Here is a 144179-nt window from a genome sequence, read left to right as displayed (position 1 = left end):
TGCATTTTTGTAGTAATTTATGTCGTTGACATGGACACATGTCATTATCGTGTTATAAAACTCATGATATACTGTCTATGGATAAAACTACGGTCTACGGTTTCGGCCATAAACTGTAAAATAAGGCTTTGACAGTTCTTAACTCCGCCCATCTAAAATGCGTCAAACTCCCCACACTAGCTAAGTACAATCAGATCGGAAAATTTGTTTATATAATGTGCCATTGTTAAAGATGAATGAACATTTCCTGAAAAATACATTTATCAGATTGATATTTCAGGCATTATGTTTACAATTTCTCATTGGTGCTTTGCTTTACTCAAAAAAACGTTGGAATATGTGTCAGTATGTGGGTTTTATTTTGATATTGTAACCGGATATATTACTGTTAATTTTGGTGAAATGTTACTTGACGTGTCTCTCTACACCCTCCACTGTTGGCTTCCGCTCGGCCGTATCAAATGATCCGTACTTTCTTCCATCGACAAAACGCTGAACGATAATAACTCGACCTTATCCACCACGTCCATGGAAGTGATATTTTTCTCTTCTAGTAACCCCACCACTCTTTAAAAATTCCGCCTAAAAAGAAAAAGCGTTATGTCCCCTCTTTTCGGATTTCAGCAGACGTAAGTAACATTAACCTAGCTAGCTAACGTTAAACGCGCTGTTAGCTTGCTAATTAGTATGTTGTTAAATTAACCGGGTAACTTAGCGTTAGTTTGCAAACAAGCCATACATGTTAGCTATAAGAGGTTAAATATAACGTAATAGTTAGTAGCATTATTACTGAAAAATTAGTAACATTGTTTGATAAACAATAAGTAACGTTTTATCGTATGTTGCCATATGGCATGTTGCTATGTAGCTAGCTAGCTAACGCCATAGATATAATGTATACTGAAGCTTTGTATATAATATGTTTTATGTCTATGGCTAACTCTAAAACCCTATTCTACTGTTACTGATTAATGCAAAATGACCTGCTAACAAGAACAAGCTAGGTAGTTCACTGTTAGTCAGAAATGTTAAATGTGGTTTTTAATTGGTAGCAGGCCGCTTGCTATTTGGCCAGTCACGCCGGGCATTAGTATAAAAATACTGTTTTGAGTTAGTTTTTTTTAAATTGGAAACTGCTACCAAACTTCAGGCATGATTAAATAATTTCAGTTTCCTTTATTACGTACCATGGCCCAAACCAGCAAATGGTAACAGTTTAAACATTAACTAACAATTACAGAAAGTATGCATCCCATGTAGTACACCGTGATCATACCAATGTGTAACTCCCATGCTATTTTTTCCATTGCCTTACATTCAACATTTTGCCTGCTCACTAATGTTTCCTCTACCACTTTACAGATTTTTTAAAACACTGCAGAAATGTTAAGGTAGACTGGAGCATCTGTCAGTGGGGGAACAGTTGCTCTCCTGGTTAGAGTTTATTTTTCTTCTGTCAGTGACTGATTCCTGTTCATATGTGCTTTTGCAGGTGTACAACAACTATCCAGAGGATCTAGGGTCAGCTCTATACCGAGAGTCATTTGACTTCAACGCCGAGCCACCTTGGGATCCTAGCTGATAGTGGACGAGTTCATCCCAGGTGTCATCCATGTGAGTAAAATCGGTGTACATTGAAGAATGAATGCATCCTAGTTGAATGTTTGACTGAGTATATTTTCATAGTAGAAACATATGAAACATAAAACATGTTTGCTTCTGGATTTATGTATGTGTGTCTGTTTTGAATGGATACGTATCAATTTGGATTAATGCATTGTGAGAAATTGTTTGACTGAAACTCTTTACAGAAGGAATAAAAAGATGTATTAACATGCTGCGTGTCCCAGATAAATCACAAACAGGCTATAGTTATTTTAGATTTTGCATTTCAGATCTATTTTCAGCACTTCTATAACAGGACAGTGTTCTGGACTGCTTTCATCTGCAGTAGATTTTATCTTGTCCGAATTTAGTTGTAATAACTGAAAACCATTTATTTGGTTAAATATATTAATCCTGCTAACAGTGACTACAATTTTAATGTAGTTCTTTCTGCAGCGTATTGTAAATAAATGTTTTAACTGTACTAACTCTAGGACCTTATTAACGTCATCCTTTTTTAAAAGGAAAAGTTATGAGTGACCTAGTTAAGCATGGTCTCAGTTACATAAAGGCTTGGTTGATTTTTTTTTTTTTTTTTTTTTTTTTTTTATAAGAAATTTTAGCGTTGAGCCATCTCCCAACCTTTTGTAACTTGTGTTCTGCAGAGGACTCAATCATTTAAACCTCCACTTTTTTGTAGAATTGCAAAAAAGTTTAAACAAATGTGTGTGTCGTAAACAGAGGCAGAGGTTGCAAACCTCACCTTGGCCATCTAACCCATGTCCAAAATGGAGAGATGTCTTCTGGAATTTAGTTCAATTGGGCAAGTTTTATTGTTCTTTCATGCCAGCTAGTATTGGCCATGTTTGATGCTGTCCGAAGTGGTACAGAGGAAACAGCTGATCAGCCATGCTAGTAAAATGTTTGCCACGTCAGACCTTATTCAGCAAAGGCCTTTCCATATCCCATTTATTGCATCAATTCTTTTTGACAAAGGCCAATCTACAATCCACCTCAAGTGAGCGTAAAAACTTCTTCACAGAATTAATGAACTTTTATCAAATTTAGCCATTTCCATACAGTTTTTCTAATGCAGTACTTCAAAATGCGCATAAAAATATGTTAATGGAAACACGGCTACAGTGGTCAGCAAAACGACAGGCTGTCTAATCACAAGGTTTGTCTCGCTATTTGACCTCCCAAAGCTATAGCTGTGTCACATCTGGTCCAGTCCAGACTGGTGTGCCTCTGTGATGTATTGTGCAACATTATTGAAAGTAAAGTTGTGATCTCAACGCCGCCAGTATTGTACCTTTTTTAATGCCATCAAAAAGAACTTTCACGGGTCACCAGCTCAGGGATTAATGGTGATTGTTGGGAGTAATTGATGGTAAAGTAAATGAACTCTGTGCCCCAGACTCTGTTTTCACAGCGGCTCTTTAGAAGAATAGGCCTCTTCCACAAAGCTATCGTGTAACGTGGAGCCCAGACTGTGCTCTGATTGGATGCTCCCTGAAAATGACTTGTTTGATTGGGATCTCATCAGACAGGTTTAGGTTGCAGCTACCGAATAAACTATAAACGATTTGGACAACATTAATTTATATGCATTATCCAAATATGATGGGCTTGTTTTGCTTCTCAAAATGCGTGTCTTATGTTGGCTTTTCTGATGTATTTGTACAGTTTGTTGCATAAGTCTAGGACCCCAGGGGCTCGAGAGGGTGAGAGCAAGACCATTTTGGACTAGCCACGTTCTTTATGCCTGACGGATTAGAAGAAAAGGGTTGAGAGGATGAAAGGAATCACTGATGAACCACAGTATTCTGTTGGCCTACTGGAGGGAGGCACAGCCCTCTGTGACGTGATTGACAATCACATTTATGAACAAACTCTGGTAAGGGGTCTCACTGCAACATGTAATTTAGCACATACTTATAAACCTGAATTTCTTACTGTATTAGAATTTTAAAACGTGTTATTGTATTGCCTTGTTTACTACATGTGGTAAAGTCACATAGAGACACGCTTTTGCAAAGTCTTGCACTGTGTATTTTAATTTTTTTCTGATTAATCCACATGTATTTATCCTTTTTCCTCAGTCTGAGAAGAATGCATTCTTTGTAGCAGACCTGGGAATTATAATGAGGCAATATGTTTGCTGGCGAACCCACATGGCCCAAATTCGACCCTACTATGCTGTCAGATGCAACAGCAGTCCAGCTGTTATTGAAGTTCTTGCTGCCCTCGGCACTGGATTCATTTGTACCAACAAGGTACTCTCTCACAAACTTGTTATGTCACTGTTAGTTCAAGTTTCTCCACAAAATATAATCAAGAGTTGCAGTATGCACTGTTTAGGCTCAGTCTTGCATATTGAGCAGAAAAAGGGTTGAAACTACTTATTTTTCATGGTAACCCATTTGCTCCAGTAATGTACCATGTCTTTCTCTACCAGAGCAAGTACTAGTACTTAACAACATAACATTTATTATTAATTATATTGCACATATCTTGGTCCACAATCTGTAGAATAGACATAGTCACCAGTAAGTGGTCAGTGTACATCAGTGCCTTTTTACTCATGTTTATTATATATATATTTTCCATAGTAATCCATGCCGGATGGACATGGTATGATGAAATGTCTTTTGACTAGCCCACAGCACACAGTATATTAATGGTATTTTGTTCTGTTTTGTTTCTTTTTATTTCAGTCTGAGCTTGAGCTGGTCCAGAGCCATGGTATTTCCTCTGAGGATATCATCTACAGCGGTGTTTGCAAACAAGTCTCCCAGATTAAATACGCTGCTAAGAATGGCATTGACCTCCTGGTTTGTGATAATGAAGCAGAGCTTCTCGCTGCCACCCCAATGCCAAGTAAGTGCTTCATAAGTATTGTGCTATTTCAACATTAGCACAAGCTAAAAGTAAATTGGTTATATAAAATCATCTTTATAAAATAATTTGGTCTCAGCTGCAGATAGTTTGTCAATTAATGTGCTAGCTTGTCAACTCATTCTAGTTGTCTACTACTTTTATTTAACTCATGTGGTTTCTTTTTCTTAGCAAACCAGTAACACAGACCCTTTATTTAATTCAGGCTGCTGCTACAGGTTTCAACAGAAGCATCTAGCCAGGACAATGACTTGAGCATGACATTTGGCTGTTCCCTCAAGGACTGCAGGCATCTGTTGGAGAGGGCTAAGGAGTTGGGTGTGCAGGTGGTTGGGGTCAGGTGAGGCCTTCAAAAATGCACTGTTTCTGGTTACAAAGCAATTTGAAGGTACACAGGTATTTATAAAACAGGTCGCTCAAATCAAGCAATCTGATTGGTTCATACTAGGGATGCACCGAAATGAAAATTCTTGGCCGAAAACCGAAAAAGAGGAAACCAAGACCGAAAACCGAAACACCAAAAGAAATTATGCAAATTATTAGTACCATTGCATTTATGGCTATGACTGTGTACTAACTTTACTAAAATCAAGGCATTGCAATTGTATAAATTAATATTAAAGTTTAATTTAAAAATATATCTAGCAGAAATATGGGTACAATCTGATAGTCACATACAGTATATAGTAGCCTAAGAACAGAATAGCTTACCTGTTGTTGTTGTTGTTGTTGTTGTTGTTGTTGTTGTTGTTGTTGTTGTTGTTATTATTATTATTATTATTATTATTATTATTTGAGGCACTTTCTTGCAGGATTTCACTGAACATATCAGACAACGAGGGTGCATGCCCCTCATCTGGTGCAGAGACCAGTCTTTTTTTCTGCGCTTTGATCTCCTCCTGCGCTGGGCGCTGCTCCGTCTCCACGCGGGTTCTCCGCATCCATCGCGGCCTGGATCATTTCTCGTGCGCCCTGCTTTATTTCCGCATCCAAGTAATGGTCTTTATAACGCGGTTTAAGTACAGTCACGATGAAGTGCAGAGGATCCGAATAGATCTCACTGAAACGTGTGCTGACAGACTCTAAGAGTACTTTTCATTGTTTTCACTGCGTGGTCCGTCTCAACCTCGTTGCTTAGGAGACACTTTGCAGGTGGAACGGATCTGGTACTGACACACGTGCAGGTTGCGGTTTCTGTTTGCGTCATCACAACATTTCGGCCGTATTGTTTCGGTGATAAAAGTATTTTGGTCGAAAACCGAAAATGCCAAGATTTTTGGTGGCCGAATATTCGGTGCATCCCTAGTTCATACCCGTGATATAATGGCAACACACAACGGCTATGACATCTAATTCCTTTGAAAAATAAGTACCACTCCGTGTCTTGGAAAAAAAGTTACCTAGCAAATTGGAAACATTAAGGTCAACTTCAACCCCCTTGGTGGCCTAACTATGGAGTAGTAGGCTGAGCAGGACCCATCTCTGAGGACGGAGCGGAGAAGCAGACATCTGCAGAGATCCGCCAACACCGCTAATCTGCACACACTGCCATGAAACAGCTGGTTTAAGTATCTCTTTTGAGTGCACTCTAAATTTAGAATATTTTTACCGCTTTACCTTGCCATCAGACAGCCCTTTCCGATGGGGAACTGAAGCCATTATTAATGCTTTCTTCAAAGCCACCAGACTCCATTGACCCAAACAGTCATTTTACCTCACAAAACACGGGAGTTGTTGTTCTACCGCTGCCTCCATCAGTTAGTTTGTTCGGGTTATTGTGTGACTTTGGTGAACCCGAACTAAACCTTTAGCGTAAATAAAAAAAAATAGCCTATGCTAGCTTCTAGTGCAGGCTTACATTTCATATGCTCCATAGCAACTCCCTTGTTATGTGCTGGCCAGGAGTCCTATTTTATTGTGAATTTTATTATAATTATTATTAATAATAATAATAATAATAATGTGTTAAAATGGGAATGTGACTATAACTTTCATATTGCCATAGTTGATGACCGTTAAATAAAAACAATAGCTCAAGCTTCAAGCCTTGACATGTTGTGATTATATCATAGTTTAAGGGCGCTGCACAACCTACCACGGCCTGTCGAGAGCTTAAGTAGAAGGACCACAGCAGCTCTCTTTACCTCAGCTTTCTTTTGAACAAATTATGTAGTCCAACCTGCTACAGGATACAAGTGTACCTCCAAAGTGTCAAAGTTTGACCATTAACGTCTCCTTTTTCCTCCCCACAGGTCTCACATTTCCAGCTCCTGTGAGGATGACCAGCTGTATGTTCATGCCATATCTGATGCCCGTTGTGTCTTTGACATGGCAGTAAGTATTGTTAAATATTGTTGCTAGTTGCGCTGTTCAGTTCTGTGACTAGCATTTCCATTGGTTTCTATCACAAACCGTTAATGTTTTGGACACTGGTGACAGCTTGAGAAACACTTTAGTACTCACTTGTGTTTTGGTTGCACATTTACAAGCCTTTGTCTGCCTCAGGAGGAAATGGGCTTCAACATGAAAATCCTGGACATTGGAGGTGGCTTCAGTGGCTCTGAGACTCAGCTGGAACAGGTCAGTATCTTATCTGCTTTTTACATGATACTAATTAAGGACACACTTGGCAGTATAACAATACTGGCACAATAAAGGTGCACTGCAAGCATCACCAGTATGTCACATGTACTGTATTTAAATTGCATTCTTTTGAAATAGTGATGAGAAAAGATATGTTATGTTTTTCGTTTATCAACTCAGTGAACGGCATGTCATCTGTTTGCTTAGTGGGCATTCACACGGCTTGCGTTGGCCCTCAGACGGTGCGGCAAAAACACAGGTCTTTCATTTTGAATGGGGACTCGCAAAAAACCCCGCAGTGGGCCTGCGGCAAAATGTTGAGAACGACTCAACTTTTGGAGAAACGCAACCCTACGTCACGCTGCAGTGGCCAATCATGTAACCGGCAATCAGACTTGTTCTTGAGGTGGTGTGAGAGTCCCGTACAGTAAACGGCAAGCATCACTGCCTCTATCGCTGCCACAAGAAAGTTTTAAAACACGAAACACGGGAGTTTGTGTAACAGCTGGATGTTTGCTAAACAACAAAGAACAGTTGATCTGTCTCGCTTGTCTCTTTGCTTTCTCTCTTTCTCCGTAAATGAAGCTGCCTTCAAGTGCGGTCTGAAATGTTGAGATCTATAAACGATGTGACAGAAACCAGTAGTTGTGAAATAATAAAGTCCACATGCTACATTGGTGGGTTAAAGAACACAACAGATGTCACACAAATGGGCCGTTTTTATCAACACTCCCCCTGCAACACAACCCTGCAGCAAATCACCGGATCGTTGTTTCCCTGTCTGAACGCAGCCTTATTCAGCCAATCATTAATACTGGCCCTCCCCCAGTATGGTGGTCCACTCGTATGATTACAATAGTATGAAAAACAATGGATCATTATCATCCAATATTCAAAATGTACGGTGGTGGAAATAATACATCATGCCGCCCAGTCTTAGGACACTGTAGTCAGTGCTATTTCCAGTAGTGAGAGGCCTGATTTTAAACAACTCTTCAAAGGTCGACAACTCTATTAGATATAAAAACACTTACATGTGATTTTATTTTTTTTAAAGTTCTACCCATTTTGGTTCCTAATTTTTACCACTGCCATCTATCTTGCAGATCAATAGTGCAGTCATGTCTATGGTGGACCTATACTTCCCTCCTTCTACTGGAGTTTTTATCATTGCTGAGCCTGGAAGCTTCTTTGTGTCCTCTGCTTTCACGCTGGCTGTGAACGTCATCTCCAAGGAGGTGGTGGCCCGTGATCGCCAGGACCAGGCACATGGTCAGTGGCATTATGTTCACTTGAGGGTATACAGTATATTAATGAAGATATTAAAGCTTTTATTATTTTTTTAAGATTATTTTTGGGGCATTTTAGGCCTTTTATTTGTATAGGACAGCTTAGTCTTGAAAGGGGAGCGAGAAGGGGAAAGACATGCAGCAAAGGTCGGCGTCAAATCCGCGGCCGCTGTGTCGAGGAGTAAGCCTCTATAAATGGGCGCCCTCTACCAGGTGAGCTAACCAGGCGCCCATTAAAGCTTATTTTAAAAGACTGTGTCTAAAATGTTAAACTCTAAGCCTGATGGTGCATTTTGCTCGCCTCAACAGTCTAATACAGTATACTGTAGGACCATGAGGACTGCAATTTGGAATGTCAATGAATTGGCAACATTACAATTGTATGTCATGCAACTGTTGTATGAAAGATGTATCATGTAAAGTTAACAGTCAAAGAGAACTATGCAAATTTGTGATTTAACAATAGTAATAGTATAAGAAAATATAAACAGCCAGTTTAAAAATGAATCTATTACACCAGAGATGGGGATTCGAACTCGAGACGCCCTTAAGTCGAACACACAGTGCCTTCAGACTTGACTTTAGACTTGTGCTCAAAACACTTGAGACTTGACTCTGACTCAATACACTTGACTCATGAACAATCTTTATTTTTTTGGAAACGTCTGATGAGCTGAATGTAATTCCCCTCCGTGTGTAACCTATAACCTTCCCACGTAACTCGTATCTGCTTCACGCGGCCACGTGAGAGAGGACGACAAGCATGTCAACTGCACCAGCAGCTGCTGTGCCATTCATCAGAAGCTTTGGTTTAAATCTTCAGATAAGAAAATAAATGCTGAATGCAAAATATGTGGTATCAAGATAAATCATTCTGGCTCGACCACATCTCAGTATTTAATCAGGCACCTGAGAACACACCCTGATAGGTGTGGCAGTAGCTCAGTCTGTAGGGAGTGGGGTTGGGAACCATGGTCACATGGTCCCTAAGTCCCCATGCAGACCAAAGAGTGGTGGTGGACTGGTAGCTGGAGAAGTGCCAGTTGGGTACTGCCAAGGTGCTCTTGAGCAAGGCACCAAAAACCCCAACTGCTCGGAGCGCCTGTCCATTGACAGCTGCAGACCCCCTCACTCTGACATCTCTACATTAGTGCATGTATAGGTACTGAGCATGTGTGTGTAATTAAGTATTACGAATCCCACTATGGCCACGCCAAGACCCGCCCTTCAATAGCATTTATTGGTCAGGCGTCCATGCTTACGCAAAGTAACGTAACCCCATTTGTACAGGTCCTATCCCATGACCATTTGGCTATCCTAACTTTAACCACTCCAGGTCAAATGCCTAACCCCAACCAATCGAGCTGCTTCGTAGGACGGGTCTTGGCGTGGCCATAGTGGGATTTGTAATTTCGCATCCAGGCCTGTGTATAATAACAGTAGAGTGAAAACATGTAATTTGTCTTGGGGGATTAATAAAGTATAAATTATTATTATTATTTATTATTATAGGTTAGCATTTGCCATCTAACGTTCCTGCTGTAGCTAGGAGCTTAGGGAGGTTAACTCATTCGCTAGATGTTGTGAAAAGACGAGTGAGCGTTTGCTTGTTTGCCAAACTTGTGGTAGTAGATTTACGTAATAATTTACGTCCCGCTGGCTGCAATGCTTTTTAAATAGCTATGCAGCGTTCTAAGCATCATGGATGGAACACAGCAGGTGATACAGCGCTCATTATAACCACAAGAGACTTGGACTCGAGCTCAAAGACTTGAGACTTGACTTGGACTCGAGCTCAGAGACTTGTGAGCATCTCTGCATTACACTGTAAAAGGTTTTTGTCTACCATCTCTCTGACCAGATGATCCATCTCCCAACGATGAGCCGGAGTTCCAGTACTACATGAAGGAGGGAGTGTATGGATCGTTTGCCAGCAAACTCTCTGAAACACTGATTCCTGCTCCATCTGTTCATAAGGTGAGTCTCAAAGATTCTCAATGTTCAACATGTAACCGCAAAACCTCTTTTTTCTGTTTTTCTCAATATTTATTCACTCAACTTTTATTAAATACATATTTGTTAGTCATACATCACATCCTAAAAAATAATCATCTATACTTATTTAGTGAATGGAGAAGACTCATTTTAATAGGCTAATACACTTTTCATTATAATGGATCAGATATTTCTAGTCGTACGTCATTTTATTGTTGTGCTAATATTGCATTTAACCTGAGGAGTGTACTGGTGATGGAATACCAAACACACAAGGGTAAAGGTTGGGAGTCGGGACTGTTGAGAGCTTGTAGAATAAAATCAAAATGTTTTTTTAATTTGATGGGATTTATGTATTGAGTTGTGCAGCTTATAATAAAGCCATTCCATCCACAATACTACTTGCATTAAGAATGTACATATCTGACTAATATGCCTTGTACAATATTACAGAGATGTGTGATCCTGAATGACTTGAAAGCTAATCATTTATTATTGGTAGAAGTTTAGTTAAGATGTTTACACAGAAGTTTGTCTAATTATAAATCGAGGAACCTCTGTGCGTGTGTGTGTGTGTGTGTTCGGCATGCACGTTACACGGCTCATTGATTGCGCTTCACCGGCTCTGCTACCCATGTCTTCACAGTGCGCTACCGGTGTTGTGCCAAAAAGTCATTGCTGTTTACTAGGGGTGGGAATCTCTTGACACCTCACGATTCGATTCAGAGGCCAACGATTCGATTCTAAACTGATTTATCGATGCAACACATTTTTTTTATGTACATTTTCATGCATGATTTTTAAAAATATACATATAAATCTGAGTTTGCTACTCAGTTTGCTAATCACTTCTAGACAAAGCAGCTAGACAAAGCTTAGATTTTTACAGTATTTGTCACACACCAGTTTTAATGAAATGTTTAGTCTACTGAGGTTTTTGTTTTGTAGTCCTTCCATGCTTAAGCCTTAAACCTGATTGTGAAAGTCCCCTTCTCTCCCAGTAATCTCCCATGTGTTGAGGTGAATAGGCCAGGGTTTTCATTAGCGTAGGATGATGTGTCCTTCTTAACTTGCTAGGTTAACTAAATCTGGCAACCCAAACCCAGTCCTGTTGAATAAGTAAAGTTATGAACAAAGCTCTCATCTCCAGTTTGTTGAAGATTGTGGTGTGTTGGATCACTAAATACATGTAATGAATAAATAAACCATAAATGGCTGCTCTGTGTGTTATTAGAACACATCCCTGGATGCTCAAGTGTTCAGCAGCAGCCTGTGGGGTCCCTCTGGGGATGACCTGGACCTGGTAGTGGAGCACTGTCTGTTGCCTGAGCTCAACATCGGAGACTGGCTCATGTTCTCTCAAGCCGGGGCCTATAGTATGGGTCAGCCACTCTGCACCACCACGGACTCCCCACCACCCCCTGTATACTATGTCATCTCCTCTAGAGACTGGTGAGGAACTCAGTGGTGAAGGATTTTCAAATTTGGAGTGTGTTGCAAAATCCACAGATTGAAAGAAACCGTAAGAATGTTTTCTGTGCAAAAATGTGCAGATTTTGTCCTTGACTACCGTTCGTTTCCCTCCACCAGGTTTGAGTTGCAGGACACCGGTGTCACCCATGAGGCTACACTGAAAAACTTCTCTTTAGTCCCTTATTTCCTTAATTCCTGCCAAACGGAGGCTGCTCGGTCTGTCCCAGCTTAGCAATCATCTGACTTGGAAGACTTGCAACTTTCCTTTACTGGTTGCTGCTGCTGCTGCTATCTTCCTCTGGTCTACATTCCACTAGGAGGACCTGAACTGACAGATAATAGCTTGAAATAGCTGGGACCAGACCTAATTTGTTTTAAATTGAATTTTACAAACCCCAGTATACAGTAAAGTAAATTATTATTATTATAAGATGTTAATTATTATGCAACAAAATGGATGACTCCTTTTTAAGAGATGCTTCCCTCCCTTTGCATTGGGCATCCCATGGAACTACAGTTTACACTCATACAGTAGACATTTAATAATTTGAAATTATATTTGACAAATGTATTCTCTATGTCTTCATTGCTGTTGCCAGTCTTGTAAAGTAAGATATGTATCCCTGAGTGAAAGTGTATTTAAATGGAAACAGATATTGTAGGGTGCTTTGCCACAAGATGTGTATTTATGATTTTAATTGGTTGTATAGTTTATTTTGTGTGATAACAGCTTGATTTCTAACTGGTCCTTTTTGTTTTGATATGGAGGCTTGCATATGAAGGTGTGTTTACTCATCTGTTTGATGATGTAAATAAAGCCAGTGGGATCAATGTGCAGTGTCACCATGAAATCCACTCCTGGAAAAATAAAGATTAGTGCAGTCTGCTCTGGTGTGGTTGACAATAGAGTGCGCATCGGCCGCATTTTTCTGTCCGAACCGACAGCCCAGTAACCGAACCCGACCCAGTTAAAATCTCGGTTTTTTTTCCTCATACTAATGACACATACGTTTGTTTGTATGGAAAGCTTTTATTAAGCAGCTGTAGGAAGGCATTCGGAAATGTCAACAGATGAGGTCATCAGCGCACACGGGCAACAAGCGCACGTTAACACAGGCGCCGCACCTACATAATAAGCTTTTTTAAATTTAAAATGTTCAATACGTTATCGCGCTGATGTGACCGACCCCGACCCCAACATAATTTCTAAATATCTGTCCGAACCCGGCCCGGCCCGTCGGGTCCCGACGGGCTCGGTTCGGGTATCCATCCTCTAGTTGAGAAGCTAATGGCTCAGTCTTCACCAGTAAAGTGCTGAGTCTTTTGCTCCCATACTAATGAAGGGCCTGAAGTGCTCTGGCACAACATAGCAAAGCAGGTTTATTAAACAGCATGTGCTGCAGATGGTAGAGGGAAGTGTTGATGGATTATAAATCAGCTGACATAGTTTGGGGTCTTCTTTTTTTAAGGAATATTTAAAATGCTAGAACCCATTTATTTTGCTAGTTCTATCGTTATTTCTGTTGAATTTTAAAATATTTTTTCAAAGTCTTGGACTGTGTTGAAAGAATAGTTTTTCCCGATTGCAAGTAAAATTGAAAATTGTGTACAATATCTGTTAATTTGTCTCCCAATTTGTGTTCAAGGCATGATGAATTATCAGGTATTTGCCTGATAACTTCTGTATCTGTGCTTGTCAACATGAAAAGTAATAAACACCTCATTGACTGGACTGTGAATCCCTGTTTTTTTTACCATTAATATTTTTTAAATTTAATATATATTGCACAGACATACCTAAATAATTGATAATCATTTTTCAAAAACTGTTTCATCTCATGATTTAATCCAAATCTCATCTTGAATAATGTGATCAAAAGGCTAACGGATTTGTTTTGAGAAGCTAAATCTCTCGAGTCAAAACCATCTAGGAACTTCTGAACAAGAGTTGTGCCAAGTCTTCGTCACTACGTGCAAAATAGGCAGGACAACACGGAAATCTGGACACATTGGGAGGGAAAAAAACAAGAAAATACATGTGTTCAGGTTTAATAAAGAAATAAGTGTGCAAAATAGTTTTATAACATAGATTCTTGCATGGCACAAAGGAACAATATTCAAAAAGGTTTGGTCAAATGGCACTGCAAAGTGAATATGTTTAGCATTAAAGTGTTCCAAAATTTGGGAAGCCCTGGTAGCTCAACTGGATGAGCGTTTGCCCCATGTACAAAGGCTCAGTCTAGCGGCCGCTAGTCTGATTCCGACCTGCGGCCCTTTGCGGCGTGTCATTCCCTCTCTCCCCTTTCCTGTCGTAAGCTGTCCATTCAAAATAAAAGGACTAAAATGCCAAAACAAATCATCTTAAAGAATTAAATCTTTTAATAATTGAGTCACATAATGGTGGCTATTTTCAGTGAAACGGTCTCATGAACTTGTTCAGATTCGACTATAATTATTAAGGAATAACAAAGCAGCAACGACTTGCAACCTAATCTAGTTTTCAGTTCTGCGTCGTTCAACTGTTATGAGCTGACTACTGACAATGAAAACTAGTGCACTGTTGGAGGCTCACCAAGCCTCACATTCATTTTCACCCTTTGGTGTCTCATCAGGATGTCTCCGAGGGAGTTTGCTGAAGACAGACTGAATGTTGTGGAAGCAGTGAGGTCAGCAGACCGGGTGTCCAGCGGGGCGTCTTCCTCTCTGCTAGGTGTCGCCGGGCGTGCTTGGCGAGGTGGTCGCTACGCATGAAGCGGCTGAGGCACACGGGACAGGCAAACCTTTTCTCTCCCGTGTGGGTACGCCGGTGGCGAGACAGCTCGTCGGAGCGAGCGAATCGCCTCTCGCAGCCCTCCCACTTGCACTTGAAGGGCTTCTCACCTGTTGGAAAACATTTGGAATTTAGTCCTACGAGGGTGATAAAGGAACCGTTGTTTGTTTTTATCACACTTTGTGTCATCTTTTTGCATATGACGCTGACCTTCGGCTGCTTTGTAAAATGTCTTTCAGTATCTAGAAAAGTGCACTTTAAAGGGTAACTTTGTTTTTGTATTTCAACCTGGACCTAGTCTCGCATTGCCAGACCTTCCTTCACAGCGCTGTGGAGGAAGGATGGCTAGTCCACACAACATTAGTGAATAGAAGAAAACCGTGCTCTGGTTTATTGGCATTTCTTTAAACCAATCACAATAGTCATGGTCGACGGACGCAGCAACTCTGCAAAATAACCTCAGGAAGGAACTTGTTTTGGTGGAACGTGTGCACTTAGGGAGGCGAGCTCTGGAATTAAGATGGCTGTCGAGTGTGTGATGAGAATTTTACTCAACATTTTTTTTGTTTTGGTTGTCGGTTCTCATAGCTTGGCCAACACAAAGAAAGCAAAAGGCGAGGGACATCCGGTGGAACCTCATATTTACTAACTAACATATAGACTAACCTCTGGGCTATTTCACAAAACTTAGATAGCGGATTAAGCTGGGATTTCCCAGTTATCCTGGCTCAATTTAGCCTTCGACTCAGTTTCACAAAAGCAGAGGCAGCTAAGTTACCATGGAGATTTATTCTGTACAGCTAGCCTGCTCCTGACCAGGCTAACAGCCAGGCTAACAGCTAGCCTGCTCCTGACCAGGCTAACAGCCAGGATTTATTAATCCTGGAGCCTTTTCTGATCACTCAGCAGTGTTTTTTACCTTATTATTATTATTATTATTATTATTATTATTATTATTATTATTATTATCATCATCATCAGCCTGTATGAAAATACAACAGATGTATATTGATGTTCAGTTAAGTACTGTTATTAATTAAAGTTGTGACCATTATTTTTTATAATTATTCATGTGACATGATATGTCATTATTACTGTTATATTGCTGTATGAAGACTGCTGTTCATATTGTTGTTAGAAGTTTGATGGATATATTAATTACAGCAGTTGTTGAGATAATTAGTAAAGGCTAATGAAGTCTGTTACTAAGGGCAATATATAGAGTGCTGTACATGTGTGTTTCTATAATGGAACAATGCACCAAGAATTATTTTAGTTAATACATTTTTTTGTATTCTTTAACAGTAAAGGATCATGTTTGTTCCTCTTCCATGTAAATTGTATTTGGCATTCTTAGCACACAATGTGTGTTTTCCAGTAAACTGGGACTATAATTTGGGAGAATTTTACAATTTTAAGAACCTAATTGTACAATCCTCCCAAATTATAGTCTTAGTTCACTGGACCAGTAACTATCTAGTGATGTAGGCTTCATGTAACAACAGGGAGAGGACACCTCAGTGGCTTTTCACCTTATATTTAGCTGGGGGGAAATAACTGATGAATATACTCTGTTACATTCATGTTTACAGTGTGCATGGAATTTATCACTTAGTTTTCTTTATAGTTTCTAGAATTTAGAGTGAAATTTCTTCAGTGTCTTTCTTTTCTGTCCATATATACAAGGGAGCCAAGCATGTAATATGTAGAGAAGGAAACTTGTCCTATAAAAAACAAAAATGTGAGAAAAAGCGTGGCAGATAATAGCGGACCACTGAATGATAGCCTAAAAATATACATTTATGAACTACTGCTCTTAACTGAAACCATTCAATGAGCCACTTGTCATTTGCAAAAACGAACAGTTGTACACTTTGCATTAAAAGCGAGCAGTGGAAGTTAATATGACTTAGGAAATTTATATTTTAGCCCATGAGAGAGAGGGAGGAACAGAGTGCAAGAGATATTTAGGTATCATATTCTAGCGTTGTAGAAAATGGATCTTCATTGTAAATTTCCTGAGTAACATTATCTTCTGCTCACTTTTAAGGCAAAGAGTACAACTGTTAATTTGTGCAAATGATTAGTAGCCTAATCCTTGAATGGAATGATTATGACAGTTTCAGTTCAGAGCAGAGGTCAGTTAATATATTTAGGCTGCTTACACATTCAGTCGGTCCGTGATCGTCTGCCACGCCTTCTCTCGCTGTTTTTTTTTTTTTTTACAAATACTGTGTTTCACGTCATCATACTTCCACAAGAAGCTGCTGCTCACTCTGTATTAAGTATGAACAATGCGTGTTCTCCATTGTAACATCGGTAAATCTGTGATCGACCTCGCGGTCTGTTAAAGAAAGCCGTGGACGCGCATCTATCTGAATTACTTCAACCTGGCTCGACCTAGTCGCTCCTCCTCAGCCTGGCTTGGCCTTCTTGAAACGCACCAAGCCAGGCTGCACAGATTAGACTAGGTCAAGCCTTGCTTTATCAGTTATCCTGGATTTATAAATTCTGCTGTTGTGAAACAGCCCCCTGGACCTTATTTCCCTCTGTTTTTGTGTCTAAGTGACTGACAGGAACAACAATCTTTGAAATTGGTCCAGTATTAAGGAAAAAAATGAAATGTAGTGTTAATGGGCAATTGCGCACCTTCAGTTTACGTCCACAAAAGTGCTTGTTTTTGCCGCTGACAGGCTCAGATTATTATTCTAAGTGTCTGACAACATTATGGAAAGAATCCCTGCAAAATGCATATACTTTTTTTAGGTGTCCTATATTTTCTATATTAAAATCCTTCATCTCTTACCTGTGTGTGTCCTCATGTGGGCTTTGAGGTGGGAGCTCTTGAAGTAGGTTTTGCAGCAGTCCTCATGAGGACAAACATGACTGCGTACACGGGACACTTCTGGCTGCGGAGGCTTTTGTCTTTGCTCCAACATGGCACGACCGGGCGCGGGGGCGATGGCTGCTAGTTTGGTGCCACCAGGGGTCACCAGTGCTGGCTGGACGTAGAGTGTAGGAACAGCCGGCCGAGGGACGAGGAGCATTACGGGGCCTTTTGGCCCCTGACCCCCCAGGAGGATGACATGGGCAGGAGAAGCTGCTTGTGTTTGTGCCTGTTGTAGTGCAGTGGTGGCTGCTGATGGGACAGGTTTTAGGTGTTGCTTCTGGCTGTGAGAGGCTGGGACAGTGGAGGAAGGACAAGAGACAGGAAGAATCTGGCAGTAGACAGGCGCAGGAGAGACCCCGGATCCAGTAGCCCGGACAGAGGAGACAGCCTGAGACGTATTGGATTTATCATCCAGGCCTAAAAGACTCATCTTGGTCCGACTGGCGTCAAGCACATTTGGCACAGTCACGGTAAAAGATTCCTGTGGCATGGCTGCATTAGAGTCCGACTGTATTCCAGAGCTCCCCTCGGACTCTCTACTGTTTAGTCCATATTCAGAGCTCAATTCTCTTTTAAAGTCTTTTGTGGGAACTTGAGTAAGTCTGTCTTCCCTGGAGACAGGATGGACATGGACATCAGGATGGCCATCTGATGTGTGACGAATGACACTGGTGCAGTGGAACCGTTGCTGAGAAGCAGCAGTGTGTGTGTGCAGATGAGTCTCTTCTATTGGCTGCCAGCTTGGACTTCCAGCTGCTGCAGGTTGATGGAAGGTTGCCCCTGAGGGCGGATGGGTGGCCTCAAAGGTGGGTGGACTGTATGGCGGTGTCATACACTGAGAGCAAAGACGGGTTATTAATTTTTTTATTGACAAACTCAGTCTGGCAAAATAGGAATCTCTTTTAAATCACTGCTAAAAGCCCCACTCTTATTATATGGCCTTCTTTTAATTAGTGTTTTAAGTTGTGTGCATGTGTATCTATATATATTGTATAACTGTGTGTATATTTTTGTGTATGCAGATTTTGGATTTGGATTCAGTCGGAGCCGCATGGAGGAAGTACAGCGTGGCTGTCAACAATAAATGTTGTTTTCAGGAATAAACCTGCCTCCTGCGTGAACTATCCCTAGCTGAATAGGGTAGGCCTATGCTACTCTATTTCAACGTGGGGCATAATGGTGGTACGTAGAGAGCCTAATACTTCCTGAAGTGGTACGCGGTGTAAAACGTTCTGTCCTAGACAACCCTTTCAAAGTAATCTTGGGCCTAATGCCATATTCTAGGCCGGATTTTTTTAAACAGTTGTTCAATGCAGGTTTGCTTAAAAAAATACTTAATATGAAAAATATATGAATATGAAAACTCTCAGCCCATATGGATCCCTTACCAAAGGAGAGTCCAGTAGCACAGCAGACCCAAAGGGGACGGAGTCATCCTCTGAGCAGTCTGAGGACGGAGTCAAGGGTCTGAAGTCTCTGAGCCTGAAGCTCCTGGTCCAGTGCTTAGTCATGGACATCAGAGCCTGCACAGCCTCCATGTCACCTGCACCCAAAGGAGCAGGCTGTGATTCGCCCTGGATGTCTGAGTGGAGCTCCTCAACTTCCATGTTGCAACTCTGAGTGATAAAAGTGCAAAAAGACATAAGACATATAAGACAACACACTATGGACTGTTACTTTCATTTGATTTTGATCATAAACGTTCAATATGACACCCTGTGGTCTTTTCGTGAACTTGTACTTGGAACATAAAATGACATAAACCATAACCACAGATTGTGTACATTTGGTGAGCAGACATACACAGTCCACTCCATGTCCCAGCGTGTTCAATCAAGGTTCTTAAAGCTTGCATGGTTTTGCCATGCATCAACAGAATATGTAAAGGAACATGTGAAGTGAGCATGATCAGCTGCTGCTCTTCAGCACTAGGGCCCTTTCACCTACTTTCCCTGGGGGACAAAAGCACCAACTGTGCTGCTTACACAAACCGTCACATAACACTTAACAACCCCTCCCCTCCATCCCTACCCCCACCCACCCACACACACACATTACAGACATCATAACCTGAATAACCATCAGTGGTGAAGCTGCTAGTGTGAATGAACTATGACCTAAATAGGCTATATGTTGGTCCTATAAGGCTTGACAACCATCATTAGACATAAACCAAAATAAATAACAATAATAGACTATTATTTGGATTATTTTTCCAGAAACATCATGTCATATAATTTAAATAAATCCCTTCTAGTTATAGAAAATGGAATAGGTCTACATGACATTGTGATAAATGTATTTACTTACATCTTATGTGGGTCTGTGTGACGTGTTCTGGAGCCCGGTTTACCTGCTGAGTAGGCTCTACTCGTCCTTCCGTCTCGTGTGAACACTTGAGACCAAATGGGATGTTTGTGTCCCAGTTACCTCCGCAGCCTCGTTGCCATTCATCGTTTCAAACGCGGTGGGGAAAAGATAGGCCTGGCTTAACGTCTCGCCCAATAGGACGCAAAGGTGTGTTATATGCCGACCAATGGGAGACAGACTCGGTGCGTGATCGGGGGCTGACTGCCCCGTGGAGGCAGCATGGTACACAACAGCATGGGCGTGTGAAATAAAACCCATTCCTGACTACACTTCCCTTCACCCCACCCACTAATAGCCTACACACACACACACACACACACACACACACACACACACACACACACACACACACACACACACACACACACACACACACACACACACACACACACACACAAACAACCCCATCACAATGCATGTGTTTTTAGCATTAGGATTAAGTTTGAATACTTAACAGTTTTCCCAGGAATGTATTTACATTACTATAGGCTACTATCTATAATCTAATCTATGAAATAGGCCTATGGGGTGCAGGCTGAACAAACCTCCTCATGTTTGGTGTGTAATTGACTAAATAGAGATGAATTGTCACTAGTCATTACCAGAACATGTCTCCAGAAATATGATATCTTGTTTGGAAGTTTTAGCTTAGATAATATGTGCTGTGGGTGATGATAGATGATGGCTCACATCTGCTTTGATATTGTTCAGCCTCTTTTTTCTCATGTTAAACAGCTTATTTTGTATATATTTGTTTCTGTATTGATTGTTTATTTCATATTAATGTTTAGTATGTTTGTTTATGTATGCACCAACACCAAGTTTTACTTACTTGGCAATAAATCCGTTTCTGATTCTGATAGCAGGCCATTGCTTCAGAGAGATGAAACTCCTCTGAGAATATACTGTCTGTCAATAATATCTTAGCAATAAACTTCATTTATTTGGCAATTTCACAGAATTCACAAAAACAACCAAATGAAAGCAGACTAATGAAAAACAATAAACCAAGTCAAAACACTACTGTAAGACAAAAAAAGAACAAACGTAACATAATAGCAAAATGAATAAATATTTTAGCCTAAAACCTTTTTATTTGTTGCAATGAGAGGGTGGCTTGGACATTTCACTCTTATAATTTGTACACATTTTTAACTAAACCCTAATAAACACTTCTTGTGAATCTGAAAGTTTTTTTTTTTTTTAAGAATTTCCTCTGAAAATCCACTTCCAATTTGGTAAAATGGAAGAGGCATCATCTAGCTCCAAGTAACAAATTTCAAGTTGAACGAGTTTAATGTCACTTTTTTTCTTCCTGTTTTAAGTTGATTAGCTGTTTCCATGGCTTCGTGTCCTTTGTGGGTACGCCAGCCAACAGGAGATGGCCTCAGGCAGCCCTGTGGATTAGGTAAGTGTCAGCTGTCTAGACCTTCTTGCATAGCACAGAGAACCGGAACAATAGACCGTCTGTAGACACACAATGAAGAAATACACTCACACACTTTGAATGAGAGTCTGGCACTGTGGGATGTTCCTCAAAAGCATATCCAGGAATGTGATGCTGGAAGAGAACAGAGTACTGAGTACAAGTGAAATAACTCTGTTTATTTTTATTTAGTTATTTTAACAATCCATATCTCTTTAAATATTTAATTTAACATCTTGACATCCTGATTCCTGCTTACAGCGACCTAAGTTTAAACTGAAACCATTGTTTGCACTTGTGTTCTGCTTTCTTGAGGAAGTGCCACTCATCACAATGAGTAGACAATTTACCCACTTTTCAATGTGTACCTATAGTGTGTAGTACAGAGAATTGTGCAGAAAGATGATATTTTTAAATGAAATGTGTGCTTTAATCATTTTTTTCACTCCAACAACATAAACAATAAACCAAATAATACAAGATAAATGTTTTTTTTTGGAAAATTGTTGCACTTAAAATGTTTCTGAATGGAAGATAACCCAATTCAGAATATTTTATAATAGATCAGCTAAAAGTTCACAGTTCAAAACAGGAACAATAATACTATCGTGAATTCATATGTTAAATTGAATTGTCTTTTACAACGTAATGCTTTATTTTCACTTAATTAACTGACACTCAAAGAATTTCACATTTTTATATATATACTGAAAACCTTTTGAGTCTAATGTTTCTTTATTGTACAGTTAATTATATTCATAAACATTCATTTTTAAATAGTTTATGCAATAAGAAAACATAGCAAATTACTTTTTCTATTTCCTTAACTTCTTTTTCTTTTTTTTTCCCCTTCATCTTTATAAAGCTGCAATCAACGCTTATATCCCTGTACGTCACATGTTTGAGTTTTTAATATGAGTCATACATGATTACAGTACATTATCTTTGTTTTGTTAGCAATTAAAAAAGCACTCCACCAATTTCTAACATACAAGTCAGTTTCCTCATCATGGAGGTTATAAGTGTGCTCTACTGGGAGCTTTCTAAAGTCTGAGAAAAAACCCTGATCATGTCATCACCTCAGAGCCAGCATTTTTGAAGCTTGACTCATACTAAGGCCTAACTAGCCCCTGCTACACTGATTCTGACCATTATTTAGGCAAAAGTCCCCCAACCTTACGGAAGTGCAACACTGCTGTAGAGCTCCTTTAACTGAAGTACGTTAATGATGGAACTTATTAAAATAACTTATGGCTTTGGCTCTATGAAGAAAAAACTTCACCAAAAGCTCACACTTAAAGTGCTCATATTGTGCTTTTTGGCTTTTCCCCTTTCCTTTATTGTGTTATATATCTCTTTTGTGCATGTTATAGGTTTACAAAGTGAAAAAGCCCAAAGTCCCCCCCAAAGGGACTTACCATCTCCAACAGAAAACACTGTTCACAAACTGCTCCAAACAGCTCTATTGTAGTCCAGCCTTTACTTCAGAGACTAACGTGGTCACTTTGGAACACACGTTATAATGCTCGCCTAGCTGCTAGCGTGGCACTCCCTCATGTGAAATTACGAATCCCACTATGGCCACGCCAAGACCCGCCCCTACGAAGCAGCTCGATTGGTTGGGGTTAGGCATTTGACCTGGAGTGGTTAAGGTTAGGATAGCCGATTGGTCAGGGGATAGGACCTGTACAAATGGGGTTACGTTACCTTGCGTAAGCATGGACGCCTGACCAATAAATGCTATTGAAGGGCGGGTCTTAGCGTGGCCATAGTGGGATTCATAAATTTGCCGCCCTCATACTCTGCTTCTGACTGGCTAGTAGTCCTTACCTAGGTACTGTCAGGGCACGCCCTCATACTCTGCTTCTGACTGGCTAGTAGTCATTACCTAGGTACTGTCAGGGCACGCCCTCATACTCTGCTTCTGACTGGCTAGTAGTCCTTACCTAGGTACTGAGCATGTGCGACTCCCAACAAAGATGGAACAGAAGTGAGATGTCTCACTCTGTAGCTAAAACAGAGAGCTCAACACACAGGGTGAAAAGAGGAGCTGCAGCTATGTGGAATAAAAATATGGTGTTTTTTGAAAATTAAACCACGTAAACCTATTCTGGTACAACCTCTAAATACAATTATGAACCTGAAAATGGGCATAATATGAGCACTTTAAAGATTTTCTTTGGTCACTTGGTGGCAGCAGAACAACCTTATAATTACATAAGTTGCACCCAATTGCTGTTTGACACTTCTGGCAGAGACAAGGCAACATTAGCATTTATTTGGAGTCATGTTTCTGGCAACCTGACATATTCAAACCAAGACAATGATCCAAAATAGACTAAAAGGCTTTGCTCTTTTGAGTTGGGTGATTAGTCCATGTGCATTAGTCACTAATAGCAACGCTTTTCACGTTACACAAAGTCCTGTAATCTATTGTCATTGTAAAAATGTTGATTTGTGCAGCATTAAACAAACAATAATTATATACTGCATGTCTTTTATAGATAATGTGTTGTGTCAAAACAATATATATGATGACCTCTGCGATAACAATTGTGGTCTAGCATGGTTCAGTTTTGTATTTGTATTGATAGGGTTATCAAGCTCCTAACATTGCAGAGTGAGCGGTCATGGCACAAAAGAACAGATTTTTCGTGTGTGTCTATTACTTGCCTTTGGCCAATCAGGTTGCCCTAGTTTTATAAGCATGATGCATTGGAGACCCAGATTCTTGGCTGGTGTTCACTAGTTACAATAGCCATGCTCTTTTGAGCAGAACTTCAATTCAATTCAATTTTATTTATAGTATCAAATCATAACAAGAGTTATCTCAAGACACTTTACAGAAAGAGTAGGTCTAGGCCACACCAAAGAGTTTAGAAGTAACAAGAGGCAAAACTCAATAGAACGTTGTGTTGCGTTCAGTCCAAGATGGCGGAGCTGCACTCAATAGAACGTTCCATTGCAACAAACGCACCCATGACCGAGCTGCAGCTTGCAACGGAACGTTCAATTGAGCGCAGCTCCGCCATCTTGGACTGAACGCTACACAACATTCTATTGAGTTTCGCCTCTTGTTACTTCTATACTCTTTGACCACACACTATAATTTACCCAAAAGACCCAACAATTCCAGTAATCCCCTTTACAACATCCCCCCTGGTATTGTGCAATGGACAAATGGATTTTGTTAGAATCTAGTAGCAGCATTGCCCCAGACATTATGGCTTCCTATACAATATCTGCCAACATTCAAGTGTTGAATGGCAAGTGAGACCAGACCAACAAGGACTCGCTTTTCTCTTGTGCTGTTCCAAAAATGGACTTCCGTCTCTCTCCAAAAAAGTAAAGGCCTCTAAGATGACAGCAGCCAGGAACAGCTCATTACAGGCCAGCATAATGCCCTTTAAGCTGTGCAGCATCTGTGACTGGCTGTTTGGAGCAGAGGGTTTGTATCTCAGGCCTGGACTGACCTGGTGTTAACAGGCTGAGTTACCCCCTCATGGTCAGTCCTGCCCTGGACCTGTAATGATATGTCACAGCCAGCACTAACAGGAGTTATTTAAAAGTCTTACTCTTCATCCAGTGATCGTGTTACCTCACTGGGAGTAACCTATGCTTCTGGTTGTGACCTGCCTGACTGACAGGAGCTGGTGCTGGTCCACTCATCTAATATATGTGGAAGATGGTTATGGTTTAATAAGTTATCAGTGGTGATGGTTCAGCTCTGGGTCTGTCTTAGTCTTTCAGTGGTCGGGGAATGTAACACACTGAATTACATTTCATAACAACTCAAACACTTTGCAAATCACCTTTGAAGTAGAATCTATGTGTCTTTTATCCAGTGGTGGAATAAATATTCACATAATTTACAGAAGTAAAAGTACTGATACCACACTGTAAAAATACTATGTTACAAGTAAAAAAGTCCTGCATTGAAAATGTTACTTAAGTGAAAGTATGTAAGTATCATCAGGAAAATGTACTTTAAGTATTAAAATTAAAAGTACTCAATGCAGAAAAAATCCTTCCATTTTAGAAACCGGAATTGATCCAAACAGTTCTGTCAATCAACTAAGTCTTCAATCAGCTGATCATTTCAGGTGGACTCGTAGGCCGTTTTATTGTTGAGTAGTTCAATTCATAATAAAACATCAGATTTTATAAACTACATGTGTTTTCTGTCCAAAAATCTTAACTTGTAAAGTAACTAGTAACTAAAGCTGTAACAAATGAATGTAGTGGAATAAAAAGTACAATATTTCTCTCTAAAATGTAGACTCAAGTAAAGTACAAGTACCCTCAAATCTGTGCTTAAGTACAGTATTTGAGTAAATGTACTTAGTTACATTCCACCACTGCTTTTATCCATGTTGATCCATTTTCTAAAGCTGCAAACCTACTAACCTGGCTCTGATGATAGTGCAGAGTCCTGACTCGGACTCTTTGTACCCATATTTAACAACACCAAAGGTCATTTGATAACCCAGTGCCCAGGTACCTTAAAATAGCTCTGGAGATTTCTGGGTACTTGTTTGACTTCACTCTTGAAAAAGATTAGAGGGGGTTTTGCAGGACAGGGGAACTGGTTTCATTTACCTCTGTGTTAAACTCAGTAAACAGAGACAAATTCCTAAACTTTTGTGTCTGCTGGTTACATGACACATGGCATTTGTAACAAGGCCAAATGAGCTGCACAGTTTCATTTCAAATAATCTGCAGTAATCAGTATTACCCACCTGTCATTGATGCCGTTAGATATCCAAAGAATGTTGCTCAAATAATTACAAATACATTGTTTAATACAAATCTATTAATGTCCTGCAGCTTATGGCATGTGTGTCTTGTTATATTCTAGATGTTCACCTGATACTTTACTAAACGTCTATTCAGGGAAAGTCCCGACAATGTGAACTGCAGGCCAGACTGGACAAAAGAATACTTCTTAGATCAGTCATTTCGGTTAGAATAGGTACATTTGTCTTTGCTTTTGGCAAAGTGGGAACTGCAGATGACAGATAAATGAGGAACCTGACCTGGGCAGTCAAAAATGTTCTTTCTGTGTCATGCTTTGTTTCATACTATCTTGACATCTCCTTTGGTAAAAAAAAATAAAACAACAACCTCTCAGTTGCAGTTCCAGTTGTTGAGGGCATTTCTTTAATAGTCTATTTCAATACAGAAATATTTGACAAATCCTGGACAATTGTAGAGGTCTACAGCTAGATACATATAGTACATACCTCTATATATCCATATGTGCACACACATGCTGAGGAGCAGAGCAGAAAAGAGATAAATACTCAGATCCTATTGTAAAGAGAACCCTGCCATCTGCTGGTGTGAAACAGACAAAAGCTTTTATTGGATTAGGCTGTAGATTAAAAAACAATATTATGTAAAAGTCTATTGTACAAAGAAAAAAGACTTGTTTCATGTATTTGGCGCAAGAAATACAACTACAATACAATATAATTTATTCTGGATTGTCAATTTATTTGAGCAATCGCATGTCATACTTTGATCAATGCTGTCCTATTCTACGTGTTATACCAAAACAAAATCTTTCTTTCTTGTGTAGCATAAAGGGACTAATTCGCATTTCGTTTTGCAACCCTGTGTTGTAGAATTTCAATAAAAGGACCTTTTAACCATGTGATGATTTCATCTGCCCCCTTCTCTTCCTTATGTCTGCCAGAGGCTAGTTGCTCCTCTTACATCCAGTGTGTGGGACCAGAATCAAGCACCACTAAAAGTAGACTTTTCTTATGTCAGTTTTACACAAGGTTAACTTCGAGCCTATACTTTTCCTATGTCTGAGCCAGGGGAGCATGCTTGCACCACTGCTGCTTGAATCATCTCCGTAAGTGCATATGATTTAGATGATGTGGAAACATTAAATACAGTTTTTAATGGGAGGGAGCCCAGCATGAAGAGACTTCTAATTATCTCCCCTTTATAGAGGTCAGATCTGAGTTGGTTCATTAATAAATATATTTCCAGTGTAGGAATAGCAACATTATTTTGAGAGTCCCGCATGAATTTGTTTCCATTCCCAGAGCAATGCTGACAACATGCCAAGTATAACCACGTTGTTCCCTTAAAATTTGGTGACATAATATTAAGTCTCGGTTGGTCAGAAGGGTGGTTATTGTTATTATATTATACTCCTTTTAACAAGAAACATACACTTCTTGACATTGACTTTTATTTTTTATTTTGGTTTAAAAATTAATTTAAAATCCATAAAGGTCTGTTTTTTTAAATGTCTTACTACTATAAGTGAACCTCATGGTTCCTCCATAAAATAGCATGTGGAATTAGTTACTGCACCGGTTTGTAACTGCACAAAGAGCACACTTATTCGCGTTTTTCTTTAGTGTTGAAAAGCCTAAATGATCATACTTGTATTTGATTGTCTTAGTTGTCTTAGATTTTTGTATTGCATTGTCTTAGCTTTTAAAGAATTACAGCAATCGCCTACTTTACCCTTTTTTGGCCTTTATAGTACAGTATCGGACCTGAAAATGACTGCTTAAAATGCAAATAAACACGGATACATTGGGTGAAAACAAAGACTTTGGAGTGTGAAAATTTAGTATTTTTGATTACAGTATTCTTGCCTTTCTTCTTGAGGCCAATCCCGTCCAATTTAACACATTTCCTGTTTGTGCTCGGGGTCCAACCAGCGGAGTGGTTGCATGTGCACTAATCAACACACTGAGAAGAAGCTTGGTAGAGTTAAGATGGCGGCATGTGGGTGAGGAGGCTGGGATCTAAACTCGAGGTTTTTCGCCATTAAACGATTCATATGAATCCACGTATATACAGTAATCGAAAGAAGAACAATTTCCACATCTTTCACACGCCAGTGTGTGATTTTGGATTGACCCCATGACATCTATACACTTCGTGGTTCACCCGTTGCCCGGGACTGAGGATCAGCTCAATGACAGGTATTTTGTAGCGGCCCGTGGAAAAGAATAATTTAAATCAATATTTACGTGCGGGGTATGATATATAGTATTTGAGATTGTAATTACGAATGATGTTGACATTGTCATGCGCGTTAAGTCGGGTTTAAATTATTTAAATGACCCCCCAGGGTTGAAACAAGGCCCGGCATCTTGAACAATCCTCGTTAGCCTGCTAACGTTACTACCTAGCTAAACAGTCGGTCCAGTGCTAGCTAGATGCTAGCCCGTTAACTGGCTATAGTACGCTAATAGCTAACACTAGCAGGCTGTTTCCTTGATTCTCTGGAAGGATTGGCTCACAGTCAAAGTTGAGATAGACAATGCGGGTTGGGGGATGGGGAAAAGAGAGGGAAATAAGGGTCGTAAAACGCTACGTTATCGAAAAGATACGAATTTTCTTTTATAAATTATAGATACACTCTTTTGACATGTGTCAGTGTTTGTTTTGTGGGCGTCTCGTTGATTATCATGATCAATGAAGTAGCCATCGTTAGCTAACGTATAGCTAGCTGCTAATGCTAGCAAGCTAATTCGCTACCACGCTCTTGACAAAGCCAAATATTTGTGTTCCAGTGTCTTTTTTTGTCGGGGTGTTTTTGAAAGCTTTAATGGCACAATTTACTTGCTAACGTCGTCGGAAATAATGATTTAATTTGTCAGTTTTTTTTTAAACATTGCGCACCAAGATAAATATCTAAAATATGCAGGGAAGCACAGTTAGCAACATTGCATTTACATTAATCCTGTTATCTACTTTTAGTAAGGGGACTAGCCAAGGTTTATAAAGTGTGTATGAAAGATGCTGGATTATTCAGTGTTCACGTGATCATACACTTTATTTCTTTTCACTGTAACACAAATACCTACAGCATACTTGGGACAGTTATTTCAATTGCACACACTATTGTTAATAGTGGGATGCTGCAGGCGTGCACATCACTGTGTTAAATGGGGTTTCTTTATAGGTTTTCGAAACAGAAGAGATCATGAGACCGTAGTAGTTGCAAGAAAGGTCCAGGAAATTTCGTGTGACCTGTATTTTGGCTGAATGTGATTTATGATAAACCTATTTATATCATCCATTGAGATTGAACTGATTAATGAGCTGTTCTACTTAAAGACAAAGAGGTTGAGACGTGTTTTTAGAATGACCTTGAGTTTAAGAACTGGTATAGGCTCAGAGTATTTGAACGCCTTTTGCAGGTTGGTATACTACCTAACTCTGGGGGACCAGCTTCGGTCTAACTGACAGGAAAGCTCAGTTACTCCCCTGGTTACACTTGTTATTGAGAAAGCCACCCAAACATCTTGGTGGTATGGACCATTGGTTAGCTTAAGAGGTCATGGCTGTTACATCCCCAGGCATGCATGCCATTGCATGCTACAGTCACCATGTGCTGCTGGGAGGCCCCCTCCTCTTATCCCCATGAAGGAACTTGCAGTTGTCTAAGCAGATAAGTGCCTCTATCTGAAGTAAAAAGGCTTGGTCCGGCTTGGCTTTTTTGAAGTGCCTGCCTGGCATGAACATCCGGTCAGATTCCCTTAACCAAATGCCACTGGCTTGCTTGACCTAACTGATGTCTGCTTAGACACATTAGTTTAGCACAGTGGAATGGCAAATACCATTCTTTGTTCATAGTGAGTTGGATGTTTAATATGTTTTGGCTGTGCTTTAGTGAAACTGTTTTATTTATTTTAGTTATGTATGTGCTAGGGTTTGTTTGATGGGTAGGTTAGTGAATGACTGACCGATCTTGATGCTGTGAGTAATTTTCACCTCCCTTCCTGTAGTGTTTGGGCTGCTGCATGGGCTTCTAAATGTGCTTCTGCATTGTGAGGATATTTCTACTTTTTTACTACTTGTATCTTGCTCAATTTCTTGAGATTGTTTGGTTTGTTTGTGTGAGGGCATATTTTATCAACCAGTGAATTACACGGACAATGGAAAATGAACAAATGGCACATATACATTCTATTTGTATGCCTAAGTGGCCATGACATTTTCATTGCTTGTCTTTTGTTTTTGTGCAATCATGAGCAAGATGTATAATATGTTTAGGTTTACACCTGGTATTAACATTTAAAGTGTTTTAAATAGGCTACCTGATCCGTAACTGCAGTGCATTTATGTTTACCACCGAGGATGAGTTTTCTTCTTCTTGCTTTCCATCCAAAATGCCAATTGGCATTTGTTGATGTATAAGTAAGGTCATTCATCACAACAGGTGCCCCTGTTTTTCTGTACCAGGTGTGGAAGAAACGATTTGCAAAACTATATATTCAAGGTGACAGCATAGGCCAAATAGTTTCTTGAAAAGACACTAGACAAGTATCGTCATACAATCTCAGACATCGTGGTTAAGCGTGTTCGGATAAATGCAATTCCTTAATACGGATTGTCCGTCTGTATTGTTGGGCTGTGCAATTAATCAAATTATAATCGTGATTTTTGAAGAAGGTAATTAGAACATGACCTGCAATGGCCAACAACAGGCAATTAAATAAGGCGTTGGCTTTAAAAAGTGGTAGAGCTGATTATGTTCTAAGTTCACAGCAATCCATGAATGTATAGTTTTCGACATTATGTTGCAGTAGCATGCTTGACACTTGCTTTGCACTATACAGGGCTCTTAACGTTTTTCATACCATACCAAAATTAATGCAGATCTTTACCAATTTAAAATCTTTGTTTTCTACATTATCATAAGTGGGAATAATTGAAAGTGACCTTTTAACATAAATAAAACATCCTACAAATTATTAGATTTTCAATCAACCGTTTTATTTGAGTTGCCCCCCAAAAGCTAGACGATGGCCGTGCTAGTTGGTGTGTTTAAAAGTTGGAGGAGGTGCTGGACAAGATGCACCTCATGGGAAGAGGCACAGCATGTTGGCAAGGAAAAAATGCAAGGAGAGATCTCATTTCAGCCTTATGTCCCATAAGGCAGGGGTCTTCAACTTTTTTTTAAACCAAGGACATCTTAACTGAAAGAGAGATGGACCCCTACTACTAATATTGTATAAAATTTAAGTTGCATTTTAAACTGGGCCTACAATGACGTGTGGGCAGCCTAAAGACTTTATAAATTTTTTTAGTGCATAGAATACTAAGCTATTAAAACAATAATTGTTGGCACGATTTTATAAATATTTTAATTCTCAACATAAATGTGGCACAGTGAATCCTTTGGCATGAACTGTATCTGTGGATGGATACCTTAGTGACTACCTTACATATAGGCTAGTAAGCCTATCATCAGTGGGGATTTATATTTGGTAATATTAGTATGTACAGACTTTTTAATTTTTGAAAAAACTTTCAAAATTAACTATGTTTTGGAGGCCCCCCCTGCAGTGACTCTGAGGACCCCCTAGGGGTCCCGGACCCCCTGTTGAAGATCTCATGCCATAAGGGATAAAGTGGAGTAAATAAGTTAAGTGGTTAAAGTTAGTAACATGATTGGGGAGTTTTGACTCCTCATAGTTAAAGTGATGGTTCGGAGTAATTCACCCTAGGGTCCTTTGCACCATGACCTCGAGCCAAACACCCCCCCCAGAAGCTTTTTTCACCTGGGTCGAACATTGGGAAAGTTAGCGTAGAGTAGCGTTATCAGCTGAATAGCTTAACACAGGGGCTAACGGATCCACGTTTGTATCTCGTAAGTTACCCCACTAATAATGCCCGAAATGATACCAAACGTCTACAAGTAGTACAAATAGGTTATGCACTCATAAAACGATGGATTGGAAAGTTTGTAAGTACACCAGAAGTTTATGAACACTTGCCTGCTCTCTTCAGCTCTCTGTTGCTGCTGCTGCTGCTACCTGCAGTTAGACGAGTGCTTAGGGCCGTCTACAAATTACTACACCGAAAAGAGATGCAACAAAAATACTTATTAATTTAATGATTAAATAAGGTAATGTCTCCAAACTGACCTCAATTATTACTTGTCTCCTGCTAGTTATACTACAGAACTTACTTTAAAAAAGAAAGTTAAATTAAAAGAGATGCGGTTGCATCTCTTTTCGGTGTTGTAATTTGTAGACGGCCCTAAGCACTCGTCATACAGCAGCAACAACAGCAGAGAGCAGAAGCCAGCAGGCAAGTGTTATTTACATAAACTTCTGGTGTACTTACAAACTTTCCAATCCATCGTTTTATGAGTGCATAACCTATTTGTACTACTTGTAGACGTTTGGTATCATTTCGGGCATTATTAGTGGGGTAACTTACGAGATACAAACATGGGTCCATTAGCCCCTGCGTTAAGCTATTCAGCTGATAACGCTACTCTACGCTAACTCTCCCAATGTTCAACCCAGGTGAAAAAAGCTTCTGGGGGGGTGTTTGGCTCGAGGTCATGGTGCAAAGGACCCTAGGGTGAATTACTCCGAACAATCACTTTAACGTAAAGTTATCGTCAGCTCACTCGTTGTAAATGCAGATGTCGTCTGCTGACTTGTTAGCTAGTGTTAACAGTCTAACGTTAGCTGACAGTTAACGTTAACAATAACGTTAACTAGCAAGCTTACTGACTTATTTCCATCCAAGTAAGGTGAAATCAGAGGCTGACGGTTCTGGCTCTGCTGTGCGTTTCCCTGGTGTTTGCTTTCTTGATGTAACGTTAAAGTACAGCAGTATCCCACCGCGGGACGCCACTGCACGTCACTCTGACAGTCAATACTTGGGGTGACAGGTGTCTGATTTCACGGGTCTATCTATATGTGTGTGTCTGTGTTTATGTGGTCAAGGAGGTTTAATAAGCACCGTGTGTGCTACACAAAACATGTAGGTAGTTTCATTTTCATTGTAAATTAGCACAAATTTACGGTCGTCCCATATTCATCCCAAAATGAATTTCTATCCTTCCTGATCCTATTTTCTTCCGCCCCAGGACAATGTGACGTCCTTGAGCTCAAGCCCTGACACTATAGTAATGTGGTGGCAGGAGATATTTTGTGTTGCAGGGGTTTTGGAAGTAAACGTCCTATTAATTTTTTCCATGGACAATGTTAGGTTAGTGGCAGATAGAATGAAATGAAACACTCTGGCTTGAAAAAACAAATTGTTTAATTGATAAAAAGGCAAGGAGCATTGTTGTGATAAACATCCAATGACTGTACTTAAAATATTGATGTTCTAAAGAAGCAATGGGCAAGTGTTTAAAATATGCAACAACTCTGACTTGCCTCTCTTGCAGGTGTCTTTCCCCATTGCAATAGCCACTGAGGCTCATGGGTACTGCAATTTTTGGAGGCATTTTAACAGTCTTCGGTAGTCTTGAGGTCTTGATCTCATTTAGGATCCTAGTGGCCTGAGGGTTAAAGCTCCTAGCCTCCCAGTGCTGGCCTGGTCTATTCAGTAGTACCTTCTTCCTGACCTTAACGGGGAGAAAAGGCTGTTATCCAGGTGGTTGGGATCCTAAAGGCGTTTTTCCATTACATGGTACCTCCTTGACTTGCCTCGACTCTACTCGCATTTTTTGGTTTTCCATTATGAAAAAAAGTCCCTGGTACCTGCCAACAGATACTTTATTTAGTATCCCCTCCGTCGAGGTTCCAAGCGAGCTGAGGCGATACCAAAAAGTGACGTAAAAACCTGCAGACTACTGATTGGTTGGAGAGAATCCTCACTAATCACTGTCATTATCATTGCTAGAGACAGACGGGGTTGTCCTGCGCGCACCACGGCAGTTTCCTGCAGCGTTGCTATGACAACCAGCCACGCTCAGTACTAAATCTCTCATTTGAAGTGTCAATATGTAATATACCAATTTCTAATGTTTTTATTGTTTCTTTGTCCAAATATGTCAAACGTCTGGCATGGGCAAAGCCATGGGTGTTCCAAATAGCCCACTTCATGATGTGTTGATGAATAAATTAGTGGTGGACCGATATCGGGTTTTCAAAAAATATCGCTGATGCAATATTTAGAGAGCAGGGCCGCAGAAATCTAAAGCTGATATGTTTTTTTGCAGCTAATAAAATACAACAATTTAGTAATAAATGAGACACAAAATTGCTGAACTTAAATTAACATTTATTTAACCCTTGTCTTGACTTGGGGTCAAATTGACCCGTTTTAAATTTTTGTTTTATATCAAAGTATGGGACGTAGAAATAAAAGCTGAAAATGTAAAGAAGAAAAATGTTACAATTTAAAATGTTGGAAAAAGCAAAAACAAGGTTGACGGGAAGCCCGCACAAGGGTTCAACACTGTTATGTATGTGTTGTCTCTGTTTAGTCTGTGTTTAATTGTAGTGCTAACCCCATTCTACAGTAGCCACACTGACAAGCCTGCCTGCAGTTAATCGGCCTTGTGAGCACAGGCATCAGCCGATTATCTCAAAATGGTATTAAACAGCCCCATTAATCAGTCAGCCGACTAATCGGTCTATCATTTAAATAAATGTATATTTAAAAACAATCTTAACAATACAATTACAAACTTGTTCTATTCAAAACTGTTATGTCTTAGATCGCAATGGCTAATGGCTTCATTTTGGCAGTTGAAATAGGTGTGACCAGACACACACACACACACAGACACAGACACTGTCAACACAGAAAAAGCTAACCTTACCCTCAAAACTATAGTGGAAATTGCTCTTCAAAACGTCATCTTTCAATGTGTTATTTTACTTGTGTCTCTATCCTATCATGTGCTGTTGGCATTTGACATTGGCCAAGATTTCTGGTCCAGGCAGCTGGTTGAAAGTGCAGATGTTTTTATGAAGATTTCTGAAGACCAACTGACAACAGTTTGCAGATTCAATACTAATGTTCTAAGCGACTTTGAGTCCATGAAAAGCGCTATATAAATTCAATTTATTATTATTATTATTATATTATTATTATTAACAATAGTAAATTAGTCAATTTCAGGATTTTAAAATGAACCAAAATTGCCATCCTTACTTCAGGCGCGAGAGGAAATTCCGGGTATTGGTGGGCGTTGTGACCAAAATTTTGTATCATGGTATTTTTTTATGATTCTGGCGTTTTCACTGCATTTCTTTTCTTTTGCATGACTGGGCCTTTTATATAGTTTATAGTGGCTTATTCTACTGTCATCATACATACATACATACATACATACATACATACATACATACATACATACATACATACATACATACATACATACATACATACATACATAGAATATAAAAACATTTTAATGTCATCCTATTTGCTGAAAGCTTTGATTACTATTATATAGGGTGTGATAATGATACAATACATGAAGGAATCAGAATGTATGAAATGGTGACAGAATGTAAACAATTCTTACGGTCCCATAGTAATAAAACAACCTAAAAATAGATGTATGCCAAAAACATTTACATTGCTTGTAAGTTCAGAAAATGAAATCACTTTACTGTAATGCAGCCTTTTTAAAAAAAGAAAAATGCCATTTGTGTCATAACACCATATTACAATATCCAAAATCTAAGACAATATCCAGTCTCTTATATCGATGTTAGATATAATAGCGATATATTGCCCAGCCCTACTTAATGCTAATTTGCTGGTGTTAGTTAGCATGACTGATTTACAATTATCAGTGTTAAAACTTTTGTTTGTGTCACACATTGTTGTGTGCCATGGTGTTTTACCTTGTTAAAGAGAGTTAGTTGTGGGTTATTAACTGTTGGGTTATAAAGTTTAAACCATGAGTGAGAAGAGTACGCAGTGATTAGGGGTCTCTGAATTCACTCACAGCTTGCCCCGACCATAGCCACTCCCTGCGGCTATGCACCTATGTGACGATAGACGTATAAGAAATTAAAACGGGTATACTGGATGAAAAGGTATACTGCCCAGCACTGATTCTGGGTATCCCTTCATATACTGGGGAATTTCTACTTCTGCACCATCAACTCCAGCACAGAATTTCTAAATTGCCCAGGCTACATTAATCTGCACTAATTGGGTCTTCCTTGCCTTAATATAGTCTCTATCTTCTTGTCAGGCTCCGTGAAGTCTCAGAGAAGCTCAACAAATACAGCTATAACAGGTAAGTTTGTGTCAACACTGTAACTGTAGGCTGCTTTGTTAAATTTTTTACAAATCGTTGTAAATAGGACCTTGTTTATTATCCTGTATATTGTCTCATTTGTCTCTGTGCCTTCCTTTTTCTTTTCCAATGCAGTCATCCACACCTTAGTCTGCTGGAGCAGGCTACTTTAAAACAATGCGTTGTCGGTCCAAACCATGCCGGTTTTCTCCTTGAGGTAATGCTTTAAGAAATTACATCACTAGCATTAATGACACACTTGGGGATCTAGAGTGTATGTTTATTTATTTATTGCCCAGCAAAAACAGTTCAGTATAACCGAACTGGGTCACTATAATCAGACGACCTCTGACTTCGCTATAATACAAAGTAATTTGCTTCTGCTTTACTTTATGGTTGTTTAGAAATTGGCACTGGATTTAATAGATTGGATGTGTACTGCAAACATCTTTCTCCTCAACAAAAGCTTTAAGTGTAGTTGATCTTCTTTAAGGAAAAATATATTGTCTAGTTTGTTCAATACTGCCTCAATAGCCGCTCTAACAGGTAGTTCAACATTAGTTGCAGCCAAACCGTGCTCCTCTTCAAATGCTCTAAGCGATGTCACTCGTTTTTTAGGCTACAACATGTTTTGTCACATACAGCAAACCTCTCCTTACTATCTACTAGCTGCCTGTCTCCTAAACACACTGTAAAAAAAACGCAGTCTCTGTAGACAGCACAGGCTCCATAAATGCCAACAAAAACAAACTGTGCCAACCTGGACCACCAAACATAAGTGTTCCAGCCAATAACCGACAAGAAGGATTTGGTGGTGGTGGTGGGGGTTAGTGCGCTGAAGGGAGGGAGAGGGGACGGGATGAGGAGCGAGGGGCGAGCTAGTCTCCGTTTGTTGGAAAATACTTTGAACGTCAACAAGAATTGCTGTCACCCAACGTCGCTTAGAGCACCTTTTTAAAGTCATCGTCTCAAACACGACCCATATTTGATAAGCGATTGTGATTGGCCCGTCAGATCTCAAGTTGCTGGACCAGACACATCTGCCGGATCAAATAAAACATGAGCTCGCAGATTCGTCTGGTTCCCAGGCAAACCCCAAATAGGCTAATCCAGTCATAACAGGGCTATAGAAGAGACATGTAGTAATTGACCTGATGTTGGTCAAATGTTGTGCCTTTACACTTTGCAATGCAATTGTGCATTAACAAACATAGTCTAATCTATTATAAACTAAACTGATATGCATGTAGACTACCATAGAGTGTTTTGGCTTTATGATGTTTAATTATGTTTGGCTTGATTTGAATTCCTAATTTGATAAATTGCACTCACATTTACAATATGGGTTTTCCTAAATTAAAATTTTTTAATTTGTCAGATGTGTGACCCTAAAAACCATGAATGCATCTCTTTTAGGATGGGCGTGTGTGCAGAATCAGCTTCGCTGTCCAGCCTGATCGCCTGGAGCTCAGCAAACCGGATGGCAGCGATGGGTGAGAGACTTCTTTATGATGGGATCTGTCCTGGAAACTTTGGCACGGAGTTGGAAAACAGATTGCTTGTGAAGATGTCTAGTACAAGATGCCCTGAACATGCTCAGGCTTACTGATAGCGGTTGCTGTGATTTTGAAGTCGGCAATTCTGCCCCTTTTGGCCCAGTATGAAGCAGTTGGACATGATTTCACTTGTAGAATAATACTCTGGCTCTTTGCTAAAAACTGTCAGGACTGAAACCTATATCTGAATACATCACGGGTCTATTCCCAAAAATTCCTCCAACAGACAGCTGTTGGACTGGGGTATGCTTTAGTGTTGTGCTTGTTATAAGTTATGTCTACTAGGTAAGTCTCACTACAGAGCTGTTTATCAGAGAGTTACATGCATTCCAGGGACATATTTTTGCTTTTCCAATATAAAATATTTGACTGCCTTTTTTATTCTAATCTTGATACCAAACGACCAACAGCAAGACAGTCCCAAAATTGTTTGTAACTTTCTGAAAGCCATACTTTTTACTAGCTGCTCTGTTTTGTGTTTGCTATGAGCATGTATTTTTGGTCAATGTCTCATTGATAGTTGTCGATATCCTGCCAGCAGAATCACTTAATTTAGGAGCTTTCAAGGCCACTCTAGCTGCTAAATATGCATGTGAATCAGTCTGTAAAATGCCGAGGAGCTCCCTGTATCAAACGTTTCTGCAGAACACATGTTTTGTTCCCTGCTGCAGACTTGCAAAAGAAGATGAGATGGTTTCAAATTGTAATAGCTTTTCAGTCAGCAATATTGTGGGCTGCTGGGAAGCCTATGGAAAAGAGTGTGTGTGGCCTGTTGGTCTTTTGGTTTGTTAGCTTACTGAACAAGGTCTAATATCCTCTGTGATTTTTCAGTTGTAACAAAAGTTACACGGGTTAGGTTGTATCAGCTTGTTGACTTGGCTGTCTGAATTTGCTGTTTTTCTGCATTGCATCTGAATCATTTAAATCTCTGTTTCTGTGACCCATTGCCCTACATTACAATATTTTGCTAAATGTAATTGTGTTATTTTGTTGGACATCTAAATATCAGCCTGTTCAATGAAACATTGGCACAATTTAGTTCCCTTGCCACAGCAAAACACCATTTTTACAAATTATACTGAACACATCAGTTAAGAATATTGAAGTAAAGTACTTTTGGTTAAACTCTGAAGGCATTCCATTATACATTCCATTAAAAGAAATCTTGAAATAGGAGAAAGCAGTCGCAGCCCCAAAACCCCAAGAACTTTAAAAAAGGAAAGTCTTGAACGAGGAACGAGTTGCAGCCAATTCTGATTCCCAAGGGTGTTGCCATGCTAGTCTCCAACATACCCCCTCCTGTTTCACTGTATAATATAAAAAAATAATAAAGAATTTAACAAACCTTGGGTAAATTTAGTTTCTGTTAACCCAGGTAATAAAAGAAAGTCTTTTGGTCCTTTTGTGGGACTTCTGTAGGTTTGTAACTGATCTCCCATCTTTTGTTTCCAGTTCAAAGTTGAGCAGTGGTTCAGGGACAGGAAGGAGCTCCAGGCCAGGCAGGACTAGTGATCCGCCCTGGTTCCTGTCTGGCTCTGACACACTGGGCAGACTGGCAGGCAACACCCTTGGGTAAGTTCTGGCAGGGTTGACAGAGACACATTGTCCTGTGGAAGCTTGGTGTTGAGAGCACAGATGCTGCAGCGGGTTAGGGGTGTATTCCCCACAGGGTTCTCAATTCTGAAGAGAGAACTTTAGGGTGCTGCAAAATGTAACGGATAAATGTCTCCACCAAACGACATGCATTGAAAAGCATGGCCATGTTCATTGACTCTGCTAAATTTGCAGTATGCAGTCTTCTAAGTGTTGTTGTTGACCACTGGATAATTGAGTTTCTTCTCAAAATATAGTTGTTGTGGTTCCTGATATTGAAGTTGTGCAGGTAAACTTTCTAAACTTGCACTCTTACAAAGTGATAGTTTTAAATATCTGAAATTATGGTTAAAACATCCAAAATATGTCCATAACACATTAATTATACTACACCGAAGTTTTTTTTTTTTCTTATAATGTCTAATTTAATTAGGATAAATGCCACCAGTTAATTTCTTCCTTCCTGTAAATGCTGCTGATGTAAAACCTTACTCTGGACTGCCCTGTCTCTGCTGTCACAAAGGCTGAATCCCTTTCTACCCAGATGTGTGTGTGTGTGTGTGTGTGTGTGTGTGTGTGTGTGTGTGTGTTTTGAGTGTGCTCTGTTAGTCAGCTGGTGTATTTGGCAGTTGTGTCTGACTATGGCCTTGCGCTGTATGTAACAGGAGTCGCTGGAGCTCTGGTGTAAATGGAGGCAGTGGAGGAGGTGGAAGTGGAGGAGGAGCAGGGGGAGGTGGAGCTGGAGGTGGCAGCAGTGGAGGAGGAGGAGGTGGAAGTGGAGGCGGAGGCACGTCGGGCAGGTCATCAACTGCAGCCCGTGATTCCCGTCGACAGACCAGGGTGATCCGTACAGGAAGGGATCGCGGCTCGGGCCTACTAGGTAGCCAGCCTCAGCCCGTCATACCAGCGTCTGTCATCCCTGAAGAACTTATTACTCAGGTACAAACTTCTCCGCAGGAATATATCTTTTCTTTAAAAAAGGAAATGCTACAAAAACGGTTTAACCTTTTTCGTACTGAAACAAATGTACATTAAGCAGTTCACATTAATTAATAATACATTTATTTTATATATGACTTTGAAAGGTACTCAAAGGCCCTTTACATAAAAACAAAAACAGTAAAGCAATACAAATATAATAAAACTAGCATGTACTTGCTAATCTGCAGTCACAAGTGAGTATGAATAAATGTGTTTTCTGCTTTGTTGTCTATTTCCCCAAGGCCCAGGTAGTCCTTCAGGGGAAGTCCAGGAGTGTGATCATTAGGGAACTCCAGAGGACCAACCTGGATGTCAACCTCGCCGTCAACAACCTGCTGAGTCGGGATGATGAAGATGGAGATGATGGAGACGACACAGCCAGCGAGTCCTACCTCCCTGGAGGTTTGTCAAACGAAACAAAGAAACCGAAAACCGAGTTTGTAGTTCAGGCTTAGTAGCATTTCAACATATTATAATGGAAATAGGCTTGTGTGGAAGAGTAACACAGTATTCAAATGATTTACTTATGACCATTCTAATGGTCTAGACAGTATTTGCAAATGTCATACAAATAATGTGTTTTTTATTGTCTTAAACCTTGCATCCTGTTGTGCCTTTGTCCCATGCAGAGGACCTGATGTCCCTGTTGGATGCAGACATTCACTCGGCTCATCCCAGTGTGATTATTGATGCTGATGCCATGTTCTCTGAGGACATCAGCTATTTTGGCTACCCCTCTTTTAGACGCTCCTCGCTGTCTCGCCTGGGATCCTCCAGAGGTAACTCAACAACTCACTTCTGACTAGTAAAAGGAAGGCAGGGTGTTGGAGAGGCTTTGGTGACAACACTGGTGGTGGCTTTTGTTGTGGGGATGGAGCTTTACTAGCTTATTAAAGATAAGACAACACAGTAGAAAAGTTGAAAAACCAAGGCAGAGATTTTTCAGTAAAAGACTTGCCAGTGGCTTAACATTTGAATAAGCAGTTGTCTAACAAGCACAGCAGTTTTTTTTTTTTTTGATAAATGACAACTGTAGGGCAAATGTAAAAAAAAATATACATATTTTCCTCTTTGCTAAATGTATACTTGAGCCAGTATAGGTTTTACACAAATTCATGTTACATGAAAGGGTTTTAGCTTGTTTGCTGGGGAAACCAGTCTGTTTAGCTTGATTTGTAATATTGGTGTTACAGGCTATAAATGTTTGGTGTTGTATACTGCATGGCTGTAGTACATACTGTGAGCTCTCTGAGAAAGGCCCGCTAGGCCCACCTGTCTTAACAGGGACCCTTTGAAGGCAGTCTATTCTAAAAATAAAAAAAAAACGATAAAAAAAAAACGAAAAAAAAAAAAACGACCTAGTCCACTTTTAACCCATATGCATGCTTATTTTCTGTCTATCCATTTCCTTTTCTACCTTGCATTTTAACAGTTGAGTGTGCAAACTGACTCACCCACTAGTATAATTTAGACTCCCACTCGATCTTGAGTACTGCAATTTTGATTTGCATTACAGTGATTCTAAAGAATCTATCTTTCTTTCTCTATTCTTAAAACTATGTTGACGGGTCTTTCCCAGAGAGTGGCTTACTTCTATCCCACTGGTGTGACCTTATTGCATACCAGTTCTCCTTCTTCCCTTAGAGCGCGACTCCGAGCTGTTGCGTGAGCGTGAGTCTGTATTGAGGTTACGCGAGCGCCGGTGGCTGGATGGGGCCTCGTTCGACACAGAGCGAGGCTCCACCAGCCGCGAGGGCGAGCCCAGCTTGGACAAGAAGAGCATCCCGGTCCAGAGCCCTGTCTCCTTGGGAGAGGAGCTCCAGTGGTGGCCTGACAAGGTAGGAGGAGCACAAACGGAGCTCTTGATTTGAAACACAGAAATACAAATCTTCGCAATGACATTGCAAGTGGAGCTTCGATCTATTCTATTTCCTTTTGAAAATTCTGATATGACTCTTCAATCTGATTGGAGCCCACTAGTGGCAAATTAATTTTTTTTTTGTGGAAAAATATAGAGGAAAGTTGTGCTTTACCTGTCATTTATTGAGATCTCTAATCTTCTTTCCAGGATGGTGTGAAGTTTGTAAGCATCGGAGCCATGTTCTCAGAGCTGGTGGCTGTCAGCTCCAAAGGAGAGCTCTATCAGTGGAAGTGGAGCGAACCTGAACCCTACAGGAATACACAGGTGGAGAGTTCTACCTATATGAATAAAATTGCAGAGAAACTGCTATATATATATTTTTAATGAAATACAATATGCATTTAATCTATTATTGTAACACACTTAATGACTGGAAAGCACTGGTAGTTTATTACATGTTGGACACCTAATATTACTTAAGATTTTCTGTCATTTGTTCTGTCAGAATCCTTCGGTTCATCACCCACGTGTATCCTTCCTGGGCTTGGCCAATGAGAAGATCACCTTATTGTCTGCCAATAGCATCAGAGCCACTGTAGCTACAGAGACCAATAAGGTATATTATGTTGACATAAGGACATGTGTGCTCTGCTTTGTTCATGCAAACAGTACTCAACTACAGGATGCGTTGTGTAACCATAAGATTATGATTGACTAAAGAAAAGATTATTTAGTTACTAATCAGCCAGCCTAACATTACAAATATTTTTTTAATGAATTGTTAATTAACTCAAGTTTGTGTGTGTGGTATAGGTGGCAACCTGGGTGGATGACACACTGAGCACAGTGGCCTCTAAGCTGGAGCACAGTGCTCAGGCCTTCTCTGAGCTGCAGGGGGAACGTATGGTGTCACTGCACTGCTGTGCACTCTACACGTGTGCACAGCTGGAGAATAGCCTCTACTGGTGGTAAGAACAAATGTTTTTCCATGAAATTACATTGAAATGAATTATATTATGTTTTAACAATAACAGTGGCTCCCAAATGTCACCATGACATTGTTATCCTGCTAAGTGTAGCGGGTGTGTTCATTAAAGTCATACACAAAACAACAGGTTATTACACATTTCTCTTTTACAGTGTTAGTGATAGGGAAAGGTTATGTCATTGTGTTTATAAGGTTCTAAAACATGACATTTAGCAGAGGTTACAAAGTGATGTCTTTGTCAATTCAGTGAGAAGGGTATATGTCAGGGACGGGTATGAAAATCAGTAAAGTTTTGACACTTGATTGCTTGCATCTGTCTGCAGGGGTGTTGTGCCTTTTAGTCAACGGAAGAAGATGCTTGAAAAGGCCAGAGCCAAGAACAAAAAGCCAAAGTCCAGTGCTGGCATCTCCTCAATACCAAACATTACCGTGGGAACACAGGTAAGAATTTTGAATTTTCATTGTTAAAGTGACTATATGTAACTTTTAATTGTTTATGAAACTATGTAATGTTTCATCTGATGATCATAAATGACCTGTAACAGCAAATGAGACTTAACAGTGAAAAGAACACTATTTTTATATAGTTTTATTAATGCCTCTACCCGGGTACGATTCTTTTCCCGCGAAGTCACAGAATGATTCACGGAAGCTAGACGCCACTTCAGAGCACACATTCTGATGGGTAACAGATTTCGGCATAACACTGGAAAAGCCTCTGTTATTGTATCCAGCCAGGTAAAGGGTAGCAGGAGATTTCTTTATATAGGCCTAATTGTATTTAAAATGTATTTTAGAAGTGATCTGTTGTAGTTATTGCTGATACTGGTATAAACTCGACATAAACCTAAAATAATTTTACCTTATTCCTTCCTTAGGTGTGCTTGAGGAATAACCCCCTCTACCATGCCGGTGCAGTGGCCTTTTCTGTCAATGCTGGCATTCCCAAAGTGGGCCTCCTGTTGGAGTCTGTCTGGAACATGAACGACAGTTGCAGGTTCCAGCTGCGCTCACCAGAGAGCCTCAAGAACCTGGAAAAGACCACTAAGACCCAGGATATCAAGTCAGTTGCATTTTATGTAGATAAAAGCTGTCAATTTTTGTATATGAGTAGTCTTCCATGATTTCATTTCATTACAATTTTAGAAAGGTCTGGGTATTGCCACTAATTTCCCCATTTCAATTCGCAAGGTCCCAATTTGATTTTCGATATAGTACCAATTAAATTAGGTATATTTCAGTTACAATGCAAATTTTACGAGAACTAATATCAATTCTACAAGGAACTCTCAAACCTTATTTAAAAAATTGTTTACATTAAGTATTGACCTCAATGCAGTTACATTAATGTAATTTGTTATTAAACATGAGCACACTATAGCAGTCAACACAATAATGTGCAACTCTGCAGACTACAGTTACTGAGTATTAAGTGATCAGAATTTTAGCAGAAATTCTGCCTAACTTTGGAGCGTTATTTTGCCCCTTCCCTGCTAGCATGACATGGTCAGTACTAATTGATGCCTTATGTCGTGTTTCATAGGATACCAATATCTTCACTCAGCTTTAAAATGGAGCCCACTACAGCCTCTTAAAGACAATATCGTCCTCGAGATCGCTAACATTCCCGCACGTCTCTTGGGGTTAAAAGATCGATATTGAGATTTTATGAATCCATATTGGATAATTTAAATTATCTATTTGAATCAGAAAATGTATCATTTTAAACCCAGCCCTACTTTAACCACATTTAGAAGACCTAGACTTTAGTCCCTCTGGTTACAGAATGTGGATCTGTGAGAATAAGTCAAATTCATCTCACTAACTTGGTCTTAACCCATAGGACTGAAAGCAAGCCAGAACTGGTGAAGACTGAGATGGGTCCTCCTCCCTCTCCAGCATCTACCTGCAGTGATACCTCTTCCATTGCTAGCAGTGCCTCACTGCCCTACAGTATGTCAGCTTCTCTCTTGCTATCTCTCCCTCTTAACCTCTAGCTCTCCAAACAACACTCAAGTCTTGACTTTCCTCTATCTCCCAGGCACAGAACCAATTTCTTCCTCACTCTATGCTCTCATTAGTCCTTTGACTTTGAAACAGATGGTGCACAGGCTTTCATCAGCAAGCCCCCCCCCCCCCCTCATCTGTTATCCTGTGAAGGAAGTGTGGTCTGCTCACAGTATATACTGTGGTGTATTTGGTTGCCTTTTTACATCCTCTTATCATATGACTCATATACAGCTAGCTATCAGTGTTGATCATTTTACCTAGTCCACACTAGTTTTAATCACCTGGTCAGCAGTGTATTTGTACTGTCCTAATCAGGAGTATGATGCCAAACCATTTGCAATCCTTTGATTGCAAATGAGGACTAAAAGTTAGTATGCCCTACTACTTGCAGAGCGAAGGCGTTCTACCCCGGCTCCCAAAGAGGAGGAGAAGGTGAATGAGGAGCAGTGGCCTCTCAGGGAGGTGGTGTTTGTGGAGGACGTTAAAAATGTCCCTGTGGGAAAGGTGGGTGCATTACATAGAAGATCAACGTTCGCAAATGTATTAATATCTTGGATTAATAAGTAATGCAGGTGTTTGTGTCTCGGGCTACTCTCAGATCCTGCTATCAATCATGTGTCCCTGGTTTGTCATGGCATCTCTGTTTCACAACTTCTCACCTTTTATACTATGTTCTAGGTGCTTAAAGTGGATGGCGCGTATGTTGCTGTGAAGTTTCCAGGGACATCGAGCAGCATGAGCAACCAGAGCACTGCTGCTCCCACTGACTCTGACCCATCATCACTGTTGCAGGACTGTAGGCTCCTCAGAATAGATGAGCTGCAGGTATGGACATCAACTGATCCAATATCACTTGTCTTCATCTCAGTTTTTGGAGTTCAGTGTGAATATATCTCTGCAGGTGTGAGCATCTTTTGTCCTGACATTCATATATTTTCCTTTTGTCTCCTTCAATCTCTTCCTGACAGGTGGTCAAAACTGGTGGGACTCCTAAAGTTCCTGATTGTTTTCAGCGCACACCTAAAAAGCTCTGTATCCCAGAAAAGGCAGAGATTCTGGCCGTGAATGTTGACTCCAAAGGTGAGTCTTTGTCTGTGTTTCTATATGTCCCTGGGTACTTTATATACTTAATCAATATATGTATTTAGTATTTTGCTGCAGATTTGTATTCCCAACCCTTGAATATCTATCCATCTTCCAGGAGTCCACGCAGTGCTGAAAACTGGTAACTGGGTGAGGTATTGTATCTTTGACCTGGCCACAGGCAAAGCTGAACAGGAGAATAACTTCCCAACCAGTAACCTGGCCTTCCTGGGCCAGAGTGAGCGCAATGTGGCCATCTTTACTGCAGGACAGGTAAGATAATCTCCCAAATAGTTGACACTTTTTTGCAGTTTTGCACATGCCTTTACAATATCCAAATGTTAAATGTTGAAATTGTTTTTCTTCCAGGAATCTCCCATCATCCTACGAGATGGAAATGGCACAATCTACCCTATGGCCAAAGACTGCATGGGTGGTATTCGAGATCCTGATTGGTTGGACCTGCCTCCTATAAACAGCCTGGGAATGGGGGTGCACTCTCTGGCCAATCTCCCTTCTAACTCCACAATTAAAAAGAAAGCTGCTATTATTATTATGGCTGTCGAGGTAAATGTGACCTTATAAATACAATGTAAAAAAACAAATGAACAAGTAGATGGCCAAGTAGAATAAGTATTTGTGTTTAGTGTCATTACGTGCCATTGAAATGTAGTTCTCAGTTACATTGTTACATTGCAAAAAAGTTTTACTATGGTGGTTTCTATCACGTTCCTACCCATTCATCTGTCTGAGCAAAAAGCAGTAAGTCATAATGAAACATCAGAGACATTCAAATGAGTGGTAATCAGTTCTTACTCATTGTCTGTGTCTTTCAGAAACAGACGCTGATGCAGCATGTGCTGCGTTGTGACTATGAGGCATGTCGGCAGTACCTGGTGAACCTTGAGCAGGCTTTCTTGTTGGATCAGGGCAGCCAGGCCCTCGGAGCACTTCTGGATCATCGCTGTGATGGAAACCGCAACATCCTCCATGCCGCTGTCTCCGTCTGCTTCCCTGTTAGTAACAAGGAGACCAAAGAGGAAGAAGGTAAGCTGGTGCTTTAGACCAGGCCCACCTATTCATATCTAGGGTTGGGTACCGAAACCCGGTTCCACAATGGTACCGGTTCCTACGCAAACGGTAGTATTTGGACCGGATTAGAACGCGAATTTCGGTTCCGACTGAAATATTTTCCCTCTGTCGCTCTGGACAGCGGCAGCCTCTTTTTTTTCTTTCTCCCTTTTCTGCCGAGTGGCGCACGTGCCCGCTAGCGGTGTGAAGCGCGTGTCCGCGCTATTCCCCCGACATGCACTCTACAATCCCTGCTGACAGACGCCTTTTTGTACACGCTCTGAAATGGACGTAAAAATATCCCACTTTCTCTGTAGTCTACCGTTAGCTAGCTACCGTAAATGTAGGCTACTTTTAAAATGGCATATTTTCCCTCTGGGCTCACCAAAACGGACGTGAAAGCATATTAACCATTCACTGACTGCACGTGATCGCTAGTAAACATATTACACTTGCTCTGCTAGTCTATCGTTCAGAACAAGAGCCTGTAGCCTGGTGGTGGGGGAGGCGAGACAGCCTCCCCAATGGTCTGCCCTTTCAAACTCATACCTGTGTTTTTTCGGTACATTCCATCTGTAATTACAAAAAAAAATATTTCAGTTGTAAAAATAATTCCAAACCTATTTACTTAGAACATTATTTATTTAGAAAATTTTACACTCTCCTCCCAAACCCGTCCCTACAACCTATTAAATTGAATAATTATTCTACTTTTATTATTGTATTTGTATATTATTCTATTTTAGCCGGTTTTATTTTCATCACAACCCTAGTTATTGTGTAGCCAAAGAATCAATGGACCATTTCTGTATTTGTTTTTGGCTTTCCAGCAAGAGTTGGGTGTCTTGTCTCAAGATTCTGCTTCAGTTTGAAAAGCTTTAGTGCCTCAATTTAGAGCATCAAGCCTAGAGCTGGGGTATCACTACTCAATACCTTTTAAAGGTTCCATGGCATGAAAAATTCACATTGAGGTTTTTCAACATTAATAAGTTCCCCCAGCCTGCCTATGGTCCTCCAGTGGCTAGAAATGGTGATAGGTGTAAACCGAGCCCTGGGTATCCTGCTCTGCCTTTGTAAGCTCAGATGGGCCGATCTGGAATCTCCCCTTTATGTTGTCGTAAGGGGCAAGGTTACCTCCCCTTTCTCTGCTTTGCCCGCCCAGAGAATTTGGCCCACCCATGAGAGAGAGAGAGACATCATGGCTTGAAAACAAGCGAAGCAGGGCAGTTGGTCAAAGCCACAGCCCCACCCTCCACCTTGCCCCCCCTCTCTCCTCCTCAATAGCATTTAAAGCTACAGACACAGAAATGGCACGTCCTAAAGAAAAGCTCATTGTGGGACTGGCTCTAGTGGCTGTAATTCTGCACCAAGGCTGAATTTCGGGAAAGAGACTTCAGATACAGTATTACGGAGCCACTAAGGCCTATATAAAAGCATCCAAAAAGCAGAATGTCATAGGACCTTTTAATGTATCTACCAAAATAACCCAGTACCAGTAGTATTGTAACTTCTCTAGTCAAACAATACCCACATTCAATCCTTTTTGTATCCAGATCTAGAAAGAAATGACTATTTCTAGGGCGTTGCTCGCTGCCAATTACTGCAAGCTTTCATAGATTTAATGCCTAATGACGTGTGGTTGATAAAGTCTGCTTTGGACAATCAATGTCAGGATCTCCCTGAGTTAACATTGACATAATAAATAGTTTTAATATTTGAGTCTGATTTTAAAAAGTAGTTAATCTTGATTTCCTGGTTACAGTCTCATCATTCTCTCCAATGTCTCTGTTTTGGACTTTACCATCTTTATTAGAAAATGTGAAATGATTTTAAAAAAATGTGGGGGGAGAAACACTTTGTCCTCTCAAAACACAATTCTAGATTGGAGTCTGCTCCTGTATCAGTTTAGTTGCCTGTATCCCCAGGACTCTCTTTTCCATGCCAAGTGACCATGCTGTTTCATTTCAGAAGCTGAAAGGTCGGAGAGAAACACATTTGCAGAGCGCCTATCGGCTGTGGAGGCAATTGCCAATGCCATCTCTGTGGTTTCAAGCAATAGTTCTGGGAATAGAACTGGCTCCTCCAGCAGCAGAGGGTAAATAAACAGTTCTATTTTTTTTTTTTTTTACACTACACAGAATTTATAAGGAAGAATAGTCTGTACAATGTCATTTGGAGTACACAAGGCTGCCTATAACAATAAGAAAGGAATCTTTTTGCATCTAGTGTCAGTGAACAGGCTCTCCGGTAATATAAAATCACAAGCAACATTGTTGATCTTAATTTCGGTGCCATGTTTTATTTTTTGTGCCGTCACCAGGCTTCGTCTGAGGGAGATGATGCGGAGGTCTCTGAGAGCAGCAGGTCTCGGCCGTCATGAGTCTGGCCCATCATCCAGCGACCACCAGGACCCTGTGTCACCACCCATTGCCCCTCCAAGCTGGGTCCCTGACCCCCCACCCATGGACCCTGGTCAGTGTAACTGTATAAGACTTTGTAATTAAGCCCTTTCAGACAGACAATATCACTGCAATTAAATGAGGCCTCTGCTTTAATGCAGTTGATGTGTTGCTACAAGGTATTTCAGCCCGAAACTTGATCCTTTCTCTACTTTTGCCACAGTGCAGTCCACCGAAATCCTTGTAGCGTGTACCCTGTAGCCTTATTTTAATTTGCCATTGACCTTGTCAGCATCAAGCCAGAGGGTGTGGAAGATTTCTAAAAATGTACAATCCTGACACAAAGGTAACTAAACTGCCATGTTGTGTGTTGGCATTTGGTAAGCCTTAAAACGAGGAGTTCTCCATTTGCATTTCATCTTCTCACTGGTACTTTGTAACAGCCCACCTACACCAGTGCAACCTCTTGAGTGGATTTGCCATAGTTGTCAGTCTGACAACTATGGCAAACTTTATCAGATAAGTCTCTGTGCGATCATAATTTAACTCTCCTTCCTTGCCTTAATGAATTAATCTAAGACTTTGTGCTAATGTGTCTCTTAACTGAAGTGAAATCTACAAAAACTGTTTTTATTTTATTAACAGATGGTGACATTGACTTCATTTTAGCACCAGCTGTGGGTTCACTTACCACTGCCTCCACTGGGACTAGCCAGGGACCCAGCACCTCCACCATACCAGGTACATGACATATTCATCATAGAGCCGTTTCACCACAACCCACAATTAATTTCAATTTTTCCAGCTGTGAGCAACTCTTCTATTGTGCATTGCATTGTGAGAGAATAGTGTGCACGGCACGCTCATAAATCCACCGTATGCAGTATATATTGTCTGGTTTGAGTATACTTAATTTTGTGATGTATGTAGTGTGAACACGCATAATAAAAACCTGCTTAGAATCATAAGTAGTATGTAGTACGGATTAAGGACGCAGGAATGTTTTCACTGCTAACCAATAGGGCTGGGATGATATGCTTTTGTCCTGATTTCATTCTTTCACGATACACGGGTGCCGGTTCGATTTGCATTGCTATTTTCATTTGTGATTCGATAGTACTGAGTAGGGTTGGGTACCGAAACTCGGTGCCAATAGGGAACCGGTGCCGACGTAAACGGTAGTAACGAGACCGAATAAGAACGAAAGTTTCGGTGCCTCATTTAGGTGCTTGACTTTACACTACACCTGACAGCATGTAACGTTAGCCTACCTTTAGCTAGCAGCTGGATTAAACACCGGTAAAATGCTGACAGCTAACGTTAAACGTTAAAGTGTAAAGTGTGACTGTATTTCACTGTGGAGGACTTCAACAGCGGGATGTAACAGTCTGCGCAGCAGCAGCAGCAGTCGCAATTCATAGATATACAGTATGTTTATATGGTCGGAATTAAACAACACAGACGGTGCGTTCACTTGCAGCTGCCGTTGTCGGAATTAAACAACACAGACGGTGCGTTCACTCGCAGCTGCCGTTGTCGGAATTAAACAACACAGACGGTGCATTCACTTAAAACAGGTTGCCTCGTGGTGCATTCACAGTAATTGTAAAATACCCTTTTCCCATCTGGGGTTCAACAGCAATTTACTGGTGAAATTATTGTTATTGTTATAGTTATTACATTATTATTAAATCTTTAATTTTGACCATGGCCTTAGCAATAAACAAGTCACTGACTGTTGTTTACTACCCTTATTTTTTTTCTTCTTTTTTTACCGGTTTTTAGTACCGGTTCAGGCACCGGCACAGTTTTAGAAGTATCGATTTAGCACCGGAATCGAAAAAAAACCAAACGATACCCAACCCTAGTACTGAGTATTGTGATTTTTTTTTTCCTTTTTTAACAAAAACAAAGTTGAATTAAAGCTGCGAGCATCCAGTGGTGGAACAAGCGGGTGTGGGAGCTTTACAGAATGGAAGAAATAACTCACAACCTGAGGCTCCAGAGGGACAAATTTTTGAAGAGATGGACCCCTGTCGTGCTTAAAATGTTTTGAAGAGGAGCGTGTCCAACCTCCCCACACTCCCCCCGCTTCCCTTTAATTACTTAATTTATTTATATACAGTGCCTTGCGAAAGTATTCGGCCCCCTTGAACGTTTCGACCTTTTGCCACATTTCAGGCCTCAAACATAAAGATATAAAACTGTATTTTTTTGTGAAGAATCAACAACAAGTGGGTCCCAATTATGAAGTGGAACGAAATTCATTGGCTATTTCAAACTTTTTTAACAAATAAAAAACTGAAAAAGTGGGCGTGCAAAATTATTCAGCCCCTTTACTTTCAGTGCAGCAAACTCTCTCCAGAAGTTCAGTGAGGATCTCTGAATGATCCAATGTTGACCTAAATGACTAATGATGATAAATAGAATCCAGCTGTGTGTAATCAAGTCTCCGTATAAATGCACCTGCTCTGTGATAGTCTCAGAGGTCCGTGTAAAGCGCAGAGAGCATCATGAAGAACAAGGAACACACCAGGCAGCTCCGAGATACTGTTGTGGAGAAGTTTAAAGCCGGATTTGGATACAAAAAGATTTCCCAAGCTTTAAACATCCCAAGGAGCACTGTGAAAGCGATAATATTGAAATGGAAGGAGTATCAGACCACTACAAATCTACGAAGACCCGGCCGTCCCTCTAAACTTTCAGCTCATACAATGAGAAGACTGATCAGAGATGCAGCCAAGAGGCCCATGATCACTCTGGATGAACTGCAGAGATCTACAGCTGAGGTGGGAGACTCTGTCCATAGGACAACAATCAGTCGTATACTGCACAAATCTGGCCTTTATGGAAGAGTGGCAAGAAGAAAGCCATTTCTTAAAGATATCCATAAAAAGTGTCGTTTAAAGTTTGCCACAAGCCACCTGGGAGACACACCAAACATGTGGAAGAAGGTGCTGTGGTCAGATGAAACCAAAATCGAACTTTTTGGCAACAATGCAAAACGTTATGTTTGGCGTAAAAGCAACACAGCTCATCACCCTGAACACACCATCCCCACTGTCAAACATGGTGGTGGCAGCATCATGGTTTGGGCCTGCTTTTCTTCAGCAGGGACAGGGAAGATGGTTAAAATTGATGGGAAGATGGATGGAGCCAAAGACAGGACCATTCTGGAAGAAAACCTGATGGAGTCTGCAAAAGACCTGAGACTGGGACGGAGATTTGTCTTCCAACAAGACAATGATCCAGAACATAAAGCAAAATCTACAATGGAATGGTTCACAAATAAACATATCCAGGTGTTAGAATGGCCAAGTCAAAGTCCAGACCTGAATCCAATCGAGAATCTGTGGAAAGAACTGAAAACTGCTGTTCACAAACGCTCTCCATCCAACCTCACTGAGCTCGAGCTGTTTTGCAAGGAGGAATGGGCAAAAATGTCAGTCTCTCGATGTGCAAAACTGATAGAGACATACCCTAAGCGACTTACAGCTGTAATCGCAGCAATAGGTGGCGCTACAAAGTATTAACTTAAGGGGGCTGAATAATTTTGCACGCCCAATATTTCAGTTTTTTATTTGTTTAAAAGGTTTGAAATATCCAATAAATTTCGTTTCTCTTCATGATTGTGTCCCACTTGTTGTTGATTCTTCACAACAAATTAGTTTTATATCTTTGTTTGAGGCCTGAAATGTGGCAAAAGGTCGAAAAGTTCAAGGGGGCCGAATACTTTCGCAAGGCACTGTATATTCTAATCTTCTTTATTCATTTTCTTTTTTTCTTTTTATGTTTTCACTGTATTTATTCCATTCTGTTTATTTACTTTTTCATTTCTAAATTGTGGCCTGATCAGATACTTCTTTATGTTACTATGTATTTTTATGCTGACTGTCTACGATAAATAAAAAATAAGTAAAAAAAAAAAAAAAGCTGCGAGCAGCAATTGACGGGCCATCGCGCCTCTGCGCGCGTCGGGGTTACCAGTGGATGCCGCTCCTTGCGACCGTGCATTTGCGCAGCACTCAGACACCGCAAATCGTCACCAATGAAAAGTGAACTCCCCGCCGAGTACGATACCTCACACAAGACTCTACGTCATGCGGTTCATTAGCTGTGAAAGGGGCCGTCGCCAAAACATAGGGGGCGGGCCAAACCATCACCAATAAAAAAGGGAGTCTCTGCTGAGTTCATTGATACCTCACATAAGACTCTACCTGAAATGGGTCAGCATTTATGAAAGGGAGCGTGTCTAAAGCTTAGGGGGTGGGTCAAACCATCACCAATAAAGAATGAAGTCTCTGCTGAGTGCAATGATATCTCACACAAGGGTATACCTTAAACGGTTGAAATGTTATGAAATGGGGCATGGCTTAACCATAGAGGGCGGGCCAAACAATCACCAATGAAGAATGAACTCTCTGCTGAGTTCAATGACACCTCACACAAGACTACCCTAAACGGTTCAAATGTTATGAAAGGGGGCGTGGCCTGAGTAGTTGGACAATGTACACTTGAGTTACACCCACTTCCTGTTTCGGCGGCGAAACGCACAAAATGGCCGCCCCGCCACAGCCACGCCCTATGACGAAAAGTTTTTCTTTTAACAAGTTTTCATCGTTAACGTCTTAAGATGGCACAGACCGAGTTTGAAGTTGATCGGATTAAATGTCTAGGAGGAGTTCGTTAAATTACGACGTGGAAATGGCCAAAATTGCACTAATTTCGAACTTTGAAATCAAAATGGCGGACTTCCTGTTGGGTTTAGGGTATGGCTCTCATGGAGTTTTTTGTACATCTTGACATGGTTCATATGTGTACCAAGTTTCGTGAGTCTACGTTAAACACACTGCAGGGGCAATTTTTTTTTTTTACTTTCTAGGGGGCGCTAGCGAGCCATTTTTGTGCGCCTATTCCCGAAACCCTTAAAATACGTACATTTTCACCAGACTTGATGCGACCGTCAAATTTGAGTTTTTGAATATGTTAAGCCCCTCAAAAAGCCAATTCATTTGCTGGGAAAAAGAAATAATAATTCCTTTAGTTTCCATAGGTACTTTGCCGCTGTCGGCGCTCGGGCCCTAATAATATACTTCTAGAAACAATATATCATGAGACATTTCTACTAGTCTGACATTTATTCATTTGTAAAGAAGTATATAACATGGATTTTCTGCATTTTCTGCTTTCGACCGGTTTTGCTGGAAACTGATAAGATTAGTCGTCGTTTGCAGTACCATATGAACTGAAAATATTTAGGTGGATCATTGGTTAAAAAGAGAAAAATCACGATTCCGCGGAAAGCAAAATCGTCGAAAGTAAAAAATAACGATACATTGGATTTTTTCCCCCACCCCTACTAACTACTATTGTTATTTGTCTTTTGACTAGGATATGTTAAAATTGCATTGATCTTGTATCAGTTATAATTTAGACGGGCTGTTTTTAAAATGGTGTTATAAAGTACATGCTAAGATAATATCGTAGAGATGCCCAAAGAAAGTTGCAGGGTTATTTTTCCTTATGACATTCTGGTCTTTTTCAGTATACATTATCACTTTGGTACCAGTGTAGATTGGTCCATCAGCTGTATACTGTATTCTTGTGTATTCCAACTCTGTGGTCAAACGTGTTAGGCATCTCTAACGGATCGTCTTCCGTGTGTGCAGGGCCGTCCACTGAGCCATCTGTGGTCGAATCTAAAGACAGGAAGGCCAACGCCCACCTTATCCTGAAGCTGATGTGTGACAGTGTTGTTCTGAGGCCACACCTCCGGGAGCTGCTCTCTGCCAAGTAAGAGTCTCTATTTCTATATCATTGTACTTATAAATGCTTACTGTACACAAAACTAATGCATTTTGTTTGTCCTGCTTTATCTGCTAGTCTTTGTTCATTTTGCCAATCTAATTGTTGTTGCTGTTGTTTGACAGGGATGCCCGTGGAATGACCCCATTCATGCTGGCAGTCAGTGGGAGAGCCTACCCAGCAGCCATCACTGTGCTGGAGGCTGCGCAGAAAATGGCCAAGGGTAAGTTAATAAGTCATCTTTCTGATTTCTGAACTGATTTGTCATTTGACTGGTTTGTCATTTGAAGGGAGACTGTTAATGATGTTCTAGAAGGCACGGACCTCTCCAGTCACCTCTCTGTCAGATCCGCACAATTTATGCTGAATTTTCAATTTTACAAATATTAATTGTGCTATATGTGGTTGACTATGGAGGAAATATTTATTCATAATTCAAATTTGAAAGTCCAAAGAGAAATTCAAAGAGAAAAAGAGAGTCCTCGAGATCTGACCACACACAAACACACGTAGCAGAGCTACCCACAACCATGTTTCTACTGTTGCTTAATTAAATAAAACATCAAAAGAGAGAAGTTGTCTGAGTCTGTGTTTAAACAGACACACCTGGGGCGAAGTTGGGAACCAGAATCAGCTTTAAATACAGTCCTAATCTAGTCCTCACTAACACGGGCCCAATTATAGTAACTACATGAAAACTTCACTGTTGTTAAATGAAATGTCGTTTTAGCCTACATCATTTTCTATCATGTGAAACGAGGCCAAGCCAACCTGGTTGTGAAGCTGCAGACAGATGGGTCCGTGTACTTGGCGGCCAACGGATTTTCGTTTTGAAAGGAAAAAAACAAACAAAAAACGGCCAGTTTCCCAATTACCATTAGTAAATAGGAAAACAAAAATCGGAAAACAATCCATTATTTTTTTTTTTTTTTTGATATTAAAAAACGGAAAACTATCTCGTTATCCGATTGCCTTTGATGTGTTTATAGATGGAACTCGGAAATTAAAATGTGTGTATAAATATTATTCCTCATTCATTTTTTTCGTGACCCGGAAGCGATCGTAAGTAGTAAGCGGCTGCATACCCGGAAATCATTTGGACATCAATGAGACCATAGACAGTTAGAATGATACGGACGTTAAAATGTTTTTAGACGAATATGCTAGTTTTATATTAGAAAACCGAAAGAATGGGATGTCTTGTGGGGATATAGCAGCTGCGTTGGGTTCACAATTTGGAACGATACGGGGGTTTTCTGAGAGGAGTGTGCGGAGCTGGTGTGCTCAGCAGGGACTTGTGGCGAAACACAAGTTGACTTTTATTATGAAGTGGTCACAGGAGATTAGCGCTGACTGCTCTCATTCATCAAAAATGAGTCTACACAACAAGACAACCATCATAGTCTAATAATAATAATAATGAAGCGAAAACATTTTCAAAACTTCTCATTTTCACATAAAAGGTCTCCAACGTTGTTTTGCGCCATTGCTGTGGCAAAGTATCTGTCAAACTAAAGTCGAAACCATGATATGGCTTTCCCTTATCAAATCGCAAAAGACTCCGATTTAATACAATATCTGTCAAACAAACAGGGCTATAATAAGTATAAATAAGATATAAAATCAATATAAATGTTTTTGGATGTTAAGAAAGTAACTAAGTAACTTACTCAGTACATTTTAAATTAGCTACTTTTACTAGTAATTTTACTTGTACTTGAGTAAACAAAGTAACAGTACTTTTACTTAAGTGGAACATTTTTTAACTCTTTTCACTTCTGCTGATTTATTTAAAGGGGTGATAGAATGCAAAACCGATTTTACCCTGTCATAGTTGAATAACGACAGTTCGGTGGGTAAATAGGACATACATATAAGCTCAAAATCCCATTGACACCCCTTTACTATGAAAATTTCATATTTTGAAACTGCCGCTGAAAACGGGCGAATCCCAACAAAGCTGGAAGTTGACGTCAACCTCCCAAAAACCGGAACCTTTGTCAGCCCATGGGTGTATTAAGAGAACGCAGTCCCCAACATTTACATAGGCTACACAACTGACCTGAGATCAGGTAGTCTTCTGAATCTAGGTCGTGCAGATCTCAGAAAATGTATACATTGTTCATATGCTATTTTACCATTAAATTCACTTCTGAGACTTTTTTTATGCGAGAAATCAACTACTTAGAGGTCAAATATGGGCCGTTTTACGAAAATTGATGTCTAATTGCAAATTTTGTCCGACTGTGTGTCGGACTTCAGAGGCTGGTGCTGCCTGTGTTGCTGGCTCGCCGCCTCCACAGACCCCGGCTTGCTGTGAGCCCCGATTGAGCTCGACGCGCTCGCAGCCCACAGCACCTCATACCCGCCAAAGTCACCGTTTGGGCTGGTGGACTACTACTGCAACGGCGCTGACGCAAAGCTCCAGGGCCTGCAACTCCCCTCTTCCTGCTAGCTAGCTAAATGCCCGGTGTATGTGAGTGAAAGCGCGGTCAGCGAGCTTGTTATGCCAGCATTCTCTTACCACAGATTCTAGTTAATCTTATAATGTGTGTAATTATAATGTGTTGAGTTATTTAAACAAACGATTGGGAAAATAAACGCCGCTTGTCCATGAGTCTCATTGATAGAGCCTGCGGCTGGATGGAGCTCTATCAATGAGAGCTAGCTAGCTAGCCTCCTCTTAGAATTCCTCTGGAATTCACAAATATTCATTAACTTGAAATCGGACACCGTTGTTAGCTTTATAAAACATATAGTTAGATGTTGTATAAGTGGCGTGACGAAATTCAAACTGTAAATATACTCAAATTACGACCAAAAATGAAGCTAACTAGCCGCAATCTGTACACATAGCTGCGACTGTCCCTTCAATCCTAACGAAACCCTTACAGCTCACAAATATTCATTAACTTGAAATCGGCCACCGTTGTTAGCTTTATAAAACATATAGTTATATGTTGTATAGCTAAGTGGCGTGACATGTGTGTAACATGTGGTAAGAGATTGCTGGTGTAACAAGCTCGCTGACCGCGCTCTCACACACGGGCCATTTAGCTAGCAGGAAGAGAGGAGATGCAGGCCCTGGAGCTTTGTCGAGGCAGCGGCGTTTGTAGTAGTCCAGCGCCCAAACGGTGACTTTGGCGCGGGTATGAGGTGCTGCGTGGTGCAGCAGTCGTGCCGGAGCTCAATCGAGCTCACAGCAAGCCCGGGTCTGTGGAGGAAGGCAGGCGGGCGCGCAGCCAGCAACACAGGCAGCTGAACTCCGCACACAGTTTTACCAAATAAATTTGCAATTAGCCATCTCATTTTCGTTTGAAAACGCCCATATTTGAGCTTTATATAGTTGATTTCGCATAAAAAGTCTCAGAAGTGAATTTGGTAAGGAAACATTGCAGTGTCTGGAATATGAGATTCTGTCGCGTTTCTAATGTCTGTGTATTGGGGATTCGCTCAACCAATCAGCACACGACCTCTAATGCGTATGTAAGTGGCGGGAAGTCGCTCAACCAATCAGTGCGCGTCTGTGTGTGTGTGTACGGGGCTAAGGCTCAACCAAGCAGAGCGCAGCTCATCTAAATATTCATGACCATACCATATTTGGAAGAAAAGCTCTTGTTACAAATAGGGCCAAAACACAGGGATGCATAAGGGCCAATAAAATATCAACCAGGCCATTTTCAGCCCAACTAATGTTACATACCCCATTAGGAGAACATAAGGAACAGTGTGAAATACCCTATATAATTATTCTATCACCCCTTTAAATCAAAAAATTGCATAGACCTAGCCCTGGTCTGCATATCGGCCTAGCTGTGGTCAGCTTTTTATTTACTTTAAGAGTAGCATTCATTTGAACAAAAGCGGTAAACGGCAATTGATAAAAAAAAAAAAACTTACCTCAGCAATACCTTCAGCGATTTCAACTTCAAGTTGGCAGTCAGGACAGAAGTCCCTGACAAGTCCCTGCTGAGCACACCACCTCTGCACATCATTATTATTATTATTATTATTTATTATTATTAGACTATGATGGTTGTCTTGTTGTGTAGACTCATTTTTGATGAATGAGAACGGTCAGTGCTAATCTCCTGTGACCACTTCATAATAAAAGTCAACTTGTGTTTCGCGAGTGAAAAGCTTTTAATATTTGCATATTAAAAGCAATATGCAGACTAGGGCTAGGTCTATGCAATTTTTTGATTTAAATAAATCAGCAGAAGTGAAAAGAGTAAAAAAAAATTCTTAAGTAAAAGTACTACTGTTACTTTGTTGTTTACTCAAGTACAAGTAAAATTACTAGTAAAAGTAGCTAATTTAAAATGTACTGAGTAAGTTACTTAGTTACTTTTTTAACCTCCAAAAATCACATTTATATTGATTTTATATCTTATTTATACTTATTATAGCCCTGTTTGTTTGACAGATATTGTTGTATTAAATCGGAGTCTTTTGCGATTTGATAAGGGAAAGCCATATCATGGTTTCGATTTTAGTTTGTTTGACAGATACTTGGCCACAGCAATGGCGCAAAACAACGTTGGAGACCTTTTATGTGAAAATGAGAAGTTTTGAAAATGTTTTCGCTTCATTATTATTATTATTAGACTATGATGGTTGTCTTGTTGTGTAGACTCATTTTTGATGAATGAGAGCGGTCAGCGCTAATCTCCTGTGACCACTTCATAATAAAAGTAAACTTGTGTTGAGCACACCAGCTCCGCACACTCCTCTCAGAAAACCCCCGTATCGTTCCAAATTGTGAACCCAACGCAGCTGCTATATCCCCCACAAGACATCCCATTCAACCTCCGTTTTTTAATATCAAAACAAAAAACGAATAATGGATTGTTTTCCGATTTTTGTTTTCCTATTTACTAATGGTAATTGGGAAACTGGCCGTTTTTTGTTTTTGTTTTTTTCCTTTCAAAACGAAAATCCGTTGGCCGCCAAGTACACGGACCCAGATGCTCAAGTGTGCTCCTCAGCAGTCAGCTCCCCCTGCTGTTCATAAGGTGCTTCTGCACCCCTTTCGTTTCAGACCCTCCCACTAGCCTTTGGGCCACGCCTCATTTACATTGACGTGTCAAGTCCAAATGAAAAGGCAATGTTAAATGGAAATTCAAAAGCCAAATATTAAATCCAAATGAAAATCCAATGTTAAATTGAAATTCAAAAGCCAAATATTAAATCCAAATTAAAAGCCAGTGTTAAATTGAAATTCAAAAGCCAAATATTAAATCCAAATTAAAAGCCAATGTTGAATTAAAATTCAAAAGCCAAATATTAAATTCAAAAGCCAAAAGGAAAATTAAAAAAATATATATTTTTAATTTGATCTTGCTTTTTCTCTTTGGACTTTCAATTTGAATTATGAATAAATATTTCCTCCATAGCTGACAGTGATGGGAAGTTTCACTGGAATTGTACTTCCTACGATTTCATGTGACAAATAAAAATGGATTGTTGATTGCAAACCTGTATTTTTAATGTCTGCATAGTATTATGCACATACACTCTATAAGGTTTGTGTAACCAATAAGCCACCACCTCTCTGATACATCTGATGTAAAGTGGGTAGGTAACAGCTGGAACATTGGATGTTATCCAAGAGTTATGTGAAGCCTGACTTATTTAGCTGCCCTGCTTACTGCAGCAAACTGCATGTTGTTACTGGCATTCCTCCGTTTTCATATCTTCCTCTTGTTCCTCAAATGTCTAACACAGTGGGTGACCCAGGCATTGCAGAGAAGGAGGATGCAGATTCTGTGTTCATGGAAATGATTTGCCCCTCGGGGACCAACCCAGATGATTCGCCCCTCTATGTTCTCTGCTGCAATGACACCTGCAGTTTCACTTGGACTGGAGCTGAGCACATTAACCAGGTCAGTCCTAGAGGATATCATTACACTGGACTTTAGAGGAAAAGCACTCCTCATCAGAAAAAGTGACGTGTTGTAGATCACTCTCAAGCAGCATTCATCAGTGTCTATTAGGGATTATCATTTTAATGTTTAAAAGACAGTTATTTAACTGATAACTTGATTAGCTTAAAAACACAACTGAGAAACATTAAGATTATTTAATTACTTAACTTGCCATGCCAACTTAAGGGAGTGCTCCTTTTTTTCACTGCACAAGTGGAACTTTACAGCTTTTGGAGACAGTGCTTGTTAAGCTCTTTAATATATACTGTTCAGTTTAAAGGTGGAAAACTGGTATTTTTCATCACAATGACTTTGCATTTAGGATATCTTTGAGTGTCGGACCTGTGGTTTGCTCGAGTCCCTCTGCTGCTGCACTGAGTGTGCAAGGGTGTGTCACAAAGGACATGACTGCAAGTAAGTCCCAATTTTGAGTATGGCCTTACAGTATTTACTCTGTGTAAAGGTTTCCGTCTTTCTTACCATTGCTTTTTATCACCTGTATTCCACACTAGATCGTCTGAATGATCATTCATTTGCTTCTGTTTTTTCCCAGGCTGAAGAGGACCTCTCCCACAGCATACTGTGACTGCTGGGAGAAATGTAAGTGTAAAACACTGATCGCCGGCCAGAAGGCTGCTCGCTTGGATCTGCTTTACAGGTTACTCACAACCACCAACCTGGTCACAACACCAAACAGCAGGTAAGACCCCGACCATGTTCGCTGTACTGGCCTTTAGCTCCACTTCACCTAGAGTAGCGTTCTATCTTTTGTGCCTTATTGTAATTGGCAAGTATCTGGGCATTTCTGGCTAAATCAGTTTAACTTTATTAATTTGAAACAGAAGATACTTCATATTGTGCAAGTGAAGATGAAGTGATGTTTCTGACTGATTTTTATTTCCATCCGCAGGGGAGAGCATATTTTACTGTTCCTGGTGCAGACTGTTGCCAGGCAGAGTGTTGAGCACTGTCAGTACAGACCACCACGCATCAGAGAAGACAGGAACCGCAAGGCTGCAAATGCAGAAGGTCAGTTCAGGATCCTTCTCATATGTTACCCACCTTTACCATCAGTGCAGATTAATACAGGTGGGAATCACCAAATGCCCCACGATAAAATGTTATTGCGTTATATGCGATATTATTATTATATTCAGGGTTCATACGGGTGCTTGAAATCCTTGAAAAGTGCTTGAATTTTGGATAAAATGCTTGAAATTGTAACTATTTCTTTCACAACAAATACCTATCTGACTGAATAGTTGGTTTATTAAATGGAGAAATAAAATGTTGGAGAGCCTAAAATTAAACCTGCTCGCTTGTGCATTTGTGACTGCGATCTGCCACCACGCCAAGACCCGCCCTAGGAAGCAGCTTAATTGGTTGGGGTAAGGCATTTCACCTTGAGTGGTTAAGGTTAGGATAGCATCATGGACACCTGGCCAATAAATGCTATTGAAGGGCTGGTCTTGTTGTGGCCATAGTGGGATTCGTAATATCGGCAGGTTGTCGTTTCAATGAACGTTGGCTGGAAGATGAAAAATACAAATTATGGATTAAACGGGGACAAACCCTATGAGTTGCCTCTTCTAAAGTCTGCAAAAAAGACGTGCAGCTTTTCACAATGGGCGAGTCTGCGCTCTCGAGTCACATTAAGTAAGTTTCAAGTAAGCCAACTGAAGTAGCCTGCTGTACGTTGGCGTCAGTTAAAGGTATTATGGAGGATTTTCTTTTTCCGGGTGGATCATCAAGACTATCGGTCCTCCTAGTTGTCAATCATTCTGGTGATATGTTTACGTAAGGCCGTCGTACGTGCTCGTCCCTAGGTAGTTTTCGCTTTCTGCGCATGCGCACTTTCAGGTGTATGTGTGGTGAGCATAGGTAGTGAGCTACGGTTTCAGCCATTCATTGAAGCGCGCCGTTCTCACCGTGTTTTTTCAAAATGTCTGAGGGTCGCAGGAGAAAAAGTGTCTAGGAATTGAATGACAAGAAGAGAAAGGCCTCTGAAGAAAGAAACGAGACCGGAGTGTTTTTGGGAGAATATTTCACACGCTGGCGTGCGCTAAAAGCACAGGTTGGGCTTCCCACTGATGCCTCAGTCGCGAAGTTTCTACTCAACAGGTAAAGTTTGGCATGCTATTTGGAGAAATCCATTTAAAGTGCCCATATTATGAAAAAAACACTTTTTCTGGTTTTTGGGGTGTTCTTTTGTGTCTCTGGTGCTTCCACACACATACAAACTTTGAAAAAAATCCATCCACGCTGTTTTGAGTGAGATACGGTTTCTGAACGTGTCCTGCCTTCAGTCTCCTAGTGAACTGTTCAAAATCGGCTCGGACTGTGACATCACTAATGCTAACGCTAGCATGCTACGTCATTCTCAATAGCAAAGCACTGCTACAACACACACAAGTTCACCATAATCTACAAAAGAACTACTTACATGTGCGCCCTCATTTAGAAGTCTCCCAGCTAATCCTGCCTTGTAACTGACCAAAGTTGGAGAAACAGGCTTTCTTTTACTGTCTCTAGAATTAGCTAGCTGACATGATCTACATCTGAGCTACTGCGCATGTGCGAGTGCAATCAAAGATGGTACAGAAGAAAAAGATGAAAAGAGGTCTCACTCTGTAGCTAAAACAGAAACCAGGTGAAAAGAGGATCTGCAGCAGTGAGAGAGAGCTGTGCAGTACAACAAAAATATGGTGTTTTTTGAAAATTAAACCATGTAAACCTATTCTGGTACAACCTTAAAATACAGTTATGAACCTGAAAATGAGCATAATATGGGCGCTTTAAAATCACTGCTAGTAAAAGTTGATGTAAGCTATGATTAGCGATGCTAGCCCTGGCACAAGTCACGCACCGCGCACACACGGTAAACATCTCCATTTGTGAAAAAGTGCAAATCTTCTTTGAGAAAGTAGGCTTGTATGAGCCATGCCGACAGCAACTTGTAAACAATGCACTCTCGTGCACACGTTTAATAGGCGTTCCCTCTCGGGAGCAGGTAGTGTTGCGCATGTGCATTTTTTCAAAAAGTGGAGAGGGCGGTTCTTTTCTAAAATTCGGGATAATCCTCCACTATACCTTTTAACGCCTATTTGTTTATGCTAGTAACTTCTAGCTAGGAATTCGCTGGCTAAGTGACTGAGTACTTGGTGTGATAATGTAATGTTAGTATTGCATGTCCGTCATGGCACGTTCATTTGTGGAATATGCAGTGAACATAGCCAAAGTTACATCACAGTAACTGTAACGTTACCAACCTGCAAATTAAATCCTGCAAACGTTAGCCCAGTGCGTAACAACAATCGTTGATTGCTGAACAGAAATCGTGTCAGATGGAGTGTCATACAAGTAGCCTACTGTAAGGTTGAGGATGGCCTTATGCAATATTTACACTGCTCTATTCCAGTAGATAAATGTATAGGTCTTGGCAATGAAATACATTATTTCTTTCAATTAATTTAGGCAATATATCAGGCAGGTGCCTGTGCACTTTCAGAATCTTCTGGGTTTAAATGGAATTACAGGTTGTTGTTGCACTGTCTCAGATTTTGTTCAAACCTTGTCTATATCAAGAATGTGTCCCAAAACCAATGCCTGTAAAATATTTCTGTTCAAATCTTATGTCTTTATATTTTAGCCTTTGAAATTGCTTCAGTTTTACAGCCTGAAAATCACATTATCTCGGAAGCAATATTTGGACATTAATTCATAGGCAGCCCAAAATTTGTAGGGTGGAAGACAAACATGTCAATATGACTGAACCATTACATTACCATTACGGCATGCCCTAGATTAGGAAAAAAGTGAGAAAAGACTGAATTTCAGGGTAGCATAAACTTTGAGCAAAATCTAAGAGGGTGCAGCAACAGTTTTCCTGGATTTTGACCTAGAATGACCCAGCTGCATGTCATTTGGCTCAGACCCCCCCACTCAGTGCTCCTCTCCATAGCTTTCTTACTGTATGTTATGTTAGGAACCATGAAGAGAAGGTGATAATTCAGGGTTAGTGAAGTGAACCTGTCGAGTGATTTTATTTGGGGTAATTGTTTTTACATTGACTCAGGCAGGTTAGATAGCAAGCAAAGTCTACATTTTGAAAAATAAAACTTGTGTTTTGCTTAAATATCTGATCCTTCTGCTATTAAAAAACAAAATGTTGGCTGTTTATAGCATTATGTCTTTTAATGTGACAAAAACACTAAATCATTTTGACTGTATTGGTATATATTTTACAGTGGTGAAAGGTGCTGGAAAAAGCTTCAAAATGGACCTTGAAAGTGCTTGAAAAGTGCTTGAATTTGACCTTGGAAAAGGTGTACGAACCCTGTATATTGCAATTTATTACCTTTTTTCAAATTATGTCCCCAAAGGAAAAATTTGTCAGCATCTGTTTCATCTAAAAAGATGCGTTTCTGTTTGTTCATCTCATTTCATTTTTATTGCTGCCTGCCCAAAATCTAAAACTGATAAAGCAGTTGATTTTATTATTCTAGTAACAAAAAGTTAAATTCTTTCTCACTTTGCAATTTATATAATAAAAGATTGATACTTGGCATCTGTGTATCGATACAGTATTGTCACAGAAAATATCGCAATACTACGCTGTATTGATTCCCCCCCAACCCCCTACAGATTCATGATTTACAAATTTTACAAACATTCTTATGAGATCATTTTTTTCTGCTTACTACTTTCAGTACTAACTGTAGTCTAGTCCGGACATTTTAAAAAACATTATTCCTTCAAGGCATCTGGTGTATGAAAACATTCTTCTTTCCACTTTTTCAGACTCTGATATGCCAGACCATGACCTAGAACCTCCCCGCTTTGCTCAGCTGGCTCTGGAGAGGGTCCTGCAGGACTGGAACGCCCTCAAGTCTATGATCATGTTTGGCTCTCAGGAGAATAAAGACCCGTGAGTATCAAAAGCCAAAACGGCACTCTCAGAATTTAAATTTGTTTGGTAATAAGAGCTTGAGAGACTGCACTTTTTGGTGCTCAAAGAACAAAAAAATTGTTTTTTGTCCTAGACTTAGTGCCAGCAGCAGAATTGCCCACCTTCTGCCTGAAGAACAGGTCTACTTGAATCAGCAGAGTGGCACCATTCGCCTCGACTGTTTCACCCACTGCCTCATTGTCAAGTGTGCTCCTGACATAACAGTAAGTAAACTCAGTCTGAGTGTAAACACAAAAAAAACTCAATTTCTGAGTAATTCTCTCTGAGGAAAATACGAAATGGTACCACCTAATATTACCAGTGATGATGCATTTTCTTAAGTTTTTATTGCGGTTAATACGCCCATGCACTTGTAAGTATTTTGCTCATCAGAAGGTGATTTATGTTCTCCTGTAGTTCATAGACACCTTACTGGGTACACTAGTAAAGGAGCTGCAGAACAAGTACACTCCTGGCCGAAGAGAGGAGGCAGTCAATGTCACCAGGAGGTTCCTACGCTCTGTTGCCCGGGTATTTGTCATCCTCAGCGTGGAGATGGCCTCATCCAAGAAGAAAAAGTAAGATCACAGAGCTTTAAGTAGTCAAGTAAAGTTTTAGACAAAGGATCTAGGAATTAAGTACCTCCTCCAAGGATGTCTCTGTCTGTCTAACAGCTATCAACATACTGTTTAAACGCTCTGGTCAATAAAATACAACACATCTTCTTTGTAGCCCCCATGTTGTTTCCACATTACGACTTAGAGCTCATGAACGGCTTCCCAACTCGGGAAATGGGACCATCTGAGGAGCACGTGAATGCACCATCAGCCTTGGCGGAGGTCTGCACTCTTGAGTGCCATTCTAGTTGTAACTTGAGTTACATCAGCTCAATTCTTACACTCATTGGCACTATACAGTGACTACGTTTACATGCTCACAATATTCCATTTTTTGCCCATATTACAAAAAAGACACTATTCCTACTGAGCTGTTTACATGGCTAATGAAAATGAATATTGCACTAATGTTCCCATTTACATGCTGCCATCAAAATAGGATGCAAATACAGCCTCCCTCTTTTATTCCTTCAGCCACCTTCTTGAAAAGATTGTATCATATTTGCCCATATCCATAAACCTGTTGATGTCTAAGTTAGTGTTGGGCGATGTCCCCTAAATTGGCCATTGATGATGTTTACAGTAATACAGTAAAACATTGCGATGGATGATGAAATATTATAGAGTACAGGCCAAAAGTTTGGACACACCTTCTCATTCAATGCGTTTCATTTATTTTCATGGCTATTTACATTGTAGATTCTCACTGAAGGCATAAAACTATGAATGAACACACATGGAATTATGTACTTAACAAAAAAGTGTGAAATAACTGAAAACATGTCTTATATCTTAGATTCTTCAAAGTAGCCACCCTTTGCTTTTTTATTAATAAGGGAAAAAATTCCACTAATTAACCCTGACAAGGCACACCTGTGAAGTGAAAACCATTTCAGGTGACTACCTCATGAAGCTCATTGAGAGAACACCAAGGGTTTGCAGAGTTATCAAAAAAGCAAAGGGTGGCTACTTTGAAGAATCTAAAATATAAGACGTTTTCAGTTATTTCACACTTTTTTGTTAAGTACATAATTCCATTTGTGTTCATTCATAGGTTTGATGCCTTCAGTGAGAATCTACAATGTAAATAGTCATGAAAATAAAGAAACGCATTGAATGAGAAGGTGTGTCCAAACTTTTGGCCTGTACTGTATATAACGGTTAACATAGAAACGATCAGACATACATTTAAATTCCCTCTGTAAATACAGTGTTACATGGCTATGCTGCCGCCTGCTGGTAGGGGCAATAAATTACAACTTGACCTACTTTCACTTAACTATGGTGCCGTAAAGTCTAGACTCGATCAGATGTCCGTGATCTGCGTAACGACAGTGGAATATTTGACTAATAGAGCGGCAGTAACAACCTAATATACCATCATTACTGAGCTTAAACGACATTCTCTGTTATATTTAACAGAAACCTAACTCTTACATCGCATATGAACAGATGCGCAACATTAGCTCACACATAAAATGGCACCCTCGTGAATTAGCTTACTGTTACTAACGTACATTCATAAAGCCTACATAACATTGTCCCGTCCCCACAGGACATCAGACTTACTTATTGATGCACGCACACAGCAGTGTCAACAAACTTAGTCCAATAGAGGGAGAAAAGTGTGATAGCGTTCCACATTAACACGTTTTCTCTCTCGCTTGAGACCGCTGTGTCCAAACCGGGGCGCAGAGCATGACCTTACCGCATGCTGATACGTTACTAGTTCAGGTAGAGTGAGCTACTGCTGACAGGGAGAGAGAGAGACTATCACTACAGCCAATCCAGTCTGCTCAAAGCGATGGTGTTTTTCACAAATAGGTTGCGTGTAAGGGGGAAAAAAAAGTAGCTTCCATTTATTTCTACCCTGCGCAGCACAGCGCAAAACCCGACGCAAGTGTCTTTGCCAGTTTAAGACTGACGCAGTTGTCAATTTACCGTCCAGCGCCCGCGACTAGGATTAGTGTGTCTGTCAGGGTGTGGGGTGTGGCATCACGATGGTGGCTCTCCATCGTGATGTCAGTCAGCCAGGTCTGCAGAACCCTAATTAAGTCTTTCATAATGTTTTAAAAGTAGGTGTGTTTCTCCTTCGGACCAGAAATGTGGGCTTTTCTTTTGGGCATGCATCTCTACCCCACTCTTGCAAACAGTTGGCTGGTTGGTTTTTGTACCAAAACCAAAGCATCCAAATGCAATATGCTGTTTACATGTATCAAATTCGGAATATTGTCATATTTAGAATATTAGTGTGCATGTAAACGTACTTAATGACATCAATTTCACGTGGTCTTTTTTTAATTCATGCAAATGGTGTTTCTGCCTTTTCCTCAAATTTTTCCCTCACATAGCAACTTCATCCCCCAGCCCATTGGGAAATGTCGGCGAGTTTTCCAAGCCCTACTACCCTACGCTGTGGAGGAGCTGTGTAATGTAGCAGAGTCGCTGATTGTTCCGGTGCGAATGGGTATAGCGAGACCTACTGCTCCTTTCACTTTGGCCAGCACCAGTATTGATGCTGTTCAGGGCAGCGAGGAGCTCTTCTCTGTTGAACCGCTGCCTCCGAGACCTTCACCTGACCAGTCCAGCAAGTCAGTTGGTTTTAGTGCCTTTTATTTCCCTGTCTTTATAGAATCTGATGGCAGTTTTTCACAATTTATTTTTTCTTGGTAATACAAGATTGAACTGTGCCTAGTATTGTATCACTTAGTTGGGTAAGAGCCCCATGGTAATCTGCCAAAACGAACATATGACTTGAAATAATTGAGTCATTCACTAGATTTTTACTTGGAGAGAAGACCCAAAAGGAACAGAAGATGGTTGATTTTTCTTATTCACTGGATATAATGACTTGTGGTCTTGTGCTTCATTTTTTTCCAGTTCCAGCCAGACAGCTGCCTCTTATATCATCAGGAACCCCCAGCCTCGGCGCAGCAGCCAGTCTCAGCCTGTCAGAGGAAGAGACGAGGAGCAGGATGACATTGTGTCAGCAGATGTGGAAGAGGTGGGGAGCCTCTTTATAAAATCATAAATGAACTTTGAATGGAAGTGAATCCATGTATATTGGTGACTAGTTTCTTAGAATGTATGATGCCACCTAGAGCCCACCCTGTTATTTACACTGCAAGATTTCACTGAGATTTGGATGAATATTTTTTGTATATTTGTATTTTTCATTTGGTGTCCTCTTGATACTGTGTGATTTTAGGTGAGAATATCAATAGTTGAGTCTTGCCTCAAAGTGTTCCCTCTTAGGATATGTTTTGTTTGTCTTGTTAGGTTGAAGTTGTAGAGGGAGTAGCTGGTGAGGAAGATCATCATGACGACCAAGAGGAACAGGGAGAGGAAAATGCTGAGGCAGAAGGGCAGCATGATGAGCATGACGAGGATGGTGAGACACACCCTACTAAGGACACTAGTTGTTCTTAATGTTTTGTGAATGATTACTTACAGCTGAAACCCCACCCAGCAGTGACTGAAGCATCAGTTTCTCTGCTCCTGCTTTTAGGAAGTGACATGGAGCTGGATCTGCTGGCAGCAGCTGAAACCGAGAGTGACAGTGAAAGTAACCACAGCAATCAGGATAACGCTAGCGGCCGCAGGAGTGTCGTCACAGCAGCCACTGCTGGCTCTGAAGCAGGTTGGTCAACAGCTGTGCGTAATCCCTCAGTTTAGATTTAATTTTAGATTTTCTTTTAAATCCCCCTTCATAAAACATTCTCAAAGTTTTTGTTGGAAATGCGGTCACCTGAAATCTTTCCAAATTTTTTGTAAGGCCCCAACTGCTTTCTAAATAGTAATTGCATTTCTGTCTTGCTGCACTGTGGTGTATTTTTTTTCCAAGAATTGCAGACTAATTCAGTTCTCACAAAATCATTGGTGCTTAACAGTCAGCATTTTGGAATGTGGGAATTTATGTTTAGAGAGCTAATGATACAGCAGACAAAATGGTCCCTGGCTGAATACCCAATGTATTTCATTTGCAGGCAGTAGGGTGTCCTTGGCATTTCCTATTTTTGGTATGAGCTCCTCTTTACTTCAATGCATATACAGATGTCAGGGCAAGAGTGAATTTGCAAAGTGCATACACAGTTTCCTGCTCAGAGTTTCTTCAGTTCGTCCCTTTCTCACATTTCACTGTTATTGTGTCTGTCATTTGAACTAATACTGCCACTCATCACAAGTCTAGTCTTGTTTTTCTTTCACCCAAATAACAAACTAATCAACTTGTAACTTTTCCAAATGTTGTGGTGTTTTTCTCCTTGGTCATCTCAAATGTCTATTTCTTACTAATGATGGTGTTGTTTAATTTCAACTGAGAACATTCAGCACAATTGAGACATTACTGTTCTTTCTGTCTGTATGACATTTCCAAGAATCTTAAACACATACAAAAAAAATGAAGTCCTATGTTATTCAGCACAAGTTGATCAACAGACTGCAGCTGTTGTTTCGACTTGAAGCCTCAGTGTTTTCACCATCATATTAGTGTTGTTTGGCCTTGTAGTGGTGTGATTCACTAACCCGCACTCCTGCCTGGATAAATCTGTGAAAGACAAAAAAAGGGAGGTGAGATTAACGCAGCCATTAAACTTGTGTCCCTTATCTTGTGTCTTCATCCCATATCGTCCTCTCTGAAGGTGCCAGCAGTGTCCCTGCCTTCTTTTCAGAGGATGACTCCCAGTCCAACGACTCCAGCGACTCCGACAGCAGCAGCAGTCAGAGTGACGATGTCGACCAGGAGACATTCCTGTTGGACGAGCCGCTGGAGAGGACAACTACCGCTTCCCACGCCAACAGTGCAGCCCAGGCCCCTCGCTCCATGCAGTGGGCTGTTCGGAACACCCCCAGCCAGAGGGCCACTGGAAGTGCTCCCTCCAGCTCCTCCACACCAGCTGGTCAGTGGAGCTCTGTCTGTGTGTGGGATTCTATTGTAAAATGTCTGTCTGTGGTTCCAGATGACTGTCACAAAAAATGGCGTATATTGATTGTACCGGTTATCATTTTTGTCTTTATCACAGCAAGCTCCACAGGTCTGATATATATTGACCCTACCAACCTGCGTCGCTCGAGCGCTATCAGCTCCAGTGCTGCTGCGGCGGCGGCGGCTCTGGAGGCCAGCAACTCCAGCAGCTACCTGACTTCTGCCAGCAGCCTTGCCCGGGCCTACAGCATCGTCATCAGGCAGATCTCAGACCTCATGAGTCTTATTCCCAAGTACAACCATCTCGTCTACTCACAGTACCCTGCTGCTGTAAAGCTCACTTACCAGGATGCAGTCAACCTGCAGGTAAGATACACTGCCATTGTGTGGTGACCAAAATACTGAAGGACACCTTAAAGAAACAATATTTTTTCTGTTAAGATTTTCTGAAATAAACAATAAAATAAACAAACCATGTTAAAAAAAAATGACCGTGGTACCAAAACATTATCATTTACCATTACTATCATTTAATTGAGTAAACGGTGGTTGTGTAAAAACGTCAATTTCTGCATCTCTGCTCACGAGATGAGACACGAGAGTGGGGTCACAAGAATGAGACAAGATATTAATACTATTTTAAAGAAAACTTCAATCAAGAAATATGACTGGAAAAATAGTGTTTACTCAGAGAACCAAGGTTAAAACGTAACCAAGCGTTTCATTGCAGCAGTAAACAAGGAAGTAGGCTGCTCTTGTAGAGATTTATGACCATTTTAAGATGAGGAGAGAACACTTGTTTAATATCATTAAATGTCATTAAAAGTATAGTTAGGTTATGCTTTCTGCTTCCGACTCATTTTAAGAAAGAGAGAGAGCAATCTGCGTGAGTCGGCGCCACACTGAACTGCATGCTGTGTCGAGAGAGCGAGAACCCGCTAACGTTCTAACGCTCTCGTCACACCTTTACTCAGCGGCCATCCTATTTTAAAAATCTTTTTTTTCCCCCCTCCCAGATACATTTTTAACGTGCTATTTAAAACTAAGCTTGGTTACACATTAAAGATGCTGAATGTAGGGATCTGGTTGAGAGTTAACTCGTATAATTCAATAAACGCTATTCAACTATTGTGAAAAGACCAATAACAAAAAAAGCGAATCATCATAAAAAAACTTATATTTTATTGCAACACTACAGCATTGGAATACTTAAAGGTTCAGAATGAAAACATTGTTTCAGGGAATCCCTGCCAATAATGTAATTGCATTGTATCCATATTTGGCAGTGGACAACAATGACTGTCTGAACGTTGCCATGTTTTTAATAAAGTCAGATCTGTCTGAGTTGGATAAAAGTGAAATGTTTATTTTTTGGTTGGACCAGAACTATGTTGAAGAAAAGCTGATTCCCACCTGGAACTGGATGGTGTCGATCATGGATTCCACCGAGGCTCAGCTGCGATATGGCTCAGCTCTGTCGTCTGCCGGAGACCCGGGTCACCCCAGTCACCCACTCCACGCCTCTCAGCACTCAGCTCGCAGGGAGCGAATGACGGCCCGGGAGGAGGCCAGCCTCCGCACCCTGGAAGGACGCAGGTGAAGAACTGTTTTTTGTTATTCTTCTTTGTCACATTTCTTATTCTATTCTGATCAGTGGATCTGTTTGGTGATAATTAGTCTTGAGGGAACATCTTTAAAGTCTTGACACCCCCGAAATCTAACAACCACAGAAAAACCCCAGAAGCCCCCCTTCAATACCCATGAATCACTCTTTACAGTCCCTATCTAAGTTCCGTCCAACTGTGCTTGCACAAAATAGTTTGGTCAACACTTTGTATTGAATTGGTAACTCCATATTTATGCAGTGTTCTCGCTTGTTTATGCTTTCAGGAGAGCAGCTACCCTGCTCACCGCTCGCCAGGGCATGATGTCTGCTCGGGGCGACTTCCTGAACTACGCCTTATCACTGATGCGATCCCACAATGATGAGCACTCCGATGTGCTTCCTGTGCTGGACGTGTGCTCACTGAAACATGTGGCCTACGTGTTCCAGGCTCTCATCTATTGGATTAAGGCCATGAACCAGCAGACCACTTTGGACACCCCACAGATGGACAGAAAGCGGTAAATAAAGAAAATCAGTGAAAATGCTGTCTTCTAAAATCTGAGTTTACTTTAGCTGCAGCATAACGGTATTTGCTTACACCCAGCTCAGGTTTTCACAATTGCCATTTCTTGTTACCATTTGTGGTTATGGGTTAAAATTGTCGTCACTACACAACTGCATTATCTGCATAGAATTGCATGTGATGGCCACCGAAAGAAACAACCCTGTTTTCAAATCGTCGTCTTGCTTGACAAAGCAAGGCAACTTTGGTTGTTAGGGCATATGATTAACAATGGCTTTAAATGAAAAAAATTCTTAGACTACATGTTACTATTTTAACAGTGATTGTAATCCACTTTAACTAGGAATCGAGAGATTTTGGAACTGGGTTTGGACAATGAGGATTCTGAACATGAGAACGATGAGGACACCAATCAGAGTAAGCCAGATAACTAATATCTGATAATAGTCAATAAGACATAAGTGTCAAGGAACTGCCTGTTCGTTTTAATGTGTGTGCTGACTGATTTTGTTTTTGCCTTACCTCAGGTTCAACGCTGCAGGACAAGGACGAGGACCCAGTCCCAGCTGAAACGGGTCAGAATCACCCCTTCTTCCGCCGCTCTGACTCCATGACCTTCCTGGGCTGCATCCCTCCCAACCCTTTCGATGTTCCCCTGGCTGAGGCCATTCCTCTGGCAGACCAGCCCCACCTCCTGCAGGTCAGAAATGCGGCTTAGTCTTTTAACAGATCATATGGTCATTAGCTATTTTGGCATAACGTTTACCATAATAGTATGTATCTTTGGCTTCAGTTTCATTTTTTTTTTTTTTCCCACAACAGCCTAATGCCAGGAAGGAGGATCTGTTTGGTCGTCCTTCTCAGGGCTTGTACTCTTCCTCCTACATGGCAACCAAAGGCCTGGCTGAGGCAAGCATGGACAGGAACTGCCTGGAGGTAAACATGGGCTCCTCTCTACCCTCCCCCTCTCAGGTATACCACCCCTCTTCACTGGACAAACACGCTGGCAGCTGTGTTCTAATATCCACGCATAGCAAACACCATGGAAAAGTCGAGGTAACTACACCTTTTAAATAGAAATCTGTAAAATCTATCAAGGATTTATTATTTCCAATGATATTTCAGAGCAGTGGAAAGCACCTAGAAATAATGGATATTTGGGGTATTTAAAGTGTGGGTATTGGAACAACAGCCTGTGGTCTGTGTCCCATTTCCACATATCCATTCATCATCACACTGTCCAAACCAAATATATCTGTTCACATTACTAAAGAGAACTACTCTGGACCCCACTGAAACAGATCCTGCCCACTAAGATGTCTTACTCAGCCAACCTGAAGAATGTGATGAGTATGGAAACTGGCCAGCGGAGCACCGAGAACCAGTCACTAGCAGAGCAGGAGATGGAGGCTTCAAAACCAGGCCCTTCACCCCATGACCTCGCCGCCCAGCTGAAGAGCAGCCTACTTGCTGAGATTGGCCTCACTGAGAGTGATGGACCTCCGCTTCCATCGTTCAGGTACCAAACACTAATCTGCCCTTTGTGATGTTGGTTTAGCTAAGGTGGAGACAAAAAAAATCTCCCTCAGATATGAGAACATTTCAATGCAGTACAATTTGTTTTTTAATGTGAATTTATACATACAGTATATTTGAGTACAGACTGGAACTGGCGTCAGTAAAATGCCACATCTTATACAAAATCTAATATTGGGCAGCAAACAGAACGGCAACCCTAGCCAGAATTAAAGGGCTACTTTGACTATTTTCAATCAGCTCTGTGTCATCAGTGTGTGCAGACACCCTGCCTCCCCCTGTGCAGCCAGCGCACGGACCAGGTCTACCATGTGAGGCGAAATACGTGGTTCCGCATCACCGTGGAGCTTTGTGTTACCGGCACGGAGGGAAGACAAACCCCATTAATCTGCACACACTGAGAGGACACAGAGCTGGTTTTAAAGCAGCAAAGTATCCCTTTAAGGACTATACAATTTAATCATAGCCTAACTCTGGAGAAAATCTAAAATGTTTTGATATACTGAAATTTAGTTTTACTGCTCATAAAATCCAATTACAGCATTTGTGCCCCTTTGTCTGTCCAGACCTCACTGTAGTTTCATGGGGATGATGATCTCACATGACATGCTACTTGGCCGCTGGCGTCTGTCACTGGAGCTCTTTGGTCGTGTCTTCATGGAGGATGTTGGAGCCGAGCCTGGATCGGTACATTTTTATTTATTTATTTTCAACTAAAAGTTGCTCTACATTACTCCTTTTTATGTGTATAAATGCTTTTACAATCGTAACTGAGTTTCTTTTTTTCTTCAAAATAGATGAATAAGTATTGCAATGATATTTATTGCAATATAAATGTGACATTACATACACTCAGCAGGAATTGAGCAACATGGGGAATCCCAATAGAGTCCTCTTTCATGGATGGATGGATGGATGGATGCTTGCTTTCTTTCTTCATCCATCCATCCTGAGGGAAATGTTAGGCATCCAGTAGCTTAGACAACCATAACACAACAAACACACACATATATCTCAAATACATAAAAATCACTCGGATTGGTCTGCTAACAATCAGCTGAAAGATGTATAGAGCTGCAGACTAGCAACTCTTAATTCTTTGATTTAATGCTAATATGAAAAATATTGCATAATTTCTGTTCTCTGGGCAATGGTGCCCTTGATGTTGGAGAGCAGCGTCATAATGATTGTGTTGTTTTGATCGTTTTTCCCAGATCCTCACCGAGCTAGGTGGCTTTGAGGTAAAGGAATCCAAGTTCCGTCGGGAGATGGAGAAGCTGAGGAACCTGCAGTCCCGGGACCTGGCCCTGGAGGTGGACCGGGATCGAGACCAGCTAATACAGCAGACCATGCGTCAGCTAAACACACACTTTGGCAGGCGCTGCACAACCACACCCATGGCAGTGCACCGGGTGAAGGTCACGTTCAAAGATGAGCCTGGCGAGGGCAGCGGTGTGGCCCGCAGCTTCTACACGGCCATTGCCCTGGCCCTCCTCTCCAACGATAAGCTGCCCAATCTGGACTGTGTCCAGAGTGTCAGCAAGGGCATGCAGGCCAGCAGTACGTGTCACCACGATTACAATTCAAGTATGACAATACATAGAAACTATACTGTACTATATTATGGAACTCATTCATTGTTACAATCAATGGTACTTTTGTGATGCTTAAAGCAGTTATCACATGAGTAAAAAGAGAGTTTTGTTTGTTTTTTTACATAAGAAATTTACACTCAACACTGAACTTTTCATCTTTTTACATTCCGTGTTTATTTGTGTGTGTTTGTCTGTAGATCTCATGCAGCGCTTGAGAAACAGAGACCGGGAAAGAGAGAGGAGAAGTGGGGGGCTTCGAGCGGGATCTCGTAGAGACCGAGACAGGTAAGCTCCAACTTAATGAACATATTCCCCTTTTACAATAAACAAAAAAGAAACAAAAAAAGAAGTTACAAGCATAATATGTTTGTGTTCGACAGAGACTCAAGGAGGCAGCTCTCCATAGACACCAGGCCTTTCAGGCCTTCGTCAGAGGGAAACCCCAGTGATGAGCCCGACCCTCTGCCTGCACACAGACAAGCCCTGGGTGAAAGGCTCTACCCACGCGTTCACGCAATGCAACCGGTAATAAATCATCTGCATCCGTCAAAGTTCTCTGTTACAAAACAGATTTTTATCAATTTACAAGCAGGTGACTCGTCTACAACCAGATTTGTATTAGAATTGCACATTCCAACAGCAAGATGAATAAATCCATAGACTCTGGAGAGCACATTAACTTCACTCGCCGTCATCAAGCCCACATCAATTTTCAAATCGGCGGAAACATTCTTTGACTACTCCACCACATAACTATATGTATTACCAGTGTGTCTAACTGGAACAATTGGATGGTTTCTTTCACCATACTTAGATCAGCTGTGTGTTTTGTCTCCTTAGGCGTTTGCCAGTAAAATCACAGGCATGTTGCTGGAGCTGTCCCCTGCCCAGCTGCTGTTGCTGCTGGCTAGTGAGGATTCTCTCCGAGCCAGGGTGGAGGAGGCCATGGAGCTTCTCATTGCACATGGAAGGTAACCATCTGTTCACCATAGTGACACATACTGTCCTGCTTTCATTGCGTGTGACACTAAAGTGCTATATAAGTGGACTGTAAATGATATTAAAATGTGATTGTCACAGAATTTCCGTGCATTGTGACGTTTACAGACTAACTGTAAACCTTCGGTTTTCTCTGTCTCCTCCAGGGAAAATGGTGCTGACAGTATATTGGACCTGGGTCTTTTGGAGGCTCCAGAGAAAGCACAAGTAAACACATCTCTGTTTCCACTCTATACTAGAATAGTAGCATGTAGAGGTATTCATTTAGTTACTGTTGGAAATAATCTGGGTTGTTTTGGCATAGTCATACTACTATTTCAATTTTAAAGACATAAAATGACATAAATGCATATATACAATACATACCTTCTAAACAGCCTCCTCTGTCTTGTTTGGTTGTAGCAGCAGGAGAACCGTAAGCGTCATGGTTCAACCCGCAGTGTGGTTGACATGGAGCTGGACGACCCAGATGATGGGGACGACAACGCTCCTCTCTTCTACCAGCCGGGCAAAAGAGGCTTCTACTCCCCTCGGCCTGGCAAGAATACAGAAGCCAGGCTGAACTGCTTCCGTAACATTGGCAGGTAATGAAGGGTATTATGTCCAAACCGTTGGGTCTTAATCTTCAGAAGGGAACTACGTGCGGGGAAATGAGTCACATCTTTAACAAAGTAGGAAACAATAAGTTAAATGTTGTATTTTCTCTACAGAATACTGGGGTTATGTCTCCTTCAGAATGAACTTTGTCCAATCACGTTGAACAGACACGTCATCAAAGTGCTGCTTGGGAGGAAGGTAAGAGAAAATATGGAATACCGACAGTAACACCCTGCTTTGTGATGTTGTTGCTTTTTCAGAACGAAGGTGCTAAATGTACTTCTCTTTGTTACTGCAGGTGAACTGGCATGACTTTGCGTTCTTTGACCCGGTCATGTATGAGAGCCTGCGGCAGCTCATTCGCCATTCTCAGGCTGGTGAGGCAGACGCAGTGTTTGCTGCCATGGACCTTGCCTTCGCCATTGACCTCTGCAAAGAGGAAGGGGCTGGACAGGTGAAGGACTACACTGTCGCTGTCTGATGTAACACTAAATTCTAACTTAAAATAGCACTGCAGTAAAAAAGGGAGAGCGTGTTGCTAGAAGCACTGGTGAGAACCTAAAAGCAATGCTTTTAAACTGTGATCTAGCACAAGGCTAATACCTTGTACATGAGAGTACATTTTAAAATGCCGTGCTAATGTCAATCCGAACACAGTCGCTGTTTCAGCACAAGAGAATCTTAAAAAAAGATTTTATTTATTAGTTTTATTTCAGTAACTGTTCTTGACCACACTCTACAAATTCAGACTCATAATGCCCATACATTTTTTTTCTTTTTTAAATCTATACACCTCTTAATGTTCAGCTACCCTTATTACGTGTATCCTCATAGAAAATATAAATATGAGTAATCGATGAGGAAAATCAACCAATGTGATGTGGCCTGCTTTTTCGGTTTCAGTTTTCTACGTTATATATATCTCAGAACATTAATATGGTAAATGACCAGCTTGAGGTGTAACTTTTCAAAGCAGAATTGGAGTACTGAAATGTGTTTGTCGATGCCTTCTTCCTCCATGTTCAGGTGGAGCTTCTGTCTGGTGGGGTCAACATGCCAGTAACTCCTCTCAACGTGTATGAGTACGTGAGGAAGTACGCTGAGCACAGAATGCTGGTGGTGGCTGAGCAGCCTCTCCATGTAAGTAAAAGCCTTTGAACAACTGGTTGCTCAGTGCTCTACCAAACCTTGTGTCAGTGCTCTACCAAACCTTGTGTCAGTTTGTTGGAACAAAGACAAATGGTGTGTGTGTGTGTGTGTGTGTGTGTGTGTGTGTGTGTGTGTGTGTGTGTGTGTTGTAGGCGATGAGGAAGGGTTTGTTGGATGTGCTTCCTAAGAATGCCCTGGAGGACCTGACGGCTGAGGACTTCAGGCTGCTGGTCAACGGCTGTGGAGAAGTCAACGTCCAGATGCTCATTAGTTTCACCTCCTTCAATGATGAATCTGGTATGCTGCTCGCTATCTGCTTCTGTTTAGTAAATCATTAACTGTTTAACCGTAATAACACTTTTGACCAATCAGTTAATTAAAACAATATCATTATATTATATACATTGATAAGCATAAGTGAATACCATGCTGAAGTTGACTAAAAAAGAGCAATAAAAAAAGTAATCTTTTGGAAATTGATCTCAATGCCTTCATTTAAAAAAAATAAATGTTCTTCCGTAAAATACAGGGGGCATAAGTAAGTACACCCCTATGTTATCCCACCAGAGGCAGGCAGATTTTTTATTTTTAAAGGCCAGTTATTTCATGGATCCAGGATACTATGCATCCTGCCTATGCATTAAAATAGCCCACACACACACACACACACACACACAAACACACACATAATCACATACCCTTCACCATACCTAGATTGGCATGGGGTACTTTCCATAAAATCATCTCTCAATGCAAATCAAACCAGCTATTAGGCTAACTGAAATAAACCCATGGGGTATTTTAATTCCAAAGGCCAAGGGAACTTTATCAGGATGCATAGTATCCTAGATCCATGAAATAACTGGCCTTTAAAAATAAACATCTGCCTGCCTCTATGGGAATTTAACATAGGGGTGTACAATACATTATTAATTCACAAAGAAAATTGGTGTCCTTAAATGTTGGATTTTTCCTAATTTTATTTCATTTTTTTTAAATTAAGGCATTAAAATCAATTTACAAAAGATTTTTTTTATTCCTCCTTTTAGTGAACTTTAGCATGGGTGTATTTACTTATTCTGAGCACTGTAAATATAAGGGCTGTCAAAATGAACGCATTAATGAGTTAAAAAACTTTTAACGCCAATAATTTCTTTAACGTGCGATAAACGCACACACTTTCTGTAATGTAAAAAGGTTTGTTGCATTAATATTAGCTCCTTTTTTCTGCTAAGTTCATGGTTCTCTGCTGAATGGCACTTAGAGCGGAGAGCTATGTGACACATGCCTCTGTATGTCGGAGGACTGGCCAGGTAGAAACACAGCTGAGGACCTTGTAGGTGGAGACGGGCTCAGACGTACGCTCCACGGACCGCTGCAGACTTGTGTCGGCCGTGCGGTCTCGCAAGACGTTCCAGGAAAGTATCTGCATGTGTCGATGACAATGCACGCAACATCGTAGCTGCACGACCGATACAAGTCTGCAACTGTCCACTCTGCGCACGGGGAAGGTGTCCCAGCCTTGAGTGGGTGAACTGGGACTCCGTTGCCTGCTTGTTGGTTAATGATTGGTTAATGAGGGTCAGAGAGAGGAAAAAAGGAAGCGTCCCTAGTCTGGTTTCCTGTCTTATCTCTTTTTCCCTGCATTAATTACGAAGTTAAAGATTTACAGTTGTACATTGTTGCTGTAACAGAGTAAGCAAAGACTTGTACTTGATCCAACAGGGGAAAATGCAGACAAGCTCCTGCAGTTTAAACGCTGGTTTTGGTCCATAGTGGAGAAGATGAGCATGACTGAGAGGCAAGATCTGGTAAGTCTGTTCTCATCCTTGTCCTTCAAAATAAAGAGACTCACCGGAGATGTCAGCAGTTCAGTGCTCAGCACTGGGAACAATTGTTTGTACCAGGGATGCACTTCGGATTTGGCTGAATATTGGGCTTATTGACGGTGTTCGGTTTCTGCTGAACCTTTAGAATTTTTTTTCACCGAACCCTACGCTTGACTGCGCCGTTGATTACGGGAAGGTGTGTACGTAGGTGGAGCGTTCAATGCAGTAGGCTGTGAGAAAGTGAACATGGAACTGGTGAGCAGAAAAAGTGTAGTTTGGCAGTACTTTCAGTCAAAAGGCCATTCAAGTCCAGCTACATGTTCAATTTGCAATGCTGATTTGTCTCGTGGTGGCGAGGACCCTAAACTATACACAACATGGCCGCTGTTACAACATTTGGTATGAAACATCCGAAAGAATACGTGTGCATGAAGGAATCTCCAGACAGCAGCCAAAATGGCAGCAACTTCAGGTACGGCAAAGGAAGGACAGTCTCTGTTTACTTCATAAATGTGTTTACTGTGGTAATGGACTGAGGATGGGAGGAGGATTCGGTATTCGGTTTCAGATTCGGCAGAATGTGAACAAAAATCTGGATTCGGTGCATCCCTAGTTTGTACATTACATTAGGCTCAGTTTAACGATTCAAATTTACAGAGCATCCTCCATTAGGTCCCCAATGCTGAGGAACCTGTTAGACTGGCAACATGTTATTGCCTTACACACAACCCCCACTACTTTCTGTAATGGTTGTAGCTGTGCATTCAGCTTGTTCTGTGTTACCTTATTTTAATGCATCTGCAAGTAAAATATACCAAACAAAATCCCTTTTTTTTCACAACTTATCCCAGTACACAAACACAGACATTACTAAGGTTTTCCTAAAATAAAATGGATGGAAAAGGCAAATGCGACTTAAGGCCGGGACACACCAGCCAGACGGCCGACCGTGGACAGAAAAGCCAGTCGAGATGATCAGTCGGGTCCCCGAGGTCCAAAAAACTGCCTCGGGACACACTGAGGCGACACCGACTTGAGAAACGTAATACGTCTCCATAGCAGCAGGCAGTGCTACTCTGTATTGTTGCCCAAGAAATGAAAACCGGCAGCTGATTGGACAAACTCGTCACATGGGTCTGGTTTCTACGGAAATTCAAGGCCAGTCATGGCGGCTCGTTCAGAATACGATCTCCATATTGTACTAAAATAGTTCACTGAAACATGTTTCTGAAAACATTTTAAGAGAGAAATAGGCCGTTCAGTTGCTGAATCTGTCTTCATTTCAGCTCAACAAAGGTCAGTTTAAAAGATTTTTGTCAGATTTTGAGAGACTCTAGTCACGCTCATTCCGCTTGCCATTTCCGGGTGAGTCCCGACTGTCCTGCCTCCAACTGAACATGTCAGGTCGGCCAAAATGAAGACCGACAGCCCCCAGACTGACGACGGCACGGGACACACCGAACAGACTGAAGTCACTGACCTCGCCAGACTGTCCAGCGGCCGATTATCGGCCCCGTGTGTCCCAGCCTTAATGATTTTCCTTGTCCCCAGGTGTACTTCTGGACCTCCAGCCCTTCTCTGCCAGCCAGCGAGGAGGGCTTCCAGCCGATGCCCTCCATCACCATCCGGCCTCCAGACGACCAGCACCTCCCGACAGCCAACACCTGCATCTCACGTCTCTACGTGCCACTCTATTCTTCAAAACAGATTCTCAAACAGAAACTCCTGCTAGCCATTAAGACCAAGAATTTTGGTTTTGTGTAGAGGTTCGACAGAAAAGAGTTTAAAAAAAAAAAAGGAAAAAAATAAAAACATGTTTACTGTTGTGTAATATTTACCTAGCTCCATTTTTGTAGATTTATTTTTTGTCTATACAATTTTATGAAATTCGACATACTGTCGCCATCTCCCCAGGCGGTAATATTTGTTTGTGTTGTGAACACAAACACCTTATTTTTATTTTTATTTTTTATTTTTTGTGTTAATGAAGAGGTATACAGTCCAGAACATTCCTGCATTGGCACTGTAAAACGTAAAGCCCACAGCCCTGCTCTATTGGCTTCAACTTTTGCATCCCAGGAATGTGGTTTGACAGAAAGCTGTCTGCCGAAACCCAGCCAAAGATGACAGCAGTAGAAATATTTAAAAGAAGAAAAGACACACTGTGATTATGAGTTTTTTTTTTTTCCTTCCCTAGAAAAGTACTATCACTGACAGTTCACTGCTGCCTTTGTGGAAAGTCCTTTTTTTCTTGTACAGGGGGAGTAGGGAATTTCAAAATAAACTTGGATGCAAATAAGTTGTCCTGGCTGGATTTTTTTGAGAGGAGGCTGCTCACCTGGGACAAACGTTTGACTCGCTACACACAGAATAGGGCTCTTTAATATTTTCTCTACCACAGCCCTTTTTAGACAATTGGGTAATGGCTCCTGTAATTTCATCAGTAGTAGTATTTTAATGATGGTGTTTGTGCACTGTTTTGTACTAGATCTGTTGAGCAAGGAAGTTTTGCGTATTTGCATTATTAAAAATAAAACCATGTGAAAGAAAAATCTTACAAGGTTTTACGAAGTATACTTCATATGGCTGTAAATTCACCTACAGAGATGTACTGTTTGACAAAGCATTTGACAAAACTAAAAAGTTTTGTAGAGGGACCATGGAGGTAAGTATGAAGGTAAATGTTTTTCCTACATGTTCTGAATGTAAAGTCATGAAGAAAAATAAATCACAGATTAATATTTACATACAGTGACTGCTGCAAACTTGTAATGCAACATTTACTCGAAGAAAGTTGCGGTTTGGTAATGGATCGGTTATGTGTTCAACTGGGAATCCGTTTGAGTGTAGTGAGACGCCCATGTGTCAGCTTGAGGGGCCAGACTGGGCCTGAACAGTCCTGGTGAGAGGGGCCCGTGACGACATGGGTTCTGCCCCTAGGTACAGCACTGTACTACGCTGGAGACAAGCTCCTCACCCGCTTCCCAACGATCTTAAGGCAATGGCCTTGTGTAGTTCATGATGTGACAGAGGGCCTGCCTTATGCTCATGAGCATCCTGGACAAGCAATTCCCTAAAGGGGCGCTGCAGTGGTTTTTGATTGCACTTCCATAAATATCATGCTCGAGACAGATTTGAAAAAGTGGTTTAATTTGAAAACGCAGATATAGCCTTTGAAGTTACTAGTCGGGGTCAAGCTCCATCAAAGCCGGATCCTACTCTTCCTATAATGCAACTTCAGTGTTTCCTTTAGGATTTTTTTTTAGCAGTTGGGGCAGGTCTGTCCGAACAGAGGAACACCACCACCAAGGGCACTTAACATCTACAACAGGTCTACACTGATGCTGCGTTCATGCCACCTTGGAATAACAGGCACCGCCCCCCTGGTTACGTTGTTTTTCCGACTGGCAGCGTTCACATTATATGTCAATGGTTCACTGGTCAATGGTCGGGATGCGTGTTCTTCTTCTGTTGTATTGGCGTTTGGCATAACTTTTTGCATGACTGCCACCAACGGTTGGCCGTAACCGAGAGCATCAGGTGTGTGAAAACATGGAGGCCACCACTGATGGGCAGTATCGCGTTAGAAGTAACGCGTTACTGTAATCCGATTACTTTTTTCAAGTAACGAGTAAAGCAAGGGATTACAATTGCAAAAACAGTAATTAGATTACTGTTACTTCCCCGTAAGCAGGCTGCGTTACTGCGTTAGCTACTTAACTGATTTTGTTTCGTGAGACTGTCTCGTGAGTGACAATGACGTTGAGCGCCGCGACGTCAGTGGTAAACACCGACATGTGTAGTGTTGAACAAGAGACAACATGGGGCGCGGGAGAGAGCAGGACCATGCAGCGTTTAATGCTTGGAAGTACCGACATTACTTTGAGTTTGACTCGGTTAAAAGGTGACAAAAACATCAGCGTCCGCTGTACACTCTTCGTGGGAAGAAAACTTTTATCTACAGCGAAAAATTCCACTTCAAATCAGAGCAAGCACCTAGCAAACCGGCACAGGAATGTGAAACTCACTGGAAAAAAAACCTGAACCCCCAACTGACATGACTGCTGCGGCTACATCCAGCTCTACCGGGCGAACCTCCGTGGGCCCCTCTCCTGCTAAACAGGTGAAAATAGACTTAAAAGCGACAGGACTTAGTGCCGCTGAACTGAAGAAGCTCGTCGCTGGCTATATTGTCGAGGACATGCTACCAATTTCCACTGTTGACTGAATCGTTCCGACGCATGTTTTTGAAAAGTAACTTAGTAAAGTAACTAGTACAGTAACTAATTACTTTTGAAAATAAGTCATCAGTAAAGTAACTGGATTACTTTCTTGGAGAAGTAATCAGTAATCAGTAACTAATATTTCCAAGTAACTTGACCAACACGAGAGGCCACAATAACAAAAGATTTGCTGCTGTTTTCTTATATGAGCATCCAAACAGCACATTGCCAGGTGTTTGTGTTATCTGGAGGACAACGAACGGGAAAAGACACGGATAATGTGGTTTTTTTTTTTTATACATAGGCCTATTTATGAATAATTTGAAACATATGTCTGTGTATGTTTCTTGGCAGAGGCATTTGTCCACAATAAACAGTTTATTGTAATTAAAATATGTTCAGTGAACCAAAGTTGCCTCCATCAAACGTCAGTTGTCAACAACGCGTCACCAACTGGGGAACTCTGTTGTCAAAATCCAGCCAGAGTTTCCCACCTCTGATTCCCACAGGACGTTACGTGAATGGTGACGTTTTCACTCGGAAAAACGTTTTTCCGATGTCCATGAACGCACGGTTAGAACGGACCCACCGCGGTGACGTTTTTGGCGGAGCTGTTCGATCAATAGTCGACACGGAAGAAAGCGAACGTTTTGACAAACTAAATCAACACACCAGTATGTGGAGTTAAACTGGACGGGCCCAATAACCTCTGAATAGTTCTACTTGTTAAATTGCGATGTGAGCGGCAGGATAATTTAAAAGGCAACCGCGACTACATTTTTTTGTACAGCCGTATTTCTGATACCGTGGTGGAAACATTTTTGCCATGGCGGCCGCCACTACAAAATCAACAGAGGAAATCTTGAACTTATTCTTTCATCAAAGCCTGGTTAAAGTCCATGGTCCTAGTTTTAACACTATCAAATCTAATTTATTTGTCACATACACAATAATACACAGTTCAGTGTGTAGGCCTACCTCATTCATTTCAATAAAAACATCCATGAAAATAGTAATATACAACACAAGTGGTGGGGGGCTAGCCACAGTTTCCATTGAGCAGCCTGAGGGAAGAAGCTCCTCCTCATCCTCTCTGAGTTTGTCAGGCAGCGATAACTCCTCCCTGATGGCAGCAGAGACAACGAGAGTTGCTAGGGGGACTGGGTTCTCTGCATTGACACATATATAATGGACCAACAGATCCCGTTGCTCTGGACGGAGACCAGTCTCAGTACCCGATCCGTTCCACCTGCACAATCCGTTCTGCGCATGTGCAAGATGACACGTATGCCATGACGTAGGCGCAGATGATAATGCTGCGTTCATGCCACCTCGAAATAACAGGCACCGCCCCACTGGTTACGTTGTTTCTGCAGCTAGATTCAGTCTAAAATAACGTTAAGTTAAACTTAATGGGAAAAGCAAGCTACAGCTAAATTAAGACATTACAGTAATAACAATAAAGACAAGTATTGAGTGATTGTATTTTAAATGAGCACAAGTAAAGTAGAACTGACGTAACAGCTGTTATATATGTTAACGTTTATTTTCAAGTTTTATTTTGAGGGTCTTTTAAAGTTTACATGCTGTCTCAGCTAGCGGTTAGCCGAATTAGCTGTTAGCAAAGCTAAACGTTAGCTTAACTGTGGAGGCTAACGGCAGACCGCTGCAATCAGCTAGCGGTTAGCCAAATTAACCGTTAGCTAAACTAACGTTAGCTTCCCCGGTGGAGGCTAACGGCAGACCGCTATAATCACCTAGCGGTCCGCCAATTAACCGTTAGCTAAACTAACGTTAGCTTCCGGGGAGGCTCGTATTAACCGGTAACCTACCGCTATAATCACCTAGCGGTCCGCCGAATTAGCTATTAGCTAACTAACGTTAGCTGGAGGCTAAGCATCTTGCGCGGACGCAGAACGGATCATGCAGGTGGAAGCGGTGCCGTTATTCCAAGGTGGTGGTGGAATGAACGCAGCATTATCATCTGTGCCTACGTCATGGCATACGTGTCATCTTGCACATGCGCAGAACGGATTGTGCAGGTGGAACGGATCGGGTACTGACAGTGTGCGAGGGCGAAGCCCCGTAGCGGTCCTGACGTGCAAATTGGCCGTCCGGTCACACAGACCTCTGTAGTGAATTTGCTGCCATAACCCCGCAATTTGTCTCTCTTCTCTTCAGTCTTCTCCTCCTCAGCATCTGCGCATTAATGTTATGGCTGCCATTACACAAACATTTTAATAAAAATAAAATAAAAATAAATAAATAAAAGCGAAAATGCTGATTTCCTCCATAACCTCCCTAACTTTAGTGCAACAGCGTGCTGCGTCTGATGTCATTGTTAGTGTTCTTTAGCGCATGCGGGTCAGTTCAAAACCGCAAACAGTTCACACTGGAATCTGATATAGGACACATTTTAAAAGGTAATGTGAACAGCCAAACAAAAAATCGGATCTGAGCAAAAAATCAGAATCAGGCATTAAGACTTGCGGTGTGAACGTAGCCTTAATGACCGGGTCGCATTAGCAGGCATTTGACCATAGCCGATTGGTCAGGGGATAAGACCTGATTTGTTCTTATTATTGTTCAGGGCATACCCCCGGACCCCCCTAAGGTGAGCCCCCCCACAGAACAAATGCCAATTTTACTTCTGGTCTTTAGTTAGGTCTTTATTAGCTGTTGCAACATAAAGTGTAATTGTATTTGCTAAATCACCCATCAAAACGGTACTATTACTGGGTGCACTGTATATTTTCCTGCTTTTTTGTCCTTAGCCAATCACATGCCTGCAAAATGTATGCTAGTCAGTGGAATGCTAACGGGAGGTGATCTCTTTGTAGCGTCAAAATGGCGCCATAGGAGGTTCGAATTCTGAAGTGAAGCTTACCCCCTTGGTTCTCTGACGGTACAGATCCACTTTTGCGACACGACTGTCGCGTGGTGTCGCGACGTCATATAGCCATGGTTGATGCTCCACGCCCCTAACCAGCAGCTGATTGAACGAACGCGTGACGTGGGTGTGTCTACTCGAGAATTGTCATGGCGGCTCGTTGAGAATACGATCTCGTATTTTACAAAAATAGTTCACCGAAATGTGTTTCTGAAAACATTTTAAGCGAGAAATAGGCCTGAGATCTGAGATCCACTTGTCCGTGCGACGCTTCTGTCGCGTCGCACCCTGCTCTATTCCTATGGGTGACGTCAAGCGACTTCAACGCTCCTGCAAAGCATTCCGGGAAGGCGGCGCTACATTTTAAAAAATGCTGCGCGTCAAAAAGCTCGCCGATGCCCAGCTTTATGCAAATGAATCGCGTTGAACGCGACGCGACTATCCAGTAGAAGTAGACGAAAATCTTTCAAACTGACCTTTCTTGATCTGAAATGAAGACATATTAAGCAACTACGTGGCCTATTTCTCGCTTAAAATGTTTTCAGAAACACATTTCGGTGAACTATTTTTGTAAAATACGAGATCGTATTCTCAACGAGCCGCCATGACACTCTGTTGAAATTCTCGAGTAGACACACCCACGTCACGCGTTCGTTCAATCAGCTGCTGGTTAGGGGCGTGGAGCATCAACCATGGCTATATGACGTCATGACACCACGCGACAGTCGTGTCGCAAAAGTGGATCTGTACCGTTAGGGCCGTTAGGGCCAACACGAGTCTACGCATCGGTACGCATACGCGTCCGCAAGGCTACGCATCGCTACGCTTCGGCCGCCATTATGCGTCGATGCGTAGCCAAATGTGTCGTCCCAGTTTTTGATACGCGACGCGCCGATGCGCACAATACTATGCGTTGTCGGTGGGGGCGACACTGCACGTATTGTACATTAAAAATATTGAATCAACATATCAGTGCAATTTCATCAAACATAGGACTACTGAGTCACATTTTTCGGTATGTATTAACGTTGTGTGTAGTCTAGGCTGTGTGCCCTCCTCAAGAGGCGAGAGAGAGACCCAAATGTATCTATATGTTTTTAAAACCTGCTAAACCATTTAGAAGCGACCTTTTATCAATGTATTGGTCAGTGCTACCCAATCGTAGCATACTGTACTGGTGGGGAAACACGCCAGCATCTGATAAAAAGAAATCAGCCAGCCAGCTGCTCCCTGACGAGAGCCACTCTCCGGGAGGGTCTGGCTCTGCCGACTGAACACCGTGGAGCTCTCTGCTACCCCCTGTTGCGTGGGCGGTGTATTGCATTTCACGCATCGCCCGTGACGCTTGGGTCTACTTGCGTCCGCTGTTTAGGTGAAAGGGAGTGCGTCGCTCGCGTTGCTTGTTCGCGTTGCTCGCGTTGACTCTGTGGCCTTGCAGCGCCTGATGTAAATGTCCAGGGCCCAGTTTTTCAAAAAAATGTATCTGGATCAAATTGATTATTGAATTATTAAATGTAATTACATGGTCTGATCTTAGTTCGGAATCCATCTTTTGGTTTTGAAAAATGCATTTCCAAGATTTGATCCAATCCGTGATCTCAAATCCAACTGGATTACTTTTGAAAAACTGGGCCCTGCATATTGGGGAGAGGAGCTCTGATGATCCGCTCCCTCTTAAGGGCCAGGTAGTCTTTTTGGCAGGGGCGATTCTAGGCTCAGACCTTTAGGGGGGCTCAACCCCTAAAGAGAATGTGACACGGATACAGTGCTTTGTAAAAGTGTTAACCCCCCCTGCTAAACTAAACCTGACACTTTATATGTCACAGTCCTAACGACCAATTTGACACAATGTTCTCACATTCAGCAATTTTACTTGCTTACGTTTCAATTTGGGTTCTAATCTGCACCATGAAATTACCAACTTCTTCTCTGGAGACTACCAACGTTAAACTTCCCAACCGTCTCCTGATCTCTCTCTGACAGATCAGATAGAGACTCAGCCAAAGGTGGGAGTCTGGCACAACCACCTGGGAGACACCCTAAATGGAAGGATGACATGGAATGGTGGATGGGATGTGTTTTTTTTACTAGGGAGGTGATGTGGAGATATATATGTCACAATAATGGTATTTACCTAATGTGTTTTATATCAATTTGTTCAACAAATGTGGACAGAACATGTTCATTGTAACATATAACTTGTTGTGACTTGAATCTTACCTCAGAAACAAAACAGAAATGCTTTTAAAAATAAGCTAGTTCTGCCATATATGTTGACCATGCACACAGCCATCTTGGAAATGTTGTCATGGAAACACAAATTGACAAACTGTCACATGACCGCTAACTCAATTTTAATTGTATAAATGAACACAATGTAATGCCACACAGTGGACTTAGGGCCTTTGTGGAAAAAAAAAGGTAAAAAAAAAAAAAAAAAATTTTTATTATAAAAAAAAAAAAATTTATTTTTAAAAAAAAAAAAAAAAAAAAAAAAAAAAAAAAAAAAAAAAAAAACTTAGGGCCTTTAAAAAAAAAAAAAAAAAAAAATTAAAAAAGGGAATTACACTTCATTAGTTTCAATGTGTGGAATTAGAACTTTAAAAATAAAAAGTTAAACCAAACTAACCCACATTTTTGGACTACCTGGTTCTTTAAATGTGCTGTAGGTAGGATTGGGAAGATCCAGGACTTAGCCAAGAGATTTGAACATCGACAACTTCTCAGTCCCTCCCCCCTTTCTGCTAAAGCCCAAACAGTCTCCTAAGCCCCTCCCCCCACAAGGGAGAATGAATGCGTGTGCATGAGCAGTGATTGACACGCAGTTTGACACTCCCCCTGGCCCTGATTGGTGCATCTGAACAGGGAACGGGGAGCGGTGGATTTTTACAAATCGCACTACAGGCTGTAGGTGGTGCCAGAGGAGCTGGATTTATTTTTAAATGACCTGCTTCATGTAGTTCTACTGGAACATAGGGTCAGTTTCAGCAGATATGACAGAAAGTTGGTTTTATAAGTCTTACCTACTGCATCTTTAATTAATGCTTTACTATCCTAAATGATATGTGAATGCTCTCTAACTGTATTGAGGAAGGAAGATGTTCCCTGATACTGTTAATTGGTAACTTAATGCTGTATTCTTTGAACAGGACATCCTATTATAAGAGTATATTGTACCGAAATGTATAATTTCATTTGAAGCTTCCGTCTACTTAGTTACTTTGTGTGTGGTTTTATGTCAGGCTTTGGGAGAAGCAGGGCTTGGAGGGCCAGATGAAGAAAGTGTGCTGTTGTACACTGCTGCCATTGGCCAAAGAAGGAGCGCTACCACAGGTCCTTCATTCCAGCAGCAGTCCGACTCTTTAATGCAACATCATAATGTAGCACTGCTAGCTGTTTCTGCAATATGAGCCATCACTGGACAATATTCTGCACTATGCATATTTATTTATTTATTACTTAGCAATGTGTCACCTCCAACTGTGCAATATGTCATTTCTATTCATCTGTATATCTGTGTTTATATACTGTCTGTTTATATAAGGGTGTTTATTGTGTAAATATGTTTGTTTTATTACTATTATTATTATAACAAATTCTATTTTTTCTATTTCTTATACTTTATGTATATTTTTTCTCCTATGTCTACTTAATGTGTATTTGTGTAATTCTGATGTGTGTACATTTTTGTACACAAAATGGATTTCCCCATTGTGGGATTAATAAAGTCTATTTTATCTTATTTTATCTTATCTTCACTTACTTCTAGTAAAGAATGGCTTAGCCAGCACTGCCACCTAGTGACCAGGGGCGGATCTACAGGGGGGCAAGGGGGGGCAAGGGGGGGCAGCTGCCCCCCCACTGTAGGGCCTTGCCCCCCCAGCTGCCCCCCTAACTTTGGCATTCAAAAAACTTTGCTTGTAAAAACAAACTGCCACTATGTGCACAGGCTTCTTAAAACATTGAAACAAACAATTAATTTATATTAATTCATAATAAATAATAATTGTAGATGTAATCTTAGCCCCCTGCCCCTCAAATACTTAGCTACGTCCCTGCATCAAACGTGCAGAGCAGCGTTCGCACATTCAGGCTCGCACACAGCGAGTCTGCTGCGGTGTGGGGGCCCTGCATCCCGGCAAAGACTGGAGCGACTGAGCTGCCCCCCCTCCCCGAGCCTCTCAAAGTGAAGTCTGTTTCCCAGGTGAAGTTAAAACACACGTTTCATCTGAAGTTAAATTTGTAATAATTATAATGTCTGCTAAAGGCGAGTCAGTATCAACAACAGCGCGTCTGTTAGCCAAAAGTCAAATTGCTCCCTCGTGGGTTGTAAGCGCATTCTGCTGTTTGATTAGTTTGATTTCAGTAAAGACAAGAAGAGCATAATACAGAATATTACAAACTGGCATGTTTGAATTCATAACGTTTACAGAGGGTCGCCGTTTCGGTGGCGTTACGTTACAACACACTACACAGTGCTTGCTGAGACCGATCATTTGTATATGATTAGTTAAGGAGTAGGCTACTATAAAATCCACTTCCTCTCACATATCACGGCAATACGGCTGCACAAATTAAACCAGGCAACATACTTTACTGTCAAACTGGGAAAACAACAAATACAACGGGATTAAGAAGGCTAGTCTAAACATAACTGATGTGTGCATGTAATAAATCTCGTCTGATGTTATGTTTTTTAGGCTACTTATTAGCTACAGGGCCCTACAGTGTAATGTAATACAAGAATAACAAGAGCTTTTCACATCTTGACTTTTGCAGGCCAGAGTAGCTGGAGATATTAGCTGAAGCCTAAAAGTGGGGATATTGCCAGCCAAGAAAATCCTGAGTAGTGCACAGGAGGAAGAGGAGGAGGGAAATGAAGAAGGAGAAGACAGTAAACTGGAGAGACCAGGCAGGTCAGAGCAGGAGAAGACCACAGAAGGAGATGCAGAAATGAGTGAAAGAGAAGAGGGAAAGGAAGAATTGACAGTGAGGGATGAAGAGGAGGCTGCAGGTTCAGAGAGAGGGACAGAGGCAGAGAGTGATCAGGAGGATGAAGATGACAGAGAGGAAGAGGAGGCTGCAGTAACCCCTGGACCATATGGTTGGTTTATATTCTCCTTACATATAAATTGCAGTACAGTAACATAACATGTCCTGTGACATGATGTGTTTTCAGTTTTTGGCTATTTCCATTCTGTTGTATATGTTATAGGGTTAGATATGTAAATATTTACATATACAACAACAGTTCACTCTTCTCAAGACACTTTACAGATAGAGTAGGTCTAGACCACACTCTTTAAGTTACAATGACCCAACAATTCTCCCAAGAGCAAGCATTTGGTGCAACAGAAACATCAGACATATCCAGGGTCGTGGTGGTCGCTGGTTACATACAGATGGATACAGATATAGAGAATTATGATTCATAATAATGGTAATTATAGTAACAAAAAAGATAATGGAACTATGAATAGAAATAATAGTTGTAGCAGTTTAGGGCGTAGCAGTTTAGGGCATAGCAGGGCGTTGCGGGGCGTAGTAGGGCATATCAGTTTATGTATGAGGGTTTCCATGTACCGTCTTCCCCTGCCACCCTACCAAGATCTCTTGCTACCCCTTTGCCCCCCCATGTAAAATTTTCTAGATCCGCCACTGCTAGTGACCACAACCAGAAACTCCCCACGACTGAGCTACCTACCATATGAAAATGTCAGCGGAGGTATTTTATGGTGCATTTTGCAGAAACTTGTCAATCAGTAAGCGATATATACACATCAGTATAAGTCACATCATTGCCGACATACCATAATGCTCTGGTGATAACAGATAACTAACTTGTGGTAGCCTGTGATGTAAGGAGCATGTAAACCATTCCAATAGTCACATGGTGGCAACGTTTGTGAGCTAACAATGTGGCTTGTGCAGCATGTACTTTGATCTGTAGTATGTGGAGTAAGTAGTCGGTCAGGATTACAGAGCAGACTGGCATGTACTGCATTTCTGGTTTATTTATGATTTTATTAAAGACAGTTGATATCTGTTAACCGCGATTGTATTCATTTAGCCAGTTGATCTTTTCAGACCACTCAGTACAATAATCAACATAAAAAATATAGTGTTAATTCAAAACTTATTTCAGAGGCATTGCATAAAAGACAAGTGTAGGCTATGTATGGTATAGGCCAAATTTGATGTATTTAAACAGAAGTATTTACTAACCTGTATTTGTAGTACTAACCCTGGCAAAATACCCGTTGTGCAGCTACACTAATGTACAGTGTAAATAAATAAAACAAAGCATACTAAGTCATTAATACTATACTTATGTAAAAGTATTGTCAGCTAAATGTACTTAAAGTATCAAAAGCAAAAGTACTCATTCTGCAGTAAATGGTCTATAATAGCAGTCCAAGACACATTGATTAAATATACTATTATATATTTTAGCATAAGAAGTAGGATGATTTTCTCAACCAATGAAGGAACACTTAATCATTCAGTTTATCAGGGGAAAAAAAATAATTTCACTGGACAGGAAGGGTGTGAACATTTCTAAAAAATAAACAGACAAATGTAGTGGAGTAAAAAGTACAATAGTTGCCTGTGAGGTGTAGTATGTATAAAGCTGCATAAAATGGAAATACTCAAGTAAACGTACTTCAAATTAGTACTTAAGTACAGTACTTGAGTAAAATTACTGATGAGCACCAGATAATGATCATCATACATTTTTATTAAGATATAATGGCAATAGAAATGCAAATGTGATGTACGAAGTATGATAGTATAATTCATATAATGGATACATTAAAATAATAATGATAATGCAGTCATTCATAAGATAAAACCTTTTTGATTTAGCTCCCCCTCCCTGCAAATGCCTATTTCTTTGGAGCTGTCACGGCCCATTTGTGTTGCCTTCAAAATATTTTGTAAAAAATGGAATTTCATGGACCAAGTTACCAAGGTGGGGAAAGTCTGAATATACACCCGAAAACACTGGGCTTTGTTATTTATGACACTTTGTCAACAACTGATAGCAAATGTGAAACAACAGATGTTTTATTTGATAAATTAAAATACAGTACACACACGTGCATAACGTTACAGTAAACGTGGCAAATAAAAACAACAACATATTTACAACCTCAACTCTCCACATTACATGCGACAGTGAAGGCAACGCTTCTCCTCCAGTCAAAACGGAGCCATATGAGGTGAACCTACTTGCTTGCGGTCACATTGTGGTGGTCAGCTAACGGAGGCATATTATCTTGCGATGATATCGGCTAGCTTGCTGGCTAGTAAGCTAACTTAGTTTGTCACCGCAGTTTTAACAAGTAATACGTTAGCTAGCTAGCTAGCTGACTGTCTAGGCCGATGTTGCTGGCGGAGAAGGGGATGAATGTATTGTCTTCCATCATGTCGAAGTCGCTCCGTTAATTTTAGCTAGCACTGCAGGCTAGCGCAGCTAACGGTTAAAACGGCAAGCAAAGCGTGACTAATCGGTCTGTTGTTTGAAAAACAATACAAATGGAGCAGTGGCAGGACGCGGCCTCTCAGCAGGTCAAGCTGCTTACAAATCGTCTGAATGAACTGTTGTCCAGAGGTCTGGGGCTGCTGCGCTCCGAACTCGGTGTGGATTTGGGACTGAAGCCTGAGCTTATTCCGCCATGGGTGATCCTCTTAGCGGCATGTAGCGGGCTGTTGCTGATGGTCGCTCTGTGGGCCTCAGCCTGCCGGTCTCTCTTCAAGAAACGACCCGCTGTATGCCCCGTAGACGACGGCATTGAAGTAAAGCGGGGTCTCGGTAAACCTGGCAAATCCGAGGAACCGAAGAAGAAGAAGAAGAAGGCAGAAAAGGCACGTAGCATAAATTAAACCAGTCTACACCCTTTCCTAGCTTGTTCGTTAGCAAGGCTAGCTGTCAAGCTAACACCACAGTGACAGTTAAATCTCATGTCATGGCGAAACTCCTAGCTAGCTTCACGCTAGTATCCGACCTGACTATCCTAGCCTCGGAAGGTGTTACACTTTGATAGCTTGAAAGGAATATATTAGAAATTTGTCATGGCCTTCTACATTTTGTCTTTATATGTGCTTTGCAGAAAGCCCAGCCAAATGGAAGAGCTGCTGCTGAACCACAGGAGGAAGCCGTAGTATCCGAAGAGATAGTGCCACATCACCAGCCGCCCCCAGCTGAAGTCAAGGCTGAAAAGGTTGCAGAGGTAATTTGTTGTACCAAAGACATATGGCAACACACAAACACGCGTACACCAGCCCAGATTATGTTTGTACAAATGTTTGCAGTTCGCTACCATTGCTTGTAAGTCGCATCATTATTTTTCGGGTACTCTTTTATGTTAAGCAGTCCAGAAAACCCAACCTTTTCTCACTGTCCCACTGAAATGATGTAACCAGACCAGCTAGCTACTAGTGTTGGGTTACAGTTTTTAACTTGCAGATGCAGCAAAATCCTGGTGGAGGGCTCTTGGCTTAGAACAGCACAAGGTGCAACCTTTCATTGAATGCCACCCTCTACCACATAGTAACACCGACTGTGATCCTGAAGGTGCTGGAGTCGGAAGATGTAATTATGCATACACTAAGCGATGGAAATAGTGTTGACAAAAGGACATTTAGGGAGTCTTGGAAAGTGGATGTAATTTCACTTATAAATAGATGTGGCTTGCTGATTTGATTGACTGCCTATGGTTCAGTCAGCATGAGGCAGCTTGCTCAGTTGCTGTTCTTGGAGGTGAAATATGTGCTTTATAGTATCTCCTAGGGGTGTGCAACAAAATTGATTCACATTCATATCGTGATTCAAGCTGTATTGATTCATAGAATTTCAATTTTTATTAATGTCTACTGCAATCACATGGGAAAACTACATTTACATTCTGTGATTCGTTTTTTGTTAATTTGAGGGCATTTTCAGCCTTTATTTTGATAGGACAGCAGAAGACATGAAAGGGGAGAGAGAGGGGTCGGAGTCGAACCCGTGGCCTGCTGTGCCGAGGAGTAAACCTCTATATATGGGCGCCCGCTCCACCAACTGAGCTATCCGGGCGCCCGTGAATTGTTTTGTTTTTAATCGAGATTCGTTTTTGAATCAAATCGATTTAAAATTCTTTTCTGAATCGTGCACCCCTAGTATCTCCGCTGTAGCCCTTCCCCTGCTTCTTTAAACCCAGTCTCACAATTCCAGATAGTTTATCATTTCTTTTCTACTTTATACCCACTATTTCTCTTCTAGTTAAAGAAGTCAAAGAAGAAGGCCAAACAAACTGTAAAGGAGACCAAGACAGGGACTGCAGATGGCAAAGAACCAGAAGAAGGTGAAATAAATCAATCAATATTCATTTATATAGCACTCTACAGCAACCAGCAGGTATCCAAAGTGCTTCACATATAGTAACAACAGTAAACATAAAGTAAAATCAGAAAAGGAATACATGGCATAATAAAAGCAATATTAAAAAAGAAATGGAAAAAGAGAAAAATAATATGAATCTCATCATAATTCAGGGTTTTTGATCAAAACGATGTCTGTGTGTGGTGTAACTTTTTTGAGGAGGCCTGTTAACTTTAGTTTTGTAGTAAGCCAACGTTTTCAGTAACCAGACACCTCATAGGAATGACTTATGTACGTAATATATATATATATATATATATATATTACGATTTTAAATAAATATTTTTTCAAAACTTGATTTATACTTGATATATTGTGGTAGAATGGGATTCTGCTGCCTTAGGCTCTTTCTCAGCAACATGTATTTAGTGTGTATTTGAACATTCTTTGCATCCGTTCCCTTTATTCTGCCTAATCCATGCCATATTTCCTCACTAATCCCATAATGAAACCTTGCAGTATTTTGCAACTAATTCCACTCAGTGGTTCTTTTCAGGCACGTGGGAGACAAAGGTCAGCAACAAGGAGAAGCGTGAGCAACGTAAGAAGGACAAGGGTTCCAGTGATGGCTCAGCTAGTCCTGGAGGGGGGAACACACCTGTGAGCGCTCCCCCAGAGCAGCCCAAGGCCTCTGCAGCCCCCGCATCTGCCAGCCAAAAGAAGAAAAAAGGTGACTTTTAAAAGACTTCTTAAAACCCTGTATATTTTTATTAAGGCTGTGATATTCTTCTTTTGAGTAGTTTTAAAATTGGGAAGAAGGAATGAATTTGCAACAGTGTTTTTTATTTTTTTATTTTACTTGTATACATTCATGTGAAGCACAAACCCCTCCAGGCCATCTTGGACAAACAGCCTAATATGGCACCTAGAGAGGGAGAGATGTTTCTGTCTGTTCTGTACAGGCTGTTGTTGCGTTTGGTTGGTCTCTTGTTGACAGGAGGGGCTATAAATACAGGCTTTAGGGTGATCTAATTGTCTCCCAGAATGAGTTTTAGCGAAGTGTTATTGTGTGCTTCCTTCATTAATTAATACACGTTAGAAGTGTACTTGGCATATATTGACGCTTTTGTTTTTTTTTGTTTTGTTTTTTTTTTATTCTATTTTCAGGAGAATCTGCAAAAGTGAAGGCAGACAAGGTTGAATCTGTTGTATCTCTAGGTAATTATCAGCAGGAAATGCTTCACCTGTTGACTGGTTAACAATTCAGACACCCCAGGCATTGATATCTCATCTATGCAAGATAGTTTCAACAATCAAAAGTTCACATGCTTTACTGGGAACTCCCATATTATGTCTTGCCAACCTGATCTGTGTTTATTCTGGCTGAGTATCAAGTGTCTCCCCTGGTATTAGTTAACAGCAGTGAGGTGGTAGCAGTGGCGGCTGGTGTGACTGACATGGCTGTAAAGGTGCCGGCTCCCACTGTTGCTTCAAAGACGGGCCCCTGGACAACCAGTAGAGAACCAGCATCCCTGTGGAGAGCGGAGATCGATGGTAAAAATGTTAACCGCTTAAAACTGCTCGGTTTCTTTACCCATGTGTTAGTGTAAACACGTTATGGCATTGCATTAATGCCTGATAACCTCTATATCTGCTGCAGTGTCAGAGTTAGTGATGCCCTGATTTGATAAGCTTGAGGTTACCGCTCCACATGAGTCTGTTTCTTAGTCACTGTCCTAAACCAACGGTCAGAATTTAATTTGAAAAACATTGTAAAACAATATGATGAAAACTTATCTGGGATTTAAAGTTCATTCTTGGTCTTGGAAACCAGCTCACCTCAAGGATCATTTAGTTGCCTGGCTTGAGCTTTCGATCACATCGCATGATCTTTATCCCATGATCTTCTTCACAATTCAAAGACAACTGGGTAACTGGTACTAAATTGACCTTGTGGTGAGATTGGTGTTTTTTTCAACAAATGTCTACAAGTTAAGATGGGAGGTGTAATGACTTTATACAGAAAGCCCTTTGCTGCATGTCGTTCCCCCTCTCTCTCCCCTTTCATGTCTAAGCTGTCCTATCGAATAAAGGCCTAAAAAAATGCCAAAAAAAAAAAAGTTTTAGTTGTGCAAAAGAAAACTCAGATTGGACAGATAGTCTAGCTGGCTGTCTGGATTTACCCTGCAGAGATCTGAGGAGCAGTTAACCAGAGTCCTCACAAATCCACCAGAGGTTAGAACGCCAACACAAAGAAAGAGGAAGGGGACGGATATCTGGCTGAAATCGGGCAGATTTTCCGGCGGCAATGGAACAGTCCCGGACGTGGGACGTCGTGGATAAGGACTAGTCGATCTGTGACCCTGAACATTGTTTACAGATGACCCCCTGAGCTAGGAACATTCCCTCACCAACTCTGCAGTACTGCTTTAACTGTTTAGACTGCTTTGTGTCTGATCATTTTGTTTTATTCGTGAATAGTATTTTAGGAAAGATGAATGAAATGTGCTAGGGTTAACCTCTTATGTTTAATCTAGTTTTTTTAAAGATCAACCTAGCTGTTTTAATAATTTCTAAATTCTCAAGGTGAGAATTCTTTGGGATTAAGCTGCGAGCTACAGAAATGTCTACTCAAAGTTCAACATTCATTCATCCATCCAACCTTTATTTATACTTAAGATCATTGAGGCGCTGCCCTTATTTACAATGACATCGAGTCAGTTACAAAGATAAAGAAAGGAAAAACAAAAATGACAATAAACCAAAAATGACACAAAAGGAAGCAACACCATCAAAAGAACATAGAAAGACACTAAAACTTTACGAATTGGAAAAAACTATTTGATAAACAAATCAGGACAACCAGGATGTAAAGTAAATACACAATGTAAAGCAAATACAAGTATAAGTTTGGAGGTCCAAAATTATATATATATATATATATATATATATATATATATATTATAGATAGATAGATAGATAGATAGATAGATAGATAGATAGATAGATAGATATGTGTGTATGTATATATATATACATACACATATATATATATATATACATACATACGTATGTATGTATGTATGTATGTATGAATGAACAGACAAGAAGGAAATGTTGGTAATTATCCTGGAGACACAGAAATACTTGACAGGTCTGCACAATGCCAGGGAACAGTTATTTTAAGCCGATAAGTTAATTGTGTTGAATATTGACATCCTAGTGTGTGAATGTGTGTGTTTCAGAGTCCTGGACTGTGATTGACCGGGGGATGCCCACTACGGAGCTAAATCTGGTGTCTTTAACTGGATTGGGTGTTGGTACTGCTGCTGGTAAGTAGACAGTAGACTGGTGATGTGGCAACTGGTGGTTTAACTTGGCTCGCACCCTTAACCCAGAGGTGGAAAGAGTACAAACATCTTCTACTTAAGTAAAAGTACTATTACTTTGAACTTTTACTTAAGAACAAGTACAATGACTGGTGTATAAAAATCTACTTAAGTAAAAAGTAGCTCAGTTCAAATTGACTCAGCGGGGGGGTTGTTATACTTAAAAAAAAATATTTATACTTATTCAATATCTTCTTTATACTTTACTTTTATTATATTTATATCATTAAATCGCAGTCTTTTGCGATTCGATAAGGACACAAAGACGCTTTGGATTTTAGTTGGTTGACACAATTATATAGAGATCCTTTTTTTATATTTACTTTAGTAAATAACAGCTGTGATTTAAAATTAAAGGTGCTGTAGGTAGGATTGGGAAGATCCAGGAGTTAGCCAAAGAATTTGAACATCGACAACTTCTCAGTCCCTCCCCTCTTTCTGCTGAAGCCCAAAACGGTCTCCTAAGCCCCTCCCCCCCCCACAAGGGAGAAGGAATATATGTGCATGAGCAGTGATTGACACGCAGTTAGACACAACCCCCTACTCAAGTACAGTAATTTGAGTAATTCTAATTTGTTGTCCAAAGCGTTGGTTGTGGAAGGCAGGTTGAGTAATTTGTTGTTTTGTCCTGGTAGAGCCCCAGCCTGTGAGCGAGCTGCCCTGGCTCAGTCAGCCCAGAGGGGACGATGAGTGGTCTGGACTCAGTAAGCATCAGTAGTGATTTTCTTCAACTGCTCTATTTCACTTTATAGTTCTGATACTCCTTTACATTTGTGACTATTTTCTGATGGTCTTTGTGTTTCTCAGATGGGGGTTCAGTCGATCCCAGCTCTGATTGGAACGCCCCCTCTGAAGCCTGGGGCAACTATGAAGAGCCCACTCCTGAGCCCCCTCCCGCTTCGGAGCAGCCTCTCCCTGAGCCCGCCAAGGTGAACCTGTTGATTGGAGCAGCTGTAAGTATGCCCAGGCTCGGGACAAAACTAAGCATTATGGGAGTTACCTTGAAGTTTTATAACAAACCCAGTAATTAGGGCTGCATGATTTTGGCCAAAATGATGATCACGAGGGACAACATATTTTTGTTGCACTTTCACATTTAAATAAATGAAGCACTGCTTTCACTTCCGTGTTGTGCTAAATTCCTGCTAATGTACAAATCTTAGCATCAAAATACGTAGGGTTGGACTATTTGGATATTTGTTCGCTGGCTAGGTATTCGGTTTTTAATTTAGGGTTTCGAACCCTGTAGAACAGGGGTGTCAAACTCAAATACACAGTGGGCTGAGATTAAAAAATTGCTATAAGTCAAGGGCCGGACGGGTTAAACATTTATTGAAAACTTATTGAAACAGCCTTATTGCACATATTGAACCTGAAACCAACAAGGCCTATAGATTACTGCCTATAAAACAACATTAATTAGGAAATAAAAGAAATAAAAATAATAAATAAATAAAATCAGTTTCCCTAATTTCTTATGGCTCTATCTGCAGTTTTTCCAGAGTAATTTCAAGTGAAAACATTTTCTACAGGCAAACAACAGCTAACAGTTATTTTCTTCAAAGAAAAATCAAATGTCCTGTAGTAGCAAGAGAAAAAAATGCAAAAATGAAATTGCATTAAAAACTGAAAATGCTTTGTTGCTCTGTGATGCTCACTGGTCTGAGCCAGATGCTTGGTGTCTCATCTTGGATACAAGTGCATCAATGTCTGGGGTCAGGCTCTGAGCTGAGGAAATCCTCAGGGTTGAGTGAAGGTGTTCATCAGTAAGACGACTCCTGTGTGAAGTTTTGTTTATCTTCATCAAAGAGAAGAGTTGTTCACCCAAGTATGTGCTGCCAAACATAGATAGCGTTTGAGCAGCCTGGGAGCGCAGCTGGGGCATTGTATCGGGGATGAAACGTGGAAATTCTGCAGCACCCACAGACTCATATTTTGCCTTCAGTGTGTCACTACATTGGAGCTCAATCAGCTCCATTCGGAGGTTTGATCGTGCACTTTCCACGTCGGCTGTAAATGGATTACTGAGCAGTTCAAACCTGCTTTTTTTGGGCTTCAAAATCAGCAAATCGCCATGTGAAGTCAGCACCAAGTATGCCGAGTTTTTCAGCAAACGGTGTAGTTGGGAAAACAGCAGCAGCGACCTGCTCTTTCATTGTTTGGCAGTGCGGAAAATGGCTCAAGTTTTCCTGCAGCATCTGCGTCTCCCACAGGCGCAGCTTGCTTTTAAAAGCCCTCACTGTAGCGTACATGTCAGTGATGACACGGCCCCGCCCCTGAAGCTGCAGGTTGAGCGCATTCAGGTGGCTCGTGATGTCACACAGAAACGGCACTTCACACAGAAACTTTTTATTTCGGAGCTCTGTTGTCTTTCCCTTTGCTTTCGCTTCTCCTCACGCAACTCGAAAAATCTTTCCAGCACCTTTCCCTGGCTTAGCCATCGCACCTCTGTGTGAGTCACCATATTCTGAACTTAACTCTAAAAGACTTGAACTGGCGGTGATTTAAACCTTTGACTCTGATAAAGTTAACCACTGTTTTAAACCCAACAAAATTTTTTTTTTCGAGGCTTTTTTTTTGCACACAAGGATTCCTGGTGTATGATGCAGTAATAAGCTGTGAGCTCACCTGTGACGTTTTCCTCCTGCATCTTTTCTCGGATCCTCCCCACCAATCCACTTTTTTGACCGCACATCGCAGGCGCTCCATCTGTTGTCAGTCCCACAAGTTTATCCCACGGCAACCCCATTTTATCTACACATCTGGACACCTCTTCAAAGAGATCTTTCCCTGTAGTTGTGCCATGCATTGAGTGTAATCCCAAAAACTCTTCGGTTACGCACAGGCTTGAGTCCACTCCACGGCTGAAAATTGACAGCTGGGCAGTATCAGAAGTGTCGGTGTTCTCATCCACAGCAAGGGAGTATGCAATGAAATCTTTTCCCTTTCTCACAAGCTGTTGTTGGAGATTGGCAGCAAGGTGACTCACACGGTCAGCAACAGTGTTTCGGCTCAGGCTCACATTTAAAACTGCTTGCCTTTTTTCTGGGCACACGGCGTCGCAAACTTTAATCATGCAGTTTTTGACAAATTCCCCCTCGGTAAAGGGCCGGGCTGATTTTGCAACCTCTGCTGCCACAATAAAACTGGCCTTAACAGCAGCCTCGCTTTGTGATTTGGCTTTAGTGAACATAGCCTGCTGTGACACCAGACTTCTTTTTAACTCTTCTACCTTCTGTAGCCTTTGTGTCATGTCCAGATGCTTGTATTTGTCGTGGTGCTTCATTTCCTAGTGTCTTCTTATGTTGTATTCTTTCATTACAGACACACTGTCTCTGCACAGGAGACACACAGCTTTGCCCTTTACATCCGCGAACATATACTGTGCCTCCCACCTGTCTTGAAAACCCCTGTTTTCAAAGTCCACCTTTCGTTTAGACATTTTTAGGGGAGAGGGTTAGTTGACGATTGGGCACGCTTTCACGTGCCTGTGATTGACGTGCCGACGCACGGCAAGTGCATTGTGGGAGTTGTACTATTATGGTGGTGCGTGCGATATACCGGCGGGCTAGCTCTAATAGTAAATACATTTTGTCATGCGGGCCAAAGATAATTAATTCACGGGCCGGATGTGGCCCACGGGCCTTGAGTTTGACACGTGCTGTATAATAACAGAATCCTTTAAAAAATAAATGCCTTTTTAATTAAATCGAAAGACAGGTGTTGCAGTGTTTCCATTTGAGCTCAGTGTGAGACGCTCTACTGTCAATCACGGTCGTGTTTCTCGCCTCACACACACTCCTGGTGCACAACATTGACGACTCGTCAGCCTGCTAACTTTCTGCTGTAACTACCAACATTAGCTACTCTGTTTCAACAATGTTGAACTCAAAGAAGTGCATGCAGGCGAAAGATTCCCCGCATTGTTCTGTCAAGATTAAGGATGCTGACACACCAGGCAGACGGGCAAGAACTAGTGGCGACCAAGGCCGACTGCGGTGTCTCCTCACGTCGCCTTTGTCTTAGCCAAAGAGTTGCACTTGAACACACCGCAAAGACTTGCATAGCAAAAAATTTTGTCCTGTCATAGCATGAGAAATACTTGATTACTACATAATTAATATCATGAATGATATGAATAACACAATTGAATATTTATAATAGTATTAATGAACATAAATGTTAGGATATTGGAATGCATTGCTTTTTGGAATAGCTGTTTTTGTACTACCACCAGATGGCGCCAGAGTAAGATTTTCAAATCCTGCACTTACTGGCTTTAACAGAGCTACCATCAACTAACCATTTCACTGCTTTTACTTTGTCAGATTCCTGAATGACGATTGAAATAAATAAATAAATATATATAGATAATTTTTTTGCCTTTTTATTTTGATGGGACAGCTGAAGACATGAAAGGGGAGGGGGGGGAATGACATGCAGCGAAGGGCCGCAGGTCGGAGTTGAACCTGTGACCACTGCGTCGAGGAGTAAACTTCTATAAATGGGTGCACGCTCTACCAGGTGAGCTACCCAGGCGCCCAGCAAAGGTCAAATTGAATTAGTGTGGTCAACAAACTACAGGAAAGTTAAATATGATAGTGGAGGCTGTACAACATGGGTATGACTGCAAAAACGGTTGTACAATTGAGAGATCTTTGACAAAATTAAGAATTATTAACCTAAACGTGGCAGGATTTCTGTCTGCCGCCGTGCCATTTTTGACAACCACAGGGCAGCAAATTAAGGTAATCTACACAGTGGCTTTTCAGTAACTACTCTGTATAACTGCAGTCTCTCTTTTTAAGCGGAGTTTCTTGTTCTTGTTCAGAATGAAGAGTTGTTCCTTAACATGTTCAGACTGTTACTGCCATATTTGCTACTTATGTTTTAAATGTCCCGACTAATGTTTTATTGATGTGTGTTTGCCAGGACAATGACGACGATGAGAAGGACAAGGGAGAGACTGCTGCTGATGGAGCAGCTAAAACTAAAAAGAAGAAGAAGAAGAAGAAGAAGGCTGCAGAGGAGGGAGGAATTTCTGGCCAGGTAAATGATTGTGAGAATACACACACACACACACACACACACACACACACACACACACACACACAACACACACACACACACACACACAGTGCAGAAATAGATGTGACTTAAGTATTTGTTTTGCAAATTTTGGAGTATGAAATTCAAGAAAGCCTGAATGTAGCATGACTAATCACACCCTCGATGTACAAGGCTTCGTTGCTGTGTACTTTGATACGAATATTACAGGCTGCATCAAACCTGTATAATCCTATAATAATGTATTGCTAAGTGCTAATAATTATTACCATAGAGGACATGTTTTTTTTCCTATGTTTGGCATTCAAGATGCCAGTTTATTCTCTTGCCCCTTGTGATCAGAACATTGATATTAGTGTTTGACATTTCTAAAGTGTCCTTTGAATTCACTGCATGGTCCGGTGTAAACTTGGCTTGTGTCCTGTTCAGGGCGACGAGCCAGAGAAGGAGGCGCCACCTGCAGCCTCGCTGAAGAAGCAGGAGAACGCTGCTGCTGCCGTCCAGCCTGTCAAAGCTGCTGCTGTCCAGGTCAGTGGTGCTAAGAAATGATTACCTTTTCAAACTAATTAAAGTTTTTGAGTGAATTCCAGGATACATCTTTTGGTATCACAAACACCTCTTTATCATCAAAGATTTTTTTCTAACTTTTAACTAACAATTAAAATAAGATATATGGTCCGAACAATAATCACGTATTCAATTAGGCATATCGAAACAAAATCAACAACTACCAGTCATACACCTTAAGACCTTAGCTAATGTTATTAATTGCAATTAATTGCGGTTAAACAAAGAAACCGCGATTTATGTAAAATGGTGGATTGAAACTTTTGCTGAGGTGACCCAGACTAACAATGTTTCCCTTTTTCTTATAGGCCAGAGTGGAGCAACCAGTGAAGGACAACATATCCCAGAAACCCCCTGTCACACAAGTGCCACAGAAGCCAACTGATGGAGAGCCCACTGCCAAGCAGAACAACCTTTCTGCTCCAACACAACAAAGTAAGCCCATTTAAACCTTAGGACGATATAACAATGTTGCCAGCTATCTCAGACAGGCTGGGTTGTGTTGGTTAGTCATTTATGGAGGTGGAGGAAGTGACTGAGACTTGAGAAATATTACTCCCAGACGTCAGGTCCGCCATTTTTGAATGCCCTTCCCAGCCCTTAAACGGCTTCCTACACGGAGTATAGTAATACAGATTCTTTACGGCTCATGCTTAAAAAAAAAAATCTGCCTTCTTTCACGATGTCCAACCACTGCTTTTGTGCATGGTTAACTTGATACTGTGATATTGTAACAGCTTTCTTTCTTGCTCCTAATAAGACTGTCACACAGTTATCTGTGTAACGATTTCCTGTAGTTTTGTGTGTTATTACCTGCATCATGGATTAGGAGTTCTGTAAACCATTTGTGTCTTATATGCAAAGTTGTGGTCACTTTAGATTAAGACCCAGAATCAGATGGGTTATTTTATCGGTTACATGATTTGATCAACTCAATCAATTTATTGGTCTTGTGAATTCATATAAAAAATTTTAAATGTACATTCCTTCTTTTTCAGTCATGGTGCTTACTGCCATGATACCCCAAAATGCCCATTGCTTAATATCTTGTATAACATGGTCTGTGCTGAATTTGGTAACATTGGCCATCCTACTGAACTGTTTTTTATAACTTGACTGTTGTGTGCTAGACTTTCAATGTCAGTTTATCTTGCTTAAAACTTACTGCTTCTATTGTCTTCAAAATTGGAGTTAATGCTGCAAATAGTTTCTTATTTAAAGGACAAATCCGGCGCAAAATGAACCTAGGGGTTAATAACACGTGTACCGAGTCGACCGTTCTCTGGGATCTGTTTTCATGCTAATCGAATGTGTCTCTAGCTTGAAACTAGCTACCGCAAACCCGGTGGTTAGCTGCCAGCCCTAGCTTTCGGGGCAGAGGGTAAATCACTATTTCTACACCACTAACCAGGATCAAAACAGCACCACACTTCCACGGTAGCATAATGAGGGTCCCTACATGTAAACCGAAGCATTGAGAACTTTAATGTACAGACAGTCGAACGACGATCGCTGTGCAACCATTAACCTAGCTCAAGCACGTTCGTCATTCGACTGTTTTCCCAAGTTGGCGCCCACATGTGAACGATACGGTCTGAAACTGTAGGTTATTAACCCCTAGGTTCATTTTGCGCCGGAATTGTCCTTTTAAGCTGAACCAGAAGCCGATTAATTCAGCTTCCCTAAAGGTGGGAATCTTTCCTGGCCTTGTGTTCCCTGCATCATCCTTAACCTGAGCATCACTCTCAGCCATCCTATTAGATTGACCCTTTTTGAAGAACAATGATAACAGAAGTTGGTTAAATCTCCTCTCAGCAGTGAACCGCATTGATTTGTGATCCTCGTGACTTGAAATGGCCTTTGTGAAAGCTTGAAAATGTAAAAAACCATGTGAATCACATGTTTAGTTGTTACTAATCTCCCTTTTTTGTGTTTCCACAGAAAAACCTGAGGAGAGCCAAGCGCCTAAGCCGGCAAAGAAGAAAAAGGCGAGGAGAGAAACATGAGACTGAGTCCATTCTGCAGACCTCTGTATGACCTCAAGACTTGATATCCTGTTTATGCAACACCTTTTCTGACAAGAACTTTGAACTAAGGTCTTCATGATGGACTTAAACCTTAAAACCTAGTCTGGAAAATGAAAGAACTTTTATACCCGCCAAGCTCAGTTGATGAATCATTGAAAACTGAACCTAGATGCAGTGCAATCTAATGTAATGCATCATTAATGATTTTTAAGTATGCATTTGATACTCTTGACTGTCTTCTAATTCCACTGAATCAAATTAACTGATTGAAAGAGCTGTATTGTAGTAATTAGATGTAGAAAATATCATGATCATGTTTAGAAATGTGATGTTGTGGTGGCTAACGACTGGAGTTTACTGTGTAGAGAATGAAAATGGTCAACATGCTTCAGGTCACTTAACACTGGGCCATAATGTTCAATTGGCTTTTGCTTTGGCAGTCATCTTATTAATTTTTTTTTTTTTTTTTTTTCTCTTACATTTGAGTGAAGATGGTACAGTAATCGCAGTTTGGCGAAAAAGAGCTGAGCGATCAAATGGTTATTTTAGGACGACAGCTCAACGGGGTGTAAACCTTTGTGATAAATGAGACGTGAGCATAGTTACGTGCAGAAAAGAGAAACCTGTCCGCTCTTTATTTTTGCATTCTTATCTGTGACTACAATATTTCAATTGACTCAGTCCATCTGGTTTGACTCTTGTCTGATGTTGCACCGCAGTGTTTGGAGACAACGGTTTCCTTGCTGTTTTTACTATCTGTGACTGCTCTGTGGCCAGAGCCGTGTGGGAGCCTGTGATTGTAGATGTACCATCGCAGTTTCGTCAGCCTCTTCATGATTTCCCACCTGTGGTTGATTTAAAGTCTTCACTACCTTTTGTAAAATCTGTTTGTAAGAAAAGAAAAGCTAAAGCCATATGTAAAAAGACTAAATAAAGGCCAGTTTTTCTATATTTGTGCTTCTTTTATATATATTTTTTTCTTTTTCTTTTTTAGGTCATAATCCACTACTGTGTAACATGGACTGTAAAATGAGTGGACCAAGCAGCAGTGATGTCACTCATTTGTTTGTGGACTGCTGCTTTGAGTTCGGCAATTTGTACGACGGTTTTTGAAACCGGATGTAACAAGTTTTGACAAGAGGGTGGAGCTGGGGAGAGGATGACACGGACAAGCCGTTGTTCATGGTTACAATAGCTCTGAGCTAAGCAGAATGCTAAAGAGGGAAACCTACATATATAAAATTAAGTTGCATAATAAACTGGGCCTACAGCCTTTATACATACCTTTTTTGCATATAATACTAAGCTATTAAAATAGCCTTTGTTGTTCATAAATCATGTTTTAATGTTAAACATACATGTGATACAGTGAATCCTTTGGGATGAACTGTATCTGTGGATGGCTACCTTAGTGACTACCTTACCTATAGGCCAGTAAGTCTATCATCAGTGGGGATTTATATTTGCTTATATGTTGGATTCATGTTAAGACATTTTAATGTTTTGAAAAAACTTAATACAACACAATTAATAATTTGGAGACCCCCCTGCATTGACAGTAAGGACCCCCTGGGGCCCCTGACCCCCTGTTGAAGATCCCTGTTCCAGAGGAAGCTATCTAGCTGGGATGGCAGAATGCCTAACACATTTATTCTATATTTAGGTGAACAAATGTACCAAATAACATTGAGGAAGTGAAGACACTGCGAGAGGGTCAACGTTTAAGGGGGCTTTCACACCTGAAAGTCCAGACCAAGGTTCGTGTTTTTGCATTTCAGTTAAGAAAAAAACTTTCAGTACTATATAAACCAACAGTAGTATTTTGAAATCAAGTGAGAAGTAGGGCCATTTTCCCGTAGACTTATATAGAAACAGACTTTTTTTTTTTTTTGCAACCAGTGGAGTCACCCCCTGCTGGAAATGAGATAGAATGCAGTTTTTAAAGAACTTCTGCATTGGCTTCACTTTTCTGATCTGAAAGCCTAGTCCATTATTTTACAGTCTATGCATAGACTGTAAAATAATGTTTGAAGCTGTGAAACCAGGCTGATTTTCTGACTCAAATTAGTTAGCTTTACATGTTATTGCAATGACTGCATTTAGTTTTTTGCCTCAATGCTGAGCACAACTGCTTCATAGAGTACTGTGAAGCAGTTGTCTACTGTAAGTGACTGGACTTTACATGGATAAGAAAAAGGAAAAATGTTCCTAAATAAAAAAAGTTACTAAATTCTTTATATGGACTTTGACAAGTGAGGAATGAAAATGGAGAACAAAAATGTTCCTGAATAAAAGAAACAATGTTCTTACATAATAAAAAATGTTCCTGCATAAATCTTCCTAAATAAATATTAAGTTATTAACTTTTAAGTTCATATGTGTTTTTCTTATACTTTTTATATTTACACTTTTTGGGAAAAACATTACCCTGTATGGGCCAGAAACCATAAATGGTTACTTCCTTGACCTTGATTTGCAACATAAAAAAATTTGACATTTTTTACAAAAAGTCATATGTTTAAAAGTCATGTAATATCCTCCAATAACACTGACATTTTGAATTTCCAAGTATTTCAATGAGTGCCCTATAATGGCTGTGACACACCAACCCGACGGTCAGCCGACCGTCGGCAAAAAAGCCAGTCTGATCATTCGGCTCCCTGAGGTCCAAAAAGTGCTTCGGAACACACCGAAGCGACGCCGACTTGAGCGTACATTTTGTGCGTGCGCGAGACGTAATAAAAAAAAAATGAAAACCGGAAATGATGAGCGCGTCACGTGGGTCTGGCATCTCCAGCTGACCGATAATGGCGCCTTGTTCGAAATACTATCTCGTATTTTACGACAATAGTTCACCGAAACGTGTTTCTGAAAACATTTTAAGCGAGAAACAGGCTGTCTGAATCTGTCTTCATTTCAGATCGACAAAGGTCCGTTTAAAAGATTTCCGTCAGATTTTGAGAGGCGTTCGTCACTCATCCTGCTCACCATTTCCGGGTTAGCGCTCCACCAATCAGATTGGCCATTGAGTCCGCCTTCCGATTCAACGTGAAATCGGCCCAAATGAAGGCTGACGGCCCCTCCGACAGACGACGGCACGGAACCCACCGAACAGACTCGAGTCACTGACCTCGCCAGACTATCTGACAGCTGATTATCGGGTTGGTGTGTCAGGGCCTTAAAGGGTTTAAACTTTCATCTACAGTAGTTCTGAGGAATTTAGTATGAGGTACTTGGAGGATTACCGTTCCATTTATCAATATTTTTGCTTTTCCTTACAATAGGATTTGTTTTTGTTGCAAAAGATCATGAAGTTACATTTTTACATGGAGAGTAAGCTTGAAAACAGCAGACAATTGTTCATTTACATAGTAAACTTAGTGACCCCAAATCCTTGTGTGAAGCTATAAGATTGGTATCATCTGCAAATAAAATAGGGAAAAGACTTTTACATGTAATAGCTAAGTCGTTTATGTATGTATCAGAAATATTACAGGACCAAGGATGGAACCCTGGGGAACCTAAATAAGTATTTTTAACTTGTTGAATGTGCAGCTATTGGTGCCACAAATTGTTCTCTGTCTTTTAAATAGTTGGTAAGCCACCTGAGACTAACATCCTGCACACCACATCTGTCTAATGTTGAAATAAGAGTTTTGTTATTAACAGTAACAAATTATTTAGTCAAATCAAGAAAGACCTCAAGCACAATTTTCTTTTCATCTAAAGCAGAAGAAATAATGTTGACAAACTGCTAGTGCTAGATCTGTAGAATGTTTCGCTGCATTCCAGCTTTGTAGCTTGTCCAGACCTCCTTCTGCTTTACTACTGGAAATTACATTTTTCTTTAGCTTATGTGACTTATTTTTACTAATATGCCAGATACTTAACGGAATCCTTAACTGGGATATTTCCAATTACACAATCATCTCAACTATGCAGAGATAAGATTTAATATTTGGACATATTCAATCTTAAACCTGAAGCCTTGGAAAATTGGTCTATCAAGTTAACAGAGTTACATAACTTCTTGTCCTTTAAAAAAACCGTAGTGTCATTTGCCAATTGGGACATTTTTAACTCCTTACCAAATATTGAGATTCCTTCAAAATTTCTGTCAGATATAATTTTAAGCAACAATAATTCAGTGACTAAAATAAATAAGAAGGGGGAGATAGGGCACCCCTGCCTGACCGCTCTATTAATTAGAAATCTTTTAGAGTTATTGAGATTAATTTTGACCAAGCTATTAATATCTTTGTAGAACATACTAGTCTAGTCTGTCTGTTCTCTCTGGATCAAACACCGTGACAGCACACAGCAGCACTGCTGCAGCTTGGATTCAAACATTTAGTCCTTCACTTCATCTCAGAGGAACAGATTACACTCTCACACCTCCATTACATCCACAGTCTTCACATTGATCCCTTGGAGGCTAAATAAATCACATTAAAAAAAATCATATCTTTCAGATTTACTGTCTTTATGCAAAAAAAAAATGATTATGTTTTTAAAATAATTTACTGCTGTTCCTCAGGTAGTTTTTTACACGGCCCACGCAAGAAAAACTGCGTTCACAGCTCACTGATGTGACAGGAAGTGTCAGGGCTATGCATATTAACTTGTACAGGTCCATAAATGCATCTTTGTGCTGTGAATGGCATGTCCCTGTTCTTCCTTCCTTTGCAGAAGCCGCCGCACCTGGTAGAGCTCTGCTGACAGGTTTTCCTCACTGACACCATAGTGTTAAAGAGGATGCATTGAGAGGATGATACAGATATTTCCAGCTTTAAAGGCATATTTTCTGTCTCAGCAAAAGCTAACTCAAGAAGTTTTTTGAAAACGACTTCGCTGAGATCTACCTTTGGCAAATGCACTCATTCATGTCTGTGTTCCACACCCCCATTCAAGAAATGGAACAGGAGAACATGTACATTATGGAGGTGAAGAAAATATTGAACAATGTCCACACCATTCTTCTTCAATGCAAGAGCAACAACTTCATGTCCCTTAAAGTTAAGGGACTACTGCCACAAAAGCGGAAAGATGGACTTGGTAAGGCCTGTGACCAGTTCTGTGCTGATGTGCAAGGCCTGTACAGTGCAGTGCATGTCTGGAGTATCTGGAAAAGTGGATGAATCCCATGGAAGAGTTCTCAACATTCATGTGGATGGATCTGAGTGAGCCACCAAACCGGAATGATGTGGAGGCCTGCATCAAGTACCTTGGAGAGAAGGGGGTGGCAGTTGATGATGTCAAGTGTTTTGACCAGGTCACCAATCTGAAGAAAGTCACAGAAAGGTGCAACAGTGATGAGTTCAGTGGCCTGCAGGTGCATCAGAAGTGGACAAAATATTTTGAGAAGGCAAAAAGCATTGCATGTTACTCAGAGCTACTGAAGATTGCACAGTTTTTCTTTGCACTTCCCTCGCACAATGCAAATGTTGAGAGGGTTTTCTCACTGATGCAGAGCCAGTGGACCAAGGAGAGGAACCAGCTGTATGTTGAGTCACTGAAGGGGATTCTATTAGTGCAATACAATTTCAAAGACACTTCTTGCAAAGACTTTTATGCTTATCTGTTGAACAACCGAAAACTGCTGGGAAAGATCAACTCTACAGCAAAATATGGATGGGCAGACAAGGAGGGTGAAGAAGAAAGGCAGGATGAAGAAGACAACTAAAGATTAAAGGTATAGATCCTTTTTGTTTGTTAAGTTAGTATTTGTGAGACTGTTTTATTATGTATCTTATTACATTGAAAAGGTATTAAGAGATATTTTGTTGAAGCTGGATTTTCTGACACAGAAGAGGTCACATATAGAACATTATTTCATATTATTTATTTGAAAAGAGAGCTATTATTTTGTTACAGGTTATTACAGATTTTATTTTATTTTATTACAGAAGTTATTTTTGTACCATTGAGGCATAATAAAGTATGTTCATTAACCTCTGAGAAGCCTGTCTGAATTTGTGTCTCGAGGCCGGCCGAGTGTCCTCTTTTTTGGAAATCAAAATATGGTCACCCTAATCACATTTTAAACATGTTGGAACTCGACGTGTGGAAAATTCCTCGTGTTACATTCACGGGACAAAGGAAGAACAAACACACACTGTGTGTAACTACAGTTACACAGAGAGAAGAAACAAAGCTCTTATTGTGAAAGTCTGCTTCCTGGCAGGTGGAGCTGTGACTCATCAGGAAACAACTCACCTAGGGCTGGGTACCGAACGTCGATACTTTTATGGCACCGAATTTTTTTTTTTTTTTTTCGGTGCCAAATTTCGGTTCCAAAAGCGTCTGAGCGCGTAAGCGCAAGCTTATCTGTCCTCTCTGCATACTGACACAGCGCGGAGCTCCGACACACACACACACACACACACACACACACACACACACACACACACACACACACACACACACACACACACACACACACACACGGAGAGGTGCGGGCCAGATAAACTGTCTGCAGTTTTGTTGAAGTCACAGAGAGTCACGGTTGGTTTCAAGTATGGTTACAGTTTTTTAAATCTTCATGCAGACACTATTTGCTGCGATATGATATTAATGGCGAGCCGAAAGCGGTCACGGTGCTGTTGACGTTACACTTCCTCTTACTAGACCGTACTAGACAAGCAGGCACAACGGTGGTTTCTCTGCCCTGTTGACTGACTGACAGGCTGAGCTTGCAAGGCAAGGCACTTTTATTTATGTTACTCTGAGTGAGCAGTTTTACCAGAATTGTTTAATTTTGATAACTGTTTTGATTCACAATTAAGGTGGAAAATAAAAGCTTTGTGTTTAATGTATTTTTGTTGATGTTGAAATGGATTTTAAAACATACGGTATCGAAAAAAGTATCGTTAGTAACCGGCATCCAAACTGAGGTATTGAAATTGGCACCGGATCGAAAGATTTGGAACGATACCCAGCCCTAAACTCACCTGAGTTCTTCTCTGTCAACTCTTTGGACTGTTTGAAGAAACTGTAAGTTGGTGTTTGATACTTTAACAACAAGTTTGTCTTTCGTCTCTTCATGGTTTGTTTCTGGCTCTGGAATGTTAAATATAATGTTTCTATTTCACTTCTTATTTCCTGAGAAAGTTTGGATGACTCTTGTGTTGAAGATCAGAAAGCTGTCTGCAGCAGTTAGTGTCGGTCGTTCTATTCACTGACAGGACTGATGTGGAGACAAGACACAGCTCTTTTATTCTGTAACTAAATCAACAATATTCTAATTCAATTACATGTTATTTGTAGTGTCCAATCCGACATTAGTCCTGGACTCTTTGCAATGTTCAGGATGAGCAGAGAGCAGAAATCATTCAGTAAAGAGCTTCATACTTTATTTTCTGCTTGATAGCTTCTAGTTTCTCCAGCAGCTTCTGTTTCTGGAGATTAATCAGTGGTCTTCCTCTCTTTCTAGGACCAGATCAGAGACCAGACCCTACTGAACCTGAACCTGAACCCAGCTGTGTGTCTATGAAGAGACACCGCTACTTTAAAAAAGAAGGCGACCTGTAAGGGACAGGCCAATTAAAATGGAGGAGAGGAGAAGGAAGAGGCGAAGACAGAAGGAAAGGGAGGAACATATTGAAATAAAGAGCCAAAGACTGGGGTGAGTTGTTCTGAAACCTCGAGCAAACTAGAAGTAGTGTTGTCTCATTGGGTGTGTGGTATTCTTGTAGAGGGTCTCTGTGTTTCCAGCCCACTGTAGCCTGTCGTCCAGGTGAACTCTGGGATATCTATGGACCTGTTTTCACTTGGTATTAAAATATGTGATCAGATCACAAGTGGATCTCTGCAGGGTAAATCCAGACAGCTAGCTAGACTATCTGTCCAATCTGAGTTTTCTGTTGCACGACTAAAACAACTTTTGAACATGCACATGTTCCACCAAAACAAGTTCCTTCCCGAGAATATTTTGCAGAGGCACCATGGCTCCAACCAGCGCTTAGCGCCTCCGTAGACGATTGTGATTGGTTTAAAGAAATGCTAATAAACCAGAGCACATTTTTCTCCCATCCAGGAATGATGTGTGGACTAGCCAGACCCTCCTTCGCAGCGCTGTGGAGGAAGTTTCTGTCTATAAGAGACTACTGAACATGAACCTCAATAAATGTGTTTTTCTATCAGGACCCAGCAGAGACCAGAGTCTCCTGAACCTGAACCTGAACCTGAACCCGAACCCAGCTGTGTGTTCTTTAAGAGCGACCGGTCAAATTATCAACAACCCTATGCTGAAACGAGGTAAGCTGTTAATATTATAATATTACTGATTCATGTTTTAACTTTTATGTATCCAGAGAAGTTTTTGGAGTTTATTTTCAGCATCTTTCTTCACATCCATTTATATTCTCACAGTTAAACTCTTCAACTCTTGACTTTATGTAAATATTGGATCTGGTTTGGTCCAATATATTCTCTGGTGTTTTAGTTTTTTGTATAGTTTATTGAACTTCTTTGTGTTAATCTTGTCTTATTGCTGCTTGTATCTCCAGCAGTTTCTGGGTCTAAATACTAAAAAGTGAATTTCCATCCCTGTTGGTCTTACTCTCTGTGTAACAGGATCCTTCAAAGACCAGACTCTGCTGAACCTGAACCCAGCTGTGTGTCCTTCAAGAGTGACTGGTCAATATATCACCTCATTGACTTTAAAGGTCAACAACCCACTGCTGAAAAGAGGTAAGCTTTTAATATTATAATATTACTGATTCATGTTTCAACTTTTATGTATCCAGAGAAGTTTTGAAATGTATTTTCAGCATCTTTCTTCTTCACATATATTTATATATATTCTCACATGTAAAAGCTGTCAAGTAAGACTAGCCTTTAACTGTAGATCTCAATTTAATATTGGACCTGGTTTGGTCCATTACTGCAATTTTTCATTTATTTTTTTACTTTTTGCTCGCGGAAGTTACAGGAGAACAGATATTGTGTGATTATGAAATATAACGAAAGCATTAATCATTGTGTAGTTATCCTCATGGACTGTTTTCTATCCTACATTCAAGAGTTTATGGAGAGGAAAAAAACCGTAAGTTGCTCGTCACTTCAGCTTTGCACATGAGGATGGACAGTCCATTGAGCTGAGGTGGACGTGGACACATTAACGTTAACGCTGCAGTGTTTACCATTGCACATTAGCCTAGCAGCTAGCGGAGTTTCCTTCTGTTTTTAGCTTAATCCCGACAAAACCGCATGGTTGAATTTCAGCCTGCATGCACGTTTTGTAGCCTAAACAGAGCAGCTTATATTGGTTACATTAGAGAGAGCAACAAGTTAGCGGACTGCTGAGTCGCCCTCTCTGCTCTCTGTCTGCTCAGCTGCTAAAACCGCTGTGCTGTGAAGCGTCTGCAAAACTGTTTTTTTTTTCTTTTTACTTTATTGACAATAGAGCTTTCTGAACTGTTTGTGAAATAAATCAACGGAGAGACGTCACTCACTTAAGGCGCCCTGCCATTCTCGTTCTAACTACCGCTAGTCTCATAAGGGGGTTGCGGTTAACCGCCATACCGCGGTAAGAAAACCACTATACCGTCACAGCTCTAATGAGAAGACTTCTGCCATTTGGGTCTGGAAACTTAAGGCAAAGTTTCAGTGAGTGGGTTCATGACCAGATTTTTTTTCTCCCGACCCAAATTGGTCAAAATGCTAAATTCTTCCCAAATGTTGGATCTGGGTTTGCAAAGAAAAGGGAACCACCATCCAACAGTATCCTCAGTCCAGGTCAGCAGTTCTCCCCGACTACAAACAGGCCATCTAAGCTCTGCTTCCCCCTCCTGAGTCGGCTGATGGTGTGCCAAAATCATTTTGAGGCCAACAGAAAGCTTTTCACCGTTGACTCCCCAAACTCCTTCTACCTACAAATGTTGGCTTCCATGACTACAGAAGCTGCAGATCTCCATCATGATACCAGTCTGCTGCTTTAGGAGTCCTTTAGGCCAACCATGTTGTAGCCCTTGTTTACTTCTTAGTTCTTTCTGTTGATTCACAGTGGGGTCAGCACTACCACCAATACTTTAATGTCAGGGGAAACCATCTGATTCAATGTTGTAATCAACACTTTAAGTCACAGGAAATGACCTTGTGTGTGTCTCTGTGTGGACAGTGTGAGCTAATTCTTCCTGATTCCTCCACAGAGTGGACCAGGAGAGCTCAGAGGTTCTCAGTGGTCAGTCTGCCCAGCAGCATCAAACACACCTGGACTCCATAGTTATGGTCTGTACTACTTTTACATCTATTCTGTTCACAATCATCTCCATGCTGCACTTTTCAGGCCAGTGGGTTGTCAGTCTGTCCAACATGGATCTGATGTTTGTTTCCATGATTTCAGTTTGATTGTGTCATTCATATAATCTTCTGTTCCAGTTGCTGGAGGAGGACATCGTCACTTTAAGTAAGAGGATTTCTCTAAAGATTTAACTAATGGGATGTTTACTAATGTCTCCAGATATGGACCAACATTTTTTTTCCTGTTTTCTTAAAAAAAATTACTTAATGATCTTTTTTGTTATGTATTAATTCAGGAAGTTCTGCTGGAGTTTGTAAACGTAAACTCAAATCTAACCTAAACAAGAAGTTCCAGTGTGTCTTTGAGGGGATTGCTAAAGCAGGAAATCCAACCCTTCTTAATGAGATGTTCACAGAGATCTACATCACAGAGGAAGGGACTGTAGAGGTCAATGATGAACATGAGGTCAGACAGATTGAAACTGCATCCAGGAAACCAGACAGACCAGAAACAACAATCAGACGAGAAGACATCTTTAAAGCCCCACCTGGAAGAGATGAACCAATCAGAACAGTGATGACAAAGGGAGTGGCTGGCATCGGGAAAACAGTCTTAACACAGAAGTTCACTCTGGACTGGGCTGAAGGCAAAGCCAACCAGGACATCCAGTTCACATTTCCATTCACCTTCAGAGAGCTGAATGTGCTGAAAGAGAGAAAGTACAGCTTGGTGGAACTTGTTGATTACTTCTTTAGTGAAACCAAGGACGCAGGAATCTGCAGGTTTGAAGAGTTCCCTGTTGTGTTCATCTTTGACGGTCTGGATGAGTGTCGATTTCCTCTGGACTTCCTCAACACTAAAATCCTGACTGATGTTACAAAGTCCACCTCAGTGGATGTGCTGCTGACAAACCTCATCAGAGGGAATCTGCTTCCCTCTGCTCGCCTCTGGATAACCACACGACCTGCAGCAGCCAATCAGATCCCTCCTGAGTGTGTTGATATGGTGACAGAGGTGAGAGGGTTCACCGACCCACAGAAGGAAGAGTACTTCAGGAAGAGATTCAGAGATGAGGAGCAGGCCAGCAGAATCATCTCCCACATCAAGACATCACGAAGCCTCCACATCATGTGCCACATCCCAGTCTTCTGCTGGATCACTGCTACAGTTCTGGAGGATGTGTTGAAGACCAGAGAGGGAGGGGAGCTGCCCAAGACCCTGACTGAGATGTACATCCACTTCCTGGTGGTTCAGTCCAAAGTGAAGAACATCAAGTATGATGGAGGAGCTGAGACAGATCCACACTAGAGTCCAGAGAGCAGGAAGATGATCCAGTCTCTGGGAAAACTGGCTTTTGAGCAGCTGCAGAAAGGCAACCTGATCTTCTATGAATCAGACCTGACAGAGTGTGGCATCGATATCACAGCAGCCTCAGTGTACTCAGGAGTGTTCACACAGATCTTTAAAGAGGAGAGAGGACTGTACCAGGACAAGGTGTTCTGCTTCATCCATCTGAGTGTTCAGGAGTTTCTGGCTGCTCTTCATGTCCACTTGACATTCACTAACTCTGGAGTCAACCTGCTGTCAGAAGAGCAAACAACATCAACACAGTTCTACCAGAGTGCTGTGGACAAGGCCTTAGAGAGTTCAAATGGACATCTGGACTTGTTCCTCCGCTTCCTCTTGGGTCTTTCACTGCAGACCAATCAGAATCTCCTACGAGGCCTGATGACACAGACGGGAAGTAGCTCAGAGACCAATCAGGAAACAGTTGAGTACATCAAGACGAAGATCAGTGAGAATCTGTCAGCAGAGAGAAGCATCAATCTGTTCCACTGTCTGAATGAACTGAATGCTTGTTCTCTAGTGGAGGAGATCCAACAGGCCCTGAGATCAGGAAGATTCTCCAGATATAAACTGTCTCCTGCTCAGTTGTCAGCTCTGGTCTTCATCTTACTGTCATCAGAAGAAGATCTGGATGTGTTTGACCTGAAGAAATACTCTGCTTCAGAGAAGACTCTTCTGATGCTGCTGCCAGTGGTCCAAGCCTCCAACAAAGCTCTGTAAGTGGTATTTATTAATCATTAAACACTCTTGATATCTTTCAACAGGAGTTAAATATAATAACTTGTTTCCTTCCTGTTGTCTCTCCAGACTGAGTGGCTGTAACCTGTCAGAGAAGAGCTGTGAAGCTCTGTCCTCAGTTCTTAGCTCCCAGTCCTCTAGTCTGAAAGAGCTGATCCTGAGTAACAACAACCTGCAGGATTCAGGAGGGAAGCTGATCTCTGTTGGACTGAAGAGTCCACACTGCACACTGGAGACTCTCAGGTCAGGTTAAGCTTTGAAAACACAGTATTGTAAAATACTTTGGATACATTCAAAACATGAATGTTTCCATTCCATTCAAATTTCTTTCTGATTTAGAATCACTTTATAAAGAATGAAATATGAACTGTGGCTGAGATCCAGAAACAATTTATATTTTAATATCATGACTTTTATTGCTGGACGTTTGTTTATTCCTGATTATACAACAAGTAGATCCAACCAGACAATCTGATTGGTCAACTAGACATTTAGAACATACTCAAATCAGCATGACAGCACACCCAGAGCCATTTGAGCACACCTGATGCATCACATAAAATATTACGCCGCCATTTCCATTGCAACATTGTAACTTCCAGGGCTGAATAAAAAAACTTAACATAAGCCAACAATATTGATACAATGGATCGTTTTGTTGTTAATTTTGATTTATATGGCGGACTTAGTTTTGTTGAATGGTTGAAAGAGGACCAGTGTTGCCCCGCGTCCCGCTGGCAAATGAACTGACACTTCGCTGCAACACAAACAAATATATTTATTCACCTCTATTCACACACAATGAGGCATATTTTCATTTCGTTTTGATTGAACTGTATTTTTGAGGAACTGTAGGTCTACAAAATGAATTTTACAAGAAATTCTTCATAGGGAAACCAAACCCAAAGTAGGCTATAGTATGAAACCATTCATAATGAAACTAATTGCATATTTGCCTCAGTGGCAAAGTTGGCAGCCTTGCAATGTGCATTTGATTTTTCTTGGCTTTTGGAAAAAAAACTCCAAGGCTGGGTTACACTAGAACGGCCAGTCATTTTGACCGTTTTGAAATTTATATGTGTAATAACTTTGCTAAATAAAAAAATACAATCCTGCTGGTACCTGACTTTTCCTAAAATAGTCTGTATTTTCATTTAAAATAGCTTTTATACACTGTAAATTACACAAAAGGCAAAGAAAATACAATCACTTTTACCTATTTTGGCCATATACTGTTTTTAATCTTTTGCGTGGTTGAAGATGCATCTTGGTTGCTTAGTAATAATCATAGTCTCTGTCAGAGAAACGTAACTAGCGGTCTCGAGTAACAAGTGTGGGCAATGTATCACCGATGGGCCGAAGGCAAAGCCAGGGTCGGTAACGTAGGCTATGGCGTGGATGGTTCTGAATCAGAAGAAAAGCACCGGGAAAGGCGCAGTACACGTAGATGGCCGGTAGCTGTCTACGTGTTCATATAACTTCATACATGCTACAACTGGCTGGAATCATTGCACACATCCTCTCCAAGGAGTGCACCAGCTGTAAAATGTCCCGGAGGAAGTTCGTGCAGCAACTGGCAGAGGAGCTGAGAGCGGAGTTTATGGAGGACAAAAAAGGGCAGACACCAAATCGGAGGCAGTGCCTGCCAGGTTAGGTTAGGTTATAAATGTTCAAATAACATACTTTTAATTTTTATTTGGCTGTGAATTATGTTGAATAAATTTCCCCCAATATGTTTCATGAATGTATGAAATAATCCCGGTTTAGCCTACTATGCCATGATATGATATCAAGGGCGTTGTATTGAATCAACAGCCACGTGCAATTTAGCTAGCAGGTGAAGGTGAAACTAAAAATGTGCAAGAACTATAGACTAATACAGGCTTAAATGAACTGACAATATAAGTTATACGACTTACAGTTGTCAAGAATGCACACATGCCATCTCAACCGGGTTCTCCGGACAGCCTGTCTCTTTTTTCTTTCTCCCTTTTCTCCGAGTGGCACGCATGCCCACTCACGTTGTGAAGCGCATGTCTGCGCTATTCTCCGTCGACGTGCTCTTTACAATCACTGCTGATAGACGGCTTTTTGTATATATATTTCTGATACCATGGCGGGAGAAATCTAACCGGGGCGGACCGCCACTTGCCAATCAACATAGAGGAAACACTGAGGACGATAAGTGAATCATTGGATGAAACAACACTTTTACAACACTCTGGAGTTAACTGTTATTGGAATAGTTTGAATCAAATTAGCTGTTTGGATCACATCAGCTGTGCCACTGACACATTAATAATGAAGTTTGCGGATAGCAGCTAAATCTATCCATGATTTCAGTAGATATTTTAGTTATAACCAGATTAAGTTAGCCAAGCTGTTTGGTGTTTATATGTGCGACAAAAGTGTCTGCTAAATACAATAACCATAACCCTTCCCAAAAGCTACAATAAAGCTGAGAGTATATGCCCTAGAAAAGAGCTAATTAAGCAATTCAAGGAACACTGATGCTTGTATCACCACTGATTTTATAGATCACACAGACTTTTCAGCTACCCAACAGGCTAACCGCTAGCATTTTCAATGTAAGCTTAAGCAGTTAGGTTACCTGACAGCCACTAATGTTACAGCCAAACTGCTTGTTGTCGTTATGACGTGAAGCGCACATAACGCACACGCACGCACGCACGCACGCACACACACACACACACACACACACACACACACAGCCTCCCTCCCTTCCTGAGAGTCCCTGTTGATTTGTCTACTCCTTACCACATCATCCTCTACTCTCTCTTCCATCTTTTCCTCAGTCGCTCCCATGGCCCTGTCATGGTCACTCGGCTTCTTCCCATGTCAATGCTTCTTCCCTGTCATGTTGTTGTTTCTGCTTCTCTGTATAGCCAGCCACCTCTCCTCCTACTCGGCTTCAGGTAATGCTGATGTTGAAGCAGCTACTACAGCCCCAAACATGTCCGAAATTTTGGCACATTTTGAGGAATCCACCTGTAGATTCTTAATCCTTTTCTCCTTTAATTTCTCTGTACCTCCCTTGCGCTTTGGTGGTCGTTTGTCCATTTTAACGTGAATGCTAAACTTCCAGCATAACTATTACAGCTTGTTTCTCTGGGCCGGGAGGCGTGGCCATAGTGGGATTCGTAAATTTGCGGCACAGAGTGTGGACGGGGGTTCCTGGATTTGATTGGGTCAGGCCATTGTCAATAAAGAAAATTAACCAATGGCGCCGAGTAGTTCTTTGTACGCCGCCAAAATGGCCACGTAGTGCGGCTACGCATTGCGCTGCCAGTGCGCGCGTTGGCCCACCCGGAAAATGCCCGGTATGCCAGATGGCCAATCCAGCCCTGCCCCACAATATGAATACAGTTTGATTATAACTTTTATTTAGTTGGAAACCGTTGTTGTATAATCACTTTATTACACGAGAGGGTTTGATTTAACATCATATTATCACTTCAGTCATGCTTACAAACCTTGGCGCAAGCGCCTCAGTCCTAGCCGCATCACTGTCGTGCCAATAATGATGTTAAATCAAACCCTCTTGTGTAATATTGCTTAATTCAGTCACGATTAATTATCAAGTTTCCAACTTGTTTAGAGTAGAGCAGCAGATATTTAAACATGCTGAGAAGGGATTTCATATACTGTATCACCAAAAGTCTAGACTGGGTAAACCCAGGCAGCAACCCGTTGATGCTGCTGTCGCTGCTTCGTCACCCGGATCGTTGGTCTGATTGGTTGGACTATCCAATTGCGTACAGTCATGTGAACTATGCCCATTTATCACGCCTCTTGTGCAGTAGGAAATACAGAGCAGACTCCCCAGACTACTGTTCCATCTTAAAAGATTGAGCTTGGTCTGGTGATAGCCAGACTACCAAAAGTCCAGACTCCACATATAAACACAATCAGTATTTGTCTTCTTATATGATATTTCTCTAAATGTTAAGCTTTATTAAATTTAAACCGCCCTTCTCATGTCAGAATTTTAATGTCTTTGAATGTTTCCAGAGCATTTTGTTCTTATTTATGTCGTAAAGCACGAAGTATGAACTATGGCTGAGATTGAGAACCTAATTTTTTATTTTTTTTTATCTTATGTGAATTTGATTACTGGATGTCTTTTTACTCCTCATTCAGTCACAATTAGTTATGATGTTTCCAACGTGTTTAGAAAATGGATTTTATATTCTTTATCACCAAAAGTCCAGACATAACATTTACACACAAACATTATCTGTCTGAAACAAACAAAAAACACATGGCTCCACGTGTTGACAGAGGGTTCCTTTGTGTTGTTTTGTGTGTTTGTAGTCTGTCAGGCTGTCTGATCTCAAAGGAAGGCTGTTCTTCTCTGGTCTCAGCTCTGAGCTCCAACCCCTCCCATCTGAGAGAGCTGGACCTGAGCTACAATCATCCAGGAGACTCAGGAGTGAAGCTACTGTCAGCGGGACTGAAGGATCCTCTCTGGAGACTGGACACTCTCAGGTACAAACACTGATGAATATTAAAAAGATATATTTGTGTAGGACGTTTTAAAGGAGAACATCTCCAGGAACTAAAATGATAACTCCCTTTTGTTAATAATTGATGTAGTTTGGACACATCTCTGTATGTTAAAGGCACTGTCTGTGATTTTAAGAAACATCCTTTTTTCCCTCTTTCCCGGGATCAAATCAGTTTCAACTCGACAGAGAAAGGTCCAGGACAGATTTTAACCAAGCTTAGCACAAAGAAATGTGCTTTCTACACTGTAACAAGAGTGTGTGGATGAAGCATTAATTTACTCTTTCGGCAGATTAGTTAGCTAAAGGTTTAAAATGTCAGTTGCCGGTGCTGCATGGATCATGTTATCAGTCAGAGATGTACACTGACGTCTGGACCAATTATTCCTTTAAGTTCCTCTTGTGCTGGGAGAGTACCGACTCTAAGTTCAACAAGTCCCTCAAAACACTCTTTCCTAGTCCCTGCGGTGCAAACACAATATATGTGTGTATGTGTGTGTGTGAGAGTGATGTAATGTTGATGTTTCTCTACAGAGAAAGGTCCACTGTTGCACCAAATGCTTGCTCTTGGGGGAATTGTTGGTTCTCTGTAAATGATAGTGTGACAGTGGTGCTGGCAGCCGTATCCTGTCCACATTGTGCATAATTTTGTTTCTATGAGACACTCCTCTAATGATAACAATCTGTAAATGCGCAAAAAGTCTGTTCTGCTCTCTGCTATGTTCAGTTATATTTTCCTCATTATTTATACATTATTTCCCCCACAAGCCATCCACTGTTAATCTGAATATTCATTGTTCTGACTCGATCTGTAGATCAGAGGTGGGCCGTCAGGGCCAGCAAGGCCTTCTCTGCTGGCCAAGAGATTGTCAGAATCAGAAAATTATATTTTTTATAATTAATGGCCTATATATTCATTTTATATATATATATATATATATATATATATATATATATATATATACACACACTGCTAGTGTACCTTCAATCCTATGTGTACTGATCGTGGCTAGTTAGCTTCACTTTCGGCATAACTAGAGTATATTTACAGTTTGAGTTTCGTCACGCCACTTATATATCTACCCCAAGGTCTTATAAAGCTAACAATGGTGTCCGATTTCAATTGAATGCATTTTTGTGAATTTCAGAGGAATTCTAAGAGGAGGCTAGCTAGCTCTCATTGATGGAGTTCCATCCAGCCGCAGGCTCTATCAATAAGACTCGCAGACAAGCGGCGTTTATTTCCCCGATCATTTGTTTAAATAACTCAACACACATCCATTATAAGATTAACTGGAACCTGTGGTAAGAGATTGCAGGCGTAACAAGCTCGCTGACCGCAATCTCACTCACACACACCGGCCATTTAGCAGGAAGAGGGGACACACAGTCATTAGTCATTAGTCATTAGACATCAATTTTCGTAAAACGGCACATATTTGACCTCTACATAGTTGATTTCTTGCATAAAAAAGTCTCAGAAGTGAATTTAGTGGTAAAATAGCAGATGAACAATGTATACAATTTCTGAGATCTGCGCGACCTATTCAGAAGACTAAACTGACCTCAGATCAGTGTAAATGTTGGGGTGTGACAAAGATAGAGACTACCGAGTTGACGTCAACTCAGTGGCTCCTCCTTATTTTGCTCATGTTTGCTCATGTTAGTTGAGATTCGCCCGTTTTCAGAGGCAGTTTCAAATTGTGAAATTTACAGAGGAAAGAGGTGTCAATGGGAATTTGAGGTTCTATGTATGTCCTATTTACCCACTAAACTGTTGTTATTCAACTATGACAAGGTAAAATCGATTTTGCATTCTATCACCCCTTTAACATTTATTTATACAGGTAATCTCATTGAGACACAGGGGGCCCTATCTTGCACCCAGCGCAATTGACTTTGTACATCAACGCATGTATCATTCCTATTTTGCACCCGATGCACAGCGGACTTTTCCCTCCACAGACTTACGTCGGTAAATTAGGGAATGAATTACGGCACTCGGGGACAGCTTTGATATACCAGACGTATATAATAAGATTTAACAGAACTATATACAGTGCCTTGCGAAAGTATTCGGCCCCCTTGAACGTTTCGACCTTTTGCCACATTTCAGGCCTCAAACATAAAGATATAAAACTGTAATTTTTTGTGAAGAATCAACAACAAGTGGGTCCCAATTATGAAGTGGAACGAAATTTCATTGGCTATTTCAAACTTTTTTAACAAATAAAAAACTGAAAAAGTGGGCGTGCAAAATTATTCAGCCCCTTTGCTTTCAGTGCAGCAAACTCTCTCCAGAAGTTCAGTGAGGATCTCTGAATGATCCAATGTTGACCTAAATGACTAATGATGATAAATAGAATCCAGCTGTGTGTAATCAAGTCTCTCGTATAAATGCACCTGCTCTGTGATAGTGTCAGAGGTCCGTGTAAAGCGCAGAGAGCATCATGAAGAACAAGGAACACGCATCGAGGCAGGCCGATACTCATTGGAGAAGTTTAAAGCTGGATTTGGATACAAAAAGATTTCCCAAGCTTTAAACATCCCAAGGAGCACTGTGCAAGCGATAATATTGAAATGAAAGGAGTATCAGACCACTACAAATCTACGAAGACCCGGCCGTCCCTCTAAACTTTCAGCTCATACAATGAGAAGACTGATCAGAGATGCAGCCAAGAGGCCCATGATCACTCTGGATGAACTGCAGAGATCTACAGCTGAGGGTGGGAGACTCTGTCCATAGGACAACAATCAGCCGATACTGCACAAATCTGGCCTTTATGGAAGAGTGGCAAGAAGAAAGCACATTCTTAAAGATATCCATAAAAAGTGTCGTTTAAAGTTTGCCAAAAGCCACCTGGGAGACACACCAAACATGTGGAAGAAGGTGCTGTGGTCAGATGAAACCAAAATCGAACTTTTGGGCAACAATGCAAAACGTTATGTTTGGCGTAAAAGCAACACAGCTCATCACCCTGAACACACCATCCCCACTGTCAAACATGGTGGTGGCAGCATCATGGTTTGGGCCTGCTTTTCTTTAGCAGGGACAGGGAAGATGGTTAAAATTGATGGGAAGATGGATGGAGCCAAATACAGGACCATTCTGGAAGAAAACCGATGGAGTCTGCAAAAGACCTGAGACTGGGATGGAGATTTGTCTTCCAACAAGACAATGATCCAAAACATAAAGCAAAATCTACAATGGAATGGTTCGCAAATAAACATATCCAGGTGTTAGAATGGCCAAGTCAAAGTCCAGACCTGAATCCAATCGGAAATCCTGGGAAAGAACTGAAAACTGCTGTTCACAAACGCTCTCCATCCAACCTCACTGAGCTCGAGCTGTTTTGCAAGGAGGAATGGGCAAAAATGTCAGTCTCTCGATGTGCAAAACTGATAGAGACATACCCCAAGCGACTTACAGCTGTAATGTGTCACAAAAGGTGGCGCTTACAAGTATTATCTTAAGGGGCGAATAATTTTGCACGCCAATATTTCAGTTTTTTATTTGTTTAAAAGGTTTGAAATATCCAATAAATTTCGTTCCACTTCATGATTGTGTCCCACTTGTTGTTGATTCTTCACAAAAAATTACAGTTTTATATCTTTATGTTTGAGGCCTGAAATGTGGCAAAAGGTCGAAAAGTTCAAGGGGGCCGAATACTTTCGCAAGGCACTGTATATTATATCCAAACAAGCCTTAGTGATAAAGTTGAAGATTATATATAATATTTATAAAAAAAAAACACTTAGCTGTCTGACATTTCCCTCTGGAAACAGCTGGTTTCCCCCAGAGTGGCGAGGACCTGTATTTGGACCGGGATGGCACGGTTCTGTCGCGTTGCCCTCGCTGCTGGCCCCAATTCAGTACATAAATCATAAAGAGCACAGCTTTAACCTAAATCGGCATATTAGCCAGTCATCGTCATGGTCCCTGAAGTCTCTTTTTCTCCTGATTCTTCCATTGCCGTAGTCCTCCTGCAGGGCCAGCAGTGATATCATGCAGCATTACGCACGGGGGTCACCGCAGTATTTATATGTTTACAACAATTTGTGATTGTTAACACCTTGCCAACACAGCATCAACTAGTGGTACCCCCCACCCCGACATACAATTTGAAGACGAAAGAAAGTCTAATAGGCAAACACACTTTTCTTCATGCAGGTTTTGTCACAAACAGTATTAAAGTTGACTGATAACGAGGACATTAAGGCTAACGATTTCACAAGAGCTTAACGGCTGTATTTTCAGACTTTGACATTTGATAATATATGCACAGTATTAAAGACAGATATTTAGTTATTTACACTGTGTTCTGCAGTTATCCAATGCTAAGGTATTTGATGCTATCCTGTATTCCATGCAGTCGGGTCATCTCCTCCTCCTGCCCTCTGTAGCGGACAATGTGACGGTGAGACAGCGCCGATTAAGAACAATTTTTTATTTAAGATTTGAGTTGGAGATGTTATGTAACAATTATCACTCCGTACAAGCGTTAATAACACTGGTGGATTTAATCTACATGGTAACGTGAACCATCACCTTATCGTGGTGGAGAGGTTTGTGTGTCTCTGTGAACCTGAGGGCTGTGTTGTCTGGAGCTTTGTGCTCCTGGTAGGGTCTCCCAAGGCAAAGTGGTCTCAGGTGAGGGGCCAGACAAAGAATGGTTCAAAAACCCTATGGAAAAACAAGGTAGAGATGGAGTGACCTGCCCGGAGGAAGCCCGGGGCCCCCGTCTGGAGCCAGGCCCAGACGGCGGGCTTGTCGGCGAGCGCCTGGTGGCCGGGTTTGCCACGGAGCCCGGCCGGGCACAGCCCGAACAAGCTACGTACCTCCCATCTCTCCAGTCCATGGGCCCACCACCTGTGGGAGGAACCGCTGGGGTCGGGTGCGCTGCCACATGGGTGGCGGTGAAGGTCAGGGCCTCGACGGACCAGACCCGGAGGCAGACGCTGGCTCTGGGGGGCCGGGAACGTCACCTCTCTGTGGGGGAGCGGGAACTGCGCGGGAGGTGGAGCGCTACCGGTTAGATCTGGTGGGGCTTACCTCTACGCACAGTCTTCTCGAACCGTACTCCTGGATAGGGTTGGACTCTTTTCTTCTCCGGAGTTGCCCAGGGTGAGGCGCCGGGCGGGTGTGGGGATACTAACAAGCCCCCGGCTGAGCGCCGCTACGTTGGAGTTTACCCCGGTGGACGAGAGGGTCGCCTCCCTACGCCTGCGGGTTGTGGGGGGGGAAACTCTGACTGTTGTTTGTGCATATGCACCAAACAGGAGTTCGGAGTATTCGGCCTTCTTGGAGACCTTGAGTGGAGTCCTGCATGGGGCGCCAGAGGGGGACTCCATTGTTCTGCTGGGGGACTTCAATGCACACGTGGGCAATGATGGAGACACCTGGAGAGGAGTGATTGGGAGGAACGGCCTCCCTGATCTAAACCAGAGTGGTTGTTTGTTGTTGGACTTCTGTGCTAGTCATGGATTGTCTATAACAAACACCATGTTTGAACATAGGGATGCTCATAAGTGTACCTGGTACCAGAGCACCCTGGGTAGCGGGGTCAATGATCAATTTTATAATCGTTTCATCTGATCTGAGGCCGTATGTTTTGGACACTTCGGGTGAAAGAGGGGCAGGGCTTTCAACCCGTTCACCATCTGGTGGTGAGTGGGGTCAGGGGTGGGGAAGACTCCGGACAGACCTGGTAAGCCCAAACGTGTAGTGCGGGTAAATTGGGAACGTCTGGAGGAGGCCCCTGTCCAACAGACTTTCAACCTCGCACCTCCGGCGGAGCTTTTCGTGCATCCCTGTGGAGGCTGGGGGCATTGAACCCGAGTGGACAATGTTCAAAGTTTCCATTGCGGAAGCTGCGGCGAGGAGCTGTGGTCTTAGGGTCTTAGGTGCCTCAAGGGCGGTAACCCACGAACACCGCTGGTGGACACCGGTGGTCAGGGAAGCCGTCCGACTGAAGAAGGAGTCTTTTCGGGGATATGTTATCCCAGAGGACTCTCGGAGGCAGTTGCAGGGTACCGGGGGCGCCGCGGGGCGCCTCTGCCGTGAAAGAGGCAAAGCAGCGGGTGTGGGAGAAGTTTGGAGAAGACATGGAGAAGGACTTTCGGTCGGCACCAAAGTGCTTCTGGAAAACTGTTCGCCACCTCAGGAGGGGGAAGCGGAGAACCATCCAAGCTGTGTAACGCGGGATGGGACACTGTTGACCTCAACTGAGGAGGTAATAGGGCGGGGAAGGAGCACTTTGAGGAACTCCTGAATCCGACTAATACGCCCTCTATGTTAGAGGCAGAGCTGGAGGATGACGGGGGATTGTCGTCGATTTCCCAGGCGGAAGTCACTGATGTAGTCAAACAACTCCACAGTGGCACAGCCCCGGGGATTGATGAGATCCGTCCAGAAATGCTCAAGGCTCTGGGTGTGGAGGGGCTGTCCTGTTTGACACGCCTCTTCAACATTGCGTGGAAGTCTGGAACAGTGCCAAAGGAGTGGCAGACTGGGGTGGTGGTTCCCCTTTTTTAAAAGGGGACCAGAGGGTGTGTGCCAATTACAGGGGTATCACACTTCTCAGCCTCCCTTGAAAGTCTCAACCCCAAGGTGCTGGAAAGGAGGGTTCGGCCGATAGTCGAACCTCGGGTTGAGGAGGAACAATGCGGATTCCGTCCTGGTCGTGGAACAATGGACCAGATCTTCACTCTCACAAAGATCCTGGAGGGAGCCTGGGAGAATGCCCAACCGGTCTACATGTGTTTTGTGGATTTGGAGAAGGCGTATGACCGGGTCCCCCGGGAGATACTGTGGGAGGTGCTGCGGGAGTATGGGGTGAGGGGGTCTCTACTCAAGGCCATCCAATCTCTTTACGACCAAAGTGAGAGCTGTGTCCGGGTTCTCGGCAGTAAGTCAGACTCGTTTCAGGTGAAGGTTGGCCTCCGCCAGGGCTGCGCTTTGTCACCAATCCTGTTTGTAATATTTATAGACAGGATATCGTTAGTCGGGGGAGGGGTTGCAGTTCGGTGGGCTGGGGATCTCATCGCTGCTTTTTGCAGATGATGTGGTCCTGATGGCATCATCGGCCTGTGACCTTCAGCACTCACTGGATCGGTTCGCAGCCGAATGTTGAAGCGGTTGGGATGAGGATCAGCACCTCTAAATCGGAGGCCATGGTTCTCAGCAGGAAACCGATGGAATGCCTTCTCCAGGTAGGGAATGAGTCCTTATACCCCCGTGAAGGAGTTCAGTAATTTTGGGGTTTTGTTCGCGAGTGAGGGGACAATGGAGCGGGAGATTGGTCGGAGAATCGGCGCAGCGGGTGCGGTATTACATTCCATCTATCGCACCGTTGTGACGAAAAGAGAGCTGAGCCAGAAGGCAAAGCTCTCGATCTACCGGTCAGTTTTCGTTTCTACCCTCACCTATGGTCATGAAGGCTGGGTCATGACCGAAAGAACGAGATCCAGGGTACAAGCGGCCGAAATGGGTTTCCTCAGGAGGGTGGCTGGCATCTCCCTTAAAGATAGGGTGAGAAGCTCAGTCATCCGTGAGGAGCTCGGAGTAAAGCCGCTGCTCCTTTGCGTCGAAAGGAGCCAGTTGAGGTGGTTCGGGCATCTGGTAAGGATGCCCCCTGGGCACCTCCCTAGGGAGGTGTTCCAGGCACATCCAGCTGGGAGGAGGCCTCGGGGAAGACCCAGGACTAGGTGGAGGGATTATATCTCCAACCTGGCCTGGAAACGTCTCGGGATCCCCCAGTCGGAGCTGGTTAATGTTGCTCGGGAAAGGGAAGTTTGGGGTCCCCTGCTGGAGCTGCTCCCCCCGCGACCCGACACCAGATAAGCGGACGAAGATGGATGGATGGATGGATGAAGGATGGTAACGTGAATGATATGGAGTGAAAAAATTTGCGTGAGGCATCAATACTTGAAAATATTATGAGTAATCGTTATTCCCATTTACTTTCTGCAGTCTGACTTCAGTTCACCACCTCACCATTTGCGTCGCCAATTCCTATTTTGTCTCCAACATGTGCGTACGCATGGGTCAGAGTTTGTGTTCTACCGTCATGTTTGTTTTTTTATAAATCACAACCTTTGCGTGGTAAGTGGCGTACGCACATTTTCAGCCCTGTTTTGTGCGTACGCCACGCTTATAAATGAGACCCCAGGAAAAACCTAGTCTAAAGTCAGTGGTGCGTTATTCAGATGCTATTTTAAGGGCGCATGCTTGGCCGTCATGTAGAGTGTGCACACCGCACTTTGCTTCTCTCATCTCACGGACCCAGCAGTTAACATTTTTGCAAAGGAAAAGTATGACCTTGTTTTACACAACATTTCCATGAATCATGGATGTGTTGATGACATAAATGAGGAAATATTAGAGGACTTAAGGAGATGTGATGTTGAACTGCATGTGCCAATGCCACTTAACCCACATGCCCCAGCAGCAGTATGGGAGAGGAGAGACAGAAGAGCTGCATCGTCTATAGTGAGGTAATCCCGGTCTAATGTTAGACTACATTGCAAAAATATCACCATGCATTCATAACCTTTTGATTCAGTGAGAGTGAGCCCAAAACCTCGGAAAGTATGTTTTTGTGACATTTCTATTTACATTTTGTCAAAAAGATAAATCAATAGCAAACGTCGGTCTCCTCGGCTGTGAACCGCTACTGGCGTCCGCCTGTGGATGTATTAAGCGTGCGCCTATCAAATCCACCATTATAACAGCAATCCGCCATGGAACAAGCGTGCCTGCTTTTAAAGGGAATGTGAGATAACGCTCTGATTAGTTTATTGCACGTTACACCCAAACCACACCTATGAGTAATGTAGCTACTTCAGACCAACCCATTTTAGATTTGCGTCGGGCGCAAGAGTCATTTATCCTGCTGGTATAATAGCAACAGTGCCCAAGATCTGCCCATAAAGCTACTTGGGTTTGGCGTTTGATACTTAAAATAGGGCCCAGGGTCTCATTCTCAAGAGAGACCTGTTAAGGACAGTACACATCAGTTACAGACAGACAGATTACAATGGTATACACAATATGTACTATACAATATTTAAACTAAAGTGCACCAAAAACACCAAAGTACTAAAAACAAGAACAGGATTCTGAAGATGTTTTTTTCAGTAGCCTTAAAATTTGTTTAAAATCCCCTATTGCGATCACTCTCTCTCTCTCTCTCTCTCTCTTTTTTTCTCTCTCTCTCTCTCTCTCTCTCTCTTGCTCTGTGTGTCTCTCTCTCTTTCTCTCTCGCCAAATTGTTTTTATATTGCAAGCACAAATTAGTGTCATACGGTCTGTTTCAGCTGATGTCATCATTATGTAACATGTAGTCTATGAAAAAGACATCATGTTATGGACGGTAAACACGTCAAATGTAACGATAGTGTAAACAGTAAAATGTTGGATCCCAGGGCGTCAGGGCAACGTCAGGGCGACTTCGTAAACTTTGTAAAATGTTGTCTAATTCATGAATTCATAATTGTCCAAACGTAATATAGCCTTGTGAGACCGTCCTGATCTTGTGAGCTCCAGTTTTCCACTCACAGATCAGTCTGGCATCTTGAGATAGAGAAAATTTGGAGCCGTTCGACAAATGACCGACCAATCAGCGTTGGTTTTGAGGCAGGTTTAGGTGGTGATAGACAGATGGTTTATCCAATCAGCTAACCAGTATTTTCAGACAGCGGTAGCCCTAATTCTGTTAGCCGCTCACTAATGCTTTTTTCGCTTGGATCCTTCTTTTGGAATATGGACCGGGAACCTTTTATTCGTAAATTCTCGTTACACAAATGGCAAATATCCTTTACTGACATGTTGCTTGCTTGCTGAGCTAACGAGCTATGCTTTGCCTGCAGCAGCAGGGGCTTGTGGTTGTATTTTCATACGCTTCGTTGATCTGATTGGTTGATTTGGCCCGTCTGTCACCAACATAGGTGGTGATAGACAGATGGTTTATCCAATCAGCTAACCAGTATTTTCGCCCCTTCCCAAAAGTTCTCCAACGGTAAATTCCCAGATGGATATGCCGAGCAAATGTGAAGCAATCCATCTGGCGGAGTAAGGATAAACGTAATAGGCACGCTGTTGGGATTTTAACCCTGTGAATGCTGGATAATGTGTATTAGCCGCTTCAGGGCTCCTATCAGAGAGCATGAGTCACCAGGTGGAGTTCAACTTTTTACTTGGTAGTAAGATGGTGCATTACAGGCAGTCACAAGCTGTACATTGTTGGATAAATGAAGGAAGTGTATCGTCTCTGACTTCTGAACAGGCAACTGGCGTAATGAAAAAAACACGAGGCGATCTTGGAGATTTCTTACATAACTTACGTAATTATGTATGTAACTACACACACTGTAACCTACACCGTCTCCGTAGCATGAGGAATTCACAACACACATGCTGTTATTTGTACTAACCTATATCATTCATTTCCCTCTGTAGGGCTTTTATTTTCATGCAGCTTCGGTTGAATTACACAGTGTTCATATAGTCTATAGATCAGTTTATCAGAAACGAGAGATGGACATCTCCATCCTATAAAACAACAACCTGTAGTTTCAGTAATATTCTCATGACCTGGTCATTATGAGATTAAAAAGTGCGCTAGGAACACACTTGCATATACATAAAATAGCCTATTATAAGAACAGCTAATTTCTGGAGCAGTAAACGGCTTTAGAGGGCAAACGGTTGTTGTGCGTACTATGAAATCCTGACTTAGACCTCCTCTATCTGGAAAGTGTCCTGAGATAACTTCTGTTATGATTGGACACTTTAAAGGAAATTAAATTTAATTAAATATTTTAATTGATTGACTGTGTGTGTGTGTGTGTGTGTGTGTGTGTGTGTGAGTAATGTAATGCCCCCCCCCCCTCCTTTCAGGGTGGAGCCTGCTGGAGTCAGATGGTTGACACCAGGTCTGAGGAAGTGTAAGTGTGTTTTTAATGTCATTCATCAAACTGTGACATCACTCATTCAACCCTCTGATGTCATCATAAAAGTGCTGATAGGTTAATAACTGCAGCTGTGTTGTCTCGTTCTCTACGTCAGATTCCTGTGAACTCACACTCGACACAAACACAGTGGACAGAAAACTCAAACTGTCTGACAACGACAGGAAGGTGATAGCTGTGAAGGAGGATCAGCCATATCTTGATCATCCAGAGAGGTTTGACTCCTGGTGGCCTCAGCTGCTGTGTAGAGATGGTCTGCCTGGTCGTTGTTACTGGGAGGTTGTGAGGAGTGGAGTGGTTGTTATATCAGTGAGTTACAGAGGAATCAGCAGGAGAGGAGACATTGATGACTGTTTGTTTGGATATAATGATCAGTCCTGGAGTCTGAGCTGCTCTGATGATGGTTACTCTGTCTGGCACAATAACATAGAAACATCCATCTCCTCCTCTGTTTCTGATAGAGTAGCAGTGTATGTGGACTGTCCTGCTGGCTCTCTGTCTTTCTACACAGTCTCCTCTGACTCACTGATCCACCTCTACACCTTCAACACCACATTCACTCAACCTCTTTATCCTGGGTTTGGGTTCTGGTCTCCTGGTGCCTCAGTGTCTCTGTGTTCTGTGTAGGACGGAGAGTCTCCTCCTGTTTCTCACTGCTGATCAATTGAGTCTGTACAGGATCACACTTACAGAAATATTTCAGGTTATTGTTATGAACTAATGAATAAACTTTGTATAAAATAATTCAGAATGATTTGAACAGATTCCTCGTGAACATTAAACTTCTTCCACTTCCAGTCCTTTAAAGATGGAAGCTGTGATCATGAAATTGTAGAAATGGTGAACTTGTGTCATGTTTTGAATTCGGTCTTTTTTCACAATAAAAGCATAAAGTTGTCTCGGTGTCCCAGAGGTCTTCCAGGTCAAGCTGCAGCGTGAGAAACCCTCCAATCAGCGCAGTCAAGTACGTAACTCTTTCACTTTATCATTTTCAAATTGTGTTGAGTTCAGGGAGCAGAGAGTCTGTATGTTTTCTTTCCACGTTAGTTATCTGCTCAGCCAGCTGCTGTAACTTTACTTTGTACTATTAGTACTTTTACTGCAGTAACATGTCATCAATGTGACATAAAAGCTGTTTCATTGCAGTGTTAATTTCGCCGGACAAGACGAGACTAAATATGTTCGTCAACGACCTTTTTTTCCATGACTAAGACAAGACGATGAGGAGACTGCGCCAATGTCCAAAAACGCTGACAAAGACTAAATTAACATTCATTATTGTTGACGAAAAAAGACGAGACTAAAATGTTTTGCATAAAATAAAAACTAAGATAAAATCTCTCTTCATTTTCGTCTACAATCGTCTCTACTTGTCCATCATGAGATAGAATATTCAGCTGTTACTAGGGTTGGGTACCGAGACCCGGTGCTAATACAGCACCGACCGGCGCCTTAACGACCGTTCTCTACCAGACCGAATAGCAACGTGGATTCGGTGCCACTTAAAGTGATGGTTCGGAGTAATTTCACCCTAGGGTCCTTTGCACCATGACCTCGAGCCAAACACCCCCCCAGAAGCTTTTTTCACCTGGGTCGAACATTGGACGAGTTAGTGTAGCGTAGCGTTATCAGCTCCAAATGTCTCCAAACTTACCTCAATTATAACTTGTCTCCTGCTAGTTATACTACAGCACTTACTTTAAAAAATAAGTTAAATTAATAAATATTTTTGTTGCATCTCTTTTCGGTGTTGTAATTTGTAGACGGCCCTAAGCACTCGCCTGCAGGCAAGTGTTATTTACATAAACTTCTGGTGTACTTCAAACTTTACAATCCATCGTTTTATGAGTGCATAACCTATTTGTACTACTGTAGACGTTTGGTATCATTTCGGGCATTATTAGTTGGGTAATGTTAAGAGACACTTCGGATCCATTAGCCCCTGCACTAAACTATTCAGCTGATAACGCTAAGCTACGCTAACTCGTCCAATGTTCGACCCAGGTGAAAAAAGCTTCTGGGGGGGTGTTTGGCTCGAGGTCATGGTGCAAAGGACCCTAGGGTGAAATTACTCTGAACCATCACTTTAAATGCCTGCGCTTCTCTATGATGCTCCGAAAACGGACGCTAGAGGCAACCGAAACATCGCTGCACAGGACGCTTGTTAACACTATACTTGGCAGCAGGTAATGTTAGCCTACCGTTAGCTAGCAGCTGGAGTAAACACGGTTAAAATGCTGACAGCCAAACGGTGTAAAAGTTTGTCTGTATTTCACTGGAGAGGATTCCAACAGGGGGACGTACGACAGTCTGCAGCTGCTGTTGTCTGAAAAACAACACATATGTTGCATTCACTTCAAACTCTCCTTGCCAGCCTTGTTCAATGTTATTGTAAAATACCATTTTCCTATTCAGTGGTTGTTTTTGTTGTTTAACAGGAATTTACTGGTGAAATAAGGAAGAGGCTCGATATTTATATAACTTTATATAACTTTATTTTTATATAACTATTTGACTGAAATGGTTATCAGAAATAATCTCCAGAAATAATTTGTTATTTAAAAAAAGGCAAATGTTTTGACTAAAACTAGACTAAAATGACCAGACTTTTAGTCAACGAAAACTTGACAAAAAAAGATGTGAATGACTAAATATGACTAAAACTAACAAGGACATTTGGCACAAGACTAAGACTAAGACTAAATTAAAAATAGGTGGCAAAATTAACACCATTTCATTGTGTCTGTTTAAGGTTTGATTCACTCCCACATTAATATGTTTGTGTTGAAGACTTAACTGTTGGTATCAGTGAGGAAAGAAGACAGGATGGATGGAGTTCATATTTTAGGAAACATGTTAAGCTTGTGTAATGAGTCAGTGTCTAAGTCATTTAATCTGTCAGTCAGTAACGGAGCATCAACACAGCAGTCCAAATGTCATTTTCTTGTGAAAATCTGCTCCTGTTGCAGCCCTTCCTGCCTGCTTCTTGACAGGTGGAGCTGTGACCAAGGGGGTAAGCGAGCATCCGCAAAGCGTACCTCCTGTGGGGAGATTCTGAAGCTAACGAGCCATCACCTTCCACTAGCATTCCATTGCCTTCATTTTGGCGTCACTTTGACAGTGAATAACTTTACATCTGAAGCGTTTAAAGACTCTATTTGTCCATTGTTTATTTCTTTTTTTTTTTAAATGATACAGTTTTTTATTATTTTTATATTTTTGAACACACAACATACAACAAACAAATACAATCGAACAGGAACCAAAACCCTCTCCCACCCTCTGCGGTCTCGAGGAAAACAAAACAAACCAAAACACAAGAAAACAAAAAGCACACCTTGCCTAGTCGCTCTCTTCTAATTCTTGTGGTGTTGAGGTCACCCTGACCGATACCTGTGCTGCTGCGTTTTTCCATAGGTCTATAGGCTATGCTTCGTTAATCCTTGCTGTAAAGCGCTCAAGCATAACTATGTCTAGGAAGTACACCAACCACTGTTTTATACAAAGCCAGCGTTGATCATTTTTTTGGTTGCAGTTGAGCCGGCTAGCCAAATTTTCTTCTGTCTTCCAAGCAGGTGTAATTTGGAGTCGTCATTAAATAAGTCAGTAGGAATTCGACATCCTATCACATCAGATATTATTGATGTTGTTTTATTCCAAAACTCATGCACCTGTTCACACTCCCAGACCATGTGCAGGAAAGTTCCAGTTTGTTCAGGTTGGCAGAACGTGCTCCATTGTTTATTTCTAAAGAAACACGACAATGCATAAAAGGCTCCATTACCTTGTATCTCACGTTATGGCTCCGTAGCAGACGTTTTTGTAAAAATAGGCTAACGATTGTGTCATAACCACACGACTTTCTGTCGCACAGTAGAGAAATTACGTACAGTAAGGAGAAGCTCTCAGGCAGTTTCGGCTTACATAAGCCGTTTAAGTTTAATTACTAATGTTAACCAGCATTTTAGTTAGCAATAATTAGCCTGTGCCCATGTTATCTCCTTACATATACCTATGCTACGCTCTCCGTCTCTGCAAGATTGGGAATGATTGAGATTTCTCTTGGCACAGCTATCCGAAGACTTCCAACTTTCAGACAGGTTGCTCACGTCACATCTACGTCGTCAAGCTCAGTCGGAGGCTGCTCAGTAATGCTCAGCCATCACCGGAAAAGTGACTTTACTGCTCTCCATCGAAGTTTATGGCGTCGCTGTGTCAATTCTTTTGCTGCGTTCATGCCACCTGTGAATAACAGGGACCGCCCCCGTGGTTACGTTGTTTTTCCGACTGGCAGCGTTCACATGGTCGGGATGCGTGTTCTTCTTCTTCTGTTATATTGGCGTTTGGCATGACAACTTGTTGCATAACTGCCACCAACGGTTGACCGTAGCCGAGACCATCAGGTGTGTGAAATCATGGAGGCTACAATAACAAACAATTTGCTGTTGTTTTCTTACGTGAGCATACAAACAGCACATCGACAGGTGTTTGTGTTATCTGCAGGACAACGAACGGGAAAGGACACGATAATGTCTATACATGGGCCTATTTATGAATAATTTGAAACATGTTATGTCCGTGTATGTTTCTTGGCAGAGGCATTTGTCCACAATAAACAGTTTATTGTCATTGAAATATGTTCAGTACGGTGGCCGGGAAGTGCAATGCAACATTACAAAGAATGAAACACTTTTACAAAGCTTGAGACAAATTTACATTTTGGAAAACAAATTTACATTTTGGAAAACAAATTTACATTTTGGAAAACAAAATAACATTTTAGAAAACAAATTTACATTTTTGAAAACAAAATAACATTTTAGAAAACAAATTTACATTTTGGAAAACAAAATAACATTTTAGAAAACAAATTTACATTTTGGAAAACAAAATAACATTTTAGAAAACTAATTTACATTTTCGAAAACAAATTTACATTTTAGAAAACAAATTAACAAGATGCAAAACACTTTTACCAGTCCCGAAACAAATTTACAAATGACAGATTCTTCACGGAAAGGGAATGTACCACATACCGGAAGTGATGAGGTGTTGTTGGTGAGCGCAGTCAATATGTGTTGTTGTGAGTGAGTATATGGCGTGAATGAAGTTTATGGTGACTTTACGTGTGGTCGGTGTTTGGAGTTTTTATATGACGCGGACCTGACGGAAACATTGGAAAAACAGGGAACGTATCGACAGCCGCGGCCGGATCGAAGCTACAGCAGGGGGGCAGCTGAGTCCGTCTGCAGACTGCGGTCAAGCCAGCCTCCACTTCAAAATGAGCGGTCAAACTAGCCACCCCTGTATTTCGCGGTGCGCGTATACACTTGCTATTACGGTGAAACTAAAAAGAGGGAATTTTCTGACGAAGGCAATTTCCCATTCATTTATTCTGTCTGCCTGTCTGTCTATCTGCCTGCCTGTCTGTCTGTCTGTCAGAAAGAAAGAAGGAAAGAAAGAAAGATTTTAGCACACCTCACAACCTCTGTGACAACTGCATGATATGCTGAATTCCAAAATAAGAGCCCCCCCAAAACTCAAATATTATGTTTTGTCTACACATTAAGAAAATCATGAAAATAAAAGTCCTAGCTTCCACAGACCAATTTCACCTCAGCTGGAGAGGACTCCTTCTCAATGTGTGATCTACAATGTTTCAGGACATTCTGATGTTGTTTTCCAAAATAAGAGCCCCCCAAAACTCATATATACGCTGTTTTGTCTACACATTCAGAAAGTTATAAAAATAAAAGTCCTAGCTTCCACAGACCAATTTCACCTCAGATGGAGAGGACTCCTTCTCAATGTGTGATCTACAATGTTTCAGGACATTCTGATGTTGTTTTCCAAAATAAGAGCCCCCCAAAACTCATATATTAGCTGTTTTGTCCATACATTCAGAAAATCATAAAAATAAAAGTCCTAGCTTCCACAGACCACTTTCACATCAGATGGAGAGGACACCTTCTCAAGGTGTGATCTACAATGTTTCAAGACATTCTGATGTTGTTTTCCAAAATAAAAGAGCCCCCAAAGCTCAAATATTAGCTGTTTTGTCTACACATTAAGAAAATCATGAAAATAAAAGTCCTAGCTTCCACAGACCAATTTCACCTCAGCTGGAGAGGACTCCTTCTCAATGTGTGATCTACAATGTTTCAGGACATTCTGATGTTGTTTTCCAAAATAAGAGCCCCCAAAACTCATATATACGCTGTTTTGTCTACACATTCAGAAAGTTATAAAAATAAAAGTCCTAGCTTCCACAGACCAATTTCACCTCAGATGGAGAGGACTCCTTCTCAATGTGTGATCTACAATGTTTCAGGACATTCTGATGTTGTTTTCCAAAATAAGAGCCCCCCAAAACTCATATATTAGCTGTTTTGTCCATACATTCAGAAAATCATAAAAATAAACGTCCTAGCTTCCACAGACCACTTTCACATCAGATGGAGAGGACACCTTCTCAAGGTGTGATCTACAATGTTTCAAGACATTCTGATGTTTTCCAAAATAAGAGCCCCCCAAAGCTCAAATATTAGCTGTTTTGTCCATACATTCAAAAAATCATAAAAATAAAAGTCCTAGCTTCCACTGACCAATTTCACCTCAGATGGAGAGGACACCTTCTCAAGGTGTGATCGACAATGTTTCAGGACATTCTGATGTACAGTTTCAAAATAAAAGCCTGTCAAAATCTTGAATATGAGACAAATTAGATATGATTTTGGATTCAATTTAAAAGTAAACACCCTGTTATCAAACAATAAATCCACTTCAGGGTTATATTACACGACCCCGTGGTGTGACTCATTAAGTATCAAGACATTCTGATGTACAGTTTCAAAATAAAACCCTGTCAAAGTCTCAAATATGAGGCATATTTAGGCTGGTGACAAATGGTCAAAAAGGGCTTTAGTTTTTGAG

The 144179-nt window shown here is 41.3% G+C and overlaps 6 protein-coding genes and 1 long non-coding RNA gene across 17 annotated transcripts; 6 read left to right on the top strand and 1 right to left on the bottom strand.

The window, feature by feature from the left end:
* The first annotated feature begins 384 nt into the window (after positions 1-384).
* On the top strand, positions 385-12731 carry LOC120561787 (antizyme inhibitor 1-like). Its single transcript, XM_039805026.1, is given in 13 exon segments — positions 385-629; positions 1493-1614; positions 3292-3502; positions 3708-3881; positions 4323-4461; positions 4464-4485; positions 4709-4843; positions 6756-6837; positions 7009-7083; positions 8193-8358; positions 10237-10352; positions 11605-11822; positions 11961-12731. Coding segments are annotated over 11 exon segments (1344 nt in total). The 5' UTR covers positions 385-629; positions 1493-1614; positions 3292-3400; the 3' UTR covers positions 12076-12731.
* Positions 12732-13876: 1145 nt separating this feature from the next.
* Positions 13877-19969, bottom strand: LOC120561786 (Krueppel-like factor 10). Of its 2 annotated transcripts, none has more exons than XM_039805023.1 (4): positions 19814-19969; positions 18892-19119; positions 17420-18338; positions 13877-14723 (listed from the first exon to the last, which is right to left on the bottom strand). In XM_039805023.1, the coding sequence occupies exons 2-4, from the start codon at positions 19108-19110 to the stop codon at positions 14452-14454; spliced, it is 1410 nt and encodes a 469-aa protein (XP_039660957.1). In that variant the 5' UTR covers positions 19111-19119; positions 19814-19969; the 3' UTR covers positions 13877-14451. The 2 variants fall into 2 exon arrangements, with proteins under 2 accessions (XP_039660957.1, XP_039660959.1); XM_039805025.1 differs by having other exon boundaries at positions 19857-19956.
* Positions 19970-28014: 8045 nt separating this feature from the next.
* Positions 28015-84193, top strand: ubr5 (ubiquitin protein ligase E3 component n-recognin 5). 10 transcript variants are annotated; one of them, XM_039805044.1, is made up of 59 exons: positions 28015-28255; positions 36253-36297; positions 36433-36514; positions 37714-37790; positions 39306-39425; positions 40112-40385; positions 40670-40829; positions 41057-41206; positions 42054-42265; positions 42496-42612; positions 42794-42904; positions 43102-43256; positions 43600-43717; positions 44155-44339; positions 45120-45229; positions 45678-45790; positions 45965-46111; positions 46255-46366; positions 46488-46642; positions 46739-46936; positions 47206-47416; positions 49409-49535; positions 49761-49912; positions 50485-50580; positions 55509-55632; positions 55770-55867; positions 61372-61529; positions 61894-61985; positions 62125-62271; positions 62482-62600; positions 66372-66498; positions 66614-66743; positions 66937-67097; positions 69488-69727; positions 70017-70140; positions 70416-70527; positions 70645-70776; positions 71123-71155; positions 71777-72034; positions 72158-72426; positions 73445-73656; positions 73951-74184; positions 74533-74606; positions 74717-74889; positions 75012-75245; positions 75491-75708; positions 76292-76412; positions 76940-77285; positions 77518-77605; positions 77701-77845; positions 78161-78291; positions 78466-78526; positions 78722-78903; positions 79030-79114; positions 79215-79370; positions 79943-80056; positions 80218-80362; positions 81791-81876; positions 83446-83658. In XM_039805044.1, exons 1-59 carry the CDS (start codon positions 28194-28196, stop codon positions 83656-83658), a joined length of 8631 nt encoding a protein of 2876 aa, XP_039660978.1. In that variant the 5' UTR covers positions 28015-28193. The 10 variants fall into 10 exon arrangements, with proteins under 10 accessions (XP_039660978.1, XP_039660976.1, XP_039660977.1 ...); XM_039805042.1 differs by having other exon boundaries at positions 76940-77312; positions 78725-78903; XM_039805043.1 differs by having other exon boundaries at positions 28016-28255; positions 42072-42265; positions 76940-77312.
* A 12022-nt stretch (positions 84194-96215) lies between these two features.
* LOC120562566 (protein LYRIC-like) lies at positions 96216-110372 on the top strand. The gene is made up of 13 exons (XM_039806313.1): positions 96216-96876; positions 97122-97241; positions 98273-98354; positions 98928-99101; positions 99539-99589; positions 99785-99925; positions 101617-101703; positions 102396-102464; positions 102568-102713; positions 106693-106809; positions 107257-107355; positions 107703-107829; positions 109336-110372. The coding sequence occupies exons 1-13, from the start codon at positions 96547-96549 to the stop codon at positions 109398-109400; spliced, it is 1608 nt and encodes a 535-aa protein (XP_039662247.1). The 5' UTR covers positions 96216-96546; the 3' UTR covers positions 109401-110372.
* Positions 110373-117568: 7196 nt separating this feature from the next.
* On the top strand, positions 117569-119600 carry LOC120562682. The gene is made up of 3 exons (XR_005639806.1): positions 117569-117677; positions 117996-118112; positions 119573-119600. It is a non-coding gene; the product is annotated as an uncharacterized LOC120562682 (long non-coding RNA).
* Positions 119601-119608: 8 nt separating this feature from the next.
* Positions 119609-121393, top strand: LOC120561835 (protein NLRC3-like). The gene is given in 4 exon segments (XM_039805118.1): positions 119609-119651; positions 119802-119829; positions 119960-121247; positions 121366-121393. Coding segments are annotated over 4 exon segments (1347 nt in total). The 5' UTR covers positions 119609-119648.
* Positions 121394-126030: 4637 nt separating this feature from the next.
* LOC120561566 (neoverrucotoxin subunit beta-like) lies at positions 126031-138143 on the top strand. Its single transcript, XM_039804701.1, has 3 exons — positions 126031-126258; positions 137176-137222; positions 137344-138143. The coding sequence occupies exons 1-3, from the start codon at positions 126032-126034 to the stop codon at positions 137871-137873; spliced, it is 804 nt and encodes a 267-aa protein (XP_039660635.1). The 5' UTR covers position 126031; the 3' UTR covers positions 137874-138143.
* The last annotated feature ends 6036 nt before the right edge of the window (positions 138144-144179 follow it).

The sequence above is a fragment of the Perca fluviatilis genome, chromosome 7 (genome assembly GCF_010015445.1).
Source record: "Perca fluviatilis chromosome 7, GENO_Pfluv_1.0, whole genome shotgun sequence".
Lineage (NCBI taxonomy): Eukaryota > Metazoa > Chordata > Actinopteri > Perciformes > Percidae > Perca > Perca fluviatilis.
This window is presented reverse-complemented; position numbering and strand designations above follow the sequence as displayed.

Coding starts and splice junctions, on each gene's coding strand:
- LOC120561566 (XM_039804701.1), top strand. CDS start 126,032: ATGGCTCCACGTGTTGACAGAGGGTTCCTTTGTGTTGTTTTGTGTGTT. Junction 126,259..137,175: donor TGGAGACTGGACACTCTCAG/GTACAAACACTG, acceptor CCCTCCTTTCAG/GGTGGAGCCTGCTGGAGTCA. Junction 137,223..137,343: donor GACACCAGGTCTGAGGAAGT/GTAAGTGTGTTT, acceptor TCTCTACGTCAG/ATTCCTGTGAACTCACACTC.
- ubr5 (XM_039805041.1), top strand. CDS start 28,194: ATGACATCTATACACTTCGTGGTTCACCCGTTGCCCGGGACTGAGGAT. Junction 28,256..36,252: donor GAGGATCAGCTCAATGACAG/GTATTTTGTAGC, acceptor TCTTCTTGTCAG/GCTCCGTGAAGTCTCAGAGA. Junction 39,426..40,111: donor CTGGCAGGCAACACCCTTGG/GTAAGTTCTGGC, acceptor TGTATGTAACAG/GAGTCGCTGGAGCTCTGGTG.
- LOC120562566 (XM_039806313.1), top strand. CDS start 96,547: ATGGAGCAGTGGCAGGACGCGGCCTCTCAGCAGGTCAAGCTGCTTACA. Junction 96,877..97,121: donor AGAAGAAGAAGGCAGAAAAG/GCACGTAGCATA, acceptor TGTGCTTTGCAG/AAAGCCCAGCCAAATGGAAG. Junction 101,704..102,395: donor GGGTGTTGGTACTGCTGCTG/GTAAGTAGACAG, acceptor TTGTCCTGGTAG/AGCCCCAGCCTGTGAGCGAG.
- LOC120561786 (XM_039805023.1), bottom strand. CDS start 19,110: ATGGAAGTTGAGGAGCTCCACTCAGACATCCAGGGCGAATCACAGCCT. Junction 18,339..18,891: donor TGCTACTGGACTCTCCTTTG/GTAAGGGATCCA, acceptor CTTTGCTCTCAG/TGTATGACACCGCCATACAG. Junction 14,724..17,419: donor CCACATGAGGACACACACAG/GTAAGAGATGAA, acceptor GTTTTCCAACAG/GTGAGAAGCCCTTCAAGTGC.